The sequence below is a fragment of the Papaver somniferum genome, chromosome 10 (genome assembly GCF_003573695.1).
Source record: "Papaver somniferum cultivar HN1 chromosome 10, ASM357369v1, whole genome shotgun sequence".
NCBI lineage: Eukaryota > Viridiplantae > Streptophyta > Magnoliopsida > Ranunculales > Papaveraceae > Papaver > Papaver somniferum.
The window spans coordinates 115,542,784-115,686,962 of NC_039367.1; the positions used below are offsets into that span (position 1 = coordinate 115,542,784).

General features: G+C 38.2%; 4 protein-coding genes and 1 long non-coding RNA gene across 6 annotated transcripts; 1 reads left to right on the plus strand and 4 right to left on the minus strand.

Moving 5' to 3' along the window:
* Window positions 1-51,119: 51,119 nt before the first annotated feature.
* On the minus strand, window positions 51,120-57,958 carry LOC113316127 (E3 ubiquitin-protein ligase WAV3-like). Its single transcript, XM_026564349.1, has 3 exons — window positions 57,855-57,958; window positions 56,911-57,581; window positions 51,120-52,307 (listed from the first exon to the last, which is right to left on the minus strand). Exons 2-3 carry the CDS (start codon window positions 57,424-57,426, stop codon window positions 51,120-51,122), a joined length of 1,704 nt encoding a protein of 567 aa, XP_026420134.1. The 5' UTR covers window positions 57,427-57,581; window positions 57,855-57,958.
* A 597-nt stretch (window positions 57,959-58,555) lies between these two features.
* On the minus strand, window positions 58,556-61,733 carry LOC113318846 (probable prolyl 4-hydroxylase 4). The gene is made up of 7 exons (XM_026567102.1): window positions 61,290-61,733; window positions 61,115-61,172; window positions 60,904-61,008; window positions 60,157-60,214; window positions 59,787-59,962; window positions 59,179-59,245; window positions 58,556-59,101 (listed from the first exon to the last, which is right to left on the minus strand). Exons 1-7 carry the CDS (start codon window positions 61,421-61,423, stop codon window positions 58,794-58,796), a joined length of 906 nt encoding a protein of 301 aa, XP_026422887.1. The 5' UTR covers window positions 61,424-61,733; the 3' UTR covers window positions 58,556-58,793.
* Window positions 61,734-71,627: 9,894 nt separating this feature from the next.
* LOC113318060 (eukaryotic peptide chain release factor subunit 1-3) lies at window positions 71,628-74,548 on the minus strand. The gene is made up of 2 exons (XM_026566188.1): window positions 74,441-74,548; window positions 71,628-73,358 (listed from the first exon to the last, which is right to left on the minus strand). The coding sequence occupies exon 2, from the start codon at window positions 73,312-73,314 to the stop codon at window positions 72,004-72,006; it is 1,311 nt and encodes a 436-aa protein (XP_026421973.1). The 5' UTR covers window positions 73,315-73,358; window positions 74,441-74,548; the 3' UTR covers window positions 71,628-72,003.
* A 12,884-nt stretch (window positions 74,549-87,432) lies between these two features.
* On the minus strand, window positions 87,433-93,792 carry LOC113319338 (autophagy-related protein 18h-like). Of its 2 annotated transcripts, none has more exons than XM_026567603.1 (9): window positions 93,138-93,792; window positions 91,740-92,204; window positions 91,028-91,477; window positions 90,431-90,676; window positions 89,476-90,294; window positions 89,229-89,404; window positions 88,892-89,025; window positions 88,124-88,696; window positions 87,433-87,927 (listed from the first exon to the last, which is right to left on the minus strand). In XM_026567603.1, exons 1-9 carry the CDS (start codon window positions 93,321-93,323, stop codon window positions 87,923-87,925), a joined length of 3,054 nt encoding a protein of 1,017 aa, XP_026423388.1. In that variant the 5' UTR covers window positions 93,324-93,792; the 3' UTR covers window positions 87,433-87,922. The 2 variants fall into 2 exon arrangements, with proteins under 2 accessions (XP_026423388.1, XP_026423387.1); XM_026567602.1 differs by having other exon boundaries at window positions 88,124-88,705.
* A 1,231-nt stretch (window positions 93,793-95,023) lies between these two features.
* Window positions 95,024-96,010, plus strand: LOC113317574. Its single transcript, XR_003343667.1, has 3 exons — window positions 95,024-95,048; window positions 95,741-95,892; window positions 95,994-96,010. It is a non-coding gene; the product is annotated as an uncharacterized LOC113317574 (long non-coding RNA).
* The last annotated feature ends 48,169 nt before the right edge of the window (window positions 96,011-144,179 follow it).

Genomic DNA, 144,179 nt, shown 5'->3' on the forward strand with positions numbered 1-144,179 from the left:
TCAATGGTTCAATTACGTATAAATATGTTCCTAATGTTCTACAGAGAGTCTGTCGAGAGTTTGGGGAGGTTTGGAGGCGAGCAGAGAGGCGCAGGAGGAGTTGCAGAGAAGTTACCTGCTGCTGCTGCTGCTGCTGCCATTAACACGCCTGAAGAACACGAAGAACGGACTCTCAGAAGCAGTCGTTCTTCAACAGCAACATCGACTGTCCATCGTGGGTCGTAGTTCTTCAACGACAACAGCACCTCATCTCTGTCGTTGATTCTGGACGCCTTCTGTGGGTCGCAGAGTTCTGTTTTACATCAATTTCTTGTATTTCTCTTCATTGTAAAACACTTTTGAGCATCAATGAAATATTTTGAGAGCATTTTTACTATGATGAGTTAAACCCCAACACTGGGGCGACGGAGGAGGCCGAGCTTCATAAATGGGTAATTTTATTAATTCTTTTTAAGACTTTTGCATTAAAAATTAAGTGAAATATGATTTGATTAAATTGGGTGTTATTTGATTAGATGGGTCATGCTTAGCTTAGGTGATTTGATGTTCCATGCTTAACATTTACAACCAATGTTTTGAGAATCGACTTTGGCAAAATAAGAGTCCATATATGTTTTGAGCTATTATTGTTGAGAATAAATCATTAAGCCTTATGTTATGAAGATTGGCCGAATCATTAGTCCCAGTACCTCTCTACCAATTTGTCAATATTTGTATATATATTTATTTTCTAAAAAATTATCCTTCACAAGTCCGAGAGTTTGAACCTCATTACTACAACCACGGAAAATCTTAAATCATTACCACAAATGACTTTTGGATTATCATGAAAGAGATCGCTTTTAGAACCTTTCACATCCAGATCCATCTTTCTAAAGAACTTATTAAGTTCCAACATCATGGATACTGCTTTATCCATAGTCATGGAATTTTCTGGGAGATCATTCATCTTCACACTCAAAACATCATTGACTTTCTTCGGTATCCACTTCTGAGTGCGTTTAAGAACAACTGGAACCTTCTTCCCATTATTCTCTTCTAGAATTCTCGAAAGAGAATTGGATTGACTATTCTTTTGCAAGTTAGTCTTTCTCCAATTGGGAGCATTAGATCTTGTCTTTGTCTTTACGAAGTTATCCTTTTGATAACCATTACGATTGTGAAAAGGATTCGTATGACGTTTATAGGCAAATCTAGGTTTATCACAACACTGATTCCTTTTCCTAAAGGTTGGATAGTTACAACCTGTAACGTTAAGGGGATTAGTCTTAACATGTGATCTTGGTTTAACAACTTCTTGTGATTCCCAAACGAGAACATCATGAAGTTTCTCATTCCTTATACGGAAATGACATCTCCTTTCCAGGTGACCTTTATTTCCGTAATAGTGGCAAACATAAGGAATGTTCTTACCTCGATCCGTGTGTGCTAGCTTTGGAGATTGATATATTTTGCTCTTTTGAACCTTAACTTCCGGTGAAGGTATTTCAATTTTGCCATCATTGGAAACCTTTTGTTGAGAAGAATCACTAGCCTTGACAAATTTTACCTCTTTGCTAATACTTGGATCATTTATTCCCTTATAGCCCAATCCTCGTGTATCATGATGATTTTTACTTGCTCCTAGCATAGTGGTTAACTTGCTTGAACTAGTATTGAACTTTTTCAAGTCATCTTCCAACACCTTGATTTTATCAAGAGCAGCAGCTAAATCAGCCTCAAGACGTTTTTCTCGAGCGAGAAAAGTGTTTTCTCTGTCATCAAAACTAACTTGTTGAGAGTTAATCCTTGCTTCAGATTCTTCAAGTTTTTCTTCCAACGAAAAGTACTTTTGATAAAGATTATCACATTCAAGTGACTTCATGAGTAGGTTTTCCTCAGAATCCTTGAGGATCGATTCGTTAGAACGATTCGAAACATAAACACCTGCGTCACAACTTCTTAACTGCTTGTTTTTTCGACATAGAGGAGTCAGAAGAGGTGTTACTTGAGAAGTTGTCATCTTCTTCTTTTTCAACGAATTCAAAACCTTAACATACTCTGAGACTTCCTCATCAACCTCTCTATCAATATCTGAATCACCTTCATCAGAAAGTTCATCCAACTGTTCTTTTAGGAGTGTTTCCAAGTTATCAACAATTTTTGCATTAAGAGAATGTTTAGATATTGACATAGATGTGACAGTTCTCTCAGATGAATCCAAGCTTTAAAAAACATATGGTAGTTTCTGACCTGGTATGTTATTAGAGATAGACTCGTCCATAATCAGATCACTACAAACACATACTTATAAGGTCTTTAAATGTGTTTGCCTGCTCTGATACCAAAATGAAAAAGCGGGGGTCTAACAACCACACCTAATATTTCGCTTAGCAATCTGTATGGACAAACTCCAATATACTTTTAAGAGAATCAACTAGACAGTCAGGCTCAATCTTAATAAAAATTATATTAAATAGTTATATCTCAATTTCTCGATTCAATACTTACTCAAGCAAATAGAAATCTGCGAGTCAAATTGAATAGAAGAGAAATCACTTGAACGGTACCAAAGACCAATGTTCAAGGATCAATCAATTTCAATCAACAACCAAAGGTTGGATTTCCCAATTGATCGTGTTTTGGGGTAAAAACTGTTTCTGCTGGTTTTGGTAAATTTGGGTGTGTTGATGAGAAACAAATCTAAACCTTAAACAAATGCACTGCACGGGAGTACTTTAGATTCGAGAGATCAATCTGTACAATCCTGGCCTAAACCAAGAAATGGTCTTTCCATTCTTGCTTCGGTTACAAAGTGAAGGAGAAGGGTTGGTCTTAGGGAGGGAAGCGAAGAAATTATTGAGACCAGTGTTTGAGGGCAAAAACTGGTTCTGCTGTTTTTGGTGAGAAACGAATTCAAACCCTAAACAATGCACTGCACGGGAGTACTTTTATATTCGAGGGATCAATCTGTAAGACTCTGGCCTAAACCAAGAAATTGTCGTTTCGGATTCAATCCGGTCACAAGGTGAATAAGAAGGGTTGATCTTAGGGAGGGAAGCGAAGAAGGTGTTTGAGATTATGAAGGTGTTGACTGTTTATGACTTGTATCAGAATGTTGAAGTGGCTTGGATAATGTAAGCTATCAGTTCTGGGTTGTTTTTTTTCTGGATACTGTGTTGACAACACTTGTGTTGACAACACTTGTGTTGTTCGTGTCTTTTTGAAAATAGGTCGAAGAACCTATTTATACAAGTCATTTGAGCGCAATCCTCATGTCATAGGAAGTGGGGAAAGTTAAGTAATGAAGTAATGGGGTCGTGTAGGGATGGTGATTGTCACACGATCATGCCTTGGCCCACTTCCCTCATCACCGTTAACCGTTCATATTTTCCTGAAACATTCTTGTAAAGAGCGCGTTGCACGCCGCATGCTGTAAACCACCAGACCAATACCCCAGTAAGTATCCCCCAGTTTGTGGCATGTTTGATGTCTCGAATGAGTGGGTCAAGTCGTGGGACTTGATGCAAAAAATAACATACGATGCTATTAGGTTAAATAACTAAGTTATTTATGGAATTGATATCCATAAAATATCGTACGTGTTCGATGCATGTAATGCATCGCTTTTAAGCAAGCAGTTCAAAACAATCGATATGTATGAAGCATCGTTGTTTTAAAGCTTGATTGGATAAGTCGCGGATTGAGCGTCTTAAAATGGAAGCATGCCAGACTACCTTTGGGCGATCGTTTCAGGGCTGTTTAAACAAGCCATCACTTGGTCGATCACTCCTTGTGAAAGAGAGGCGGATGGTGATTGTCATGCTGTTTTGCAGGTTTGCTGGAAATAAATCTACATCGTCCAATTATTCATGCAAAGCTGGATGGACAAGATGATTTACGGCAGTTGTGCATTGTTGTTGATGAAATTTAGGGTTTAGGGACCTTGCGGCCGTCCCTATTTTGGTTGATCGAATCCAAGCACTGAGTGCTGATTCACACGGACCGATCGGGCATGCATGGAGACGAGCTTCCGGCGTGCATGCCTACATCTCTTGGTCCATCAAAATCAGATCTAAGCCACTCAATTCGACCGACGAAGATGAGTGGTCATGCTCAATTTACGACAGAAATATATTGCCGCAAAGTGCAAATTAGGGTTTGAAGACCGTGTGACCTATCACCTTTTGGGCACATGTTTCGAGGCATCGAGCTCTGGTTTGCATAGGCCGGCCGGTCACATATAAAGATGGGTCAGTGGTGATCATGTTGACACCCTTGGGACTGCTTAAATCAATATCTGCACCATCCGTTTAGGCTGGTGAATATGGATGGTCGTGATCAATTTACGAAAGAAGCGTGTTGCCGTAAACCCCATTTAGGGTTTTGAACAGCTGCGGCCACTCTAATTCGACCGAGCAATTAGATGCTCTATTGACCTCCCTCAGGCAAGTCGGTCGAACAAGGATGGAGTTGGGCCGGTGGTGAACTCGTGTGCACCTTCCTGATGGTCTAAAACGTGATCTAAGCCATCCAAATAGGCTGGCTAAGTTGGATGGTCGTGATCGATTTAAGACGCTAGTGTACTACCGCGACTCAAAATTAGGGTCTAGAAGCCTCACGCCTGCCATAGCTTGGGCAAGCATTTCATTTCCCTATGGCCTTGCCGTGAGCAAACCGATTGATTGAGGGGAAAGTGGGACCGCCGGTGTGCATGCTAGCACTTCCCTAATCACTTGTGGAGCAATCTAAGTCGTCCAACCAAGATGGCAAAGTTGGGCGGTTGTGATATGTCGAAGACATCCCAACTCGATCGAGCTCCTTCCAATCAGCACGACCACCCTGCTTAGGGTTGGCGTTTGACAGTGCTGGGAGGTGTATAGGTGAGGTCTGATCGGTCAGGGCATTAGTGGGCCCGCCGAAGGTCATCATGATGGTTGCCCATTCTTGCTAGGGTTTGGCTATGCTCGTTAAATTACGCGGCCAAATTGTGTGGTCATGATCGTTTCTGAGACTGACATGGACAGTCTATATTTCCCTTAGGGCAATTAAACATGTTCAATCGATCTATCCTTAATCAAAAGTGCGTCGATACGAGATTCTCTTTGTTAGAGAATGATGTAGCCTGTGTGGGTATTTCATGCAGATCTCGATATTGGCACTTCGGGAGATGCATGCTACTCTGCTGAGAGGGAACACTTAATCGTCATGTCATGTCAATGGTGAGAGTTCGGCTGAGAACATAGCACGGAAGTACTAAGTGAATCATGCATTAATTGATAATGCTAACAAAACATAGAATTTCACCGAATATTTGGGATTGCTGTTGCACGTACCATTCTGAGTGAATTTCATGTATATATTCATATTGAATTGCTTCAAACAAAGCAAAGAGGTTTTCTGCACTCATTACTTCTTAAACGTCTTTACCCTTTGATGGCGCATTAAATACTGGTTTTATAATTTTATCCCTGAACTAAAATCCACCATCAACATTAAGTCCCCTGCTTAGCACGTAATGGTTACACTATTGCGGGGTAAGCATTAGATGGTGACAAATAAAGATAAAACTTATGAGACAAAGTTAGACGTTACCAGGAGAGATGGGTCGTCCTGTCTTTGGAACATGTCACGTTCAAGAGGCATCCAGGTGAGCGTTCCCCTAGCATGATGTCGGTTGGCCTTAGGTAGATTAGCATATGGTTGGTTGGGATCTCAAACTATTCATGACGATGTCGTAATTCTCGACTCTGATGTGGATGAGCCCTATCATGAGGAATATCCCTAAAAGGCTGCTGAAGCAATTTCTGAAAAAGATGTTGAAGCATCTCCCAAGGAGAACTTTGATGCAGCTTCCGAGAAGGGCGTCAAAGCGGCTTCCAGAGAGGAGGTTAAAGCAGCTCCTGGAGAGGACTCTAGTGAAGGTACCATTGGCCCTAGCATTGACGACACTTCTTTGATGTTCAGTAGTCTTTGTTTCATGCGGCTGGAGCCAGGGCTTGATCGAATAATAATCCCTCATTCATGCTGGAACTTCCATTTGTTATATCACGTGTGTTGTGCTTCCGTGAACAGGAGATCCAAGAGTCGTATTTGTTAGGTGCGGAGGCTCTATCTCCAATTAATAGCGTGTGTGATGTGATTGGACACGTCTAAAGAATTAATTGCAATCTGGGAATACCGCGTGCACTAGCTCGCTGCTTCCTGATTCCGTGAAGGGATTTCCCAAAATATGAAAATTACAGATGGTGAAACTTCTTTCTGGGATCTAGGCACAATGAGATGGTGATTGAGAGGTTGTTTCGTCATTGAAGCAACTGCACTTCAGGGTACGAATAGCGCTTTCCCTAAGAAGCATGTACTGGATGCTTGATGATTTCTTTCAGTCATCTTGCTCTTTCTGATTGCGATGACGATATGATGGGGATGCTTGTATGGGCACAATCCTCCGTAGCCGTTAAGTGAAGTAGACGACGTGCCGCTATCAAGTCTTCAAGGACTTCGTTTCAAGCAACATCCTTTGAACCGTCTTCTGAATCTTGGATGGTTGTATGGAATGGTATGCGATGAGCAGTCCCCAGTTACACTTCAGAATCGATGGCGTGGTTGGACACGTGAAAACATCTCCGATTTGTGCTTTGGAATCTTTGATGCACATGTACGTCTTCATGTTGAGAATTTTCTGCGGCTCGTAAAGCTTCAACAGTGATGATTGCTGAAATAAACCTGTTGAGGGACGTGAAGGCATCCTGTGCTGGAAGTCCCCAGGTGTAATTATCACGGGCTTATTTTCTCTTGAAATACGTACTTCCATTGTATTTGATGGTCAGGTGTTGAAGCGGCTTCGGCCTCTGAAGAGAGCGACTTCTGGAAAGAGCGCTGGTGCGTCTTCTTCTGGAGCGTTTAAGCGGCTTCTTCTGGAGAGAGCGTTGAAGCGGCTTCAGGAGAGAGCGTGTGTTGAAGCGGCTTCTCCTTCAGTTTGATTTTACCCTTGTAAATTACATACTTCTTGATTGACCGTCTCTCTTGTGTTGAAGAAGTCCTTGACTGACGGTGAAGGAATTTCATGCTCTATCTATAGTGGTTGTTGCTATGGTGAAGCTTTAGTGAGCAACAACGATTCTTGGCAGCAGCTATGATCAGAAGAGACTGGCAGGAAGAGGCATGGTAGCTACTTGCACGAACTTGGCAGTCTTCATATAATGGTAGAGATCGTCTCGTTATTAGAGGGAGAAGGAACCGATAGCTTCCTTGATGTTTCCTCATGGAATGGAGAAGAGGGAGACAGTCCCATGCCCACGAGTATTTATTGAACTTTCAACTTGATAGATGCTATCACGCTGGGTCTCTGAAGAAATAATTTGGATGAGAGTTGGAGTTGAACCCAATGTTGATGAGGATCGTACGAGTTGCTGATCATGAGGCCGTCTTTGTGTCTACGTTGTGTTTCATAGACATCCAGGCATATCGCTGGTCTTTAAACAATACGTCTGCTCCCTCGAATACATCTACGTCTTTTGGCATCTTGGAATCATAATGACAGCGGGCGTGCGTCTCTCCAAATTCAGCATATTTGAGATGGGTAGTGTTAAGTAGTCTCCAGCAACGCTCCTTTGCCTTTATCATCTTTGGATCGTGTCTCTTAAGTCCCAGGAGCAACCTCCTTTTGTAACACAACTACTCATTCTACGGGAGACAAAATTCTGAAAGCGTCCCTCATAGATGTTGTTGCCGTCGATCCAGATATGGAATATCTTGGACGTTGTTTTATCATTGTGGCAGTTGTGCATGTGGTACTGGAGTTGAAGTGGGCGATTTTGGACGCGCAGGATGTTGTATCTCGGTGGTTTTTCTCTTGCTGCTCCAGTGAAACCGCTTACAGAAGGTTGAAGGTTGTATTGCTTGTTGGTCAGACGTATCGAAGAAGCTTTATCCTCCATTCATGTCATGAGCAGTGTGATTGGGTGCACTGTTTCTGAGGAGGTGGTTTCAAACTGGGAGTTCCACCGAGATGTGTTTATAAAGTTTGAATTAAATGCTTCCTGGTTCTATGAAGGGTTTTCTAAAATCCAGAAGCTGCAAGATGAAACAAACGAAGTTCCCCCGTGGACCTCATTGCTCGGCAAGAGGAGGAGATCGAGAGGCTATCCTTGGAATTGAAGCTGAAGCAGGCTGCTCTCCGCAAAATGAAAGGTGCTCTTTCCAAAAAGAACGAGTTGTTGCTGAAAGACTTCCCTTGAATACTTGCGCATTTTCTTTTATATTTCCCTTTTAGGTGTTTTGAGTGATGCGAGGAATTCCTTTCACAATTTGGTTTTCTGTCTTTTGAACTAGTAGGTGATTGAATTTTTGAATTGGTTTATTTTTGAGATGATTTTATGAATGACTTTCTGAAAGGAATTATGCTTGAATCGGCTGAAAGCCGGCATTCTGATTTTGAATACGATCATTCTAAGTATCTCGTAAAAATTACAAATGTTGCATAAAAAAGGAAACATGTAAAAGGAACATAATGTGGTGTCTAAGAACAACTACATCATTGACTCCCTTCCTCGATGTGGGACGCATGCGTCAAGTCCCCAACATGCTTTTAAAATGTAAAATTATTTAACGAAACTTACTTGTTCACAAGATCTCGGTTGAACGAGACTTGAATTCTCCAAAGGTGATCGCTTCGAATCCAACTTGTTATGGCGCGCCTCGAGAAACCCGTAGTTGGTTCGATCACTTCGACGAAACTGCGCACGTTAGTTTTCGGAGAAAGGGGGTAACTCTCCTGAGTTAATCTTCCTTTGGAGAATATGCTTCAGGCCGTTGCGTTCACCAGTAGAGCGATGAATGAATCTGTGGAAGTGACAGTACCTCGGGTCCGCCATCTCTTGATCATTTGGAGGACGTCATACGAGAGGTAATTGAACTTCCCCGCCTCGCACCCAAACTTCTAGTAATTCCAGAATCTTCCTTGTTGGAAATGGGAAGTGCGTGTATTCCAGATCTTGTTTCTCTTGCGTTAAAGGTTGCCGTCGTGAGAACTTCCGCGGACTTTGGTACGAAGCTCGTTTCAAGGGCGGAGTAGAGACGCGAACGTATGTTGACGCAAACCCAGACCGTTTAGCTCGATGATCTTGTAGACGCATAAATTTTCTCAAGGACTCTGCATCGGTAATAATAGCACTATGAGGTGGTGAAACTAAGCACCATTCATAAGTGCAATCTTTGTTTTCTTGAAGGCCTTGGTTGATTTCTCCTGCTTCAGGTGATTCTGGCAGAGTATGAGCAGTTAAGGCTGCGCATTGTTGAATAGCCCTCCGGAATTCTGCGAGGGTCTCTTGATACATTTTTTTTAACAAATCTTCGTAAGCTGGGTGCTTATCTTTTATCTCGCCGGTACCATGACTCTCTTGGCAAGTCGTTTCCCCGTGAAACTGTTTCAGCTCCTTGTTGTTGGTTGAATCTTGTGGATTGTTTCCTTTCTGCTCACGTCTGATGTATGCATCGTTGATGGCATTCGTCGGGTGGACGCTTGCCGATTCCTCCTACAATCGGTTTACATTCCTTAGAATATTAAGCATCTCGTCTTGCTGCTTGGCGATGTTAGCTTGATTCGCGAGAACATCTTCTAACATCCTGGCCATGTCTTTCATAGTTATTGGATTCTGATCACTTGTGATTTTCGAAGAATTCAACTGGTAGGGATACATCACGGAGCGGAAATTAAGATTGGTGATTGGAATGAAATTAGGTTAATGACTGAGTTTTAGAACTAAGATCTACCCGTTCTCAATTTAGGAAGATTGAAATCAATTTTTTACAACCTAGAGATCAACCTCCCACTGTGGTCACCAGTTTTTTTAGGGTAAAAACTGGTTCTGCTACTTTTTGTGAGAAAAGAATTCAAACCCTAAACAATGCACTGTACATGAGTACTTTTAGATTCGAGAGATAAATCTGTAAGACTCTAGCCTAAACCAAGAAATGACCGTTCCAGATTCAATTCGGTCACAAGGTGAAGGAGAAGGGTTGATCTTAGGGAGGGAAGCGAAGAAGGTGTTTGAGATTATGAAGGTGTTGGTTGTTTATGACTTGTATCAGAATGTAGAACTAGCTTGCATAATGTAATCTATCAGTTCTGTTTTTTTTTCTTTTTCTGGATACTGTGTTGTTCGTGTCTTTTTGAAAATAGGTCGAAGAACCTATTTATACAAGTCATTTGAGCGCAATCCTCATCTCGTAGGAAGTGGGGAAATTAATTAATGGAGTAGTGGGGTCGTGTAGGGATGGTGATTGTCACACAATCACGCCTTTGCCACTTCCCTCATCACCGTTAACCGTACATCTTTTCCTGACACGTTCTTGTAATGAGCGCGTTGCACGCTGCACGCTATAAACCGTCAGACCAATACCCCAGTAAGTATCCCACAGTTTGTGGCATGTTTGATTTCTCGAATGAGTGGGTCAAGTCGTGTGATTTGTCGCAAAAAATAACATATGGTGCTATTAGGTTAAATAACTAAGTTATTTATGGAATTGATATTCATAAAATATCGTACGTGCTCGATGCATGTAATGCATCACTTTTAAGCAAGCACCTCAAAACAATCGATATGTATGAAGCATCGTTGTTTTAAAGCTTGATTGGATAAGTCGCGGATTAAGCGTCTTAAAACTGCAGCATGCCAGACTATCTTTGGGCGATCGGTTAAGGGTTGTGTAAACAAGCCATCACTTGGTCGATCACTCCCTGTGAAGGAGAGGCGGATGGTGATTGTCATGCTGCTTTGGAGGTTTGCTGGAATTAAATCTACATCGTCCAATTATGCATGCAAAGCTGGATGGACAAGATGATTTACGACAGTTGTGCATTGCCGTTGATGAAATTTACGGTTTAGGGACCTTGCGGCCGTCCCTATTTTGGCTGATCGAATCCAAGCACTGAGTGATGATTCACACGGACCGATCGGGCATGCATGGAGACGAGCTTCCGGCGTGCATGCCTACATCTCTTGGTCCATCAAAATCAGATCTAAGCCACTCAATTCGACCGGCAAAGATGAGTGGTCATGATCAATTTGCGACAAAAATATATTTCCGCAAAGTGAAAATTAGGCTTTGAAGACCGTGTGACCTACCACCTTTTGGGCGCACGTTTCGAGGCATCGATCCTGGTTTGCATAGGCCGGTCGGTCACATATAAAGATGGGTCAGTGGTGATCACGTTGACACCCTTGGGACCGCTTAAATCAATATCTACACCATCTGTTTAGGCTGGTGAAGATGGATGGTCGTGATCAATTTACGACAGAAACGTGTTACCGTAAACCACAATTAGGGTTTTAAACAGCTGCGGCCACTCTAATTAGACCGAGCAACTAGATGCTCTATTGACCTCCCTCAGGAAAGTCAGTCGAACATGGATGGAGTTGGGCCGGTGGTGAACTCGTGTGCACCTTCCTGATGGTCCAAAACGCGATCTAAGCCATACAAATAGGCTGGCTAAGTTGGATGGTCGTGATTGATTTAAGACGCTAGTGTACTTCCGCGACTCAAAATTAGGGTCTAGAAGCCTCACGCCTACCATTATTTGGGCAAGCGTTTCATTGCCCTATGGCATTGCCGTGAGCAAACCGATTGATTGAGGGGAAAGTGTGACCACCGGTATGCGTGCTAGCACTTCCCTAATCACTTGTGGAGCAATCTAAGTCGTCCAACCAAGCTGGCAAAGTTGGGCAGTTGTGATATGTTGAAGACATCCCAGCTCGATCGATCTCCTTCTAATTAGCACGATCACCCTGCTTAGGGTTGGCGTTTGACATCGCTCGGAGGTGTATAGGTGAGGTCTGATCGGTCAGGGCATTAGTGGGCCCGCCGACGGTCATCATGATGGTTGCCCATTCCTGCTAGGGTTTGGCTATGCTCGTTAAATTGCGCGGCCAAATTGTGTGGCCATGATCGTTTCTGAGACTGACATGGACAGTCTAGATTTCCCTTAGGGAAATTAAACATGTTCAATCGAGCTATCCTTACTCAAAAGTGTGTCGATACGAGATTCTCTTTGTTAGAGAATGATATAGCCTGTATTGGTATTTCATGCAGATCTCAATATTGGCACTTCGGGAGATGCATTCTACTCTGCTGAGAGTGAACACTTAATCGTCATGTCATGTCAATGATTAGAGTTCGGCTGAGAACATAGCACTGAAGATACTAGGAGAATCATGAATTAACTGATAATGCTAACAAAACATAGAATTTCACGTAATATCTGGGATTGTCGTTGCACGCACCATTCTGAGTGAATTTCATGTATATATTCATATTGAATTTCTTCAAATAAAGCAAAGAGGTTTTCTGCACTCATTACTTCTTAAATGGCTTTACCCTTTGCAGAGCGATGGCGCATTAAATACTGGTTTTACAATTTTAGCCCTGAACTAAAATCCACCATCAACAACCAGAATGGTTAATTTTGAAGGTGTGGCTATTTTATGACTTGTATCAAACTAGCTCCCGGAATGTAAGCTATCAGTTCTTTTGTGTTTTTCTGGATACTTGTGTTGTTGTGAACTAAAACTGTTGTTTTTTGGTCGAAATAGGTAGAAACCTATTTATACAAGTCATAATTGAACGCACTCTGATCTCGTAGGAAGTGGGAGTAGTTGAGTGATGGATAAGTTGGGTAATGTGTAAATGCTAGAAACCACGTCCCCACTATGAAGGAAACGGGTTATATTACGCCCACTACTTCTTGCCGCCACTAACTGCCCGTTTTCCTGACACTTTCCTATAATGGGCGTGTTGCATGCCGCACGCTGTAAACCACCAGACCAATACCCTGATAAGCATCCCTCAGTTTGTGACATGTTTGATGTCTCGAGTATTTTCGTGGAAAATGTGCAGCAGATTGCTGAGTGGGTCTTGTATGCAAGACCTAATTATTCTGATTAGTTGTACGCCAACTAGGTGGCGGATATCCATGTGTGGCAAGTAAGTCAGGAGACTTGACGCAGGAGAATGGCGTGTGATGCTATTAGGTTATTCTTGGTTGTTCACCTAAGACTTATCGTAGGCCGGTCAATTCCATGGCGAACTTGGACGACTGAGATTATAATTCATGAGAGAAGGTGGTCGTTGATTATAGCCACATTCCGTTGGCACCTGGTGATGGCATAGTGGCGCGAATAGCGCCTGGCGTATCCGTGGTCGTTATATCTTGGCATATTGGTGTTGGATCCAAATATGGCTCGTAAATATTGGCTCCAGTTGCCGTATCAAACCTAATGCCCTAGGTAACATTATTTGGCATGGTTGGCGTAACGACCTTACCTAAATTAAGGTTTGGCATGCCAGAACCCTAATTAGCGCGTGTGGCATGTGGTCGTGGCACGATGACGTTTTTTGTGCAGATGGTGTCATGGTCGTGTCAAAGGAATTATGGCAGGGCCATAATGTGGGAACCACCACAGGCGCAAGGATAGCCATGGGTGGCCATAGCATGGCGCCTTTTTAAGGGTTTTTTGGGGCCCGCATTGCTCGTGGCATGTCGTGGGACCAAAGTGGCGTAATTTGGGCCACGACCAAGAATTAGGGTTTAGACTAATGCCACTAAAGCAAAAACGTGTTTTCTGATAAGAATACCCTGGTTGGAGTCTGTTATGGTGTTGACATCGAACAAAAGTGGGTTAGCACGTAGCTGCGCTGTTTGTGACACGTTGACATGTTATTGCGGTGGAGTGGCATGTTGGCATGTCGATTAGCACGTTGGCGCGACATGGCATGTTTGGCATGCCGATTAGCATGTTGGCGCGACATGACACATTTGGCATGCCGATTAGCATGGTGGCCGTTTGGTATAGTTTGGCCTTTTAATGCGTGTGGCGGGTTTAGAGCGACCTGATTGGTCGATAGAAAATGGGGCCCGCGAGCATGAGGTGTGGCCATATCCCGAGTGCATGTGGCGCATTTAGAGCAATCTGATTGGCCGGTGGGAAAGACGGTCGGCAGGCATGGGTTGGCCACACTCTAAGTGCGTGTGGCGTATTTAGAGCGACGTGATTGGTCGATTGGGAAGAGGGGGGCCGGCAAGCAGCATGGGGCGTGACCATCTGCAGGTGGCGCCTGCTAGGGCGAACTGGCTGGCCTATGGCATTACACGCCTCCTTCCGTTGCTGCTCCTACTTTCCGCGGCTCTTCTTTTATTTCTTGTTTTCTGATTTTTGGTAGGACTTTGCACCTACTAATCCATGGCGGATCAATTGCCTAGCTTTCCTAGGTTTAATTTAGACCAGCATGGTCTGATATACTGCGCAAGGTGAAAAAACCTAATTTCTGCAAATTAATTAGGTTGATATTTGAATTTTGTGAATTATCACAAAACTGATTGAATTTCTCGTGTTGACACAGAGTTCTTTAAGTTTATTGCCAGAAAGCAACATGCTTTCCGACTGAGTACTTTTATGCGGACCTTAACCTTGACACTTCCGGGAAATTCATGCTAATAAGATGTGAGTGAACACTAATTGTCATGTCATGCCAATATCAAGGGTTCAGCCGGGGAACATAGCACAGAGAGTATTCAGTGAGCCTTATATTAATGAATAATACACGCAGGGTGTCGAAATTTGCAGAATATCTGGGATTGTTGCTACATGCACCATTCTGGATAAGTTTCATGTAAATACATTGAATTGCTCAATAAATGCGCAAGTGACGAGGTTGGGCACTCATCACTTTTACATGCCTCTGTCTCTTTGCAGAATGACAGCATATTATACGCATGGTTTTACAATTTTAGCCCTGAACTAAAAACCACCATCAACATTAAGTCCCTTGCTTAGCACGTAACAAAGACATCGTTTCGTGGTAAGCACTAGATGGTGACAGACGAGAACAGACTGAAAAGACGAGGTATGTGGGGATTATCAGGAAAACTTGATAGACCTTTGGCGATAGGCATGCGTGGCTGGCATCTCCAAGATTTGATTGGGTTGAGGAACCTTTGTGCTGCAGGCTCAGCTGCCCACCTTTATGTAAGGTCCAGGAAGGAATTCCTCTTTCATTCAAATTCCAAAAGCACTGCAAGCGTAAAAAGGAATCACTTATCCACTTCTTCATTGTCTTATCTGCCCGTCCCTCTTCATGCTTTCTTCTGTGGTGGTGAGCTTCTTGCTGTCAGCATCCCAGGTGATTCAATTATCTCCAGATAGATAAGCATCTAACCAGTTAATATCCTGTATCTAGATCCTTTATGTGCGATAGGTAAAGAGTTTTTCTTTTCCAGGCTTCATCAATTTGTAATATAAAAGAGAACTTGAGCCTTTCTTTTCATATCGATCATCACAGAATTGCCTTCATCTTCTTTTCAGGTATTGCATCATATACTCTTGCAGTTTTCCTTTTGTTTTTTTTTACCACACAGGTCGTTGATATAGACATAATGCTTCTCTGCAGTATAGGATGGGAACTCCTGGTGATAATTATTCTTCTAATTCTCCGGAGAAAAGCTTTGAAGTTGACAAACCCAGAGAATCTGCATTTGAGGAGGTATTAAACAAAATTGATCCTTTGTTTCGTGAAGCTGGTCGGGCCATACAGGGTATGCCTCTCACACATTTACGCATTGTTCGAGGGCGTGCTCAAGATTTCATGGCCTCGGTTGACATGTAGGAGAAGTGGAGGCGTGATGAAGCATCTCAGCGTGATGAAGTGTCTCAACGACCAAGTTCCAGGGCTGAAAGGTTCGCTGCTCGACTGAAGCGACGAAGGGTTGAGCATAAGAAACCTCCAGGCGGGAATAAACTTGATTACCCTGTTCATAACGACATCCTAATCCTTGAATTTGATATGGACGAACCGGTGCATCCTCAAGAGGCTGTTGGAGCAGTTTCTGAGAAGGATGTCGGTGCAGCTCACGAAAAGGAGACTGAAATGGCTTCTGGAGAGGATGCTAACGCTGTTGTTGGAGAGGTTGAAGCGACCGTTGAAGATTTCGTTGAAGCGGCCATCAGAGAGGGTGCTGGAGCATCCGTTGGAGAGGGTACTGGAGCGAACATTGCAGCGGCTACTGAAGAGAACTCCAGTGGAGGCGCCTCTGACCTTGGCGTTGACATTGATAGCTAGTTTTCCCATTTTGTTGTTTGGTTTCCGTTGAAGAACATCTTTTTGCAGCTTATATATGCTTTTAATATTTCAATGGTTTGTTTACATGAATGGGGCTAGGGCTTCCTCAAATAACATTCTTTTATTCATGTTGTTTTTGATAATTACGTTTCCAATCGGATAAATGAATGAAACCCTAAGCTGAGAAATCCGAATCTTCAGAAAAAAGATCTTGTAATAGAATTCCAGGTTCCATGGTAGATGGGAAATTAGCGTACAGATAATTCTTGGCAAGCCATGTTTTTCCCCCTGTGGGAAAGGGTATCGTTTCCGCAATAGTATCTCCACAACGCAGGAAATGACAACTTAAAATTGGAGAAATATTCGACCAACCTTCTGTCCGATTTTCCCTTACAAATTACACGCTCCCTGAAGATACCTAGCATGCCAGCTAGGTATATATGGGCGTGGACGCCGTCCCTGGAGATGTGATTGCGCGCTGCTTCCCAATTTTGCAAAAAGCAAAGGAATACGCCTCGGAGTTTGAACTTGAAGCAGATTGCTCTTCGGGAGCATGAAATACATCTACTCTTAGAAGTACTGCCACTGGAAAACTTCCATTGAATATCTCGTCCTTCCCTTTTCCATTATATACTCTCTTCTTGGGTATAAGAGACGTTTCCTCTGTGATTTCTGGTTTTGAACTAGCAGGTAATTTCCTTTTGAGGGTTTTGAGTTTGTTTTGAGATTTTTTGGTTTTGAAATGATTCAAGAGTGATTTTCTAGAAAGAAAGAATACTTCAATTGACTGATAAACTGAAACCCTAGTTATGAATGCAAGCAGTGCAATCATTTTGGAGGAATTACAAATATTGCATGAAAGGGAAATTGCTAAAGGAAATACTGAAAGTAATTTTGAAAAAAGGGGTATGACATCTTATACATTGAAGGATTTGATCCACCGGGCATGCACTACTACGCCTTCTATCTTGTCAGCATTGATGAGCTTGCAGTAGCTTCCCAGAATAATTTCTGCTACTAGGTACGGTTCGTCTCTCCTTTCTGCGGACAGAGCAGGCTGTGCAATTATTTTCACTACCATATCTCCAACTTGGAATGGGTTTAGGCGTTGCGCCATTACTTTCCTATATTCCTCATTTTTAACTGTGACGACTTCTAGGTTCTTGACAAAATATTTGAAAGGAACAACAACCCATTCACATCTCCTAGTGATGGCTGGTTGGTAACCGGATCGAGTCCCCAAGCCTTGGTGGAAGGAGGAGTGACTGGTTGCAAAAAGGGTTGTTCAATAAGACTTACTTGTGTACGAAATTTGCGAACAAATGTTGATACACTCTCTTCAGGCAATTTCGTCACATTAGCGAGTTGTTGATACGGCAACAAATAGTCTTCAGGATTGGACAACTTGTTGGAGACTCTTTCAGGTATAGACACTGGCAAAGGGCACACTCCTAGCTTCGCCTTGTTGTTGTGTATCCACGAGCACCCCAGAACCATAATCATAATTTGGGTACTCCTTAACTACATGAAATTTGGCATAGGTTAGAGCATCTCCTACCTTGATTTCGAGGTTAATGTACCCGTAAGCGTTTTTTTCTTCTCCTTCTGGGCTTTTGATCACAATTGGGGAATGAGTAGCCCCCTGCTTTGAAATTCCTGCGGCTCTCAGAGACTTGACGGTAACAATGTTGAAGTCATAGGTCGCGTCAATCAGCGTGCTATCGAACCCGGTATTCTTTAGGTACGCAGTGGTCAGCAGTCCCCAGTTGCATTTTCCAACAGTGTTCCCCAAAAGGGATTGGGATTTTGGAGTGGATTCTTCGACTGAAAAAAGCCGTTTTCCTGACACAACGTGATTGAGGGCAGGAAATATGTCTTGACGCTGTGCCTTGGAGAAATAGAGGATTTCTCACACACGCTGCATCATGGACTGCACGGTTTTGTGAACAGAGTCCCCAGAAAGCATACAACTTTTGACTGGAAGAGGATCTCTGGGAACTCCCTCATTGCCCAGTTGAAGTTTTCCTACATCCACCTTTTCCTCGAAAATGCGCTTCAATTTATTGCATTTATTGGTCGGGTGACGGACGAACCTGTGGTAATGAAAATATTTGGTATTTGTCATTTCCTCTTCAGTTGGCGGGGGCCTGATAGGAGGCAGTTTGATAGCATCATCTTGAATCCATGCTTCCAGGAGTTCAATTACTTCCTCGATCGGAAATGGGAAGTCTAGAGCGGCCTCTCCAGCTCCTTGTTGTTAGACAGGGGTTTTAGTCGCGGTCTTCCAAGGTGGAGCCACCTGATGTGTCGGTGTTGCACGTTTGGATTGTTGTTCTGCCACCGGATGTTTCCTTTTTCCTCCTTCACTCACTAAACTTACAGAGGGGCCATTGTTATATTGTTTGTTGATGATGCGCTTGTTTCCTCGAGTTTCGCGTGCATCTTCACTCCTGGCTGGTCTGGTCCTTTCTAATAGTGCTGGTGCCGTTGTAGCCGACCGCTTAGCAGCTTCATGGAGTTCATAGAATATCTGGAAGTGTAGATTCTCCATCAAAGCGCGGTAAATGGGAACCATGTCGTTAATACATGACTCCACCAATTGTTGTTCAGTCACATTTGGATCGTGGCAATCCAGTGCCTAAATTATGAATCTCTTGACGTAGTCATATGGATGCTCATTGTTCCGTTGAAACATTCTCCATAAATCTGAAAAGGTGATTTGCTCAGACACGAAGAAATACTTCTTGTAGAAAGCGGTAACCATGTCATACCAGTTGGATATGCAGTTTCGTACGATGTTGTTGTACCAGGTGTACGCTTTTCCGGTAAGTGACTTTGAAAATTCCTTCAGGCGGAGGACATGATTGTATTCTTGCTCTCCCAAAGATTCCAGAAAACGAGAGATATGTTCACGTGCATTACCAGTACCATCATAAAGGGAAAATTGAGGAGAAGAATATCCCCTCGGAAGAGGGACTCTTTGCACATCAGGAGGATATGGAGGTTGATGCTGGTGCATGTCCACCGGGTTTCCTCTGTCTCGATTTCAGAGAAGTCGTTCCAAATCTTCACGCGTGACGTTCAGGAGAAAAATGAGCCTCTTCATCTACAAAGGCGCGTCCTGCTGAGGTACTAGCGCCAGGAGTATTAAAAGTATTCCTCATTGGCTCCATTTGGGGTTGACGTGGTTCTTGCGGTAGCCGCTCCGTTAGTTTCTTGAGGAAAGTAAGTATTTCCTTCTGGGTTGAAGTCATGTCCGTCTGAGCCTTAGCAAGAACTTCTTGCTTTTCCATCAAATCAGCAATGGTAATAGGGGGTTGGCTTCCTCTGGCTCCTCTAGTCTCTCGTCCTGATGGGGGAGTGGTAGCGGCTCTGGTGACAACCGGGGGCGTCACACTTGAAGAAACATTAGGGGTGGCGGCAGCAACTCTGGTGATTGGAGGTGTAACGCATGAGGGAACGTTTCCTACGCCGCTGGTGTTGGTGGTAGAGTTTGTGGTGTCGCGGTTGTTGATCGTGCTGACAGGTTTTACATTGATATCACCGGAAGGAATGTTGACACCAAGGGCGTTTTCAGCGCCGATAACATCATGATTTATTGCTGATCCATACCTGAGATCAACCTTCTTGAAATTGGGATTGAAAAATGAAATTGAAAATTGATGTTACAACCGAGAGATTAATCTACCATTGTGGTCGCCAGTTGTTTTGGGGTAAAAACTGTTTCTGCTGGTTTTGGTAAATTTGGGTGTGTTGATGAGAAACGAATCTAAACCTTAAACAAATGCACTGCACATGAGTACTTTAGATTCGAGAGATGAATCTGTACAATCTTGGCCTAAACCAAGAAACGGCTGTTCCAGTCTTGCTTCAGTCACAAACTGAAGGAGAAAGGTTGGTCTTAGGAAGGGAAGCGAAGAAGGTGTTGAGACCAAAATGATTAATTCTGAAGGTGTGGCTATTTTATGACTTGTATCAGAATGTGGAACTAGTTTGCGGAATGTAAGTTATCAGTTCTTTTGTGTTTTTATGGATACTTGTGTTGTTGTTAACCAAAACTGTTGTTTTTTGGTCGAAATAGGTAGAAACCTATTTATACAAGTCATAATTGAACGCACCCTGATCTCGTAGAAAGTGGGAGTAGTTGAGTGATGGAGAAGTGGGGTAATGTGTAAATTCTAGAAACCACGTCCCCACTATGAAGGAAACGGGTTGCTTTACACCCACTACTTCTTGCCGCCACTAACTGCCTGCTTTCCTGACACTTTCTTATAATGGGCGTGTTCACGCCGCATGCTTTAAACCTCCAGACCAATAACCTTATTAGCATACCCCAGTTTGTGACATGTTTGATGTCTCAAGTATTTTCGTGGAAAATGTGCAGCAGATTGCTGAGTAGGTCTTGTATGCAAGACCTAATTATTCTGATTAATTGCATGCCAACTATGTGGCGGATAGCCATGTGTGGCAAGTAAGTTAGGAGACTTTCCGTAGGAGAATGGTATGTGACGCTATTAAGTTAGTCTTGGTTGGTCACCTAAGACTTACCATAGGACGGTCAATTCTGTGGCGAACTTGGACGGCTGAGATTGTAATTCATGAGAGAAGGTGGTCGTTGATTATGGCCACATTCCGTTGCAACCTGGTGACGACATAGTGGCGCCAGTGGCATGGTGGCATGATTGGCACATGCCAGAGGCGTAATGGCATGATAACTACATGCCAGTGGCATAGTGGCGCGAATAACGCCTAGCGTAGCCGCGGTCCTTATATCTTGGCATATTGGTGTTGGATCCAAATATGGCTCGGCAATATTGGCTCCAGTTGCCTATCAAACCTAATGCCCTAGGTAGTATTATTTGGCATGGTTGGCATAGCGGTCTTACATAAATTAGGGTTTGGCATGCCAGAACCTTAATTAGCGCGTGTGGCATGTGGCCGTGGCACGTTGACGTTTTTTGTGTCGATGGTGCCATGGCGGTGTCAAAGGAATTATGGAAGGCCATAATGTGGGAACGACCACAGGCGCAAGGATATCCATGGGTGGCCATTGCATGGCGCCTTTTTTAGGATTTTATGGGCCCCGCATGGCTCGTGGCATGTCGTGGGGCCAAAGTGGCGTAATTTGGGCCACGACCAAGAATTAGGGTTTCGACTAATGCCACTAAAGCAAAAATGTGTTTTCTGATAAGAATACCCTTTTTGGAGTCTGTTATGGCGTTGGCATCGAACAAAAGTGGGTTAGAAGTTAGCACGTAGCTGCGCTGTTTGTGGCACGTCGGCATGTTACTGCGGCGGAGTGGCATAATGGGATGCCGATTAGCACGTTGGCGCGGCATGGCATGTTTGGCATGCCGACTAGCATGTTGGCACGACATGGCACATTTGGAATGCCGATTAGCATTGTGACGGACTGGAAAATTACGCCTTTGGCGCGTTGCCCCGCAGGACGTAATCTCCCTGATGCGCCAAGATGAAGCTACAATCCGGGACTTTAAGGTTAGGCAAATGCACGTCCATTTGCCGTTGCAAGCATGCTCGTGGAGCATGATGCAACTAAATTAGTTTCCACACCGTTCCAAAGTCACCCTTGTCCGCAGAAGGGTATAAGGCCATAAGGCCGTTGCCAAGAGTTCAAGCCATAAAGGCTATGGACAATGTGTATTGCACGCATTACTGGTTGTGCCTCAACGTAAAGAATTCATCACTGAATTTTCTATCTAGATGAGAAACCGTCAGCTCCCGAGTCATATCCAGACTTAAGGCATAAGCCGTGGAATTAGGCATATACCGCTCTAAGCCTATTGTCATTCTCTTACTTCGCTTTACCAACTCTTCGTAGCTTGATAGGAAGTATGAGCATCCACTTGCTGACATGCAACTAAGCCTCATCAAGCTTGGACGCAATCATCTCTTGCATCTAGTTACCGAGCTTAGATGATATGAGGGGCCGACGTGCTGGACCGGCAATGCTGCAACTCATTGCGGCTGCCTACGTATCCTTCCCTACTCTAAAGGAATCAAGCACATACCATAGTTCATCCTCGAAGGGACAGAAACTTAACTCAACTCGTTTGCATGGTCGTGGCCAAGCAATAATGGTAATGGCCTAGTCCGTATAGGCCGTTCCGTAAAATACATCCAAGTGATGCATCATCGCGTCCGTGGAATGACATAGTGATGCCTCAACATCATATGCTCCATTCTTAAGGCTATGCAACTTAGAATGAGCCTTAGGCTTCATTCATAGCGTTCTGGATAAGCTGTGAAGCTTACTTGGTACATGGTCCACATATGCACCTTCAAACAACTATCCCTCCCTATATATGTTAATTTGACATTTTTAGAACTCAAATTGGGGGAGAAAAAATCATTCATCAACTCCCCACTTTTACTATTCATGGTCGTTGCCATGTATTTTCCTGAATAACCGGCCAAGATGGATGTACATTCAGTTCTGGCTCACATGCCAGTTCCTATGCCCGGCCAGGATGCTGAACACTTCTTGGGCCAAACCCGATGAAGGGTCGATGGATGTATTTCCGACTTTGGCCCATAGGCCATTCAAATGTCAACTCGATGTTCAGCCAGGATGGCTGTATTATAGCTTTGTCCCGTATGCCACTCCTATGCCCAGCCATGTTGGATGTCCACTGCCAACTAGATGTCCAGCCATGTTGGATGTACATTTTCCACCCGATGTCTAGCCATGTTGACTGTACATATTCAAGGCCATCTACCCAACTGGCCTAATGCATCATTTGATGCAAGATTGGCTCTTAGCAAATGTAGCCTCCAACTAATGCCATATTGGCCTTAGCCAATATGCATATACGATGTTCCTTACTTAGCACCGGATATTGGTCATGGGCCAAATGCATCTCACATGCAACGGAAGCTTTGGATGAATCTTCATCTCGAGCAATGGCGCATCTTTTAGCATGCGCCATGCTAAAAACACGGGGTGTTACACTCTTCACCCCTTCAAAGAATTTCGTCTCCGAAATTCAAAACCAAAACTATTGTGGACAATCTCTTCGGTTTGGATTTCCTGAGCAAAAATCTCATACCATATGCTCAAAAATCACGGGTTTCTTCAAGTTGTCATGAACAACAATTTAGACCTTCTGAGCACATGTCCCATACCACCTGCCCAGGAATCCAAAAGTGCCCACAACAATACCAAGAATCGCAATTGGCCAGTGCCAAGAGGATATCTCGACCAGGTATCCTAGATGGCATCCCAAACTACCACCCAGAAATCCCTAAGGTTCGCAAGGTTGGTGCCAAAGTTTTGGTACGAGTATAACGCAACATGCCACTTCTTTTTGCAGTACTATGTGGAACAGTTTCCAGTTACCCATCGTCCCTGACGGTAATCCAGGTTGCCACTCGTAAGTGGGATGCTAGCCGGGCCTGACAAAGCACACCGTTGGCCAGTTTCCAACGTGTGGGGATGATAAGTCCCATTTTCTACCCACCGTCCCAGACGGTCTTCCGGATATCCACTCGTAAGTGGGGTGCCACTTAGGCCAGGCAAACTCACAGTAATTCCACAAGCTCAACTCAATCCGCAAAGTAACTGGACCAGCAGTTACAAGCTCTTTCCGCGCAGAAGTTGGCCTACTCTCCAACTTTAAGTTTCCATGATGGAAAATACTCGCCAATGAGTCCACCCCACACAAGCCCCTAGAGTTTTCTCGGAACTTGCTCTGATACCAACTGTAACGGACCGGAAAATTACGCCTTTGGCTCGTTGCCCCACAGGCCGTAATATCCCCGATGCGCCAAGATGAAGCTATGATCCGGGCCTTTAAGGTTAGGAAAATGCACGTCCATTCTCCGTTGAAAGCATGCTCGTGGAGCATGATGCAGCTAACTTAGCTTCCACACCGTTCCAAAGTCACCCTTGTCCGCAGAAGGGTATAAGGCCATAAGGCCGTTGCCAAGAGTTCAAGCCATATAGGCTATGGCCAATGCGTATTGCACGCATTACTGGCTGTGCCTCAACGTAGAGAATTCATCACTGAATTTCCTATCTAGATGAGAAACCGTCATCTCCCGAGTCATATCCAGACTTAAGGAATAATCCGTGGACTTAGGCATATACCGCTCTAAGCCTATTGCCATTCTCTTACTCCGCTTTACCAACTCTTCGTAGCTTGATAGGAAGTATGAGCATCCACTTACTGGCATGCAACTAAGCCTCATCAAGCTTGGCCGCAATCATCTCTTGCATCGATTTACCGAGCTTAGATGATATGAGGGACCAACGTGCTGGACCGGCGATGCTGCAACTCATTGCCGCTGCCTATGTATCCTTCCCTACTCTAAAGGAATCAAGCACAGACAGTAGTTCATTCTCGAAGGGACAGAAACTTAACCCAACTCGTTTGCATGGTCGTGGCCAAGCAATAGTGGTAATGGCCTAGTCCGTATAGGCCGTTACGTCAAATACCTCCAAGTGATGCATCATCGCGTCCGTGTAATGACATAGTGATGCCTCAACATCATATGCTCCATTCGTAAGGCTACGCAACTTAGAATGAGCCTTAGGCTTCATTCATAGCGTTCCGGCTAAGCTGTGAAGCTTACTTGGTACATGGTCCGCATATGCACCTTCAACCAACTATCCCTCCCTATATATGTGTTTATGGTGGATTTTCATTTTAAGGTTAAAACTGTGAAAGCCCAAATTATGCGCTAACATCTTGCAAAGGATAAAGCCACTGATAAAATGGTGAATACTTCCTCACTGTAAACTTATAGCATTGTCAATTAATGCATGACCAGCCTTGTATTTCCTGTACTGCTCCACTCTCATTATTGGTGCGGCATGACGACTGAGTGTTTCTCTTAGCAGAGCAACACTGAATCTCCAAGCGTTAATAATGAAGCACAAACGAAATACCCGTACATGCTGCAATTCTCAGAGTGTTATACTAACCCGATCGAGCATCTGGACTGTCTACAACAGTCTTGAAAATAATCACGACCACGCAAGTCGGCCACAAAGGTGCAAAGTCACGCCTGACAAAATAATCACCAAACGCCAGCCCAGAATGGATATCCAGACTGGTGTGGAGCAGCTTGGAAAAGCTTGTGCGCACAAGACCGCCTACGGCAGTCTCAAATTCATCACGACCGTCCAACTTCACCAGCATGGTTGGACGGCGTAGATTATCCCATAACCGGTTAGGCAAAGCTTGTCATGTACACCGGCGGACTTTCTTCCTACCTTCATGACCGACTCTTCCCTAACCTGACCAGATTGCAATATACGATTGTCCGAAGTTAGGTCAGCGTGGAGAATTGAGGGTCGCAGAAAAGTCCACTAAAAACCTAAAATTGATCACGACCATCCAACTTCACCAACATGGTTGGATGGCTTAGATTAACCCTGAGGTGGTCGGACACATACCACCGCACTCAGCACCGGCCTAACAAGTGCCCCACACAATCGGCCTCTCCAGATGAGGTATATAACATGTATTTTCGGTTAGCCAAACTAGCTAAAACGCGGCCGGCCAAAAACCCTAATTAGGCTTTGTGTCACAAATCGATCACGAGCGTCCATTTTCTCCTGCTCTAATGAAGGGTCCACGAATACACTAAGCAAGTCCGGTGAGTATCAACACGATCACTGTGGGCCTATCTATCTCCACACCCGATCAGCCAAGGCATACCATGACTAGTTTCCTCGATTTGCACGCCCAAACTAGGCGTGGTCACACTTCCCAAATGCAAACCAATCTCGACCACTCAACTTCGCCGAAAAAATTGAGTGGCTTAGATCACGTTTCTATGGGACAATAGGGTACATACGTGTACACCACCCGCCGTCTCCATGCCTGACTGATCGGCCAAGACCGACCAGGCTTGGTCGTCTCGAAACACGCGCCCTAAGTAGGCATGACGCGCGGCCTTTGCAGCATGAGATTTCTGTCGCAAATCAATCTCAGCCACTCCTCTTTGCCTGACAAATTCAGTGGTCTAGATTGCACCTTCATGAGACAGTAAGGTATAGGCGCCTACGCCAGCATGCCGTCTACACACATGCCCGATCGGCCCTGCCAAATATGTCTCCCACGCTTGGATTCGACCAAGCTAAAGGTTGGTGTTTGAGAAACTCCAAAACCATAATCCAACGGTCGCAGATGTGGGTCGCAATCCATCTTGTCCGTCCAACTTCACCAGCTTGGACGGACAACCTAAGACAGAAGTTAGGCGACCAGTGAGGCATCACCACAATCACCGTCCACTACTCTTCTGCACAAAGTGATCGGCCAAGTCAAGACTTACCTGTACAACCTCCAAACGATCACTCGAAGATGGCTAGACATGCATCTATTTTAAGACGTTTAATCGTGACTTACTCCGCTAAGCCTTAAAACAGCGATGCTTCACACATGCTGATTATATTCGATGCATTACCTGTGTATAATACACACGATATTTCACAAATATCGACTTCCTAAATAACTTAGTTATTTAATCTAGCATCACATGCTACCTTTTGTGGGTCCCACGATCCACACACTCGAGACATTAATCATGTCACAAACTGGGGGATACATCCTGGGGTATTGGTCTGGCGGTTTACAGCGTGCAGCGCACAACGCGCCATCACAAGAATGTGTTAGGAAGACATGGACGGTTAGTGATGATGGGAGAAGTGGGCAGGACTAATCGTGTGACACTAACACACGCAACTCCACTACTCCATCACTCCACTTCCTCCACTTCCCATGAGAGACGTGGGTAAGGCCTAATGACTTGTATAAATAAGTTCTCCTCCCTATTTCAAAACAACACAAGACATAAACCAAGTGTTGATACAACCGTATCCAAACACCAGAACTGATAGCTTACATTCTGCAAGCCAGTTCAGCTTTCTGATACAAGTCATACACATCCAACACCTTCACAATCTCCACACCTTCTTCGCTTCCCTCCCTAAGATCAACCCCATCTCCTTCACTCTGTGACCGAAGCAAGTCTTGAACGACCATTTCTTGGTTTAGGCTAGAGTTGTACAGATTGATTTCTCGAATCACAAGCACTCCCGTGCAGTGCATTTGTTTAGGGTTTAGATTCATTTCTCATCCACACACCCCAAATTACCAAAACCGTCAGAAATAGTTTTCACCCATAAACAATTGGCGACCACAGTGGGAGGTTAATCTCTCGGTTGTAAAGTCAATTTCTTCAAAATCCGATTCAAATTCATCAATTTCGAGGGAGTAGATATTAGATTCAATTCAATCATCAACCTCTTTCAAGATGGTAGAACTTAGGTCAGGATCAGCAATCAATTCTGATGGAGCTAGTGCGGATTACACTCTTGGTATCTATGTACCTGTCAATGGAGCTACTGTGGTCAATACATCCCGTGGAGTCGTCTCTTCTACTACCAACTCCAGCGGAGCAGGAGATATTCCTGTAAGTGTAACACCTCCTATCACTAGAGCCGGAGCATCCGCAAATCCCGGCATCTCCTCAAGTGTAACGCCTCTGGCAGTCACCAGGGAAACAACTTCCACTCCTTCATCATCAGGACGAGGAGCCGGAGGGACGAGAGGAGGACCATCTCTCATTACTATCACAGACTTGATGGAGAGGCAGGAAGCTCTTGCTAAGACTTAAACGGATATGGATGCAACTCAGAAGGAGGTACTCACTTTCCTCAAAACTTTAACGAACGATTACCACAAGATTCACGACAACCCGGAGCAGGCATCTCCATCCCGACCCACATGAATGAAGAAACTCGCGTTGCTCCTGAAAGCCCAAGAGAAAGGGACCAGCCGTCCAACTTCATCACACGTGAGGACCTGGAACGACTTCTCCAAAACCGAGGCAAAGGAGATCCAACAGATGTACACCAGCATCAATCGCTGTACCCTCAAGATGTGCAACGAATTCCTCTTCCAAGAGGATACACCTCTCCTCAGTTCTCCCTCTACGATGGTACTGGTAATGCTCGTGAACACATCTCTCGATTCTTGGAATCCCTGGGGGAGCATGAATACAATCATGTTCTCCGCCTGAAAGAATTCTCAAAGTCACTTACGGGAAGGGAATACACCTGGTACAACAACATGCATATCCAATTGGGACGAGATGGTCAGTGCTTTCTACAGAAAGTATTTCTTCGTATTTTGAACAGATCACCTTTTCAGACCTGGGAAGAGTCTTTCAGCGGAACAATGAACATCCGAACGACTTCGTTAATAGGTTCAGAACTCCAGCACTGGATTGTCAGGACCCAAACATCACCGAACGCCAATTGGTATAGTTGTGCATTAATGGGATGATACCTATATACTGCGCTTTATTAGAGAACTCGGGCTTTCAAACGTTCTCCGAGCTCCATGAAGCTGCCAAACGCTCAGCCACAACTGCACCAGCATTGCTAGAGAGAACCAGGGTTGTTCGAAGCGAAGATCCACGTGAGAGTCGAGGAAGAAAGCGTCTCACGAACAAGCAATACAACAATGGTCCTTCTGTGAGTGTGGTGGGCGGAGGAGGAAAAATGTAAGCTTCAGCAACAGAACAACAAGCCAAGCATACAACTCCGACACATACGACTTCGTCTCGGAAGGGAGCGGACAAAACTCATGCACAAGACACCGAAGATGCAGGCTTCCCTTTCCCCGTGAATGAAGTAATGGAACTCTTGGAAGCATGGATTCAAGACGATGCCATCAAGCTGCCTCCTATCAGACGTCCACCAACTGAAAAAGACATAGCGGACCCCAAGTACTGCCGTTTCCATAGGTTTGTCCATCATCCAACCAAAGATTGCAACAGGCTGAAACAAATCTTCAGAGAGAAGATATAGGCAGGAGAACTCCAACTAGGGAACGAAGGTGTTCATAGAGATCCTCTTCCTGTCAAGAACTGCATGATTTTCGGGGATTCTGTTCGCAAGACTGTACAATCTATGATGGAGCTCTTGTGCGAAATCTTATATTTCTATAAAGCACGGCGCCAGGACATATTTGCAGCCCACAACCGCGTTGTATCAGGCAGGCGTTTGTATCCAGAAAAGGAAGCAGTCCCGAAACCTCAATCCTTCCTGGAAGATGCAAGCAGGGGGAACTGGGGACTCTTAATCGTCACTCGTTTGAAGGATGTCGAGTTCGATAGCACATTAATTGATACGGCCTCCGAATTCAACATCATCACTCTCAAGACCTTGAAAGCAGCAAGGATTTCAAAGCAGGAAGCTACTCGCAGCCCAACTGTGATTAAGACTCCAGAAGGAGAGCTTGGAGATGCATATGGATACATCGATATTGAAGTTAAATTGGGTGATGCCTCGACACAAGAAAATTTCTACATAGTCAAAGAACATCCCAGTTACGACATGATCCTAGGACTCTCTTGGGTACATGACAATAAGACAACACTGGGAGTTTGTCCTCTACCATCCTCGATACCCGAAAGGATCTCCAACAAGCCTTCTGGACTTGAAGACTGTTTGTTGCCGCACCATCTGCAGCTCTCTAATGTGACACAACTTCCCGGAGAGAGCCCGTTAGCATACATTAAAAGATTCCGAGCCCAAGTAAGTCTTATCACGCAACATTTTTTGCAACCAATCAATCCTCACCCTGACAAGCACTAGGGACTGGTTCCAACTAACAAACCAACCCCGGCTAAGAGATGTGAATGGGAGGCCGGCCCCTTCAAGCGTTTTATCAAAAGCTTAGAGGTTGTCTCGGTCAAAGATGATAAGGCCAAGATTCAGGCATCTGCACGCCCAAACCCATTTGGAATTGGAGATCTGGTAACGAAGACGGCTACATTCAAGGTTGGGAGCATGACGGTGAAAGTAACCAATCCACCTGACTCACCCACTTAAAGAGAGGATGAACCATACCTGGTAGCAGACGTTATCCTAGGAGGCTGCTTGGTAGGCTCAGAAACCTACAATAATAATACTGCAAGTGCACAGTGTCTAACTAGTAGAACAATGGCAAGTACATGTCGTTCTCTCGAGGAGTGTGAAATACTCAACCAACTAATATCAAAAGTAACTAATCGACAAGATGATGTTTTAACGATTTTTCAGGAGTTTGGAACAAAATGATATAATATAAAAATGGGTTATTAAGGTTTTCGTTTTCCACCAGTTAATTATGCAAACTCTACTAATCTTTAAAAATATATTCCATGCTTTTATTTTCAAATACTGTTTCTCTGCTATAGTTTTCTTCGCTTCATGGGTAGTGATTCTAAAGCATTACCTATCAATCCTTGCATACCACGTCTAGGGATTTAACCGAAGCACGAAATATCAATTCAAAAGCATAAATAATCAAGAAAATCACATAAACGATTAAACACCAAGCTTTGTGAAGAAAAACTATTAATCAATCAAATCATTATTAAGCATATATCAATGTAGAGTTTTCACAATTAATTGGTTTCTACCTAAACCCTAACAAACAATCTAGCAAATCATGGAGAAAAGGAAATCAAAACAGCAAAACCCTCTTCTCTATAAACGGCTGTAGCCGCGCCTCCCCGTTTCTCAAATAGTCCCCCTTTCTTATACACCTTCCTTTTTTTTTATTTCATTAATCAAAGTATCAAAATAAATTATGCTATGAAATATCTTGCATGCAAGTTGATGTCGTCATCAGTATCTTTCCCCAAATAGTATTGCCACCTCGTTCTTCCAATGAAATAATAAACTCCCCTTATTTCCAAAATCTCCCAAATGAAGAAAGAGTTATTTTATTTCCAAAATAGTCACGTGTAAATATTCCTCAATTAATTCTTCACATGACAAATAAATTATCTTTCTCGGTGGAATATATTTGAATAAAGTAATAAAGATAAAATAGTTCCCATTTTCAGTTTCCATGTGCCAACCCCACTTTGATTTCAATTCCTTTGTTGCGTTTCTGCCTCGCCTCTGAAACAATTCTATGTTGCTGATATATATGGAGATACCAGGCCAGCTACATTTTGTCATTTTTTGTCATTGTGGTTGTTGATATATGGAAATACCATGCCAACCCATTTCATCATTGTGGTTGCTGATATGTGGAAATACCAGGCCAACCCGACTGCTGATACATGGAAATACCAGGCCAGCATAATAAGTGTTGCTGATATATAGAAATACCAGGCCAGCATAATAAGTGCTGCTGATATATAGAAATACCAGGCCAGCATATTTCATCATTGTGGTTGATGATATATGGAAGTACCAGGCCAACCACATTTTTCCATTTTCGTCGCAAACACCATTAAGTCTCACATTTTGTTGTTCATTCGCTGGATGATCGAATTCACTTGTACTTTCTACAAAAGCACTAAAATAGTATTAGTAACTAAAATATTTTATCCTATCTAATATAAATATGGGTATAAAATGTAGCATTTACATGCTTATCACTGCTGCAAGCTCATCAACGCTGACAAACTGGAAGGCGTAACAATTCACTCGCAATGGCTCAAACCCTACCATACTTAAGACGTTGTGCTACCACTTTCCAGCGTCCTCCACACTTTAAAACGCTGTGATATTTTCTCCAGCGTGTCTTTTTACAATTACCTTTTCATGCCATATTTGTAATTCCTCCAGAAAATGATTGCAATACTTGCATTTATAATTAGGGTTTCAATTTTCAATTTCAAATTAATTGAAGTATTATTTCCATCCAAGAACTTCTTTACCCCTGATGAGTGCTAAAAAGTGCATATTTCTATATATTTTTCTTGGCATTTAACTCATCTTTTGTGCATTAATTCTACATTTTATCCCATATTCTGTATTTTCTTTGTTTTCAAGAATAAATATTTTTATTAACTAATTTTGCATTTTTAGGTAATAAATAAAGTTTGGATGAATTGCGGAGCGAAAAGAGCAGAAAAGTAGTGAAAAGCCGGAAGAAATTACGCAAGGAAGCCGCGAAGAATGGTGCGCATAAACCCAAAAGACTAGAAATGGGCTCAAGAAGGAAGATTTGTTCTTAAAGAAGAACTGGGCTCAAGATTTCCCAAGCCCAAACTCATTTCTTAAACCCATATTCTATACCCAAAAGCCTAAAACCCAAATCCATATCCGCTTGCGTTTTCAGCCGTCAAAACAGTTCTCAGAAGCATCCTACGGTCGCTCCCTTGCTGTGCATCAAAGTTTGATATCTCCGCTTTACACTACAGTACCTAACTCCACCAAGTGCCGTTCGTTTCGTTGTATCCCTTCATCCGACGGTCGCTCATCGCTTGCCTCCGCATCGCCGTCATATCTACCTACCATCTTCTCATCCTACGGCGCAGATCGCATAACATCTTCCCTCGCTGAAACCGCTCAACACCATAACATCCGAGCCATATACCCTTACCAAACATCCCCTTCCCCTTCTTCCATCGACCTCTCCTCCTCCATACCCTGTGCAGAACCACCTCCATCTTCTCCACCTGCTCTGACCTCGCCACCACCACTCCCTACGCCACCAAACCAACCCTAAACCTAAACCCATCACTACCATCATCACCCCCTCTTTCTAGCCCCCTATTTGATTGATATTTCTTCTCACCTTTCTCTGAAATCCTAGAAGAAAAATCAATCGATTAGGCGAGTCTAGAGTAGTAATTGACACATGGGAATGGAGCAGGAGAGTCAGAGGAAGAATGGGTCGACGCATGGGGGAGAGATTGTGCCATCAAATTAGGTAAAGTCGAACCCTAATCTCAACTGCCAATTTGGGGGAAAATTGTAAACCCTAAAAATTTGGGTATAAATAGGATGTATGTTGTGTTGTAGAGGGCATGCCTGGATTAGCCAGTGTGTCCAGAACCAAGTTCTGTTAATGATCATTTTTGTGCTGTTAATGTTGTGTTCATGTTTAGTGTAATATCCTGTTGTGTTCTGTGTGTGATGTTTGTTCCTGTGATGTTTTGTATCCATCTGTCATGTTATGTTTGTGTTAATTAGCATGTTTGTAATTTCTCTTCACATGATCATGTATTTTCCCTGTTTAAACCTCAGAGAAGACCTTTGAACCGTGATGGTTAGCTATTAGGATGGTTTTTGTTGAACTCAAAATAGCTTAGGCTAGTTAGATTCCTAAAAGCCCAACTGATTTGTGATTAGTGGTGCTGTAAGAAGACCACTAATGCTAGGGGTCAGTGGTGGCTCTAAGGAGTTAATCAGCTACATTAGTTAGTAAGCCACTGCCTAGTTAGTCTGTGATTGGTTGTGCCTTAAACAGACAGCCAATACTAGGGGTTAGCTAAGGCTGTAAGGTTAGTTAACTAGACATATGACAAAAACTTAACCTAGATGAACTAGCTAGGTGAAGGGAATTCTCATCCATCTCCTTACACTTCCCATCCACAATTTCTTTTCCATGTTCTGTTTTGGTTAAGTTGTTCTTAGTTTCTTTCATTCTTTACTTCACTGCTTTTGGCTCATTGCCATTGTAACTGTCACTATCTCACTGCCACTTAGTTACTTGTTTAGATAACTTTAGTCTAGGAAACTTCAATACACCCAAAGTCTCTGTGGAATGATCCCTTGCTTACTTTCTATACTAAAACTTGGCCTTGTATACTTGCAAGAGTTTTTGTGTGTTTTCTAACCACACCAAGTTTTTGGCACCGCTGCCGGGGACTTGGCTGCCGTGTTTTTGAAGTTTTTCTTGCTGTTCTTTGCATGCTCATACCTGCTGTGTAGTTCTGATAAGCATCTTAGTGTACTCATCTTGCATATTGCATCTGTAGCTGTAACTTAGTACCACCTCTAGTGCATCTGCATCATTTGCATAATCTCTTCTCCTTTGCTTCAACTGCATCATTCTGGGAACTGAACCTCTTCTCTGAGTTGCCAGGTGCTTGTGGTGCTGCTGTTGCAGCCTGTTGCTGCTGAATTGCTCCTGTTGCTGAAGCTGTTGCCCCTGCTGTTGTTGTTGTGACCTTGTTGTGAGGCTGAGAACAAACCTCTGGTGCTGATGTGCTGCTGTGAAGCCCAAATAGAGCTGAGCTGCTTCTCCTGCTGCTGCTCCTGATCCTGCTGCTGTGCCTCAGCTGTTGCTGCTGTGCAAAGGCAAGCTGCTGCTACCCCCTGCTGGTCCTGCTGTTGCTATGATCCAAAGCCCAACTGGGCTGATTCCAAGCAGCTGAAAAAGAACAAAGCCCAACTGGGCTTTGCAACTGAAATACCCAACTGGGCCTCAGAAAAGCCAAAGCTTAGGATGATCTAAAGCCCAACTGGGCTTTTGCAACCAAACTGAGCAGCTGGGCTGTGCTTAAGCAAGTAAGCCTAAACCCATTAAGAGAACCCAACCTGTGGGCTTCCATTTTTAATTTGTGGGCTTGTAATAATTTTTTCCATTTTTTTTGTTGGGCTTGTAATTTAAGTTAACTTTTGGGTTTGTATTTGAGCTTAACTGTGGGATTGTCCCTATCAAAGTTTTGGGTTTCAAAAACCCAACAAACAACCTAAACAAGGTTAACTGAACCTACCAACTCAGCTGGGCTTCATTAGTTTCTGGGCTTACTAAAGTCGTTAGTGGGCCGTGTACCCAAACTCTAGGCCGAAAGTTGGGCTCTGTTTCACAACAGTTCCCCAAACCTATTGCCTCACCAAAGCACAACCAAAACAGTGGGCTTATCCCCATAAAAACCAAATGTTTCCCATCAAAAACCAAATGTTTTTCATTCCCATAAAAACCAAATTTTTCCCAAAAATCCAAACCCATTAAAAACCAAATTTTGGGCTTTGTAACATAGTTACTTAGCTTTTGAGCCCAATCATGTCTAGATCTTGGTCTACAGTTGGGGAATACAACAAATCCCTTAGAGAACTTGCGTGTGGACATACTTCACGTTATGAACCTCCCATAGACCATGATGTCAATAGTCATAGGAATTATTATGGACATTTTCAAAGTCCCGAGCCTCAATACATGAACCCTAATGACTATGCACACATGTACCAATCACCACAATTTGAACATGAAGAATTTTGTACTCCCATGAATTTAGACTCCACCACAGAAGCTTTCAAACTCAGTGAGCAAAACTTCGATAGATCTACATCACGAATTCAGGCATATTTAGATCAGATTTTGCTTCACCTACAAAAGGAGGAAATTCATGAGGAAATGTATGTTGTCCCTAATGAAGTGTCTAGTCCCATTCATGTAAATGATGTTGAATATGAACCTAATTTAGAGGAACATGAATCGACTAATGACACCACCACTTTTAATGAGGACCAATATGCATGCTACCATGATGATGATTATGATGATATGTTATAAGAACATGAAAATATTGTGGAACCTGTTGGTTCAATAACATATGGCTTCTCGCCCTCGACCTTCATGAATGTTGTTTTTTCTAATACTCATTGTAATTCATATGATTTTGATATTGACATGGGATTCGTACAATTATTCTGTGAAGATGAGCATGACATAGGAATAGTTGAATCTTCTGTAGACACTAATGTTATTATGCATGAAAATATAAGTGATGTGTCTGATTCTCTACCTAGGTCACATTGTGATGTTTCCATTGAATTGCCGATGCATGAGGACAAATATGTTGATGATGTTGATGATTATGAGTGTGAACTTGCTAATTTGATTGATGATTGTGAGCATGATGTGACATGTGTAGATGATTTAGGAGATTTTGATTTGATTGATAATGACGTACCTATTCTCCTACATGAGTCACAATCTGATGGCCTTCCACCCAACCTAGATTTGGTTTGTACCAATATTGTAAAACCAATTTTTCTGAGAATGCCTAATCTAGGTTTGGAACTGTGTGCTTCCCAAGTCCTCTTGGACCATTTTGCATTTAAATATAATATCTTTGAGGAACCACAGTTGGAAATTGCATGTTTGCCCGTCCATAGCACAGTTCACTTTGAGCTAGACCTTGTACATGATGAACCCCCAAAACTGCGAGATTTTGTTTCCAAAATTTTATCCGTTGAAAAATCCAGGTTTGGGGGTAGCTCATTTTGTTTCACAGTTCACTTGCGTTCTTCCTGTTATATTGTGTGAAGTTGTTGAAACCGCTACACTTTGTCTTTTGGGTTGATCCTCAACTCTTTAGATTGTTAGTGTATGGTGAATTTTTTGTATATAATCCAGTAGATAAAATTTTAAAAACCCTTTTGTTCGTTTTGTATATATTTTGCTAATCCAATATGATCTCGGCTGAAATATGTTGGATTTTTGCCTTGAATAACGGAGTTTTAATTCTGCTTTCGCCGAAATCGGGTATTCTCTCTCCTTTTACTCTACTCAGCATGTCCCTTTCCATAAGATGCATTTTAATTCTTTCCATATTTTGAAACATTGAGGACAATGTTTAGTTTAGGTTTGGGGGTATAGAGTAGATGCCACGATAATATGCTATAATTAAAAACGAACTCCTTCTTCTTTTTGAAAAAATTGAAAAATTCCAAAAAAATTGAAAAATCAAAATTCAAAAAACAATTAAAAAAATGAAAAAATCATAAAAATGGAGCTCATTTACCTTGAAATGTTGACTCTTGTGCAAATATGTATTTTTATTAGGAGTCTTAGTCTAGATATTTAGGCACCCTGATTCTAGCACAATTCACATAGTGATAAGAAACTTGCACGCGCACGATCTACCAATACATGTATAGCCTCGATCTTCAAGGTGTTTGATAGGAAGTTAGGTTGCCAATCACTTTAGAATACTGAATGAGACTTGACTAGCTTGTTCTTTGGTTGGCTGGGATAGAAGTTGGAGGATACGTTAAGAAAAGCAACCATAGAATTTGACCGGATGCATTCGATAAGGGCCACCTCTTGCTAAGAGTCATGTAATTATGTTTTTCTTTTTGTTCATGTATCAAAAGTGTCACTATGTTGTAAAGATCAAAGTTATTTCTTACAAAAAAAAAAAAAAAAACGATGTATATATTCAGAATAAAATATCAGAAAAATACAAAAAAATCAAGTGTTTATCAATTCCATCATCTCTTGTTCCAAAAATAAAAAGAGAGTAGTCAATGTAAATAAGAGTCATGTAAATAGTCATTTTGTTGTTTCATTGTAATAAGCAAGGAGGGTGTATGCCATTGATGTACAACGCGAGTAATTGTGAAATACCTCCAACTCATTCACAATTCTCGTAAAGTCCGGACAGCTAGCTAGATTTCGACCTTGGTTCTTAGCCTGAGAAACTATCTCTTGGTGATTAGTAGTCATAACATACGATCTTTCTTTACACATGTGTAGATACACTTTACACTCTTATCACATGTCTTTATTTGTTATCAGTGCTAGGATTGTGCCTTTGATAGCTAGATTGACATCTCCATTTTGCTGTGAGCTTAAACTGTCTTGCACATGTCACATTTGATGGAATATGAGCTTATATTTTGACATAGAACTTTGTAGGTACGTTCTAAGCAAACCTTCACGAGACTTCAACTCGTCCACTAGGGACACTTAGTGGTTTAAAAGGCTTAGTGCATACGCTAAATGCATTCGAGAGACCAGCGACAGTGGTATAGGTAGGATTTCCTTAGTTTTGTTTTACTTGAGGACAAGTAAAATTCAGGTTTGGGGGTATTTGATGAGTGCTAAAAAGTGCATATTTCTATATATTTTTCTTGGCATTTAACTCATCTTTTGTGCATTAATTCTACATTTTATCCCATATTCTGTATTTTCTTTGTTTTCAAGAATAAATATTTTTATTAACTAATTTTGCATTTTTAGGTAATAAATAAAGTTTGGATGAATTGCGGAGCGAAAAGAGCAGAAAAGTAGTGAAAAGCCGGAAGAAATTACGCAAGGAAGCCGCGAAGAATGGTGCGCATAAACCCAAAAGACTAGAAATGGGCTCAAGAAGGAAGATTTGTTCTTAAAGAAGAAGTGGGCTCAAGATTTCCCAAGCCCAAACTCATTTCTTAAACCCATATTCTATACCCAAAAGCCTAAAACCCAAATCCATATCCGCTTGCGTTTTCAGCCGTCAAAACAGTTCTCAGAAGCATCCTACGGTCGCTCCCTTGCTGTGCATCAAAGTTTGATATCTCCGCTTTACACTACAGTACCTAACTCCACCAAGTGTCGTTCGTTTCGTTGTATCCCTTCATCCGACGGTCGCTCATCGCTTGCCTCCGCATCGCCGTCAGATCTACCTACCATCTTCTCATCCTACGGCGCAGATCGCATAACATCTTCCCTCGCTGAAACCGCTCAACACCATAACATCCGAGCCATATACCCCTACCAAACATCCCCTTCCCCTTCTTCCATCGACCTCTCCTCCTCCATACCCTGTGCAGAACCACCTCCATCTTCTCCACCTGCTCTGACCTCGCCACCACCACTCCCTACGCCACCAAACCAACCCTAAACCTAAACCCATCACTACCATCATCACCCCCTCTTTCTAGCCCCCTATTTGATTGATATTTCTTCTCACCTTTCTCTGAAATCCTAGAAGAAAAATCAATCGATTAGGCGAGTCTAGAGTAGTAATTGACACATGGGAATGGAGCAGGAGAGTCAGAGGAAGAATGGGTCGACGCATGGGGGAGAGATTGTGCCATCAAATTAGGTAAAGTCGAACCCTAATCTCAACTGCCAATTTGGGGGAAAATTGTAAACCCTAAAAATTTGGGTATAAATAGGATGTATGTTGTGTTGTAGAGGGCATGCCTGGATTAGCCAGTGTGTCCAGAACCAAGTTCTGTTAATGATCATTTTTGTGCTGTTAATGTTGTGTTCATGTTTAGTGTAATATCCTGTTGTGTTCTGTGTGTGATGTTTGTTCCTGTGATGTTTTGTATCCATCTGTCATGTTATGTTTATGTTAATTAGCATGTTTGTAATGTCTCTTCACATGATCATGTATTTTCCCTGTTTAAACCTCAGAGAAGACCTTTGAACCGTGATGGTTAGCTATTAGGATGGTTTTTGTTGAACTCAAAATAGCTTAGGCTAGTTAGATTCCTAAAAGCCCAACTGATTTGTGATTAGTGGTGCTGTAAGAAGACCACTAATGCTAGGGGTCAGTGGTGGCTCTAAGGAGTTAATCAGCTACATTAGTTAGTAAGCCACTGCCTAGTTAGTCTGTGATTGGTTGTGCCTTAAACAGACAGCCAATACTAGGGGTTAGCTAAGGCTGTAAGGTTAGTTAACTAGACATATGACAAAAACTTAACCTAGATGAACTAGCTAGGTGAAGGTAATTCTCATCCATCTCCTTACACTTCCCATCCACAATTTCTTTTCCATGTTCTGTTTTGGTTAAGTTGTTCTTAGTTTCTTTCATTCTTTACTTCACTGCTTTTGGCTCATTGCCATTGTAACTGTCACTATCTCACTGCCACTTAGTTACTTGTTTAGATAACTTTAGTCTAGGAAACTTCAATACACCCCAAGTCTCTGTGGAATGATCCCTTGCTTACTTTCTATACTAAAACTTGGCCTTGTATACTTGCAAGAGTTTTTGTGTGTTTTCTAACCACACCAACCCCTAAAGGAAGACACAAAGTCCTGAGTCAGCATAAAACCCATTATAGCAAGCTAGAAAAGGAAACCCTAAGTAAACATTTCGTAAGAAGTCAAGGAAATAGAATATGTGCGGAAAAGGAAGATGCTTTGAGCCATTCACCCAGCAAGACCAGGGAGATCTCACGTCAGGAGCACATACAGGTATGTGGTATTCCATTATGACATTATTTCTTTTATCATAAAGAATCATATACATATGAAGGCACACCATTGCGCCTGAAAAGGTTCAGATGTAGTCTTAACAAAGGATTATAACATAAAAACCTTTATTCAAGCAAGCAAACAAAAGATCCCGGACTCAACCGCCACTGAGTACAAGGAAGATGTTTATGAATTACGGGAATGTATTTAAAGAGAAAGAGAAGCAAAAAGACTAGCCGTCAACAAGGTCGACCACGTCAGCACCACTACTAGGTCCTGCTTCAACGCCATCACCATCGTGGGCCGTTACTGCTTTTTCCTTCGAATCTTCCGCTTCAGATGATTCTGCAGCAACGCTCCCCGTCCCAATATCATCGACAGGAGCATCTTCCATGTCTTCCTCAAAGGCCACATCAACATCAGAGATTGTGTTGGATGCTTTCAGACGCTCAGGTTCATCTGTGTCAGAATCAAGGATTATCACACCGTCATGGATTGGATAATCACACTTATCTTCACCAGGATGGCGTCTGTGTTCAACCCTCCGCCTCTTTAACCGTGCTGCAAACCTCTCTGCCCTTGCGCTCACTGGTGCACGCAACGCTTCATCGCGCCTTCATCCCTCCTCCATGTCAATTGCAGCTGAAAGGGCACAGATACGTCCCCACGCAATACGCAGATGCAGAACAGACATCCCATGTATAGCACGACCGACTTCGCGAAGTGGGAGATCGATTTTAGCCATTACTTTTTCGTGCGCATTAGCTTCGGGCTTGCCAACTTCGAAACTTTTTTCTGGAGAAGTTACAGAATGATCATCGCTCACCGCTTCCATGACAAGCTACAAAGAAGAAGAAGTTGTGAGCACACAAAAAAAACGTGTATACCATCATCATATCAGATAAGTGTGGAGCAGTACCTGGGATATACGACTACGACACGAGAGGAACCCTTAGAATTTATATCTCGCAAGTCAGCAGAATCCCAGGAGAAAAGGGGTCTTTACTTGCCACCTATAAATGCTACTGATTCGGGATAGTGATCAACGATGCTTATCGAATATATCTGGGAAAAGTTACCGTGCAACGGAGGGGAGTGCACCCAGCTCAATAAGCGGGCCAAGCTCCGTCAGGACTTCCCGGGGAGCACGATGTCCATATACGCGGTAAATATGTACTCACTCGGTCATTTCCGTATACAAATTTATCACAATCTCATGCCTACCCCACAATAGTGTAACCATTATGTGCTAGGCAGTGGACTTAATGTTGATGGTGGATTTTCACTTTAAGGCTAAAACTGTGAAAGCCCAAATTATGCGCTAACATCCTGCAAAGGATAAAACCACTGATAAAATGGTGAATACTTCATCACTGTAAACTTATAGCATTATCAATTAATGCATGACCAGCCTTGTATTTCCTGTACTGCTCCACTCTCATTATTGGTGCGGCATGACGACTAAGTGTTGCTCTCAGCAGAGCAACACGAATCTCCAGGCGTTAATAATGAAGCACATACGAAATACCCATACAGGCTGCAATTCTCGGAGTGTTATACTAACCCCGATCGAGCATCTGGACTGTCTACGACAGTCTTGGAAATAATCACGACCACGCAAGTCGGCCACAAAGGTGCAAAGTCACGCCTGACAAAATAATCACCAAACGCCAGCCCAGAATGGATATCCAGACTGGTGTGGAGCAGCTTGGAAAAGCTTGTGCGCACAAGACCGCCTACGGAAGTCTCAAATTCATCACGACCGTCTTATTTCACCAGCATGGTTGGACGGCGAAGGTTATCCCATAACTGGTTAGGCAAAGCTTGTCATGTACACCGGCGGACCTTCTTCCTACCTGCATGACCAACTCTTCCCTAACCTGACCAGATTGCAATATACGATTGTCCGAAGTTGGGTCAGCGTGGAGAATTGAGGGTCGCAGAAAAGTCCACTAAAAACCTAAAATTGATCACGACCATCCAACTTCACCAGCATGGTTGGATGGCTTAGATTAACTCTGAGGTGGTCGGACACATGCCACCGCACTCAGCACCGGCCTAATAAGTGCCCCACATAATCGGCATATCCAGATGAGGTATATAACACGTATTTTCGGTTAGCCAAACTAGCTAACACGCGGCCGGCCAAAAACCCTAATTAGGGTTTGTGTCGCAAATCGATCACGAGCGTCCATTTTCTCCTGCTCGAATGAAGGGTCCAGGAATAGACTAAGCAGGTCCGGCGAGTATCAACACGATTACTGTGGGCCCTATCTCCACACCTGATATGCCAAGGCATACCATGACTGGTTTCCTCGATTCGCACGCCCAAACTAGGCGTGGTCGCACTTCCCAATTGCAAACCAATCTCGACCACTCAACTTCGCCGGTCAAATTGAGTGGCTTAGATCACGTTTCTATGGGACAATAAGGTACAGACGTGTACACCAGCCCGCCATCTGCACGCCTAACTGATCAACAAAGACCGACCAGGCTTGGTCGTCTCGAAACAGGCGCCCGAAGTAGGCATGACGCGCGGCCTTTGCAGCATGAGATTTCTGTCGCAAATCAATCTCAGCCATTCCTTTTTGCCTGACAAATTCAGTGGTCTAGATTGCACCTTCATGAGACAGTGAGGTATAGGCGCCTACGCCAGCATGCCGTCTACACATATGCCCGATCGGCCCTGCCAAATATGTCTCCCACACTTGGATTCGACCAAGCTAAAGGTTGGTGTTTGAGCACCTCCTAAACCCTAATCCAACGGTCGCAGATGTGGGTCGCAATCCATCTTGTCCGTCCAACTTCACCAGCTTGGACGGACAACCTAAGACAGGAGTTAGGCGACCAGTGAGGCATCACCACGATCACCGTCCACCACTCTTCCGCACAAAGTGATCGGCCAAGTCAAGACTTACCAGTACAGCCTCCAAAAGATCACTCGAAGATGGCTGGACATGCATCTATTTTAAGACGCTTAATCGTGACTTACTCCGTTAAGCCTTAAAACAGCGATGCTTCACACATGCTGATTATATTTGATGCATTACCTGCATAGAATACACACGATATTTCATAAATATCGACTTCCTAAATAACTTAGTTATTTAATCTAGCATCACATGCTACCTTTTGTGGGTCCCACGATCCACACACTCGAGAAATTAGTCATGTCACAAACTGGGGGATACATACTGGGGTATTGGTCTGGCAGTTTACAGCGTGCAGTGCACAACACGCCATCACAAGAATGTGTCAGAAAGACATGGACGGTTAGTGATGATGGGAGAAGTGGGCAAGACTAATCGTGTGACACTAACACACGCAACTCCACTACTCCATCACTCCACTTTCTCCACTTCCCATGAGAGACGTGGGTAAGGCTCAATGACTTGTATTAATAGGTTCTCCTCCCTATTTCAAAACAACACAAGACAAAAACCAAGTGTTGATACAACCGTATCAAAACACCAGAACTGATAGCTTACATTCTGCAATCCAGTTCATCTTTCTGATACAAGTCATACACAGCCAACACCTTCACAATCTCAACACCTTCTTCGCTTCCCTCCCTAAGATCAACCCCATCTCCTTCACTTTGTGACTGAAGCAAGTCTGAAACGACCATTTCTTAGTTTAGGCCAGAGTTTTACAGATTGATTTCTCGAATCACAAGCACTCCCGTGCAGTGCATTTGTTTAGGGTTTAGATTCATTTCTCATCCACACACCCCAAATTACCAAAACCGGTAGAAATAGTTTTCACCCATAAACAATATGTTAATTTGACATTTTTAGAACTCAAATTGGGGGAGGAAAAATCATCCATCAACTCCCCACTTTTACTATTCATGGCCGTTGCCATGTATTTTCCTGAATAACCGGCCAAGATGGTTGTACATTCAGTTCTGGCTCACATGCCAGTTCCTATGCCCGGTCAGGATGGCTGAACACTTCTTGGGCCAAACCCGATGAAGGGTCGTGATGGTTGTATTTCCGACTTTTTCCCATAAGCCATTCAAATGTCAACTCGATGTTCATCCAGGATGGTTGTATTATAGCTTTGGACCGTAGGCCACTCCTATGCCCAGCCACGTTGGCTTTCCACTGCCAACTCGATGTCCAACCATGTTGGCTGTACATTTTCCACCCAATGTCCAGCCATGTTGGCTGTACATATTCAAGGTCATCTACCCAACTGGACTAATGCATCATTTGATGCAAGATTGGCTCTTGGCCAATGTAGCCTCCAACTAATGCCATATTGGCCTTAGCCAATATGCATACGCAATGTGCCTTACTTGGCACCGGATATTGGCTCTGGGCCAAATGCATCTCACATGCAACGGAAGCTTTGGATGAAGCTTCATCTCGAGCAATGGCGCATCTTTTAGCATGCGTCATGCTAAAAACACGGGGTGTTACAAGCATGGTGGCCATTTGGTATAGTTTGGTCTTTTAATGCGTGCAGCGGGTTTAGAGCGACCTGATTGGTCGTTAGAAAATGGGGCCCGCGAGCATGAGGTGTGACCATATCCCGAGTGCATGTGGTGCATTTAGAGCAATCTGATTGGTCGATGGGAAAGAGGGCCGGCAGGCATGGACTGGACACACTCTAAGTGCGTGTGGCATATTTAGAGCGACGTGATTGGTAGATTGGGAAGAGGGGGGACGACAAGCAGCATGGGGCGTGACCATCTGCAGGTGGCGCCTGCTAGGGCGGACTGGCTGGCCTATGGCATGGCCATGCCTCTTTCCGTTGCTGCTCCTACTTTCTGCGGCTCTTCTTTTATTTCTCGTTTTCTAATTTTGGGTAGGACTTTGCACCTACTAATCCATGGCAGATCAATTTCCTAGCTTGCCTAGGTTTAATTTCGACCAGCAGGGTCTGATATACTGCACAAGGCGCAAAAAACCTAATTTCTGCAAATTAATTAGGTTGATAATTGAATCTTGTGAATTATCAAAAAACTGATTGAATTTCGCGTGTTGACACAGAGTTCTTTAAGTTTATCGCCAGAAAGCAGCATGCTTTCCTACTGAGTACTTTTATGCAGACTTTAACCTTGACATTTGCGGGAAATTCATGCTACTCAGCTGTGAGTGAACATTAATTGTCACGTGATACCAATATTAAGGGTTCAGCCGGGGAACATAGCACAGAGAGTATTCAGTGAGCCTTATATTAATGAATAATACACGCAGGGTGTCGAACTTTACAGAATATCTGGGATTGTTGCTACATGTACCATTCTGGATAAATTTCATGTAAATATATTGAATTGCTCAATAAATGCGCAAGTGACGAGGTTGGGCACTCATCACTTTTACATGCCTCTGTCTCTTTGCAGAATGACAGCATATTATACGCAGGGTTTTACAATTTTAGCCCTGAACTAAAAACCACCATCAACAGATCGATTCAACGCACAACCTGTGATATTTCAATTATATAACAAAATATAATGTGGAAAAGAAATAACACAAACACCAGAAGTTTTGTTAACGAGGAAACCGCAAATGCAGAAAAACCCCGGGACCTAGCCCAGATTGAACACACACTGTATTAAGCCGCTACAGACACTAGCCTACTACAAACTAATTTCGGTTTGGACTGTAGTTGAACCCCAATCAATATCACGCTGATCCAAGGTACAGTTGCGATCCCTACATCTCTGATCCCAGCAGGATACTATGCACTTGATTCCCTTAGCTGATCTTACCACAACTAAGTGTTTCTACGACCCAAAGTCGAAAATTTTAATAAACAAATCTATATCACACATAAAAGTCTACAGGAATACATAAATCTGTCTCCCACATAAATACCTACGAGTTTTGTTCTGTCTTTTGATAAATCAAGGTGAACATGAACCAATTGATATACCGGACTTATATTCCCGAAGAACAACCTAGAAATATCAATCACCTCACAATAATCTTAATCGAATAGCGAAACAAGATGTTGTGGAATCACAAACGATGAGAAGAAGATGTTTGTGACTACTTTTCTATCTTTCCTATCGGAGAAATTAATCTCAAGCCAATCCTTACGATTGTACTCAAATACGATAGAAATAGCAAGATCAAATCACGCAACTATATAGAAGATAGTTGGGCCTGGCTTCACAATCCCAATGAATTCTTTAAGTCGTTAACCTACAGGGTCTCGATAGAAACCTAAGGTTAAAGAAGAATCGACTCTAGCTTACAACTAGTATCACACAGGAGGTGTGGGGATTAGGTTTCCCAATTGTTAGAGTTCTCCTTTATATAGTCCTCAAATCAGGGTTTGGAATCGAAGTTATCTTGGTAACAAAGCATTCAATATTCACCGTTAGATGAAAACCTGATTAGATTCAAGCTAATAACTTTCAACCGTTAAATCTAATTTAGATTTTTATACACACATGAAATGTAACTTCATTTAGGTTTGAGTAACCGACCTAAACGTGTACAAGTCATTGGTTCAACGGTAGTTAACCATAGGTTAGCCATATGAGCACTTTCATATCAACCTTATTCTTCTTTACCACAACTAGTTCAAATGACTCAAATGAACTAGTTGGTGAGTTTTTCAAATTGCTTAGATCTCATAGAAGTATACAAGAAACAATCGAAACATAAACAGTTTTGATTCACTTGAATCGATTCATGAACATTATAGCCACGGTTTGCAAAGATTGCATTCCTTAATATATAAATGTCTTAGTTCATGAATTAAGTTGTTTTTAGAAAATAACCTACTTAAGTACGCATACTGGTACGTGGACTTAAGTACCCGAATTAAGTTTGTTTTCAGTTCACAAACTCCAGCAGAAATTCACGAGATGTGAACTTCCGGCATTGTGCGTACTGGCACGTGGACTTTAGTTCCGGTTATCTTGAGCAGCAAAGTACGCATACTTTGGTTCAAGGATATTGGACTTACACACATATGAGTTGTCTCACAATGTTTATATCCAACCACGGTTATGTATTTTAAACTCTCATTTCAATCATTGGAACATTCTTAGAGAACGTTATATAGTTGTTGTTCACAAACTATTTTTCGTCAAAGCAATTTTCAAGTAATTGAAACTAATATGACTTTCGAGAAATGGATAAGCGATATTAACTCGGCTCAAAATAGCAAATGTGTATAATCGAAGTCTATATAGCAATACGACTTTTGTCTCAAGATAGGAGATAAAGTAGACTTTTGAGTGATAGATAAGTTCAAGTCTCCACATACCTTTTTGTTGATGAAGTTCCACCAGTTCCTTGAGTAGTTCTTCGTCTTTTGCATGATGAACACCGTGGATTCTAGAGATCAACTACACTTTCTATCCTAGTCCAAGACTTAGCTATTAGTAGACTAGAAATCAAGACTTATAGTTTGGGCAACTAAACTTGACAAACAAGCTTGAGATAGCAACGCTTGCGAGTTCGACCGAGCAGTGTTCTAACAGGTATGATTTCCACTTTGGCATTCCTTAATGGGCGCAAAAGTGGCAAAATATGCAATAAGCCTGATACATGGGAACTGACCTCACTATTCTATTTCTAGTAGAGATACAATGTTGAACACATTTTCAAATAAAATGGAAAATTCTAGGAGGAAGTTTATTTCTCCGGGACTGCTTGCGATTTAAATTATTATGGTACGTAGAGCTATTAACATTCTAATCTAAGATACAAAACAAAGCTTGGATAAGTTAGGCTAGATAAAAAGCGGCCAAGATTTGTCTAGGAGGGATAAATCTACGGCCGTGATTTTTTCAACTAACCATTATAAATACTTTATTAATTAGTGTCATATTAATTGTTCATGATGAATGATTAATTAATTTTTCATGATAAATGTTCATTTAATGACTCCAATAAATACATATTTTTATTAATAAATAAGTTTATTAAATATATATATATATATTGATAAAGAATTTGGTGCTGGCGAGTTTCGAACTCAGATAACTGGTATCATCACCCAGTGACTTTACCACTGTACTACAGTGACCCCGGTTAAAAATTATACTAATAATTTTTAATAGTGGTAGTAAAAGAAGCAGTGGATGGTGGAAACAGTGGCGGGTATTTGTGAGTGGTGGAGGTGGTAACATTACTGGTGGTGGAAAAAATTGTGGGTGTGGCTGGTTTTTACGTACGGTGGTGGATGTTAGTGAATAGTAGTGGACAATAATAGTTTTGTGTCTTTACAAAATGGGCAACATTTTATTGTGATAGATGTAGTTGGCGGTTTTTAGCACAACTGGTATGGACAAAACACAAATATTTTGAGGAGGATACTAAATCATATAAGACAATATGATCATGACCGTTGGATCACCCAAATGGGATCCCAACTATTTATAGTACCCGATCGAATAAATCACGATTTTTAGTATTAAAATAAATAATTTCTAGAATACAAAACAAAGTTTGGACAAGTTAGGCTAGATAAAGAACGATCAAAATTTATACTTGCGGAACATAAATCTACCGTCATTTAATAATAAATGTTCAATTAAAATTTCATAATAAATGTTTCTTTAATTAATCAAATGTAACCATATAAGTAATCATTAATGGTGGGCAGTGGTGGGGATAATGGTGATGGGTATTAGTGAGACTGTTGGAGTGGTGACGATAATGTGGTGATGGAAGAAGAAGTGGTAGTAGGGTGAGAAAGGGGGTCCTAAGATAGGTAAATTAAGCACTAATGGTGGTTGTGATGGTGGGTGATGGTGGTGGATCAGCGTTGGGGATAATGGTGGTGGGTATTGCTGAGACTGGTGGAGTGGTGATGATAATATGGTGGTGGAAGAAATAGTGGTAGTAGGGTGAGAAAATGTGTCCTAAGATAGGTAAATTATTTAGTCACCCTTGGTTAATTTTTCTTTGTTTTGTTTTGTTTTAATTTGATTTTAGTTTTCAAATTACTTTTTTTATTATTTTTTAAAACTAAAACAATTTTTAAAGGCCAAATTTTTCCAAAAAAGAAGATGTTGTGATTTTAAGGTCTGACGGGTAGGGGGCAGGAAGAAAAATGAAACCTATAAAAAAATTGACCAAACACAAGGTTACGCGCGAATTAATTGTAGTCGGTTCAGTTTCTCACATCTCTCTTAATTCCCCTTTTTTGTCATGGTTTCTGTTTCTGTCATTATTTCTCCCTACTTCATGGGATTAGACAAGGCTACGCGTGAATTAATTGGAATCGATTCAGTTTCTCACATCTCTCTTTGTTCCCCTTTTTTGTCATGATTTTTGTTTTTGTCATTTCTCCCCAACTTCGTGTAATTATGCATGCTTGAGAAATAGTTCATGATAATAGGTAATGAGACAAGAAAAGAAATGGATCAAGAATTAAATATTATTATAAATTTTAGGAATATGAATAAACACAAATCTATGTAAATTGGGAACGCAACAATTTATATCAAAGAGAAAAATTAAATTCTAATGTTAACAGTTTTTCGAAGTAGTGAACGAAATAATGTTCTACTTCCTATAAGATTTTCTCTAACGATTAACTATGTTTGTCCCAAAGGGTTGTAGGACTTACATACACAATATTAAAAGATTCGAGGATAAGGACATGTTTATTAACCAACTTCTCAAAACATTTAGACCTGGATCGATTGGTTCGATTCTTCTCAGAAAATTACGACATGTATAAATCGACGGATACATTTGAAGCACATATCCTTTCCCGTGCCGTTACGTAGATCTAGTAGAATAATATAATAAGCAGATTTTATAGAAATTTTTTCGTTTTTAGTGGGACAACACATAGTTGTGTTAATGTAGTTTGAGTTCAAGAAAAGTAACAATCAAGCAAGTTCAACCGGATGCTGGAAGTGTTGCAGATGTGTAAACTTATTAAATACTCGCATATATAGTTTATGGGACAATATATAGTTTTGCTAAGGCAGTTTGAGTTTAAGGAAGGATGTTGAGTTTTATCTAAATTCAAACTACTAAGTTGGAGTCTTTAAGGTTCAACCAGATGTTGGAAGTGTTGCAAATGTGTAAACTGAATGCTGGCATATTTAGTTTATGGGACAATACGTAATTGTGTTAATATAGTTTTAGCTTAAGGGAGGACGGTGAGCTTTATCTTAATTCAAACTACTAAGTTGGAGTCTTAATTTAGGGTTGCTAATCTTGTTTACGATATGATTTCTTTTTATTGGTCCATTTTTTTAATCTCTACCTTGATGCTAGCAAATTTCGAACTCAGGTCGTTCAACCAGTTACTTTACCATTGTATAATAATGACACCTGCACTTGTTTATATCATGGGTTGTAATATCTTGCAAGTTGGAAATTTGTTAAAAATGTTAGTGTTATATCATCTCGATGGAGTATGGGTTTCTAAACAAATTGACGTCACATATAATTTAAATACTCGAATAAAAAAAAATCCTCAAACCAAAAATGGATAATATTTAGCAATTTGAGTATGAATAAGAGTATCTATTTTTGGAGACTCTCGTATATATACCCACGTGATTAATCTCTTTCAATTTTAAAACTATTTTAATTTTTTATATAAATTTTTCAAGTGTAGTATTTTACGACTAAGTGACAATTGTATTAAAATAAATATTGATACAACTACCGCTAATAATCATAGGAATGAATACAATATAATTCTCCTAAGTGTTTCAATTTTAATCGTCTCTATTCTATATCTATAGATTCCATACCTTGTTTTTGAAGTTGAACAGATCTATACTACTCCTTCCGTCCTAGATAGATAACCTAGTTCAAGTTTGCATAATTCTTAAGATAAAGATGAGAAGGGAGTATTTTTAAATATTCTTTTAATAATTATATCCCTTATGAAAAATAACTAGTAGTAAAACTTAGAATTGATATATCTCTCGAACTATATATAAAACGGATATTCATAAACTTCAATTTATGGACAAAATTTAAAATTAAATAGATCATCTATTTTAGGGCGGGAGGGAGTATGACTGTTATTCTAGCATTCATTTTCTAAATGTTTTGATTGATGAATTAAAAACTTAGATCTTGAAAGGAAGAGTACGCCTGTTCCACACATTTTTTTTCCTTTACTAGTCGAACAGAGACGAAAGTCGGCCATAATGATCCGGGAGTCCCGTGTGGTAAATGCCTTTTAATTATTTTGTAAGTTACTGGACCACATAACACGGTATCATGATAGTACGAGCATGCAGACTCAAGGAAGTACTACTCATCGATCCATGAATACAACAGCTTGAAGCCTTGAACTACATAAACTCAAAGCTCGCACCCCCCACAAGCATGTCTGTTGAATCCCACACTATCGACCCAATCCCAGGAAGGAAGAGAAAAGCAAGCACTAAAGATATTTTGGCGGCGTTTTTTTGGGCCGAAGGAAATTTGGGAGAGACATCCCAGATAGTTTTAGCATTTCAAACATGGGAGGCGTCGGATAAGCATGAACAGGGCTTGAAGTCTCAGTAGAATCTCCTCGAGCAGTAGCCTTTTGCATTGAATGTGAACTCATTCCCGAAAGTATATATCCCCTTCCTGTTGACTCGTAAATTTTCTTGCTCCCCATCCTTGACCATACCTCTTGAAGCTCAGCGTCCAATGCAATAGACAACTTGTCACCGGCACGCATAGAAGCACTCTCTGATATCCACATCCTACAACGATCAATTATTGCTCGTGCATTAGGCAGATCGCCTTTATCTGCAGCAGCCCGTGCAAAACGCATTGCCTCAGCAGCTCGGAACCGATTTTTCTGCCCATCAACCTCTACAGAAACAACCAAATCTTCAATAAGACTTCTGGGTCTATATAATTTCACTTCTATAGCATCGGTAGCCATGGATTCTTTCGTGAAAGGGTCTCTGTATGTACACCAAACACTAACCAGCTTCATCTGATTGCCGGAATCCTTGTCTTCTACTACAGCTGGAATGTTAACCAGCACAAGTACATCCCTCTCTTCATCTGCATACAACTCCCCAATGTCTACAAATCCTATTTGATTATCGCATGATATGTTGGAGGAATAACTCCCTGCTTTCAGTTGGCTAAGACAAAGATCGAGTTGAAGAGATTGTATGTGTACTTGCAAGTCTTGTGCAACTACACCAAGGAGACCACCGATGCATTGCGCAAATGCATCTTGTATCAGTCCCTCATCTTCAATAAAGGAAAATGTGCCCTTGGAACCCTCGGCAATTGAGTGCAATGTGGTGGGATCATGGTCCTCACCAAATCCAAATGTATGAACTGCAATTTTCAACCTTAACTTTTCTTGAAGGTGGATTCTATTCTTAACTGTGTCCTGCCCGTCAGATAACAGCATGATGCTACAAACAGGATTTTTGTGTCTTCGGTCTTCAATTACTTGTGCCCCCTTTTTGAGACCTTCTAAAATGTTTGTCCCACCACCAGCAAACAAACAATTCACAGCTTGTAGTGCATGTTGTTTTCCAGAATCATCCATTAGGAGAAGCGGGAAGAGGCGGCGGGCACTAGATGAGAAGGTAATAACGGTAACGGGAAAATTAGGCTAAGGCCTAACCCATGGATAACCCATAATATGAGGCCCTTAATTAAAAGAAATTTAATTCTAGGCCCCAAATTATTAAAAGTCGTTGATATCCTTATGCATATTGTCAAGCCGATAATTAAATAAAATTTAAATTTAGGCCCAAAATTATTAAAATATTATGTGATGATGTTCCAACCACCTCCGACCACCACAGTCACACCACCTCTGACCACCACCGTCACACCACCTCCGACCACCACCGTCACCAACCACCTCCGACCACCACCACCGCCGCCAGCCACCGCCAACCACCTCTGACCACCACTGTTAACCACCTTTGACCACCGTCGCCACCAACCACCACTGCCACCAACCACCACCGTCAAACCACCTCCGACAACCACCACCCGCCACCTCCACTGACAACCACCTCCCGCCACCACCGCCAACCACCATCAACATATGGCATGTGTATCCAGAAGTTACACATGCATATGACATGTGTGACGCAAAGTTACACTTGTATATAGATGTGCGCTCAGTAGTTACACATGTATACGCAGAAGTTACACAGGCGTATATGTGTACTTATTAGTGATACAACAAAACTACACATAGAAAATACATGTATTACTTTAATTTTCATTTACAATAATTCGTTTGTTTATCAATAATAGTAATTGCTTGTTATTCACAACAAACGAGTCAAAAAACTAGATATGTAAAACGAAATCATCGAAATAAGCAGCTATATCTTAGAAATAAGCCACGATATCCTACAATAAAAATGTTCTCTTCCCTTCTTGTCTTCCTCGATTCCAAAATGCTTGGATATCTGAAAGAAATTAAACACCCATGGGATTAGGTTGGGATGAAGAAAAAAAAAACTGAATTTGTAGAGCATATGCCATGTAACCAACTTAAAGTAATCAGAAAAAAAAACTATGAAGAGAGATGTGTAATCAGAAATTACACATGCATATAACTTTGTAACAGTAAGTTTCACATGCATCCGACTAGTGTAACAGTAATTCAATCACTAAAACCAGAAGTTACATATTCAATCAGTATGTGTAAGTAAAAGTTACACATCTAATTAGCATGTGTAACTAGAAGTTACACATCTATTTAGCTTGTGTAACTAGAAGTTACACATCTAATTAGCATGCGTAACTAGAAATTACACATCTATTTAGCTTGTGTAACTAGAAATTACGCATCAATTGAGAAATTCCTATCATTAAAATCTAAGGTTCCAAACATGATTCCATGAGTGACAATGTGAAAACTCATCTTAAGACGACAAATATCAGCATATGCTATCTTGTTTCTTGTCCCAACAGTAACATACGAAGGAAAAAAAAATCCTACTTACATGTTTAGTCGGTACTCATCATCAATTTTTTCTCTTTCAAATTATTTGCAGCTTCGGCATCAAGCTTCATACATCATGAAACTTTGTAAGTAACTTCTCCCCTCATTTGAAACTGGAATACAAGTGAGGGATTTCAGTTTCAAAACAGAATACAATATCAAACGATTGGTGACGAACATCAACCTTCTAAGAAAAAGCATTTAAGAAAGGATAAAATATAAAAATAAAAATGATACAGGAAGTGGAGGCTCACTGTGTAAATAAGAACCTCTCCTAAATTCTCAGCAGTGTTCATAATTTTTGTGCGCTCACATTATTTGAGAAAATAATACTCATAGTTAAGTTGGGCTCATGTGGAAGAAAGCTTGTCGACTTTCACTTGAATACCATCATCCTGTACAAAACACCAAGGCCATTAGATGAACGCATGATAACTGACAAAACTTAACCAGAATAGGAAACTAGATAAAATGCCTACAATTTTACTAGTTATAATAAAAATTCTTCATTATAACAATAGAAACTTCAAAACATTAGACAAGCTAGCTCTCACTTACAGAATATTATTCCTAAATTTTAATTTGTTTACACAAGTAACCATGCCCTAATCAAGTAAGGACTCTCTACAAGGAAACACCATCGGTTCAAACAAAACAAATAATATCTTGTACGAAGTCAAACACTACAACGGAATCGATTGAAACTCTATTACACTTACATTTTGCCACTTTCATACGTCGTCACAGTAAACTTACCTGAAACCAACAACATGAAACTAGTTATAATAAAATGTAGAACTATCTAGGTCTTAACACTACTTCAATAAAATGAAGTATGAAGAATTATACCCTAAAATTAAAATCAGAAAATCTTACCAGTCGAATTTGCAGATTCAGAAAACATAATCAGTAAAATGCATTAACCAAATCGGAGATCCAACACTTTATACCACCACTGCACAAATACAAGTATGGTTCTAAAACACATGTAAGCAATGCTCATGTTATAACATTATAATTATAAGCTTCTCATCCTCACTTATGCTGAGTAGCTAGTACTTCGTTGCCTGCAGATTATTAGACGGAAACCAAAAAATTGGGAATATCCCAGATTCAATTACGCTGCTTCCAAATCTTGTGGTTTTGTGAGTACCTTTCTTGCAACTCCTTATTTGTTACCTCATGTTGTTTAATTCATTTATCTTTCCTATTTCCCCCAACCGTATCGAATAACATATAAAGATCTTTCCTATTTGGTATGTGTAAACTGTTATTACACATACAAAATGCATGTGTAATAAATAGTTACATATGCATATGGCATGTGTAACCATTAGTTACACATGCATATTAGCATGTGTAGCTAGAAGTTACACATCCAATAATTATTTGGAGGAGCAATCACTAGAAAGTTAAGATATTCACATTCCATCCGGGCGATGCAACATCCTTATTGGTCTGATTAATGTCACCCTTAGTACTCCAACACATGCTTATAGCTTGTATGCGCAGTAGCAAGTAAACATTAACTAACCTGCAAAAATCAGTAAGCTAGAAAAAAACTACTAGTAAATAACAAACTGAGGCAATTCAATGTGTCAAGTTGAAAAGAAGAAAGAAACTCAACGAATTCAGTTGCAAAATGATATAACCCAGAATAAAAAAATCAGGGACTACTGAAGGGGAAATATACAAGTCGCAAATTCAGGTTAGACGCAGTACATGGAAGCTAAGTAATCAAGCTTCCGGCAATTATAATAGCTACTAGTAACCAATGATTCAAAAAACAGGACCTTATGCACTTGTAACAATTACAGGGAAATCAAATTATAAAACTAGATAAAGACAACACATGAAAAAGAAACCAGAATTTATATAATTCATGCACCTATATCAAACAAAGTAGATACATGCTCAATAGAGTACTTAACAGGCCAGCCCTAGAAATCAACAGATATAGGTACATACTAGAAATATCCATCACCCTTATTATGATATACCAGATTTCTCAGAAATAAAAACACAAAAATCTTCAAAATACTCAAAACTATACACAAAGGCATCAACAGGATTGAAAGACAAAATTAAGAGGATTTATTATGATACCAGATTTATTTTAGTAATTATAAACCATCCTCATTTTACTACTTCTTCAACTTCCTTGCCTTTTAATTGCATCTAGCATTTCTATCTTTTCCTTTGCCTCCGCTTCTTCAACCTTTGAACATGAACTGAAATCTTGCCTTTTTCTATCTCAGGAGAGGAATTATACGGAGCTCTTCGACTATTCTCCTCTGGGAAACACCATCAAAGAGCTTAGACAGAGATATAGAGACGATAAAAATTAGTAAATCAATTGATCATGGACATATATAAGTTCAGATCAGATCGAAAATCAAAAGTAAGTAAATATTCAAATTTATTCAGAGGGTAATAAGGATTAAGATGCTCTAATCAAGAATCAAAAGTTCAATTGTCGATCGAGATTACAAATTAAGAGACAGATCGATTTCTAACAGTAAGCTCTAGAAAATTTGTCGACAAATATTTTTCAAAATTTTTAACTCAAACACGAAGATTGGGATAAGATGATAATCGATCTATACTATGATCATGAATTAATCAATAAATTTCAGTTGAAATCAAAGTTAATTAGATTTTCAAGAGACGTAAGAATTAGTTTCTTCTGAGTTTTATTTCCGAATCAATTTCTGAATCACATAATAAAAAATTTCAATTGATCTAAATAGGATTAGAAGGGAGAAACTTATATTTCTCAACTTTTTGTTGTTGAATCTTCGGATCTAATTGTTGATGACAATCTTCATCGTCTCTGCATCTCGATTTCGACTTACTCAGAAACCAATGAAGATCCAGAAACATCGTCAGTAGATACATAAGTAGAGATCAAAGAATCTTATCATTTCTTCCTCTTCGCAGTACATCGAATCAAGAAAACCCTAGAAAATGAATCTAATCTTTGGTTTTCGCTCTGGTTTTAGATGGAGAGAGAAAATGAAATAAAAAATGAAACTGAACATAAGCCGACGATACAGTTCATCAAATGTAGATGGGGTATTTTAGGTATTTTAAAAGTGTAGTTTTATTGGTAAGCCTTAATATTAAAAGTTTTGGGCCTAGCAATATGAAAATGTGAAAGTATGGAGTTGGGAGAGAATGATCCATTTTGTCGGGCTTGTACATATTGCACCCATATAGTAGGGTGGTTCTAGTATTTTTCACTAACGGATAATCTGTCAAAAGGGCCAAGGTTCTCTATAACAAACCCCATGGCTCGCTTCAACAACAGAATCTTCGTACCTGTCATGCTACCACTTACATCAAGAACGGTGACAAGATCAACTGGAGCACGACGAGTTGGAGATGGTATATCACTATTAACTTGATTCATATCTGTGACATGAGCTTTGAGATTAATAAGTACATGGAAGTTTTTTTGCGATATTGATCTCCGAACAGCTGACAATTCAGTGGATGTTTTGATATCTATGGACCTAATGATTGATTTATCATTAGAGGGAAACTTAAATTGGAAATCCAAGGGATCGTCATCATTGAAGTGAAATGGCTCAGAAGATTGGGAATTTGATGTAATGCTCGGTTTAGAATTTGTTTGAGAAGGAATACAGGGTAATGTGCCTGGTGTCGCTTTAATATGTGATGGCCAGGTAAGAATGGGACGACTCTTGTCGATCCATTGGTTGGTTTGGCAATAGGTGCATGTGAAGGGATATCCTTCCATTCAGCATCACAAATGGGGCAAATATGGTTTCCACGCTTCACATATGAAGTGATGCAAGCGAAATGAAATGAATGTGAGCATTCTGCAGAGAATATGGCTCTAGTCACAATACCAGATCCTGCTTTCAGGGCACCATCACATAAAGTACAAATCCTCTGCCAAAATGAAAAAGCAAAACATGTGTAAAATTATTTCAAGTCATTCACCAGATGCTTATCATGAAGAAATAATCACAAAACAAAGAAATATGTATTCTGCAAGAACGGAAACGTTTGTTCGCTATGGTGATGCAAATATTAATACTATAAGATGCGACAAATATGCACAACAAGATATGGTAATCAATCATCAAACAATTTAAATCACAATTGTAAACCTTCATTTTACAAAGTAACTAAGATCAGAACAGATTTCTGATGAACACTCACCATGATTATGAAGTCTGGAAAGCCAAGGAAAAGAAGTCAAACACTAAATATCTATGTTAATGTCCTGCAGTGGGATATTGATCAATCAGCACTTCCAAAAACAAGGGGTTGGGGATGATGTTTAGGAGTTTAAGTAAATGATATATATATACAATACTAGTGACTTAGTGAGAGCAACCCATTCTTATCCGGTTGGTTTTAGATTGAGTGTATTGAACTAGTCTTCTACTGCTATCCTGTGAATTAAACTTAGCTACTTTTGTTGAATTTTCTCATTATAAAACAAACCAAGTAAGGTTACTTTGTTACTTAACAATCCCAAAAGTCAAAACTTAATTAGCATTTAGCAGGAGAATGTGGTTTTTGAGATTGGCGTTTACCCACAATTCTATTCCTTGAACCACAAATTGTATGACTCGTTTCAATCACTATATTGTTCTTGTAAAAGGAATTCAAACGTACCCAAGTAAGTTATTCCTATTGGGTTTCACCAACCACCAGTTGGTTGCACCTCAATTGAACGGACTCGATGAGGAAAAAAATGTACAAAAAGTATTCAAATGTGTGAAACTTTTTATGCTTAACAGTCTGAATCCTGATACCTAAACCTGGTTCTACCTTTGTTATGTATAGTTTAATGGAATTTGGTAAATCAAGCTGAAAAAAGGAAAGCGAAAGCGAAAAGATAAGTTTAACCATGAATATATTTGTCAATTAACTTGACAGAAACATAATGATAAAGTATTAAAATACTACTAGTACAAACGATAAACCAAAAATTAGAGGTTAGACAACCCAAAAAGTACTGAATAATCAAGGTAGAACAGACAAAGCTGTTCCAATACAACATCTTAATTTGGTACACCATTTGTAGAAACTGCAGAGTAACCCGTGGAAGATACAAGAGACGCTCCAAAACCAAAATCAATAACACACATGTTAACAAACCTTACAACTCCTCCTACAAGAGCCCGGAATGTCTGTAGATCCCACCATGTACTCTGGGTTCTTTGTGCATTCTCCAAGAGCTGCCCATTGCTCGCACCTATCGTTGTCATCTGAGCAGCTACCACCACCACTACCACCACTTCCTACTATCTTGTCGAAGGAGTCCACATGTATCCACTTGGTTGCAGACCATTTTTCACCTTCAAGCACGGGGCATCCACCATGGAGACTCATGGTGTCTGGGACAGCAGTTGGGTAGAGATTGAAGAAGAGAAGTGCATCTCCTTTTCGTGGTTTTACTGCAAAGAATAGATCATTTAAGTTCAGTAAATATAATAGCAACACATAGTCTGAAACCTTCATCTCACATACTAACCTGCAATTCCCTTCTTTGCACAATCAGATAAGTCATCCTTATAATGGGATCCACGGTGTGGAAGCTCCTAGCATGAGTAAGAAAACAAAATCAAAAATTTCCATTTCTATCCAGTGACTAACAAGATTACAATCATCCATGGTTTCATCCAAAAAAATAGACAAATTAGTTCCATGAATATACAGAGAAAATGTGTGCACAAAGAAGATGAAACACAAGAAGATCAAACGGCAACCAATCTCGAAACTACTAAGTGCCTTTCCAGGAAGATCTCATCCTTGTATTCACTCCTAATTCGCACTACATGATCAGGCAGTGTAACAATCTAATGGTCCATTCATGATGTACGATACTAGAAACAAAGGCACGGAAATTTTGCTGTTACAATTTTGAGAGCAGAACTCATTCCTGGAACGATCCAACAGTTCTAAATGATGGAAGGAATTTCCAGATTGTAACATGGTCAAGAAGCAAAAAAGAAACAGATTTCCAAATAAGAGTTCAAATATCGTTTAGTCTTGCTACATGGAAGTGAACTTTACAGTTAACACATATTGACAAGATATAGATACAAGTCGAATTGAAGTAACGGGAAACCATGGACTAACCTCTGCATTTGGAAATACGGTTTCACCACCTTTTTGGACATCACTTAGATACATTAGCACAGTAGCAAGACGATGCCCTCCTCTAACAATATTAACTGGATCGGAGAAGTAGTCATAATGTGCATCATATTTTTGCCCCTCTTCATATTTCAGTACTTGAATATCCTCACCATTCTCTGAAAAGGAGTTAACATAGTTTACTTAGCCCCAATCTCATACACATTTTTTAGTGGTTTCTGATCCTGAGGATATGCAGTAAGATTCTTCCTTGATTATATGCATACATCCAAGAATATAGAGAATGGAATAATAAAAAATTGTGTAACGAGTAAAAGAAAAGACTAGGACTATAGGTTAAATAAATCCAAACCTTTTGGCAGAAAGGTCCATGCTGCGATCTTGTCCTCGATATGTGATACAATAGAATCCTAGAAGGCAAAAGAGAGAACAAGCAAGTTAGCTAGAATTTAACCTTAATGTGGGTGTTTCTAGCAAAACATCAACATAACATAATACCAATAGCAAGAAGAAAAAAACGAGTAGAAAATGAGAATGGTTAGATATAACTTCAATAACCAGATGATAGATTTTATGACATTACAATAACGGGGTGATACAAGTGTCATTCGGTAACCTCTAAATACCAATGTCATTACATATTTACATCTACAAATGCTCAAATGGAGTGGTCTACTTCTCATCCACCAACACCAAATGTCAATAGTCTTTTAATCGAAACAACAACAACACCAACACCAACACCAACAACCAAGTCTTTTAATCGATACAACCCCACAGATTAAATGAAATTTCTTTTCTTCTTTTGCTATGTTTCAACCTCAACGTTGAGGCAAAGATAAACGAGTTTTATTTTTTGGTATGTTCCGGATTCAAATCCAAGAAATGGTATCTTTTAATTTCAATGTTTCAACTATACCGTTGAAGTAATATGAAACAATCAAATATAGCGAACTAACTTGTGTTCAGCATTAAATGGCGTTCATTAGCAAGCCAAAACAAATTCCTATTTGTTACCATGTGCACTCTTCTACATATAACATCAATGCAGTGAAGATCAATCAATATTACATTCTTTTGAAGTGAAATATGCAACAACCTTTGCTTTACCAATAAAGGTTCCGGAGCTAGTTCGAACTTCGCTAAGCATACTGTCCCCAGACTCACTATTAGCTACAACTGATCTCTTTAGCTCAGTTTTTGCCTGCCAAAAACAAAAATCCATCACAAATTACTATATCAAGATTCAAAACTACGAATCCTTCATTTAAAATTGAGGAACTTTCATAAAAGAAGGACAAAAGACTTACCAAAGCTATCAGATGATCACATTCTTCCTCCGTTAGAAACCCTTCATACACAAATGCTCTGTTGACAAAAAAAATTTAAGTCAACAAATTTTTTTTAACAGAATTAAATCATGGGTTTGTCTCAATTCATGATAAAAATTAACTGATTGAATTAAAAATTGTTAGAAATAGGTACCTGGGTTTCCATGAAATTTGTCTACTCTTAGAAGGTTGAATAATGGTGCCCGTTGAAACTGAATAACAAGTTTGAAAGACTGATAGAATGATACATAGAAGAGAAATGATTAGTGTTGATGATTGAATCATCATTTTCTCTACAGAAAGAGAAAGAAAGCAAGAAAGTTGAATTTATTTTGAGTTATTTTTGTATCAGATCTCTGAAACTAAATCTCACAGTTTGATGTTTTTGTCGTTGAACTGGTTGGTGTGTTAAAAGATGAAGCTCACGACTCTGCTTCTTTGAAGTTTGTGCCACCTCCAAAATTAAATTTATTAAAACAGAAGAGAATGAAAGAAATCAATCCGACACGTTTAGACACGGTCTTTGTTTTCTTTTATAAAACATGAAATTTATTGAACTACTACCGACTATAACAGTAGGATACATGATATTCTAAGATTTATCAATTACAACGTCACATTGGAGCAGAATGTGAATAGCAGTCTTCAAATCGAATTTGTATCAGGAAGATATTGGAGTCGAAGTCGAAGGCCGAAAGGCTTCCCGCAACAAAAAATATACTTTAGATGGACAAACTAGTGTGTATATGAATTTAGTTGATGGGAGAGGGGTTTGATGCAATTGAAAGAAGTTGTTAGGCAGGCATTTGCATCCATATGCCGAGGAGTACTGCCTGAACGATATCTGTCTATCTCTTGTTTTTTCAGCTTGATCTGTATCTTCTAAATGTGCCTTTAGCTATGATTTTTGCTTGAAGAATCTCCAATCAATGTCCTTGAATGATTTGATGCAAGCAAAATACAACCCGAGAATAGAATTAATAATGTTACTACTAAAAATTACTAGTACTGCTGTTGTTGTTACTAAAATGATACGGGAGATTGAAAATAAAGAAACAAGAATAATTACAGACTCGAACTTGATTAAGCTAATGTAATACAGACTGAAAATAAAGAAACAACAATAATTGTAGACTCAAACTTGATTAAGTTAATGTAATACAGACCCAAGCAAGACTAACCCAAAAGGATATATTGAACCTAATACAGTACCACCAAAAACAGAATGTAAAAGGCTATTACAATTTTGTTACGATTCAATTACAAAAGTCTGGATTAGTATCCACCGGCACATAGAGATGCATGTTAATGCATACATATAGTTTGTTACTCTTTGGTATTCGAAACTTAAAATTTGCAATAAGTTTATGAAATTTCATCGTGATCATTACCAGTAGGAGTTTACTCCGATGATGTTGTTGTTGTAGAAGTTCGGGATTTTCATATACATTCAGGTTTAAAGTTGGCTCTTGAAGTGATATAAAATGGATGGCTCTTGAAGATATATAGATGGGTGTAGAATTATTAGAAGATTCAAACTTAAGCAAAAACAAATAAAAGTGCAAACTAATTATCTTCATTGACAAAATTTCAGGAAAACACCAACGATGAACAAGGCAAAAAATTTTGAATCGGGAAAAACAGGGGATAAAAACGAACTACGGAAGTTGACCAACTAACAATCAATACTTCATACTCCAAGGATTATGAGCGTACTACTATTTTAACCAACAGGTGTGGTATTTAGAAAAAAACCACTACATACAGGGAATGACAAATTGGTTAAAAAAAAAACTAGCTAGGGTACTTCGCATGTCCATAACTTGGAGTCTTGGACAAAGTGAGGAAAAACAAGACAAACAAACAACCAGAAGAAACGAATCAAATTCAAGCAGAGCTTACATGGAAACGACAAACCAAATCGAAAACCGGCGCATAAAAGGATAAATATGAACATATAAACATAACTTCCATGCAACTATGGGTAAGGGGTTTTGAACACTTTTGTGATAATATGGAAACATTATCAATGAATAGATAAAATTCTGACCAGGGAATGGAGGATAACGTTATGCTGTTGTGAATAAGGGATCTAAAAATATTGATTTAGTTTAGTTGAGTGGATATTAGATTTACCTAATTGGGACAGATACAACTTGTTGAGAAGAGAAAACCAGCTTGATTAAGCATCAACCATATTGTCACCATTAAATCCATTAATAAGAGTAGCATATGAAACCCAAATTAGCAACGAAGAAGCTACTCCATCAAATCGAAATAAATTTTAAAAAAAATCATGATCATACCATGTTAGAGCATAGCTCGGTTGAACTCACCAAGAGTTGGTATGTCAAGTTTGGTTGTCATATTTTAGTATCGAAACTCATCTAGTGTCGCTTAATTAAATATTAGAGTCAACTTCGTTTAGGTTAGACTAGAAAGTCTAGGAATGTTAAGACATATAAGTATTACTCTGAAGACCTGAAGAATGAGAAGAAGTAACGACTACAACGACGACATCATCCTTCCACTTGACGTTAGTAAATTGACTTGAACTTGTTTCAATTCCTACCGTATCTTTCAAGTCGTGCTATATTGAAAACATAACATTCGAAGCTTGTATATAAATAGTACTCTAGTAGATAGACATGATCATAATAATATGGTCATAGTATTAAGGAATTATATTACAAAGTATAATGCTTATCTTTTGAACTTCGTAGATATGACATCGACATAATCTTGTATATAGTTTTATGATAATGTGTATGGGTTAATGGTGAAGATTCCATCCTAGGAAGCAATGTTTTACATTTATTTAAAGGAAGTAAGTTCGTGAACTTGTTTCATGAATTGAAAGGGAAATCAATAGGTATATTGGTCCGGATATTCATTGCATATTCTTTGGATGACCAATATGTGTAAGTTGGTAGAACCGATCTTAACTCAGGTTATGTATATTGGTAGAACCGATCACAATACCTAGAATTATGATTTAGTAAGAACGGTTCTGGTAATTGGTGTAACCGATCCTAAGTAATCATCATGAGATGGTATGATCGATCTTTGTAATTGGTGTGACCAATTCTGGTAATTGGTGTGAGCGATCATAAGAGGTTGTGTAACCGATCCTAGTGACTGGTATGACCGATCATAAGTAGGTACTGTTAGAGCACTGCTCGGTCGAACTCGCAAGTGTTGCTATCTCAAGCTTGTTTGTCAAGTTTAATTGCCAAAACTATAAGTCTTGATTTCTAGCCTACTTATAGCTAAGTCTCGGATTATGATAGTAAGTGTAGTTGAGCTTTAGACTCAACGGCGTTCATCGAATGAAGACGAAAAACTACTAAAGAGAACTTGTGGAACTTCATCAACAAAAGTTATGTGGAGACTTGAACTTATCTATCACTCAAAAGTCTATCTATTCTATCTCCTATTTGAGACAAAAATCGTATTGCTATATAGACTTCAATTATACACATTTTCTATTTCGAGCCGAGTTTAACTCACATATCTATTTCTCGAAATATGTGTTGGTAAGCTTTCGTTTTAACCAAGTTCATCTTTACTCTTGACGAAAGTCATATTGATTATTTCAATAACTTGAAAATCGTTTTGATGCTAATAGTTTGTGGATAACAACTATTGTTATCCTCTAAGAAAGTTTCAATGATTGAAATGAGAGTTTAGAACAAGTAACCATGTTTGGATATAAACATAGTGTATTTCACATTTGTGTAAAATCCAAAACCGGGTACGCATACTGGTTGGTTGTTGGAAGTCCGGAACCTAGGTGTGCGTACCCGTACGCGTACTGGCGGAAGTTTGGGTTCCGTGAATTTCTGTTGGAGTTTGGAAGTGAGAATTGGTATGCATACCCGTACGCGTACTGGCGTAACCAAACTCGGTCCGGCTACTTAGGTATGCGTACCCGTTTGCATACTTAAGTAGGTTACTTTCTAAAATCGGTTTGTTCATGAACTAAAACATTTATATAATAAGGAATGCAATCTTTTGAAAACCGTGGCTATGATGTTCATGAATTGATCGAGTGAATCAAAATCGATTTTGCTTCAATTGTTTCTTGTATACATCTATGATATCTAAGCAATTGAAAAACTCTCTAACCAGTTTCATTTGAGTCATTTAAACTGGTTATGGTAAAGATGGATAACGTTGATATGAAAGTGCTCATATGGCTAACCATTGGTTAACTATTGTTGAACTGACTAAGTGTACACGTTTAGGTACGGTTACTCAAACCTAAATGAAGGTAAATTTCATTTGTGTATAACAAGCTAAGTTCGACCTAACAGTTGAAATATATTAGCTTGAATCTAATCATGTTTTCATCTAACGGTGAACATTGAATGCTTTGTTACCAAGGTAACTTAGATTGCAAACCCTGATTTGAAATCTATATAAAGGAGAACTCTAACAACTGAGAAACCTAATCACCATACCTCATGTGTGATACTAGTTGCGACTAGAGTCGATTCTCCTTTAACCTTAGGTTTTTCACGAAACCCTGTAGGTTAACAACTTAAAGATTTTCATTGGGATTGTGAAGCTAGACTCAACTATTTTCTCTGTAGTTGCGTGTTCTGATCTTGTATTTTTCTATTGTGAATGAGTATTATCTTCTTTAAGATTTGCTCGAGATTTTATCTCTGATATGTAAGATTGAAAAGTAGTCACAAACACCTTCGTCTCATTGTTTATGATTCCACAATATCTTGTTTCGTTAATCGATTAAGATTATTGTGAGGTGATTGATAATACGAGGATGTTCTTCGGGAATATAAGTCTGGCTTATCAATTGGTTCTTGTTCACCTTGATTTATCAAAAGACGGAACAAAAACTCGTAGGTATTTCTGTGGGAGACAGATTTATCTATTCAATAGACTTTTCTGTGTGATGCAGATTTGTTTATCAAGTCTTCGACTTTGGGTCCTAGCAAATCTTAGTTGTGGGTGATTTCAACTATGAGAATCAAGTGCGCAGAATCCGGCGTGGCTCTTGAGGCGTAGGGAACGCAACTGTACCTTGATCAGTGTGAGATTGATTAGGGCTCAACTACATTCCAGTCTGAAGTTCATTGGTAGTAGGCTAGTGTCTGTAGCGGCTTAATATAGTGTGGTGTACAAATCTGGACTAGGTCCCGGGGTTTTTCTTCATTTTCGTTTTTCCTCGTTAACAAAATTCCGGTATCTGTGTTATTTCTTTTCCGCATTATATTTTGTAATATAATAAAAATATCACAGTTTGTGCGTTAAGATCAATCAATTAGATAATCCAACCTTTGGTTGTTGATATAAATTGATTGACACTTGAACATTGGTCTTTGGTACCGTTCAATTTATTTCTCTTATTCAATTGGGCTCGCAAATTCCTATTTGTTGATTGCAGATTGAATTGAGAAATTGAGATATAAACTCTTTGATATACTTTTCTCTTGATTAAGTCTGACTGTTTAGTTGATTCTCTTGAAAGTATATTGGAGTTTGTATATTCAGATTGCCGAACGAAATATTGGGTGTGGTTGTTAGACCTCCGCTTTTTCAATTGGTATCAGAGCAGGCAAACATGTTTAAGACCTCATAAGTCTGTGTTTGTAGCGATCTGTCTATGGACGAGTCTATCTCTAATAACGTACCAGGTCAGAAATTACCAAATGATTTCAAAGCTTGAATTCACCTGAGAGAACTGTCATATCTAATTCAATATTTAAATATCCTTGTGATGAAGAAACTGTTGATAACTGGGAAACACGCCTAGAAGAACAGTTGGATGAACTTTCTGATGAAGGTGATTCAGATATTGATAGAGATGTTGATGAGGAAGTCTCAATATAGGTTAAGTTTTTGGATTCGTTGAAAATTAAGAAGTTTACTACTTCTCATGTCACATCTCTTCTGACTCCTCTATGTCGAGAAAACAAGAAATTGAAAAGGATTTACGGAGGTCTTTATAGTTGGAATCGCTCTTGCGAGTCGGTCCTCAAAGATGCCAAGGAAAACCTGAGTAGAAAGTCACTTGAATGTGATCGTGTTTATCAAAAATACTTCTTGTTAGAAGAGAAACTTGCAGAAATTGAAGGAAGGATTAACTCCCAACAAGCAAGTTTTGATGACAGAGAAAGTGCTTTTCTCTCTCGAGAAAAACGTCTTGAGGCTGATTTAGTCGTTGCTCTTGATAAAATCAAGTTGTTGGAAGATGACTTGAAAAAGTTCAATACTAGTTCAAGCAAATTAACCACTATGCTAGGAGCAAGTAAACTCATCGTGATACACGAGGATCGGGCTATAAGGGAATAGATGCTCCAAGTATTAGCAAAGAGGTAAAATTTGTCAAGGCTAGTGATTCTTCTCAACAAAAGGTTTCCACTAATGGCAAAAATGAAATACCTTTACCGACAGTTAAGGTTCAAAAGAGAAAAGTATATCAACCTCCAAAGTCAGCACACACGCATCGAGGTAAGAACACTCTTTATGTTTGCCACTATTGCGGAAATAAAGGTCACCTGAAAATGAGATATCGTTTCCGTATAAGGAATGAGAAACTTCATGATGTTCTTGTTTGGGCATCACAAGAAGTTGTGAAACCAAGATCATATGTTAAGACTAATCCCCTTAACGTTACAGGTTGCAACTGTCCAACCTTTAGGTAAAGGAATCATTGATGTGATAAACCTAGATTTTCCTATAAATGTCATACGAATCCTTTTTACAATCGTAATGGTCAAAAGGATAAATTCATAAAGACGAAGACAAGATCCGATGCTCCCAATTGGAGAAAGACTAACTTGCAAAAGAATAGTCAATCCAATTCTATTCCGATAATTCTAGAAGAGAGTAATGGGAAGAAGGCTCTGGTTTTTCCTAAATGCACTCAGAAGTGGATACCAAAGAAAGTCAATAATGTTTTGAGTGTGAAAAGGAATGATGTCCCAGAATATTCCATGACTATGATCTCCCCCCGACCACACCTTATGTGGTTCTACATTTTTTAATTAAAAATTAAAATTCGATCGGGAAAAAAATAAATCCTTAATACTAAATTAAATATATCTTAATATATGTATATATATATATACATTCAAATCAATCAGCTAGTACCCAATTAATCACTATAAATAATAAGGACATTCATATTTAGGGAGATTATAGTTTTACTACTTAATCACCTTATTTTGTATTCTTAAGTAGAACACAAAAATTTTATAGGAGACCCAGAATACGTTTCTTACTTATCGATTGTGTGTAGGTTATCTAAATATTTAACGACTACATTTTGACTCGCATACAAGGGAATCGACATAACCTTTCAACGATCATAAAATAACCTAAAAATCATTTCAAAGATTAAAAAGAAAAAAAAAACTAGGATGTAGATGATTCATGAGATCTTCGTCTGGGACACAAATCTTTATGTGTGGTTGTAGATATTAAAAAAAGTGGGTAAATGGGTATAACTGATAGATTTAGGTTTTTGAGTTTGAGTTGTAGGAGGATCATCACGAACAATCTTCGCCTAAGCCAAGATATTGATCGTTCAATAACTACTTCAGTCACAAGAGAGAGATTAGGGATGGTCATAGGGATGAATGCAGATAGAAGAGAGCTATCTGGGTAATTTTGTCTTGCAAAAGAATGCTCCGAGATATGTTTGTAGCTAAGTTGTTTTATTTAGAATGACCCATTTTTGGTATATTTATAACTGCAAAACCCTGATTTCAAGTCGGTGATATAAGGATGGAGTGCATGTAACCTCCTCGAGCGACTGTTGTCTTTAGCAGTGAGAAATACAACTGGGTATTACCCAAGGTTGTAGACCACTAGACCAAAATCCTAAGGATATTCCATTTGTGTGACTGGATCAACCATCGTAATGATATGTTGGTCCTGTAACAATACCCTCTGTATTTAATGTTGACTGAGGTAGAGGAATATTCCCTGATTTGTGCTTTATAACTAGGATGAGTAATGTAAGAAGCAAAAGATAGTATAAGGATCGTCTAAGAGACATCTCATGGCCTGGGGGACCAAACTCTACTTGTTAGTCTTTTATGGTGGGTGTGACAAACTTGAGGATGAGGCTTATGTCTGAGACTTAATACGCCCAAATCTCGTACTCGTGTCTGTACGAAATAGATATAAGCTTTTGGGCACAAGGCTCATGGAGTTAGTTAAGAGATGCTCACGAGGCTCGGGTCTCATGGTGATATCGGTACACGAGATTGAGAGTGAAGCCTATATGTGTCAGAGAGTGTCGAATATTGTTTATATATAAAACGGGCTGTTGACGTCGTTAATCCTCTGATTTAGCTTTGAAAACCTAAATTCAGATTTCAATTCTTTATTTCAATTTCATTCGTTTTCGAGTATCTTAAATGATGTATTAGTTGTTGGAGAAGGGAGACTCCACCTTCTGAGTGAATAGAAAAATGAATTTAAGGAAGAAAGGAATTAGAAACGGAAATCAACGGCCCTCTTACTGTTTCCTCGATAATAAAAGCTCAATCGGGGGCCATGTAAATAATCCAATAGCAAACCCATATCAAAAATAAAGTGACGTGATTTTGCTATCAGATTGTTGGAATGTCCCCTATCAAATGTTGCATATTCTGGCGTAGTGATATGAGACTTAAGACACTAGATTTGACAGGTAATATAACGGTGATGTTACTACGAGTCATGGACGTGTTCATTTATAGAGTATACATGACAAGTATATGTCGCAGGAATGTACTAGGTGTCATGAGGTTCAGGAGCATAGATGATTAGTATATCTCGAGGGGATGTACTAACAAGAGTCAATCACGAGGCACATAAGACTTTAAGTCGTGTTTGAGTCAGTCATGAGGTTCAGGAGCATAGATGACTAGTATATCTCGAAAGGATTACTAAGAAGAGTCAGTCACGAGGCTCATAAGACTTTGAGTCGTGCTTGTGACCGAGGTACGAGTCGTGCTGGAGACTTAAGTTTTGCCCATGTTCATGAAATTCAGGCTCATAAGACTTTGAGTCGTGCTTGTGACCGAGGTACAACTCGTGCATACTGGAGACTTAAATTTCGCCCATATTCATGAACTCAAGACTTAAGTTTCACCCATGTTCATGAAATCAATCGTTAACTCATCGTGGGAATAATTAGTAGACATGACCAATACATTTCGAGGGGATGTACCAAGTGTTGTGTCTATGAGGCCTTAGAGGCCAAGAGACGGCCCTTTGAGTTGGGCCGATGAGCCTAAATTTTGCAACAAAGTTCGAACTGAGTTTTTTGTCCTTATTACTACACAAATCACCATCCACAGTGGTACTCTTGATCCGAAACTAGAAGTGGAGTTGCTCCTTTCTCTTGTGAGCTAAGTTCAGTTTTCATTTGATCAGAAACTTAGGACAAAGCTTGACTGAAAAGCAAGCAAACAACACTAAAACTTCTGTCGAAAGGAAGCAACCGTGCAGATCTCATATTAGCACACTTCCAAGTGTTATGATAACAAGAAGAGCACAAAGTGACAGAAAATTACTAAAACTACCAAATCACCTCCTAAAACTGCATAATCTAACATGATGGGAGGAACCAGACAACATATCCAATGTGATGGACAACAACAGTGAATAGAATTCACCGTCAACATGGGTATAGTCACGTAACTGGCAAGACAGGGTATAAATCTCGTTGTAGAAAGACCCACTAAAGAGACTAAATTCTGGAGGGACGAAACTGACATTGACAACTTGCACCTAATACGCAGCTGAATCTCCAAAATAGATCAACCAAGATGAGTTATCAGTAGCACGAAGACTAGATGCAACACAAAAAGTGTATACCATGACATGCGCACCAAAGCAAGCAAAAGATCCAGAGGCGAGCACGAGACCTCCTGCAAAACTGGCCAAGACAAACGATGCCAGGAATAAGACGAAGCAAGTTCCTGCCACCGTACCGGCGGAGCAGATACTGCAGCAGGAGAAAGCAATACCAACCACGCCAAACCCAATACTAGCTCGGTTAGAGCAGTTAACTCAGCAAAACGGAGGACACTCAACAAAAACTTTCCTATGAAGATTCGAAGAGCAAAAAACCTTTAAAAAACAGAAACATATTAAAACTTTTAGAAAGAGCCAAACGCGTTTTTCTTCTTTTTGACAACACATCAGGAACAGGTAGATGCCAAATCTACAACGGTTTTGGGATCATTTTCCACACTGAATTAAAGCCAAAAGATTGCGCTCTTGGAAGAAAAGCTTCGTTGTAAACTGTAATGAACCGACATAAAGAATTCAAAGCCTGAAATACAAAAATTTATTTCCAATTGCAAGGTTGAAAATTATATCAAGCAAACAACATTTTCATTATCCGAGTAGAATGGATACTTTATTGCTTATCCGCCTGCAGGAATGATACTAGTGACAGTCAATAGGCTCACAAGTCAAAAGTTTGTGCTGGTGGCACATTCGAAGAAAAATTCGTAAAAGAAGATCAGGAAAAGAAAAAAAGTATATGATTTAACCACATCAAAATGGAAGGTGCAACAATCACAACAGCAATAACTTAAAATGTCTTTTTCCCACTAGAGGGTCCATAACCAAAATCCACCTCTAGCTAAACAAAACCCCTAGTTGTACACACAGTAGGAAACTCTAATTGTGTGAGTAATGTGACATGAAACATGCAATCAACCATAGAAGAAGAAGAAATCAGAGTAGGCAAAACCTTCAGTTCAATTCCTTCCTGAAACCATTGTCAAGTACGCCGCAGCAGCATAATAACAGCAACGAGTTCAAGCCTTCATAAATTCCAGGTAACGACTTCTATTTATTTCCTACACCAACTCTGAGATATGGTTGATACGTTTCTAATCCGAATCTTCATATACTTCCCCGTCCGACAACTCATCAAACTGCCTGATGTCAAGCTGGTAACGTAAGATACCTCCAATGCCTCCAAAACCTCTACAAAATTGGGACCCTTCTTGGGATTTGTTGGTAACAAACTCAAGTGTACATCCAAATTTTCGGTACTCGTTAGCAAACCACTCCAACAATGAAGTCTTTTCTTGAACCTCCAATTCTGCAGAGGTTTCCGAATCCCTAAAGTTACTTTGATCAGCTTCTTGATCCTTGTTCAAATGCTTGATAACTATCTCCGCAGTGGCACTGTTCTTCAGTACGTATCTGTTGATGTCCAGATTTTCCCACACAATAAGTGTCTCTACAGCACCCATTTCTAGAGTTTTCAGAGTATCTTCCACACCAAATACGTACTTCCCTGTGTCTTGACTAATCTCCTCGAAATACTTACCAATCAATTTTTTTTCCTGAATGAACTTCACATTAGATAGAATCTCGGCAGAAAGCTCAATGGCTTGATTGAAACCATTCTCACCTCCATAAGAAACATCAACCACATTCAGTATCTTGGCCTGAAGACGGGGATCAAACATATCGGACTGACTCAGCTCTGTCTTGAAATCAGCAGATCCAGCAAGAATTAACCCTGAGACATTAGGCTGACTAGTGGCTGGATTGATGTACATTTGTGTTGCAAGCTCAGCAGTTTTTCTCACATAGTTGTGACGCTTCTCCATTCGAAGACGAGCAAAACGCAGAGCAGATTGTCCTCCTCTACCGTGTTTCTTTGGGAGATCGACTGTGAACTTATGAAGCACTTCACGTGTGTTCCCACTTAGTGTCCCAAAAAGTGTACCATTTCCATCCATGACTATGAAACCAAACTTGTCATCAGATTCCAAAAGTTCATTTAGAGCCTCTGTATGAAACTTATTATCACAAAGGTACAATGATGCATTAATTGCCTTGAAAGGCTCAAAATCAATTGTAACCTTCTTCTCCTTCCCATCATCTGTCATGATAGTTCCTGTGTACAAAACTAAACCATTTGGAGGGACCTTATTGTAAAGTTTCAATCTCTGTTGAGCAGAGGTAATCGCACCCAATACTGACTGACGGTTAACTCTACTCTTGATGTTTGAGGCAGTACCAAATTCATCACCCAACATCTTAGTGACCCGAGCAACCTGATCTCGTGGTGGCATGATGAGAGAAATCATGCTTGTACCATTACCTCTAGCAGCTTCTAGCGCTTTAATCAATTTCTTGATCTTCCATATCTCGATATTCTTATCAGTATCCTGACCGTCTGACATTGCAAGAGATTTGAAATATAACCAAGCACGAAGAAACCACTAACCTGGAGACCAAACCATGCAATCAGTTCACATGACTCAATTCTAGTCATAAAGTTCAAAGCAAAATTCGCGGATACTTAACATGAAGATACCCAAGAAAACAACTCAGGAAGACCACAACTTGAAATGAATACCTATATCATACAACATTATGTACATTTGCAATTACCAAAATACCACAACGTGATGATAGCAAAAACTACTATAATACACCACTTTGATTGCTTGCAGCTACCATATGAACAACATCAAATTACACAACAGATTGATTAAAAGAATATAAGACTACACATCTTGCCTATAAAGTGTAGCAATGACCAACAAATAAATATCCACCTCGGCACATACGCCAAGAAAACCCACATAAATTGGGGGTTCCTTGAACAAATTGTTATGCAACATTCTTAATTGCTCTATATTGAATTAATTTTCTAATGTTTCACTGTCTGCAATTCCAGGCTTATATTTATAATACCATACAAAACACAGATGCTATATTTGTTTGTCATGCATCAATTGAAAAGTTTAAGATAAACCTTAAATACTGAGCCTCTTCAATCTGCAACCAAACAATATAAGAGTCCAATTTGCTAACAACCATAACTACTCTAGGCCAATACGAATATGTGTCAAGATGATTAAGTCGAACGACAATGCAATGCAAAATATCTAGTCAATGACATACCTACTTACTAATTCGCGTGAATTCATTCGCGTGAATTCCTCAAAACAGATATTCATAAAAAAAACTTCACAACAACAACGACAAACTAAAACCCGATGTAACACAAACTGTATCAAATTGATAACTAGGATTTCTGATAGTACTTAAACTTAACAGCAGCAGCCACAAACACAGTATTGTCCAAAATCTAACGACACAAACGAGCATAATTCAATCTAGATCTATCAAAAATACTAGATTAAAACATAAAACATATGAGATGCAATTGAATACAAACCAGTTTTCTAGATCTGTTGAATAAGATTAGTAGCTGAAAATGGATCTAAGAAAAAAAAAACTATAAACAAACTAGAGATACTAAAATTTATACAGTAAAACAGAACAGAATCTCAATTTTACCTGTCTAAGGTTTCTTCTTCTCCTTCTTGGATGAAGAAGAACTGAAAGTAAAGAGAGAAAGAGGAGAAAAAAATACTCTCTCTATGCTAGACAGAAGATAACGGTGGGTTTGATTCTGTTTCTGTGTAGGCTTTTATTAGGGTTTTACACTTTTACTTCCGAAACATGCAAATGATACAAAAACCGTTTTATTAGTATTTAATTTTCCTTTCCCAAAAAACCGGTACTTTCGGATGCAGTTCCCAATTAAGTCAATATCTTTTGACCATCATCACGCTCCGGCGTACGGGACACAACTCAACATTTTTTTTTTATAACGGAAAACGATTAATTAATTAATTAATTAATCAGAATAATAATAATATAATATAATAATATGATTACAGGTGAATTTCCTCCATTGTGGTTAAAAGATGAACAAAGCTTTCTTCTTAGAGCTTCTGGCCCTACCAGGATATATTTCTACTAATAGGATCTTCCTGTTATTTCACGGGTGAATTTCTTCTGTTATGGTTAAAAACTGAACAAAGCTCTCTTCATAAAGCTTCTGGTTCCACTGGTGTATATTTCACCCAATAATATCGTCCTGTTATTCTCCACTACCGAAACTATGCCCGAAAACACCACCTACGGAAACACCACCGACTCTATTTTATAGTTTACCAAATTAATTTACAATTTACGAATGCATAAAAAACAAAATCCTGCAAAACAGAGACTTGCCTCTCAATCAACAGCGATAAAAAAAAAACTAAAAAAAAAGAGACTTCCCTCTGCAACTAAACAACAATCACTAATGGTGTGTCATAGTGATCGTGGGAGACGTGTTGCGGATATCAGCTCAACGCCATCTATATTGAGAGATCAAGCACGTTACAATCGATATTTATGTATAACTATACGCAGACGGAAGAAAAATCCAGTTAGACAGCAGAATATGTCGGTTGAACAAGGTAATGTTTGAGTTTTCTTTTATATTTTTCCTCTATGTTTTTGATTGAACTGCAGTCTGTAGATCAGAGTTGAAATCATGTTGTCGTCGTCAGTGGAGAAGCATTCTAGGCAATATCGGTATTTCCGTAAGTTTTTTTGAATTTTTTATTTTATTTGATTCACATAAACAAAAATTAGGGTTCGTTCATTTTCTCTCTTTTATATCGATTTTTGACTTTTTGCGGCTGTGTATTGGTTTCGTAAGGATTTATCATTTCGCAAGTCGCAACAGGCATGAACGAATGGTAAATTATGTGCATTCTATAAGAGTATTTTTGTTCTGTTTGGTTATGCACATGAGCTTCCTACTGTAACGTGTTTATACTATGTATAGTTCACCAGGAAAAAAACAAACTGTATATAGTTCACGATGAAAAAACAAACCACTGGTGACTTCTAAACTATTAAGTATCAGGTTACAACAATGATTTTCTAAACTACTAATTGTTTTGTGGAAAAAAAATTTAGTTGTTTTGTTTTATGGAAGGATTATCAAGTTCTTATCACTACATGTGTTGATTTCCAGATCGTACTTGAGTTTAAAAGTCTATTAATTGCATATCTGAGGAAGATATCTTTAGTAATCACGGAAATGGTTTGTGAGTTGTGTGAATTGGAAGTTAAAGTTTGATATTTTGATATCGTAGTTACTACTGTTTGTTGATGCTAGAGATGGCATTAGAAGAAGGTAAAGAACCTGTGACTGTTAGAACAAGTAGGATTTTACCTCAGAAAATTGTATTGTTATGGTGGAATAACAATGGGTATGATATTGGACACCCAAGAATTCGGCGGAGACAGGCAACCACTTACTCTCTTTGACATTATTGGGTCAGAAGACGCTTTTGGAGATCAGGATTTTATGGTCTGTTTTAGACATAAAAGTATTGACTGCGTCTCCATAGATTCAAATGTCTTCATCAGTGCCTTATATAGGTTCTTAGTGCACTTGGATGGACATAATGGGATTACAAATTAATGGAGTTGAGATTCTATTTTGGACGCCCTATCTTGTTCATTTTTTTCTTGGTTGTTTTTGCAGACGAAAGATGTCGATTGCAGGCAAGAAAACAAGTTGATTTTGTGGTATATGCAACTATGGCAAATACAAGATGTGTCACCTTATATCCTCTTGCCTACTCTTTTAACAGTATACTAAAATCGGACCACCATTTAGTTACCCTGGAAAGTATCTTTTGCACCAAAAGTGAAGAAATATCTATTTAATCGAGTTCCTAAGATTGCATTCATGTTCTTAGTTTTGAGAGTCCATATAGGGTTCTGAATATATCTTAGTTTCTTCCTAGCTTGATCGAGTGCAAGCATTTAATTATTAGTTTTGGTGCAACTGCAACATGGTGCTACTGTAAATTCTATAAAACTACATACTGTGCAAAAAGGTAGCAAATGACAGACTTATGTTGAATTTCTACACATTATTAACATGGCCAGCCCAGGCTCATTAAACAACAAAGCATGTGCACTTTATTAGCACAGGCAATCCAAATAGGTGTGCCTATCTAAAATCCAGGCATCTCTATCTAAAATGTGGAAACCAGATTCACCATCTTCGATTACAGTTTAATTCTATAATAACTTTCCATGATGGGGCGAATCTAAATACGTATCTAACTTAAATTCTAGCTTCTCTATCTAAAATAGGGAAAAACACTAGCCTAAATTTTAACGGTATAATACTTTATTTCATGCTTCTTCTTTACAAGATATCTACGCCCGTGCAGAGCACGGGCATAACACCTAGTTTTATTTAAATAGAATTGGCCAACAAAGAAGTTTTGGTCTCTTGCTATAAGGTTGCATGAAAGTTATTGTAACTTACCAGGTCATCTGAATCTTCTCTAACAAGTTTAGAGGTATCGTCACCAACCTGGTTATCGTTCCTACTACAACAACCTGGTTATCGTTCTACTAACATAAGAAAATTGCAAAATTCAAAACTAAAGCTAATATGTTTGATTTCCATGATGATATTCCGGTGTTTTTAATCTGCAGAGCTTTAGCCCATATAAGTGCTTCTCGAACCGCTTTGCATTCTGCTTCTTCAGGGTCTAAGCAATCTGTCGAGAAAGTTCATTTGATCCCTGCACAATGTCCTGCATGATCTCGAAAAACCAAACAGGTTCCAACTCGGTTAGTTTTAAGAAAAAAAGAGGCATTTATATTAAATTTAACTAAACCATAGTCAGATGGTTTCCATTGTGAAACAGGCAATGTAGGGAAAGCAATATTGATGTCAGTATCATCATGCAAAACATTATGGGGGAAACAAAGATTCAAATAGGGGAAACAAAGATGCAAATAGTAATTGATCATGTGCATAGAATTAAAAGGGTTTAGTGATACCCCCTGAAAGACAGAGTCATCTGTCTTTCCAAATTATCCATCAACCAATCATAAGTCTATACAACCAGCTTGTGTAGCTTGATTAGTTGTGAACCAGCTTGTGCACCATTGTGCAGTTGTAACTAAACTATTATTAACAACATCAATATCCACATTAATGCATCTTTATACAACTCTCGTGTGCCTGCATTCTAGTAGGAGATGTTCAATTGTTTCCTCTGCTCAGCCACAACTTCCACAAAGAGTTTCAATATCTGGATTGTATCTCGCAATTTTGCTTCTAGTTGGGATGATGTCCCTAATACACTTCCACACAAATAATTTAATTTTGTGTGATACATTGCACTTCCACAAGGATTTTTCAAGGACGAGTTGGGACAACAACACCATTTACTTGACTATCACTTTGAATGTTTGACAGCATATTGTAAGTGCTTTTAACTGAAAAAATACCACCATTGGTTGTAGAGATCATTGCATCTTCTTGAGTGGTCTCTAAGAACATAAGAGTAATTTTTGCACCAACTGGTCCATCAAAAAATTGATTGATCATAGCGATATTCCAAGTATTAGAGTTCGACAATACTAACTCACTTACAAAGGTGTAAGAACCATGATTCTCTGAATTAGGAGTGGGGCGGTTGATGTATGCCTGAAACTCACCTATCCTGCCACATTCTAATTCTTCGACTATTATTAACCTCCATGAAGTAATTTTCCTGAATAACTTTGAGACCTTTCCCAATCCCCTGCCATACCCACATGAAGAATCGGGTTTAGAACTATTGTGATGAAGAGCATACTATATCTCTGAAGTATTTAGGCTGAAGAATTTTAACCCATAGTTGGGAAGACTCGGTGCAAACTCTCCATGCTAGCTTAGTCAGTAAAGCTAGATTAAGCATTTCAAGGTACCTAAATGTTAATCCACTGATATCCTTAGATTTACATAGCTTATGCCATGAAAGAGGATTGAAACCTCTATTAGATTTATGCCCCCATAAGAATCTCCTTTGTATTTTATTTAACTGATTTATCAACTGCTTAGGTAACTGGAAAGTGCCCATCTGATAGAGTGGTACTAAGTTGATATGCCAACTTGAGTAAGTTTACTAGAAGATCATCCTAACAGTCTATGAAGAAAATAATCCTTAATATCCTTAAATGATTCTTGCTTAGAGTGTCCCAAGATAAGTGGAGAACTTAAATACCTATCTTTTACATTCATTGTTTTGACACGAAGAATATCAGTAAGAGTAGATGCAACCTCTGGATTAGTTAACTTATCGAAATAAACAGAAGATTTATCAAAGCTGATAACCTGACCCGATTGTGAGCTGAAGTCCTGAAATAATTACAAGAGATTTTTAACCGAAGAAAGTGTTGCTTAAGTGAAAATCAAGCAATCATCCTCAAAAAGTAGATGATTAATAGCTGGTGAGTTACCACCTGCTACTTTCATGCCAACAACAATTTTGTCTTCATTGTATTTAGTTAGGTGCGTGGATAAGAACTCCATATCCATGATGAATAAATATGGTGAAAGTGGATCACCTTTCCTGACACCCCTTGTGGGATGAAATTCAGAGTAATGTGAACCATTTAGCATACATATTTGGTAGTGGTGTTGATACACTGGTAAACCAAGTGACAAAAATCATTATTAAATCCAAAATAGATAAGTACCTTGATTAAGAAATTAAATTAATATTAAAGGATACATATCCAGCTTGAGTGTTATCCAACCTGGGACATAAGTTGTCTGGAAAGGAGAGATGATTTTCTCCATTATTGGCTTCAATTTGCTAACCAAGATTTCTGAATTTATTTGTAAGATGTATTACATAATCCAACGGGTCTGTAATCAGCTGCCGTGATTGTTTTCTTCTTCTTTGGTATCAAAGAAATGTATGTTTTGCTTATCTGCTTTAGAATGTGCTTAGTTTGAAAAAACTTTTGAACCATCTTGCAAAAATAATCCCCTACAATGCCCCATTTTCTTTTATAGAACCTTGCTTGAAAACCCTCCGGCCCCGGAGCCCTACTTGAAAACCCTCCGGCCCCGGAGCACTCCGTTTCATAGATTTTAAAGAATCATGAATTTCTTGTGGATCTGGAATGCTACAAAAATTAGTGGTGTCTTTCTCTGAAACAGGTGTTGGCAGCACCATGAAGAGACCCTCATCAAAAGTAGGAGCTCTAGAAGTACTAATATTCATGAAATGGGTAGATAAATGAGAAGTTATCTCCTCTTTATTTTGAATCAAGTTTCCACTTTGGTCATGAATGACATCAATGTTGTTTCTTTCTTTTTTACGGTTGATTTTAGGATGGAAAAACTTGGTGTTGTTGTCATGTTCCTTGAAGATAGTAACCCTTGACTTTTGCTGATAACAATCAGTTCTTTTTTTGTGCCATTTGTTGAGATTAGAATTAATTGTTGTTGTTATTTGATTATGAACTTATGTGCTAGAAGGTAGATTCTGCATACCTTCAAGCTGGGCTGTAAACTATCAACCTGTTGATTGATATTGCCAAAATTCTTTTTATTCCATTTAAAGGGTGCTTGCCCAGTAGACTTTAGTCATTTTACAAATTGGAAACCAGGCGAACCACCAACAAATATATCTCAAGATTTAGTTATTTCATCAGAACAAGTGTTATCATTGATCCAATTAAAGAAAAACTTGAAAGGAATCCAAAATTTATTATGAGAGTAATCAGTTACAAGCAGAATAGGTGAATGGTCACTTCCTAAATGGTTTAGGTGTAACAGTTTAGAATCAAGGTAATGTATACTCCAATCCTAATTTCCTGGTGTCATGTCAATCCTCGTCTTCTACTGCCAGTTCCTAAATTATTACTGCTCCAAGTATAATGTTTTCCTGTAAAACCTATATCTTCTAGCCCACAATCATTTGTTACACTGTTAACCCAGCCATCACAAGACGAGCTAGTGCTAGTTGAGTAGTCTGTGAGATGAAAATTCAAGTTTCCTAAGACTAATCAAGGCTGAGAAATGTTTTCTCTTATAGTCTTGATATCTGACCACTGTTTTTTTTTTCCTAGAATAACCATTTCGGCCATACATACATGAAATTTGGCCTACTAGGATCAAATCGAATAACAGCATGAAAGATATTGTTATATGCATTCATAATATCACAAATAAAATTATTTTTCCATAATAAAACTAATCCACTCGGTCGGACAACCGGGTCAATAACAACATTATTTTGGAATTGATAACGAGATAAAAAGGAAGAACCTTTTCTTTTACCAGTTTAGTTTCGCGAAGGAAAACAATATCTGAATTTTGGGTTCTTATTAGGTTTGCTGGTAGTCGCTAGTGACATCGAAATTTAAATCCCTAAACGTTCCAAGGCATAATTTTCATACTAAGAGTTGAACCATAAAATAAAAAAAAATAGTCAAGGAAAACAGAGATTCCAAAAACCTTGATGGAAACCAAAGAATAAAATGAATAACTTACTTGATTGTGATGGTTATAATTCAATATGAAAATGAGAGAATGAGAAATTACCAAGCTTGCATGATTCCTTTGCTGATTTTGGGAGTTAGGATAGGTGAAATCTGATGAGGTACCATCTCCATTCATTTGAACTCTCTTTGTACATATTGTGTGGTTGTGGTTCACAAGTATATCATCATTGGTATGAGAAACAAAAGTGATCATAAGAGTGTTGTGTTCATTCTACTTGAAATTATGCCTATGGTCTTCACTTTTAGATCTCTGGCTAATTCTAATGTCTGATATTCCATCATCTCGTGAGTTATTCATATCCGTGTTGTTAGCAAGATTGGCCTCATCTTCCTTCTGATAGTGAAGTGAATATTCTTTGTCTGTCATTACTTCCTGATTTAATTCATCCGCAATTCTAGCACAGTTTACTACATCATAACCCACAGTGTAACAATTTGGGAAGAGGCTGTGTGAATGTCTTTCCCAGTGATACCTGACCCGTACTGATTTTCCGGCATTATTGTTCCACCATTCTCCCATTTTCAAAGGTTTATTTAAGTTCATTTCCACTTCATTCATTCATCCTGGTTTACAGTTTTCCGGATCGACTTTTATTTTCTTACCCAAATCCTCAATTGCTTCATCAATGATTGAAATATTGTGACGCTCTATCAATAGCTTCATGAACTTCACATTCCACTGATGTGTAGTGAACTTCCAATATGGTATCACAATTTTTTTTTGGATACTTTTGCAAACTTAACAGACATTTGTTTATATTTTAGGGATATTTCTTAATGATATCTTCACATTCTTCATCAGTTCTTAGTTTAAAAACATAAAGATTTTTATCCATGTACCTGACTTTTTTTCTTCTGTATTGTCTTCATAGCTAGTTGATTTCTCTTGTAACTACTGATGTATGAACTGGATCAGCAGACATAATCTTGCCAATGAGACATGCAAACCACTCATCTGCGGCAGAATTAAGAGATTTTGTTGAATCAAGAGCCTTCCTGGGTTATCATTGTGGTTGTTCATTGATATTTGTAGTTTTCAAGCTCTTAGTGATTCTAGAGATTTTGTTTGAGAGAGAAAGTATGAAGAATCTCTTTGGTACGAGACCTCCAAAAACCTTGAAACATATACAGAGAGAAATTAGGGTTTTGGAGTAGCTGTGAAAATATTAAGGTATTCTGTTTCCTTAAATATTGATATGATGTCTGTTAAATATTATATAAATATTTTCTAAGTGCATGATTGTCTTCAGTCAACGTGATGACATGAGGAGTAAGCAACTGATTCCGTAAAAAAGTGGTGTTGACGGGGAAGATTAAAGGGAAAAAGGGAATTCAAATTTTGAATTATTTCCATATTGGATCAAGTCGAGTCTGATGATCATGAACTGCAAACCGATTTAAAGAGAAATATTTGATCTGACAATGATAATATACTTGTGTCATAATGATAGGAACCACCGGGGAGTGAATGGGTAGCAAAACTGCTTGTTCATGGGGCAATATTGCAATACTCGAGAATATCAGAAAGAATACTCGAGCAGGGGGATCTGCAAAGAAAATTAAGCTTTCGTTAAAGACAAAATCGGATGATAGAAAAATAAATATTGAGAAAAGAGTTTGAACAAAATATGAGAATGGTGAAAACAAATAAAAGAAAATCGATTTTTGCAAAAGAGAGGAAGGTCTATAATCAAAACATATAAGGATTAAACAAAACCTTCATAAATGATTATGAACATAGAGAGGATGGTAAATAAACATGCTAAACAAGATTAACTAATATAACAAAGATCAAACAAATCAAGAAGATTGAGAAAAAAGAAAAATATTAAGACGCGATTTTAAAACTGGGTTAGCTCAGAACATCGCCCGATCCTCTGTAGCACATGATTTTCGGACCCTTTAAGACGTATATTATCAAACACAACTCAGTTTTAACATAAACCAATGTTATGCTTTCCTCCTGTGTACTTTTAAATAAGTAAAGCATTGGCAGTGGATAGAGGGACTCTTTGGTGATTTCCTATGAGTAGGGGCTTCGTTAGGGGATGACCTTAAGACGTACTATCAAATTTCCAAATTACTCTTCCATCTATTAAATTTTAAAACCTATCGTATTCATTTCAAAAAATATTACCTCTTCCCCTTCTTCAATTGTAACTTTTTTTTTTTTTGTTTTCTTCTCTTTTGTGTGTTTGAAATGGGTCAGATTGATTGAAATCAGAGAAAATATCAGTGTTGAAGATTGAGAATTCTTAACTTTCTAACTTTAATTTTTACTCCCTGAAGTTGTTATTATTGGGTTTTTCGATTTCCAAGTGATTTTACGGTTAGATTCGAGTTTATGGAACCAACTATATATTTTGTAGTTGGTTTTGGTTCAAAAACCTAACCGTAAATGAGTTACAGGTAGGTGTTTGGTTTAAAAAACCTAATCGTAAATGAGTTACGGCTAGGAGTTCATCATTTCCTAGCCATAAAATTGTCTTATGGTTGGTTACGTATGCAAAAACCCAAACCCAATTATAAACACGTCTAAAAATCTTATAAATTCAAGCATCCTCGCATCTTCATCATGAGATATGTAAAATTTGGCTTGTTTATCATATAAGGATTCACCCACATTACTGGGAATCACTCGTTATGGTTGAGTGCCAGGGTTTTCAAAAAAAAAAACATCAATTTTTTCTTCTCTCTTACGTCAAAAAACCTAAAAAGTTAATCTATTTTTTCTATCTAATAATTACAAACAAAACCCTAAGTCTAATCTCATAAACCATACTAGATTACCTGATCTACTTAGGGAATTATTACTTTTTTTTTGATTGGAAAATGAATTATATAACTAGCAAATATAGTACATAAAATTTACAATTTCGTTTCTATCAAATACATTAGAGATAATGCTAGATTGCTTAATTTTTTGTTGTAATTTCGTAGACATATATTGAAGGTTCTTTATTCTTGCTTCCTTGGCAATTTGATCCGCTGTTGAATTGTATTTTCTATTTGTAAACTTTATCTGAGCTTGAGGAAGATCTTTTAAAATTGTCTTGACTTCTTGAACGGGAATTACTACTAGATGAATGAAGATAAACTAGCCGTTATGAAACTATTCTGGATCTAGTGTTCCGTAAGCCCCCGTATGAGCCCTCGTAAAGAAAGTGCAGAACATAATGTAAGACATGACAGAAATCTTATAAAAACTACAACTGAGAAGCAGAAGCAGAGGAGTTGATCAATTCGGTCGATTGAAGAATCTCAAATCTTTAAACAGTGACTGAAATCCATTTCTGAATTTTTAAGAGATCTCCCATCTTCTCGGCAACACATCAACTAATGAACATCTTCTAAGACCAAAGCCAACTGCTCAAGTGACTCAAAATGGATCATTGATATACCTCTTTGAAGAGGCGGATGTAATTATAAAGTGCAAACTTCCAGTACCAAGAACAAAAACTTTCCACACAAAGAATGTACAGTAAATGTTAGTGAAGAAGCGTAATCAGCTCTTTTTTTTTTCTAATCAATTTTTTTTTGATCTTTTTGTTATGTTCTTTGAAGAATTACAATTTGTTACACAGATAAAAGAGCAAAGATGATGATCACAATGAAATCATCTGTACAAGCAGAGACTTGATAGGAAATTCCTGTTTTTTTAAGTCAAATTCTGCTTCTACCAAGAGTGTTTGAATTCAAACCATCCTACTAATTTACTGAGTTTCATCTACAACATGTACAGGAGAAGAAATATGAGAGAGAAGGAAATGGCCTTTTCTTTTTTTCAGCGTTGTCTAAATACAAGAATCTGTTTCCACAAACAATGACGGCTCTGGCAGGTTTTCTACAGCAGTTGCCCTTCAATTGAAGCTGAAAACTGAAAATCACATCAAGCAACTGATTCCGTAAAAAAGTGGTGTTGACGGGGAAGATTAAAGGGAAAAAGGGAATTCAAATTTTGAATTATTTCCATATTGGATCAAGTCGAGTCTGATGATCATGAACTGCAAACCGATTTAAAGAGAAATATTTGATCTGACAATGATAATATACTTGTGTCATAATGATAGGAACCACCGGGGAGTGAATGGGTAGCAAAACTGCTTGTTCATGGGGCAATATTGCAATACTCGAGAATATCAGAAAGAATACTCGAGCAGGGGGATCTGCAAAGAAAATTAAGCTTTCGTTAAAGACAAAATCGGATGATAGAAAAATAAATATTGAGAAAAGAGTTTGAACAAAATATGAGAATGGTGAAAACAAATAAAAGAAAATCGATTTTTGCAAAAGAGAGGAAGGTCTATAATCAAAACATATAAGGATTAAACAAAACCTTCATAAATGATTATGAACATAGAGAGGATGGTAAATAAACATGCTAAACAAGATTAACTAATATAACAAAGATCAAACAAATCAAGAAGATTGAGAAAAAAGAAAAATATTAAGACGCGATTTTAAAACTGGGTTAGCTCAGAACATCGCCCGATCCTCTGTAGCACATGATTTTCGGACCCTTTAAGACGTATATTATCAAACACAACTCAGTTTTAACATAAACCAATGTTATGCTTTCCTCCTGTGTACTTTTAAATAAGTAAAGCATTGGCAGTGGATAGAGGGACTCTTTGGTGATTTCCTATGAGTAGGGGCTTCGTTAGGGGATGACCTTAAGACGTACTATCAAATTTCCAAATTACTCTTCCATCTATTAAATTTTAAAACCTATCGTATTCATTTCAAAAAATATTACCTCTTCCCCTTCTTCAATTGTAACTTTTTTTTTTTTGTTTTCTTCTCTTTTGTGTGTTTGAAATGGGTCAGATTGATTGAAATCAGAGAAAATATCAGTGTTGAAGATTGAGAATTCTTAACTTTCTAACTTTAATTTTTACTCCCTGAAGTTGTTATTATTGGGTTTTTCGATTTCCAAGTGATTTTACGGTTAGATTCGAGTTTATGGAACCAACTATATATTTTGTAGTTGGTTTTGGTTCAAAAACCTAACCGTAAATGAGTTACAGGTAGGTGTTTGGTTTAAAAAACCTAATCGTAAATGAGTTACGGCTAGGAGTTCATCATTTCCTAGCCATTAAATTGTCTTATGGTTGGTTACGTATGCAAAAACCCAAACCCAATTATAAACACGTCTAAAAATCTTATAAATTCAAGCATCCTCGCATCTTCATCATGAGATATGTAAAATTTGGCTTGTTTATCATATAAGGATTCACCCACATTACTGGGAATCACTCGTTATGGTTGAGTGCCAGGGTTTTCAAAAAAAAAAAACATCAATTTTTTCTTCTCTCTTACGTCAAAAAACCTAAAAAGTTAATCTATTTTTTCTATCTAATAATTACAAACAAAACCCTAAGTCTAATCTCATAAACCATACTAGATTACCTGATCTACTTAGGGAATTATTACTTTTTTTTTGATTGGAAAATGAATTATATAACTAGCAAATATAGTACATAAAATTTACAATTTCGTTTCTATCAAATACATTAGAGATAATGCTAGATTGCTTAATTTTTTGTTGTAATTTCGTAGACATATATTGAAGGTTCTTTATTCTTGCTTCCTTGGCAATTTGATCCGCTGTTGAATTGTATTTTCTATTTGTAAACTTTATCTGAGCTTGAGGAAGATCTTTTAAAATTGTCTTGACTTCTTGAACGGGAATTACTACTAGATGAATGAAGATAAACTAGCCGTTATGAAACTATTCTGGATCTAGTGTTCCGTAAGCCCCCATATGAGCCCTCGTAAAGAAAGTGCAGAACATAATGTAAGACATGACAGAAATCTTATAAAAACTACAACTGAGAAGCAGAAGCAGAGGAGTTGATCAATTCGGTCGATTGAAGAATCTCAAATCTTTAAACAGTGACTGAAATCCATTTCTGAATTTTTAAGAGATCTCCCATCTTCTCGGCAACACATCAACTAATGAACATCTTCTAAGACCAAAGCCAACTGCTCAAGTGACTCAAAATGGATCATTGATATACCTCTTTGAAGAGGCGGATGTAATTATAAAGTGCAAACTTCCAGTACCAAGAACAAAAACTTTCCACACAAAGAATGTACAGTAAATGTTAGTGAAGAAGCGTAATCAGCTCTTTTTTTTTTCTAATCAATTTTTTTTTGATCTTTTTGTTATGTTCTTTGAAGAATTACAATTTGTTACACAGATAAAAGAGCAAAGATGATGATCACAATGAAATCATCTGTACAAGCAGAGACTTGATAGGAAATTCCTGTTTTTTTAAGTCAAATTCTGCTTCTACCAAGAGTGTTTGAATTCAAACCATCCTACTAATTTACTGAGTTTCATCTACAACATGTACAGGAGAAGAAATATGAGAGAGAAGGAAATGGCCTTTTCTTTTTTTCAGCGTTGTCTAAATACAAGAATCTGTTTCCACAAACAATGACGGCTCTGGCAGGTTTTCTACAGCAGTTGCCCTTCAATTGAAGCTGAAAACTGAAAATCACATCAAGGAAGTCTTTTAATATAAACTTTTCTGGTGGCAAGCTTCTCAAGGGACTCCCCAGAGAGATGGAGGCATCATTTCAGCTTTTCCAATGCCCTTGGGTGACTGGTACTGATCAACCTGCAAAAAGGACATGAGATATAACTAAAAACAATTCGTTTGTGAAACAGAATGATACATTTATAGGAAACTGAAAAGTGAAAAGCTTAGGTTTCTAGGTTAAGGGTCTGCAGATTCAGAGATACAATATAGAAGAATGGGCACCTTTTTTTCTTTCTATTGATTGTTGTCAAGTACATAATTCTCTAACTCTTACCTTCTTCGCTGAAGGCAAAGATACCCCCAAGCAGGTCGTCATCGTCTCCTTCTTCAGGTTTCTCCCTCTCACAGTGACTACTATTACTGTCTGCATCAGTAACAGATCCAGTTAACTCGTGAGATTCGTCAAGCTCAGAGGGTTTACAGTATCCTTCCTGAAAGAATAGCCCGAAATCTGGTTCATCATGCAAGTTTGTAGGCACAGCTTCCTCTGAAAGATTAGTTGGACTTGAGGAGAACTGTTTAGACGCACTAGAAATTTCAGAGATCCCATTGGTGCTTAAAAAGGCATCTTCTTCAGCTATAGGTTCTCTGACACCAAACATGTTATTTTTTAAGGAGGACATATCATTTGCAACACAACTTTCTTCTACATGAGAATCAAACTTGTCAATGCTTCCCGATTGAGATGATGCATATTCTCTACTAGAGAAGCTTGGGTTCGTTAGGAGTGGATCGAGCTTCTTACTGCCACTTCTTGCATTTCCTATCGCATTCATAGTTAGGTCAACATGTTCAGGAGACTTGACTGTGTTCGATTGATCCACATCAAGTAAACTTCCATATGTTACTGATGACCCTAATGGATGAAAGAAGTTAGTAACATGTTATATAAGGATGAAACCATAAAATTAATCAAAGCATAGCTTTATAACTGGGTTTAAGACTAATAATAGCTAGAAGATAGAAAAGGACTTTGCAATGTTAGCAAAATCAAAAAATAACTTAGGATTTTTGTGTCAATAACTCAAATACAACAACTTACCTCTATTTGAGCCTTCTGCTGACACAACCGATGATGGCTTAGAATGGTATCCTCCAGATTCTTCTGTGAGCTTGCCTTTCACTTTGTGAGACTCAGAAAATGAAGAACTTTGAATGCGCCCACCTACATAGCTCCTACATTACTCAGAAAATGTAAAAAACAATTATTTACAATGAGTGGGCTGAAAATTTTAGCTTCATTCAACAGCACAATTTACATGCTGCCAGTTGGGTGCGGGTAACGAGGAGGACTTCAGCAAATCTTGATGTGTGCGGACTAAGCAAGTGCACAATAAATTGTCTGATACAGTAAATAACAGAAAGATGCGAGAAATTACCTGTCATTCCAATTTGATTTGATGCTATGGATATGGTCAAAGACAGGCAGTAAGTCTTTTCGCCTTATCTCAACCTCTTGAGAAGGAACCTTCTCGATGTCAATCTCTCCACCAACATCATATTCTGTAAAATTCCTCTCACTAGCCCTCAAAGGAAACATCGTGTAGAACGAAATCTACAAGAAAAGTGAATGAAATTATTACCAATAACAAACAAAATAGCAAGAGGAATCACCAGAATGGGTACCTTAGATTTCTGCCATATCGGTATCCTCCCAGAGCTTATCTGCACCTCCGCATTAGAGAGATACCAATGAAGTCTTTCATGGGGTTTTGCTAAATCTTTGCTACCTGTGGAACTGTTTGATATCACCGAACTTACATCATTATCCTCAGAATCAGCAGCATCCATGGCAATCTCTGCAGCACTTTGTCCAAACCGGTCAAATTTAGAGAAAGATTCCTCTCTTTCTGGCCAATCTGATTTTCGGCAAACATCCCACCACTGAATAGGTTCACCTTTCACCTTTAGTTCTTCATCTTGTTGCACCGGAGAATTTGCCTCACTTCTAAAACCACCGTCACTTGGCTCTGTACCCAAAGATGGCACAAGCTCATGTTGAACTAGATGTCCAGAAGGAGTATAGACCAATAGATGCTCCAGCGCATTTGCCCAGGAAGGAACAGAGTGAAGATTGCGAGGTATGGAGTTGTGGAAAACCGAAGCAATAGCACCGGATGGAACAGATGTCTTTCCTGTTGCAGAAGCTGCAACGTTGGTAACCGATTTTATCCATTTAGAATAACTGTCTTTTATCCTGCTCACCGCAGATAATGTAACGGGAGGTGGGGGAGGAAACGACTGTTGATTTGGAATGAAAGATGAGGTGGACCACCATGGTGAAGATACACCTGGTAACAGGATGGGCCCATCACTATGAGAACTTTGTGTTTGAAAATCAGTATCACCTCCAAAAGGAGATATAACAAAGATATGGCAAGTTCCCCTGGACGATATGATAGCTGCCCACTGACTATACTGACTAAAGCAGATGTCTTGTATAACCTGAATATTCATAATATGAACATTAAAAGAATGGGAAATCAAAATAAGAAACTAAAAAGATATCAACCATGCATCCAAGGAAGAAAGTGTTTAAAAAAAACAACTCTAAAAAAGACAAATTTATTTCAGTGCTTACAGCTGTTGTCATTCCACGATGCATCTTGTAAAGATGAACATGAGAATTGCTCCAATCGTAGCTTGTCGTACCTGCCCCATTCTTTATGACGGATGGCATAATTCGGAAGATATTTATGTTGTTGCCATGTATAGATGCAGTGACCAGAAGAGTCCCACTTGGATCAAAACACAATGCAGATATTGGGATTGTATGAGCTCTGAACTGTGAAATAACTGCCCTGGAGACGAAATCCTTCACAACAACCTGAAACAGGCCATTTCGAACATGAACATTTGCAAATATGAAGTTAAGTATTACCGTTTCTCAACAAAGCCAACACATTTTCTGCATACAAGTTCTTCACTAAATCAAAGAAATTGTACTCCTATGAAGTTCCAGAGATTGCGGGATCTTAGGATAATAAAAGATCTAGTTCACTGAGAAAATTGCACTTGAACTACCATGAGATTCTATTACGCCCATCGCATAAGAAGTATGATCATTTTCTAATTTATGTTTGGTATTTTTCTTGTAAGTTTTGATAGCAAAGTCAGACACTCTTCGGCAAAGAACCTCCTAATAATAAAAGAAAGTAGAGAGTGAAAGAGAACAAACCATCCCCGCATTATCAGGTTCAGCAGAATGTGATGGTGACCCAACCCTACCAACTTTCCAGCTAGAATTAGATGATACAGGAGAGTTTGAACCATCAGGAAGGAGCTCTTGACAGTACCTAGACAAAGTCTTGTATCCCATATCGCCTAGATTGATTAATCCAGCAGCTAAATGTTTGCTAGATTCCATTGCATAACGAGCCATCAAGCTCCCATTGCCGGGTGAAGTTGAAGGACTAACACCTGGAGAAGGGGTGAGGATTTGTGGACTTAGCCGGCCCATGTTTGACAACAGAGGACTGACAGAAGCATAAGCTAACCACCTAGGACCCACACCCATTGGACCATACCCGATGTTGACCCCAAGCTCTCCTTGTATTCCTACCTGGGGCACAGGGTAGGTCAGCACACTAAATTTGTTCTCGAGAGTGAGGGCATCGAAGCAGTAAATCTGACACAAGAAACGATAAGAACAGTTAAAATTCTTGGCTCCATTAGTAGTTTTGAAAACTATGAAATACACAATATATTTGCAGTACATGGTAAAAATGGGTTTCAGTCCATGTGTTCCTGAAATGCCGAGAGTGGTGAACCAAAACATTGAAAAATGCTAAATTCTCAGAGACTGAATATAAAATAACTTGCAATCAGAGCATCCTAATTTATAGTGCAATCATAGTCTGATCATCAGCTTGAATACTACAAATACTTACTTGTGCTGCAAGACCAACAGCTACTATGTGAGGGCTGCATCTAACCATGTAAATTGCCGACCGAAAGCGCAAGAGATGCACATAACTGTGAGACCTTAGTGAATAAAACCGAACAGCTGTAGGAGACGAAACACAGTTTCCTGCTTGAGGCTCAATATTACCATCTTTAAACGGACCACCTGAATGTCCCCCTCCTTGAACCCCTCCTGAACTGTTGGTTTCCTCTCCTCCAACAACTAAAAGCAAAGGATGTGATGCTCCAAAACCTTCAGGTCCTCCTAAATTTACTGGAATCGGCTGAATCTGTAGGAATGTAACTCGACCGTCCCGTTTTGAAACCAATTCAGTGACATTAGAGGCATCCTCAACATTAAGAACTTGAAATCCATTGCAGTAACCAACTAAAAGAACATGTTTGAAGGTTGATGGACCAAGCTCTAGTTTGTCGAAACCAGCCCATAATACCTGTTTGACCACAGATAGTTCGCATGATAAGTAATCTGACCTGATACGGAAAACATGATAGCTGAAGCAGATTAATTGAGATCAGATGGTGAAGGTTGCTATTCTCCAATACTCATTACATAATAACTTTATCGTATAATTCAAAACGTACACAGTTACTAGGTGGCTGAGTTCAAATGACATAACTGCAACTGCCTGAGGTCCTATTTTCCGCAGTTATACTGGATATCTTACTTAGTCAGTCTGGTGACCTAATCTCTAGGCTCTAAGTTTCTTGAGCTTGCATGTTATGGAGCAACATAAAAGTCCACAATAGATATGCAAAAATCCCATGTTCCCAACCATTCACTAATACGAGCACGACGCCCGATGCTTCAGTACATTTAGAGTTGCAATGGAAATACTGGACTATGAATAAACCTTGGATATTCATTTTGTTAAGTCGTAAACAATTATGACGCTCTGATAGATACGTAGGCTTAAACATCATGCGATACCTCAAACTCGACATCCCATAAAATTATCCCCAATTCCTAAAAGGCTTCAAGAACCCATGATTTGAGAACTTAATATCTACAACCTGGGTTCATCTAGGTCTAAATTTCTCAACCCTTATACACCTAACCACTACTTATAACCAAATGAACTTAAATTTCCCTCATTTGAACTGCCCATGACTTCAAAGTAAACATAAATTCATCCCCAAACCAATCCCAAAGTCAACAGATTCATAATACATACAAGAAATCAAACACACAAAAAAGGGGGGAATAAAAAAAAACATTAAGAATCTACAATATTGGTATACCAATCATACTATTTTAAGTCATACAACTAAAGATGAATGAAACCTAATGCAAACAATGAGATTACAAGTAATTAAATAGGAACCCAGATTAGGTGATTAAATAAAAAGAAGAAAAAGGATTGAACCTGGTCTTTACGATCTTCATTAGAGACGGAGATAGAAGCAGCAACGGAAGCACTAGCAGAACGAACAGTAGTAGCAACAGTAGTTGCATTAGTAGTAACAGTTTTTAAACAAGATGATACAATCCTTATTGAATTTGTCAATAACCCATTATTGTTTCTAGTACCATTCCCTTTTCCTTTCCTCATCCTCCGAAAAAAACCCCAAATGTTTCAAAAAAATTCTTCAATAACTTTTCTTCTTCACCCACCACCACCACCAACCATAATCGAGTTTTTATCATTCGATTTCAAAATCAAAAACTAACCCATAATCAAGGACCAGTCAAGAATGATTTTGGTAGTTGATGATTATCCAAAATAAGTTGTAATTCTTGATGTTTTTCTTTGGTTTGACGTGAAAGGAATAATAAGAGAGAGAGAAACAAATTCTATTTAGACTTGTTCTTTTCTTTTGATCTATTTAGACTTGTGTTGCCAGTTGTTTCTGCTGCAAGTAAAAATTAAACTAAAGAAATCAATTATTTGGGTTTTTTTTTTTAATTAAAAATAAGCAAAAGATTTAGGTTTAACTTGTTTGAGATATGAGATGATGCAGAAGATGATGGTGTCGTAACGGGAACGAAGAAGTAGTGTAGAGGCGTAATGAGAAGAAGAAGACAGACACGGGTTTGCGATTTAGTGGGATTTATTATTATTATTATTATTATTATTAGGGATTTTAATTGAAAATTAGGTTGGTAAATAGTGAAATTAATTTGACGTGGGAGGGAAAATTTTAATGCTATATGGTAACATAACTAAAAATAAGAAGAGGTAACAATATTTAAGGTTTAGATTTTGTATTGTGAAAAATACTAGGACCCCCTTATTATATGGGTTCAACATATAGAAGCCCCACAAAATGGATCTTTCACTATCAACTCCATACTTTCACTTTTTGATATTTCTAGGCCCATAACTTTTAATTATCGGGCTTACCAATAAAAATTTTAGATCTGGAATTTTTATATTACCTAAAGTACCCATTTATAAGCAAAAGTCACTGGAGATATTTTCATTTTCAATTTTTATTTCTCTTTCCCTCTCTCCGGAGAAAAACTTCTCTCTCTCTCTCTTTCATTCTCCCTAACCCTCTCGATCGAGCTCTCCAATGAAGAAACAACTCCTCCAAAATAGCAGAAATGAAGAAGCAAATAAGTCATCTTCATTTATCGGTCTCCAAGATCTGATAACACACTAAGATTTGGGGTTTACAAATGATTTCAGTTCATAAACCACATAAATTGAAGAAAGAGATTTGATAAAGACCGTAAAAGAAAGTAAAAAGGGCGATAAACTTGAAATTGAGGTAGTTATATGGTTTTTATTACATTTTTGTTTCATTCGATTTAGGCTTTCATTTTAATTCCGGTTGTTCTTCCATCAGATCTTGAATTCGCAATAATATATTGAAGATTTTTCAGATCTATATTATATCGATTATTCAAATCATAGTCGGAGCTTAGATCTATTTGTGTATCATCTTAATCTCTCTTTTGAGATGGAAATTTCGAGAAAATTTCAATTAATTTCTTTCTAGGGTTCTTGAGTGAGATTTAACTTATCTCTGAATCTGTAATTATTATTGAAAAGATAAGTTCATATTTGAACTCAGGATACTTTATTTTTTATTACCCCTTCAATCGATTTAATTTTGGTCAACTTTTGATTTTCTATCTAATTTAACCCTCTATATGTTCAAATGAAATTTGTTTAAGTTATGCGCAAGTTAAGAATACTAATTTGTTTTTATTTTAGCTTGACGTTATGCAGCCTTCTCACCATTCACTGTGATCAAGAAGAAGCTCGTTAAAAAGATGGGACAAAACAAACTCATCATTGACTGGACTGTATGAAAGATGATAACAATAGGTTTGTTTTTTCATTTCTCTTCCACTCACATTTTTAGTGGATGATGGTCAATTTTTAGTGGATGGTGTAGTACGTGAACTTTACTTTTTGGCTAGTGTGTCTGATGTGAATTAGCTTCTGTAGTATTTCTTGAACTTTGCTGTTGTGAGAATGAATTAGTTTATATTTTTGTAGTTATGGAGTTGATTAAGCATGCATAAGTAGTTGCACTGTTAGTGGTATGATTGACAGAAATAATATTTTGGATTTTAAGTTGATTAAGAAGTGATATGTAGTTAAGTTGTTAGCGATTTCACTGAATTAAATCAACTCAGTTGGGTTTCAGGAATCTGTTGTTATAAGATTTTGTTGGTGGTGTTATGTGTTGGATTGTTAGAGCTAATGAGAGTGGTATGTGGATTGCTAGATCATCATTTCCTTAGCATTTTAGTTGTTTACGTTTACGTTTCTATTTTTTACATATGAATTGTAGGATAATTGGATGTGTAGCTGCTAGTTACACATTATAATTGGATGTATAGTTGTTATATTTTGGTGTGTATCCCATAATTAGTACACCAGTCATATACATGTATAATCCATCGTTACACTAGTCAGATGCAATATAATCTGCGGTGTTTGTTTGGTTTGAAACTTGAATGATGAGTTTCATTCATTATAATTTACTAATTATATGCATGTGTAACTCGTAGTTACACAACTCAGATGCATGTATAGCCCCAAGTTACACTATTCAGTTGCCTCGGTAACTCATAGTTACACATTAAGTTGGATGACACTGTAAAAGAACCCAATCAACTGTTGATATCAGAGAAAGATATCCCTCAGGAAACCTTGGAGAAAGGTAAATAGTAAACAATGTTCATTTCCAAATTTTTTTTGGCATTGGTTCATGTGTGTCTGTTGTATTGATTTATTGTATTTGTTATCAAATGTCAATTGCAGGGAATACAAAATCCTGATATATTGGAGTTTGATAACAAAAGAAAGCTAATTGTGCAAGATGAGGATATGAAAATTCTTCTTTTGTGAAAAGGTGAAGGCAGGTATGATACAATTATATGTCCATCTCTCTGCTTAAACATCATATGCAGGCATCTTAAAAATTAATTGGTTAGAGGAATACCTAACTAATCATGATTGGATATTTTGATGTGTATAAATTTAAGGTACACTAGCCAAAGTGAAACTAGATTTAAGGTATGATGCATGTGTAATTGCCGAGTACTTTAGCCATATTTTTGGTGTGTATCCCTTAATTAGTACACCAGTCACATACATGTGTAATTCCTAGTTACACTAGTCAGATGCACGTGTAACTCATAATTACACAAATCAGATGCATGTGTAACTTCTAATTACACTTTTCATATGCATGTGTAACTCGTAATTACACATGCTAAAACGAAAAAACCTTGCAAGGAAAGATTACATGGGTACACAAGCTTTTTTTATGGATGTGTAACTGCTGATTAAATTTATGCATCTTCCTAGAAAGAGATTCATTGATTTTGGTAAATTCACTAGATCTCCAAACACAAATGTTGGTTAGGTAGTTATGATATTTGTTTCACTGTTCGATTTTTTATTAATTTGTTTTGTATCATATGTGTGTCAGCTGTTGTGAGGAAGGAGATTGGAGATGAGATTGATCGAGAGACAGGACGTGGCAATGGAATTTCTAGTTTTTCTATTCATCTTAGTATTTACTCTCCGAATGGTAAGATTATCTCGTGTAAAGTGGTGCCTTAAGTTTGAATACCTAAAATGATTACGAGTTTGTAGATGTTGCTTCTTTGGTCATCTGGCTCATCTCTTCTGTTGTTTTTTGAACCTTCGCAGTTGTGAATTTGACCCTGATGGATCTTCCTGGATTGACGAAAGTTGCCATTGGTAAGTTTCAGTTAAATTTTCTTTAAGTTTCAGTTAGTGGTGGTGTTTTTGTATGAAGCTGAGAGGTTTGGTATGGATGTTAGAGCTGTGTTAGACATTGTAAGTTGGATCTACTTTACATTCTGCTTGTCTTAGTGGTGGTGTTTTAGTATGGATGTGTAATTTTTAGTTACACAAGCTAAATAGATGTGTAAATTTCAGTTACACATGCTAATTCGATGTGTAACTTCTAGTTACACAAACTAAATAGATGTGTAATTTCTAGTTACACATGCTAATTAGATGTGTAACCTTTACTTACACATACTTTGCTTTAGGTAACTTAGGCTTGCAAGTTCATGATAAATGGCATATTCCATATGCAGGTGTAACTCCTAGTTACACAAGCCATATGCATGTGTATCTCCTAGTTACACATGTTATATGCATGTGTAACTCTCAGTTACACAATTCAGATGCATGTGTAACTACTAGTTACTCTAGTCAGATGCTTGTGAAACTGAATATACATTGTTGTATGTACTGTTCATTTTGATCTTATAAATACTGATTGCTTGTTGTTATATTTCAGGTTTCAGATAACTTCATAAAAGCTAATTGCTTAAACGTGGTAATGATCTCGCTGGAACTGGAGTTGACGCTGAATACACAAGTCAGATGCATGTGTAACTCTCAATTACACTAGATAGACACATATGTAACTCTCAATTACACTAGACAGATGTGTGTAAATTCTAGTTACACATGCTAAAAAATTGTTGTAAATGAATATTAAAGTAATACATGTATTTTTTTTTTGTGTTTTCTTTTTGATGTCTATTTTCTGCGTATATATACAAGTGTAACTTTGCATTACACATATGATAAGGATGTGTAACTTCTGGTTACACATGCCATATGCATGTGTAACTTCTGTTTACACCTTCGCACTGTATTTTAATAATTTCGGGCCTAGATTTAATAATTTTGGGCCTAGATTTAAATTTTATTTAATTATGGGCTTGACAATATGCATAAGGGTATCAAGGTCTTTTAAAAACTCGGGGCCTAGATTTAAATTTTTTTTAATTAAGGGCCTCATATTATGGGTTATCCATGGGTTGGGCCTGAGCCTAATTTCCCCTTTTGTATTACTATGACTGTGGGTTGGTGGGGGTGTTGTTTAAATGACAACACAATTTTGGAAAAAACCAACAAATAAATATTTGAAAATCTATTTGTTAGGCTAACTAACAGTTATCCTGATTTATGAACATATATAGCAGGCCATAAGAAACAGGCCATAATCGAGCGACGCTACGCCCGGTTCTCGATTTGGTAACATGAAACTTGTTTTTTCTACTTTGGTTGCGGGAAGTTGGTAAGCGAAAACGGGGTACGTTAGACATGTCAAAAACGTAACTCTAAATCGATTGTGTATTCCATGCTGCTTTTCTTGGTTAATACATCTCAATCCCATACACTCTTTCGTAATAGGGACCGCATTGTAGGCTTAAACGTTGGTGTGCACCGCAAGGAGGCTCAGACACAAGTCATTTGCCGAAGTGCCATACCTCAAGGAGGAGTAGACCTATGCTCGTTTTAGAATGAATTTTTTCGTTTTTAATCTAATCGACAGTTTCATAGGGAAAAAATTGTTCATCACAATAATAGGACAATACTAAGACTTATTTGTCCAACTACTCATGGTAAAGGTTGAAAATACCGGATTCATTGTTGAAATGATTTCATTAAGGTTTTTAGGATTCAGTTTATTTTCTTACGCTATAATAGCCATCATGGAAGAAAAGAAATTTGAGGTCGTTTTGAAAGAAGACCGGTAGAGTCAGAATCCATCAAAAGATTGATACTAATTCTTTGGACTTTGGAATTCTAATGAAGATATTGTATTTTCGAATTGGATATCTATTTAGCATCTTTAAACTTGATCTTTTGAATGTATTTTCTTAACATAACTTTTTTCCATAAAAAATAAATGGATGGAATTTCAGTTTACATCTCTTACTCAGGGCCGGCCTTGAGATTTCGCTGCCCTGAAGCCAAGAAAAGATTGTTGCCCCATACCGAAATCCCTCATGGCGTTACCAGTAATCCATGTATACTTCTCAAATGTTACGTATATCAAGCAACAATTTTAAATTTGCATCAAGTTGCCAAAAATTTTCGCAAAAACCTGAAGAGGTGGTGGTTGTTATAGCGGTGTAGGGCAGCAAACTGGACGAAAGAAAATTTTTGTTTCTGAGTTATTAGATATTAACCAATGAAGTGATGAACCACTAGAGTTTTTACTTAAATTCGCCCTTTCTGAAGCACATACCACGATTAGTTTTAGTCTTTTAGAGCAATCTCGTCTCTCTTTACAGTAGGTGTCAGCTTTTCAGGATGCTACATCTTCATCTCAATCTTTTGCTCCTCACCTGTCAACTGTACTTCCTGTCTCGTGTTCTTCAAAAGTGCTTATGCTCCACATCGAGCCACATAATACGCATCCTCATAGAATGTGGATAAAAAATTATCACAGTATTCACTATATTTGAACTTAATATTGTATTGCAGTAGTGAACATATGCAACGTCATTTTAGTTCTCAAACACTTCAAACAAAAATTAGCATCAGCAGCATCACCGATGGAATGAAAAACGCTGCGCAGCATCCAGGGATATCTGAAACTTGAATTGATCATTCAGTTAGCTCGATGAAGTCCCCGTTTAGAAGCAATCTGTAAGCCTCTCTTCATTCCCACATGAGTGTTGTAGGGCAGCAAACTGGACAGAAGGAGAGAACGTACGATGAAGGAAAATTTTTGTTTATGACTTATTAGACGTTGACTAATAAATCATCAAAATAACTTCTTATTTACAGTATGCTCCTTCTTTTTTTAGGAATAAGTCCTCCACTTTATTTTTAATCACGCTACATATCTTCCTTTTTCTTCGTAAAATAAGACCCCCCCGGAAGAGAATAACGTTTTTGCTGCCCCTGTTTCGTGCTGCCCCGGAGTCAACCTTCATTGACCTTCCCTCAGGCCGACACTGCTCTTACTTAAAAATAAAAATAAAATGTATTTCACATAATTTCTCTAAATAATCCCATACAAAGGATTTGATTTCTATTGTATTTTTATATTGGCCATTTTGTCAATGATTGGTGAGGAAGTGGAATTTGAGATTTTATTTTTTATTAGCTATTTTTCTCAATGATTGGGGGGAGAAGTGAAGATTGCTCGTACAGAATTGCTGCCCAAAAGCTCGACAAAATGTTAAGTGCGATTGGTTAAGAATTTTCAATGATGCATATGAATTTGCACTTGTAAACTTTTTTTTTTTTTTTTTTTTTGGCTAATATAAGGTGTACCAAATTTTGTTTCCCCCTAACAAGGGGGATTGGGGATGACTAAAATATATGAAACTTGAAATAATCCGTGTGATAACGGCCCGATATGAGACAAATATTTTTTTTGTCATAATGATTTAAATAAATACGACCGTACGAACTATGATAAGATTTATTTTGACCAATGAGAGTTTTAGCTATGAAAATTTTAGATATTTGTCATCCAAATAATTATAAATTGGGCTACACTTATAATTGCTTAAAATATAATTTCTGATAAAAATGCCAGATAAATTGTTTTATTTTGTCATAAAATAATATTTTTTTAGTTGATCCCTAAACATTGGTGGTCTTTGATACTGTTTTGTGTTGTATTCAGACTATTATGTTGAATCTTCATCGATATTTGCAACCATTTCCGGATAAAAATATAACACCATTCTGCATGTTTTCCATATTCGGTATTTGCAACACCAAATCAAGAGTTGAGAAGCTGAAGGTGAATCATGATAATAAATAAGGATTTGAGAAGGATTTGGTGACAATGATGGGTCAGTAATTGAAGGTTTAGATAACGATGTTCAATCATGTTGTTGTTATGGAGGAAAAGACAATCATGATCAAGAAGATAAAAAAATAAACTTAGTAGATGCAAAGGAAAAAGAAAATCACCCAAAAAGTCAGGGAGTCTTATGAAAAGATTGAGGTTTCAGTGTCAGTGTAACTTTGAAAAGGAATGCAATCCCAAACTAGATTGTTATCCCATTTGCAAGGCTGCAAAGAATGCAAGCTTGCAAGTCTACATGTCCTAGCTAGGTTAATTATAAGCTTTAAAATAGCATTTGTCTTTTGTTGAATTGAAATTACGCCTATGATTGAAGCGAAATTTTTTGGTGATTCATTATCTGGTAAATCTCAATTGTGTGTATTATTTTTATTTTTCGATTCTTTTCTAAAAAAAAATGAAGTCAAAATAATTTTTTTGTATTTAATGTTCTTTGTTCTTTGGAGGTTGATGAAGGACAATTAATTTATTTCAAGGTAGAAATAAGGGTATATTGTAACCGCAAATATTTTAATGTGATTTGTTCTTTGTAGGTTGACTAGAATATAACCTATATCGTAACAACACGGCTCGATAACAAGTAATTTCATATGTTTAGATTTTGATTCTTGTCGTTCGTCTGCAGCTAGTACATAACATGACAACTGATTCCAATACTTTTTTAAATTGCCATGTGTTCTAACCGAGTCTATTTTGACATTATAATGTTATACGTTTTATGGCGTCACAGAAGTAACATAGTCTATTATTACTCACCAATATCCGCCGCCACCACAAAAGCGCATGATACCATTTATTTCTCCACCACCACCCAGTGACTAAGTCGAGGGTTGAATAATTTGTCTCTAGCCTCCCGTAGAATCCTAATAATTACATAAAATTCTTTAATTTTATCATATACATAATATTCAGTCCATCTATATTTAGGATTTAGTCCACCAAAGTTTACATCTTTCTTAGAAAAAAAATGTAGCCCCCCTAAATGTCAATTTACTCCGTCACTGCCACCCATCCCTTGCAAGTTCTTCGTCGTGATTTTAATTTTTAATCACAAACGCCATACATGAGGTTTCGATTGAAAAAAATTAGGTCGTCAATTAATTTACTACATTATATTTTTTTTCCTTGTTATATTATTTTTTGTATAATTTTATTTTACCATTATAAATCATTGTTCATACGATCTAGTATCAAAGATAGAAGGGTATCATTTGGAAATCTAGCGTTCATGAATAATTTTTTCTTATCCCTAAAATATATAGTACATGCCTTTATCAACCATGCTAAAAACAACTGACCACATCTTTCACAATACACTATTATTTGATTTATAATGACATAGAACCAATATTGTTCCCCACTACTCTCCAGCACCCAACGCCATTACTTCTTCCCTCACCACCACCTCGAACGGAGCCAGGATTTTGAGGAAGGGAAAGCAAAAAAATTTGGTAAGTTGGATACGGGTGTAGAATGGACTTAGTAGCCCAGTTTATCATAAAAATACCAAAAATAATTTCAATTGGGCTTGGCTCCGCCTCTGACCACCACTAATTTTTCTGCCTCCACCACTTTCTAAGAATCGTCACCGCTTCCACCACCCAGTACCCCCATTAATGTCTATTGATATAATCTTTATTTTTTTCAAAATAAACAACCAGTCGCATCGTTCACAATACAATGTTATCCGTGTTGAAACGACACAAAACTAATATTTTCCACCACTACTCACCAGCATCCATTGCCGCCATTTCTTCCCCCACCCCCACTAGGAACGAAGCCAGGATTTTGAGGAAGGGGAGCAAAAACTCTTGGATACTGGTGCAAAAGTGACTTAGTAGCTAATTTTAGGATAAAAATGGCCAAAAATAATTTTAATTGGGCTTGGCTCCGCCTCTGACTACCACTAATATTTCCGCCTCCACGACCTTTTAAGAACGACAACCGCTTCCACAACCCACTACCCCCACTAATTGTCTATTGATATTATTTTTATTTTTATCAAAATTATTTATGAATGGAAGTACATATTTATTAAATTATTCAATGGAACATTTATAATGAATAAAACAATAGATCATTTATTATGGTCAATTAGTGAAATACTAATTAATAAAACACTTTATATAAAAAATAATTAATGGATCATTTATTATGAGTAATTAATGAAATACTAATTAATAAAACACTTATAATATTTAAGTTGAACACACCAAGACCGTAGATTTATCTCCCCTCTTAGACAGATCTGGACCGTTCTTTATGTAGCCAAACTTAGCCAAGTTTGGTTCTGTATTCTAGAGATGCAGGTGGGCTCATTCAACTTTAAAAAGATACGAGTCATTTTTTAAAAAAAATAAAAAATATGAGTATAAAATATGGGTTTTACATAGTGGTACTATTCAATTGGCAAGGATTTTTTGTTGTTGGCACATTAAATTTTTTAATTGGTGAGGAACTAATTATGAGGGTTATCAATGCATACATCCATAATTGAAGGAGGTTAGAAATTTTACATCCGTCGAATGTCTTTATCTGGGATGAGACTTGAAAACGGGGGATATGACAACCACACCCAATAATTCGTTCGGCAATATGTATGGATTAAACTCCAATATAATTCCGAGAACACCAACTTAAAAACGAGACTCAATCAAGAAATATATCAAAGAGTTTTATCTCTTTCACAATACAATCAGTAAATCAACTAGACAAAAATCCGTGAGACTGATTGATATGAGAATAACTTGGACGGTACCAAAGACCAATGCCCAAGTGTCAATCAAGTTCTATCCAACAAACAAGGTCGGATTTATCAATTGTCATTAAATTACGTACAACTTGCGATATTTCAATTATATAAACAAATATAATGTGGAAAATAAATAACACAGACACCATAAATTTTGTTAACGAGGAAACCGCAAATGCAGAAAAACCCCGGGACCTAGTCCAGATTTGAACACCACACTGTATTAAGTCGCTACAGACTCTAGCCTACTACAAGTTAACTTCGGACTGGAATGTAGTTGAGCCCTAACCAAGTCTCACACCGATTAAGGTACAATCGTGTTCCTTGCGCCTTTTGAATCCAGGCAGGACTCTGCGCACTTGATTCCCTTAACTGATCTCACCCACAACTAAGAGTTGTTACGACCCAAAGTCGAAGACTTATAAACAAATCTGTCTCCCACATATAAGTCTATTATGGTTTTGTTTCTGTCTTTAGATAAATCAAGGTGAACAGGAAATTCAACTAATACCCCGGACTTATACTCTCGAATAGCAGTCTAGAAATATCAGTCACCTCACAATAACCCAACTGATTAACAGAAAAAATTATTGCAGAATCATAAGAGTCTGAGACGAAGAACTGTTGTTATTACTTTTTATATCTTACCTATCGGAGATAAATCTCGAGTAAATATTAGAGAAGATAAAACTCAATATGATAGAACAAGTAATATCAGAATACGAAACTACTGAGAAAATAGTTGGATCTGGCTTCACGAATACCAAATGAAGTCTTCAAGTCGTTAACCTAATAATGATTTTGGAAAAACCTAGGTTAAAGGAGAATCGACTCTGGTTTGCAACTAGGACACACAAAATTTTCGGGATTAGGTTTCCCACCCTTATATAGTCTTTCAAATCAGGGTTGCTTACAATCAAAGTTAAGATAGCTTAGTAACGAAGCAATTGATATTCACCGTTAAATGAACTCCTGGTTTAAGATTCAAGCTAAGTCTGCTTAGAAATTAACCAATCAATCTCCACCGTTAGATGGAATTATCTTGATACACACAAATAAAATATACTTATATTTATATATGGATGAACCGTACCCAAACGTGTATACCTTATTGGCTCAATAATAGTTAACTGAAGTTAGGCATATTAACACTTATAACTTAGCCATATTTATCTAACACTTGTAGATCAAATATGATGATCAATCAATCATGATAGATAAACAAATGAATCTAAATGTGTTCAACATAGTTGTTCAAATGTTCATCATATCATAGAAATATATATATGAACCATTTGAAACAAAATTGGTTTGGTTTGTAATTGTACAAAGTACTTATACAAGAACCAATTCATGAACATAATGTCACGGTTTGTAAAACTAGTTCACATACCTTATTCCATTAAATTTCCAGGGATTAGTTCGCAAACGAACCCGAGTTCTTGAGCATGAAAATCCATACTTGTCGATTTTAGAACCTGACCACTCTGTTCGCAAACTGAGTACACGAACAAGAGTTTCGGACTTTGGCTTTGTCCATCCGTTCGCAAACATGGTACGCGAACAATAGCGCCAGACCTTGGCCTTGTCTAGCCCGTTCGCAAACAGGGTAAAGAACAACATCTCCAGACCTCTTCACAGGTAAACCAGTTCGCAAACAATAGTTCCGGACCTAAACTAGACTTACACAGTTAGCATACAAAGTATACAACATGTATTATATCCGGACATGGTAGTCGTTCTAAAACTCTCATTTAATCATTGAAACATCCTTGGAAGACAACAATGGTAATCTTACACATACCACTAGCTTCAAGTAATTTTCAAGTGATTAATCGATCAATACGAAAATTCCCAATTTGACATCAAATTATTGTTTCACACAAATCATGTAAGATGTTCAAGGAAATTTTCACATGATCATCTTTGACTTAATATTTAGTTTCCAACAAATAAATTGTCTCCAACTAAACTCGTCAAGAATACGATGAACTTAGCTAAAGCTAAAAGTTTCCAACACATATTTCGAGAAATAGATAAGCAAGATAAACTCGACTCGAAATATCAAATGTGCATAATGTAAAAGTCTATATAGCTATACGACTTAGTCCTATCAGAAGATAGAATAGAATAGACTTATGAGTGATAGATGAGTTTCAGTCTCCACATACCTTTTGTTGATGAAGTTCCTCCAAGATTTTCAATAGATCTTTTTCCTCAATTGGTGGACGCCGTGAAGTCTAAAGCTCAACGATACACTTCTATCCTAATCCGAGACATAACTATAAGAAGACTAGAAATCAAGTATATAGTTTCGATCAACTAAACTTTGACAAACAAACTTGAGATAGCAACGCTTGCAAGTTCGACTGAGCAGTGCTCTAACAATCTCCCCCTTTGTCAATTTTAGTGATAAAACTATCAATACATATGGATTACAAAATAAATAAACTTTGTATCTTCTGATCCATCATGCTTGATTTCCTTGGCTCTTCAACTTCCTTGAATTCTCCGTTACTTCAAGTTCTCTGTCGATTCTGAATGTGTTCAACTCAGCATCATTGTTGTTGAAGATCCTTAGCCATAACAATATGAGAACAAAGGTTCTCAAACATTGTTATTTAGTGTCATAGTATTATTATATAAAATCAAAGTCCAATCAACTTTGAAATAATACATTGGTGATATGTATCACTCCCCCTTAGTCAATACTTCCATCTTATAATGAAAAACACTCCCATTTACATAATGATTTGTAAACCATATGTATGTAGTGTGAACTACCAAATAATTCTCCCCCTTTTTGTCAATATAAATTGGCAAAGGTACGACAAACTATGGTATCATAATGAAATTATCAAAAGATAATCCATGACTAAAAGAGAACATATCAACTTTGTTTCGATGATTTCACATAGTCAAAACTTAGTGTATTCATCAAGGAGTTTATAAAGATACAAGTTAACTCCTACAAAATTCCACAACCGCTCTCCCCACAAAGATACGTCAATTAAGCACAAGTTCATTTAATAACTCTCCCCCATTTGATGTGATTCCCAAGAGAACAACATGATAAACCTTACTTTTACGAGAAAAGAATGATTTCTTTGGACATTAACAAATCACATGAATTTTTGTATCCAGTAAACTCGAATAAGTTAACCACAATAAGACCTTAATGATTAATTTAGCTGGAAACACTCAACATAAGAAAATTTACGGATCCATATAGTACTTTCACATAAAAGTGGATCAGGGAAAGATCAATACTGCGAAATTTTCTCAACAAGTTCATTCTATCTTTTATTAATATTTGCATAAAGACGTAATAGGCTTAACCTTTGAGCATATATGAGATAAGAACAATTCACAAATGTAAACACATATATATCTCACAAGACATTTGTAATATATAAAACCAATAAGATTAAATACTGCAAGATCATCTTCCAAATAACTTAGAATTTAAATGAATAAATCTAAAAACATTGCAAGATGAAAATCGTTGGAAATAGCTATGTGTAATCACAATATTTGCTATACCAAACCTTAGTTATCCTTCTTAAACATAAGAATAAATTCTCATAAGAAGTTTCCTAGACATTGTACAGCTTTCGCAAGGCACCTACAGAAAATTCCCTTTCATTATTGAAAAATTCATTTATGATACGATCATTCAGTTCTTCTAAGTCTTCAGAGATGTCAGTCAACTCACTAAGCTCTCTTTTAAATTCACACAAGGTGTTCTTACTCAGAGACAACATTTGTTCATAGTGATTTATCCTTTCTAAGGATAAAATGATTCGAGATTTCAAATCATTTCTTTGGCTGATAAAATTCTTCACAGAATCCCTAAAGTTATTATCAAGATGACAAACAGACAAGAAGGGAATTAGAGGAAGAACTTTTTTCATCATTTGAAGACTTCTCCTTCTTCTTCTTTTTTCTCTTCAAAGTTGTAGAAGAATGAGATTTTTCTTTTTCCTTCATGATTGAAGATTTACAATCATATTAATATCTTTTCCATCAGAAGAGATGATGCTTGGAGTCTCCATAAATTTGAAATGTGGGTTTGTGAAAGGAACCACAAATAAAACAGCTATACAAGCAACCTTTTGATGAAAAGAGTTTCAGAGAGGAAAAAGACCGCAGAGTTATGGAACCTATATACAGAGAAGCAGGGTTCACGCACACTCAACACAGATAACCGTAAGAGGATACAAATGTCGATCTTAACCTCTTTATAAATAGAAGAAGAAAAACGAATAAAAAAGATAAAAATTCAAGTAATAGTATTCAAGACACAAACTAAAATAGTTTCTGACTCTAGAGCCCGATTGTGCACAATTCTTGTCTCTTTTCGAAATACGGGCACATGAGATAAGATGCACTTTCAACGCAGCTAGACTGTGTTGGGGTGAAAAGTAATATGTTCACCACAAGTTTCCTACACGACATTATCAACATCCTTCTTCATAGGTCGTTTAGACCTAGTTCTTTTCTGTAGTGATCTAACATTTTTCTTAGAAATCAACTTCTTAGGAGAGGAATTAAATTTACATAGATCGGATGAATTTGTCTTCAGAACAAGTTTGAGATTGTTTGCTAATCGAATGGATCTCTGTTGCAGTTTGTTGACATACCTAACTTATGTTAGTAATTGAAACAATTAGAGAGTTCGTGACCTTTAATAGTACAGTAAGGACATGTCAACGTGAAGGATGATTCAGGAACCATGGACGAACATGCCGCTAGACAAAGCGATGTACCTGAAATATAAGAGGTAGAGTTTTCATTAGATATAGAAATATCCATTTCATACTTCAACACAGTCGATGATGTATCTCTTGGGAAAATGTCAAGATTGATGTGCGTATTGCTGCAATTATCAAGATTGATATTTTCACCAAATAGTGCTTCACTTGATTTTTCATCCTCAGTAGAATCATAGTGATCAGATGTTCCATCAATAGTTGCAGCAAGACCTTTGTTACCAGTGTATTTTTTACGATTGGACACTCATTAGAAAAATGACCAAAACTTTTACACTTGAAGCACTGTGGCATATCCTCATCATCAGTGTCGACAATATCCCTGTTTTTAGGAGGAACACAATCATGAGGCTTAAATGATGATCTGGGTTTGTCTCTAGTAAAGCGTATTTCTCTTCAAAAGAAGATCTCTGAACTGTCTTGTGATTAGAGAAACTGAATTGCCAAGATCTTCATCTATACACGCTTGGTAGATCGTGCATGTGCAAATTTTCTATGTCACATGTGAATTGTGCTAGAATCAGGGGTGCTTCATCATCTAGACTAAGAACCCTAAGATATGATACATGCACAGGTATCACAAATCAAGGTAAATGAGCTCCATTTTTCATTTTTTATTTTTCATTTTTTTTATAGCAAAAAGAAAGAGTTCTGTTTTCAATTATAGCATGCCATCAGTCATATGGTATCTACTTTTTACCTCCAAACCTAAACTAAACATTGTCCTCAATGTTTCTAAAGATTGACAAAATTATAACTGCAACATACCATGAGAATCATGCTAAGTGCAGAAAAGGAAAGAGATTACCAGATTTCGATGACCGTCCCAAGTAAGAACTTTTTTATTAGTTGTTGTAATCCAATCAGAGATCAGCTGAGTGTAGCATTGGATTAGCACAAAATATATGTACCAAAGTAGTAACCAAAAAGGATACAAAGTACAAAGACTCAAACCGACTGAGAACAAAATGCAAGAAAAATTCACCATAGATCAACAATCTAAAGAGTTTAGGATCAACCCAGAAGATGACATGCAGAAATATCGACAGCCTTACACATATATAACATGAGAGTGCAAGTAAGACTTCGAATATAAACGAGTTACCCCCAAAACAGAAATTTTCAATAGATATGCTTTTAGACAAAAAATCTAAAAACTTTAGGGGTTCATCATGCACAAGGTCTATTTCAAAGTGGATTTTGCTATGGACAGGCAGAGATACACGAATGCATTCCAGCTGTGGCTTCTCAATAACATGATATTTAGTGGACAAAAGGTCCAACAAAATTTGAGATGCACATAACTCTAGCTCTAGGTTGGGAACTATCAACAACATGGATTTAGCACACTCTAGAGGAACAATATCCATATCAGAAGCGACACTATCAGTTTGTGACTTAGGCAAGGAATCAAATGCGTCTAAGTTACATTCATTTTTAGGCTCAAAAGTATCTCGACACGGTCTAGTTTTTTCCCAGTCAGAAACAACTATTGCAGTATCATGCTCACAGTCATTGAAAAAATTATCAAACTCCATTCCAGAATCATGATTATCAAGAAATTTGGTCTCATGCATCGGGATATCAGAAGCAACATCATATTGTGACCTAGGCAGGGAATTAGACATATCGAAATTATTTTCATGCATAAAATTATTGATGTCTACAAAAAATTCATCCTTTCCTAAGTCAAATACAAGTTGTTCATCATACTCTTCTTCACAGAACAATTATACAAGCCCAAACTCAGAGTCAACATCGCATGCATATGCAGATTTAGAAGAAGCATCATTCATGAAAGTCGGAGCAAAGCCTAATGTCTCTGAACCCAAAGGTTCCACCATATTTTCAGAATACACATGCTCTTCTAACATAAAATTATTATCATCATCATCATACCACGGATGCAACGCCCTATTCAAAGTTGCAGTGTCTCTAGTCGACTCGATTACCTCTAGATTAGGTTCATATTCAATATTAGTTGCATGAGTAAGACTACACACGCTATTTTCAAAATTTAATTCATTATCAGTATCACTGAAACATGGATTTCCCCATGCTGAACTGGAAGTCTGTGAATAGAGTCGGTTTTCTTGATAGAAGGCATCAATATGTTGTGTTCTAGACAGTCTAAAGCCATGCAAAATAGAGCAGTCCTCAACAGGATGGCTTAATCTATCACGCAAGGTACAAGCATGGATTTTAGTTTGGTGCATGAGTTATAGACAACGACATTTTCATTTGTTCCCATTTCTAGATCTTTAAATGTCCTATTCATGCATTTCATGTTTGTATCAGAGTCAAAATCGGACTTTAACTCATGGAGACTACTCACATCATGTGACATTGCCCTAGTTCCTCTGAAGGATTCCCATTGATGGGTTTTCTCTGCAAGTTCGGCTAAAAATGACCATGCATCATCCACAGTTTTATCAATGAATTCACTATTACACATAGACTCAACCATGACTCGGGACTTAAAGTCTAGTCCCTCATAAAGAATAGCCACCAATCTCCACTTCTCAAAGCCATGATGAGGACACTCAAACAACAAATCGTTAAATCGTTCAAAATAATGAAAAAAATGTCTCTCCATCTAACTGCACAAAATTTTTTATACTTTGATGAATGCTTATGGTTCTATGATATGTATTAGAGCATAGCTCGGTTGAACCCACCAAGCGTTGGTATCTCAAGTTTGGTTGTCATATTTTGTGAATCAAAACTCATTTAAAGAGTCGCTTGAATATGTACTAGAGTCAACTTCGTATAGGTTAGCTTGAAAGTATTAGGATATGAGACATTACAAGTATTGCGAAGACTTGAAGAAGTGAAAAAGTAAGAAGCTACAACGACAACATCATCCTTCCATTTGAAGTTACTGATATTTGACTTGAACTGTTTCATTCCCTAACGTATCTTTCAAGTCGTGCATATTGAAAACAAAACTGCGAAGCATGAACACTCTAGATAGACATAGTATTAAGGAATACAATACGAGGTTTATTGCTTAACCATTAAACTTTGTAGATAAGACATCGACATAATCGTTTAAATGCTATTGTGATTATGTATGGGTATGAGGTGAGGATTTCATCCTAGGAAACAATGTTTTACATGTGTTTTAAGGAAGTAAATTCATGAACTTGTTTTGTGAATCGAAAAGGAAATCTCCAGGCGTTATTGGTATTGTTATTCATTGCATATCTTGTGAACAACCAATATGTGTGATTAGTATAACCGCTCATGAATTGTTTGTGTTCTTGGTAAAACTATTCGCAAAGGCCTGACTTTTGTATTGGTATGAATTTTATTAGTGAAACCGATCTTAAGTAATCACCTGAGATGGTATGATCGAGTTTGTGATTTTGTGTAAGACCAACTCTGGGTAAAGGTGAACCGATCCTAGTAAGAGGTGCAACACATCACAAAGGGGAACCGATCCTTGTATGAAGTGCAACATGTTTTAGCAGAAAGGGGAACCGATCCTATGGACATGTGCAACACATTCAAGTTAGATACCATATATATGTGGGGAACCGATCCTAGTACTTAGTCAACCGAATTTTGGAAAGCTAGTGTGACTATGCACAATACTCATATGGAGGTATAACCGAAACTTGTTTTGGTAGAACCGTTAAACCCATGATTTGTGATTGAGTGTTCTTGATCAATCACATAGTTCTTGAAAGTCAGATGAACCAATTATAAACTTGTTTGGAAGTGTTGCAAATCTGTTTCAAGATTTTAAGTATGAAAGAGGACTTACAGAATAAGGATGTCGACATACTTTGAACATGTGCAGTAACGCTATCTTTAATTGTTCAAAGTTATTCCTTAATAGCTAAAGGAAGAAAATCCCAGGATCGAAACACAAATAAGTTAAGAATCTTTTATTTAAGGTTTTTAATTTTATTTTAGGGAAATGAGAATTAGTAATGTGCATTTACTAGTTGAAGATTTTCCAAAGAGATTTTCGGTCATTATTTTGGACAGAGCATTTCCAGGAATTATGGAAACCTAATTTGGAATATATTGCATATCTTGAGAATATTTTCGGTTTTGGAAATTCCTTAGTGTCCAAACTTCATTGTCTATAAATACTTGAAGTTTGCTTTTCTAGCAAACTAATCCTTCGTGACAGCAAACTTCCTCGGTTGTGTTGTTACTGGTGAAGCCGCCTATTAGGAGAGGAGAGTAACCTAATTAGGCGAAATCTCTTACGACCGCTCAGTTTAAAGTCTTTTTTGGGATTGAGAAGCTCTATTAGTACCGTTGGTGGAAACTATCTTTTGTTTTCGATTGATTTGATTGACTAACGGTGGTTGAACTTTGATTGCACCTAGTTTGTTTATGCTTGAGAATCTTCTCTTCTGATATAAGATTCACTCAAACTAGATCGAAGTTTCGATAGGAATCTTTAGACTGTTTGTAGACCTAAAGACGTCTTGTGATAATCCATTGTTAACAGACTCCGTTTTGTGTGTGATTGATCACAAGAGATTCAAGTTGTTGTGTGCATGCGTTTATTGAAGATATACGAAGATTTGAAGACAAAAAAGATATTGAAGATTTCTGATTTGGGGTTCATAATCTTTGGTGTGCACAATACTTGTTTCGGTATAGGGGATCCATCTATAATCGGTTTATTCTTGTGGTAGATTAGATTGATTAGTTGTGTAGATCGGCATCAATAATTCTTTGTGATTAAAAGTATTGATTGCAAAATATTAACAATTACCTTTGGTAGTTGAAGATATATCTAAGAACCTGACGAAGGAGTTTATTGAGATAAACAGAAGAGCCTTTGTCGAACTCACATCACTTGGTTGAAAAGAGTTGCTACCGAACAGATTTGTTGTTCCTTTACTGTTTGGAATACGAACCAAAGGAATTGTTCCAAGTACGTGACTTATTCATAAGTTGGAGGCGTGGGAATACAGACGAAACTAGGTGAACTATAGGTTTAGTTGTTTGGTCTCAACTATACGAAGTTGGTTTGATTTCGTATAACAGCTTAATCCTGAGAGTATTCAATTCTGGACAAGGTCCCGGGGTTTTTCTGCATTTGCGGTTTCCTCGTCAACAAAATCTTGCTGTGTCATTTACTTTTATTTTCCGAAACTATAATTGTTGTTATTATAATTTAAATTAAATTACACAAACGTTAATTCCTATTTTACTTGATAGTAATCCTATTGTGTTTGGTTAAGTCTGAACCTCTTATCAAGTAAACATACTTCGTTGTTGTATTGTCTCGATCTCGTATCCATAGACGATCACACGAAGTGTGAACCGATTAGTTGTACTTTCTTAACTCAGTCCATAGACAATCACTTTCGGAGAAAGGACTTATAGGTAGAAAAAGTTTTAGCTTGAGGTATATTTGGGTACCCTCGCCTTTTCAATTGGTATCAGAGCAGGCAAACACGAAAATATCTAACAATCTGTGTTTGGTGTGATCCAACCTATAAGAATTTGAATCTATGTCTGATTCAGTTAACGTTATGCAAGAGTATGACTACTCAAAGGTTGAAGATGTTACTACTTCGTTGACTCATGATCTAGGAGTTGCGAAAACATTTGTGTCCATCTCTGATGGAAAAGAAGATGCAAATAAAGAGTTGGTAAAACTCCTAAAGCCTATAAAATCTTTGTCTTCTAAAGTGGTGTTATTAAAGACAAAGACAAATCTTCTTAAACAGGAGATCAGAGATAAAGACATCCAACTGAATATTCTAGCTATAGAGAATATGGATCTTACTGTCAAATTAGAATCTCTTGGTAAAACTCTTTCTCAAGAAAAAGAGACACGTCCTATGACTCTGACTAATGATGTTGTTGTAATTTCTTCTGATGTTGAGGAAACTAAAAGTCCTTGCTCGACTTTTACAGATTGTGATAAAGCCGGTTTAGTCACATCTGAAACAGATCAAGGTGATGGTAGTTTTCCTAACTACATCAAGTCAGAAGAGGATAAGAAACCATCTTATATATCTACTGATGATCAAACGAAATCTTGTCCAAAGAAAACTTTGAACCGATCCCGTGAAAGTGATCTTAAGGAATACAATTTTCAGTCACTTGAAAGGAAACTTATACTTCTTCAACATACAGTGGTAAAAATATTGAAGGAAGTTTCTTGTCTTAAAAAACTGAAAGACCATTCCTCAGTAGAAAGACAGATCATATCACTACCCGATAAGATCAACTCAAAAGAATCAGAGGAAAGAGTTGATAATCGCTTCTGGAAAAAGGTTCATCCTCACCCATATCGAAACAATTCCTGTTTTGATGAAGAACGATTCCATAAGAAAGGGAAAGAGAGAATCTCTGCCAAAAGAAACAATCAGGAATTTTTGATAATTGTTTCAGATAATCACACTGATGTGGATCATAAGGAAGTCCTTAGAATGAGAAAATCTTATGAAAATCTCATTGAAAGAATTAAGAGAGACTTATCTATCTCTGAAAATTTTCACGTTAGTACAATTTCTCCATATGATCATATCTCTAGAGTTAGAAAAGATCATCGTTTTGGGAGAAAATATTTTGGGCAGAAATTCCCAAGGAGAAACATGAACTATGTTTCTGACATTAAATGTAAGCCAGAAAAGGCTTACTCCAGTACAGCCTAGTTGTAGGGAGACTGTGCTAACTCATCCATTTTGTGCTCGTAACCCTGGATGAGAGAAGCACATAAAAACAAGAGCACAAGTAGGTACTGATTCGTTTGATCGGTAATAAGGGATAGTGTCCTTTAATAAAAAGAGAAGTTCGGTAAATAGCCTATTCTCGGAAACCCTGTTTTCATGAATCAAATATATTCTTATCTTTATAAGAAAAATCTTCTCTTAAGAATCAGTTCTTCCCTGAAAAAGTATTGAACTAAAATCATTCCTCCTATAACTCGAAGTGTTACAAGGAGTAATAAAAGGGAAGCTCGAATTGTTAGAAACTGTCCAGGTTTTCTCTCAAGTAAACATACTTCGTTGTTGTATTGTCTCGATCTCGTATTCATAGACGATCACACGAAGTGTGAACTGATTAGTTGTATTGTCTCGACTCAGTCCATAGACAATCACTTTCGGAGAAATGGCTTATAGGTAGGAAAAGTTTTAGCTTGAGGTATATTTGGGTACCCTCGCCTTTTTCAATATGGAAAGAATTTTTTGAAAATTCTGTTGTGAGTTGGTCCCAAGTGGTGATTGACTGCGGTCTCAAACTGTAAAACCAATATTTAGCTCTTTCCTTTAAAGAAAATGAAAACCGACGCAATTTTAGAGAGTCTTCATGCAAAGCATCAAATTGCATAGCCCGACAAATCTTGTCAAACTCTTTGACATGATAATAGGGGTTTTCAGATTCAACCCCTCGAAATATTGGAAGCATTTGTATCATGCTTGCATTCAATTCAAATGGACCATCAGTCTGGGGAAAGACAGTACATGAGAACCGACAAGTTCTCGTGGGATGCATATGCTCATGGAGAGTATGGGGTCGATTCATAACATCACCCATTGTCTCAACTTGGGGGTGTTGACACATGTCAGTAAGCACCAGTTCAGTGAGCAGACATGGTATATCATTCACACATTAATTAAAACAGAGTTCGAGAATGACACCGTCGGTATAAACCGAGTTTAGGCACGATAAAAACAGGTTTGCTCCCTTCTATTTCTCATCTTCCTTGTAGTTCGCAACAGAATTGCGGGTACCTGATCACGCAGAGAGAGAATTTCAGTACTCAGTTTTGTGTAGTCAAAGCAAAGAAATACTAAAGATTAAGTTGTTGCTGAACAAGACAGAATAGAGTTGCTCATATGACGTAAATACAGACAAGCTGGAAATGTAATGCAGGAATGCTTAAATGCTATATTACAGGCTAACGATGCAAATTTAACAAACAAAATATATGATGGTAATAGTTACAGGGAGATGAGGAATTTTGCACTAGTAGTTAACTAACGGAATCTACACTACAATTACTTCTACAGATGCGCATTATGTTACAGAAATAGTTCGAGTGACTTATAATATAAGACAATGATGCAGGTATTTACACAGACTAAACCTAACCGAAAAGAAACTATGTGACTGAGAATGAAGTAACTAAAAATCAAAAGTTACAGCTAATATTAACACTAAGGTGCAGACTATCCTAAATCAAACTTTATGCTAACACAGAACAAAGAACAACAGTTACATGGTGTGTAAATGGGGTTGCACACAAAACTTGCAAGTATACAAGGCCAAGCTTTATAGTATAGGGATGAGTAGGGGTTAGTCCACAGGGAGTGGGAGCATACAAGAAGTTTTCCTAAGATAGCAATGGAGACAAGGCACTATGGCAGTGAGTAGTGATGGATGAAGGCAGTGAAACAAAGAACTAAAACAGTTAACAAAGCAAAGCAGTTAACACACGATGGCAGCACAGCAAAGATTAAATGGCAGAGGATATAAAATAACAATAGCAGGGAACCAAGGCTGTAAGCCAAGGGCAGGGGGAGTTTGTGCACTGATTTCAGTGCACAACAGCTACAAATTGCAAGAATTTAAACAAGCAAAACAGGTAAGGAGATAAACTGAACAGGAAGCAAAACAGAACTGAATTTAAGTGACTGTAAAAGGGATTGTGGCTAAGCTAAGGCTTAGTATCCACCTTGTGTCCTAATCAAACAACATATTTCTAGGTTGAGTTGAAAATCCTATGCATACATCTAGAATGGGAGGAAAACTAATTTGCTCACTAGTTTGCCCCTAGCATTGACTGTCTTTTGACAGAACAATCAATCACATGCACTATGAGCATTAACCTCTTCCCATTGCTCAAGCAAAACAGGGCAAGGAGTTAACTATCCTAGCAACTTGTCATTTGACAGTGCATAAGGCTTCAACTGAGCCTTAGCTCAATGAATTAGAACATAATGCAACTACTACTGAATTTAAACATAAACTTGAAATAAACTGAACTGAAATTGAAATTTGAATATAAACAGGACATGGAAAATAACATTGAACTTGGAACAAAACAGGACAATTGAGGTTCTGGCTAGTCCAGACCTCTAGAGAGTGAAGCTGGCTAATCCAGCATACCCTACACAACACAACAGTCCCTTCTATTTATACCCACAAACCCAATTTGGGTTTTCCCCCAAATTACAAAATTAGGGTTCTTTAATAAATTCCCCCAAATCAGAAAATTTAGGGTTTGGTAATTCTTACCCATATTGATGTGATTTGACGAGTTTTTCTTCGACCCATTCTTCTCCTTGGTCCTCTGTTCCATTCCCATGCTTCTATTTCTTCTCTAGCCCTAGCTATTGTACCAATTTCTTTCCTAGGGTTTTCTGAGAAAGAAAAGAAAAGAAATTGGTAGGATAGATGGCTAGAAGATGGGGGGGAATGATTATAGTGGAGTTGGTGGTGGTGTACGGTGTGAAGGAGTGGCGTTTGGTGGTACGGCAGTGGTGGTGGCGGACATGGTGGAGTTGGCAGGAGCAGAGCTCGACTGCTCGAAGGAGGAAGATGAGAATTTGGGTAAGGTGCGTTTGGCTGAAGGGTATAGGTGTTCGATACTTGGGTGTTAGGCGGGTTTAGCAATTGTTGATGAACAGCGAGGATGAGACGTTGGATGCGAAGATGATGGATCGATCTAACGGCGAGACAGGAAGCGAGGAGAGACCGTTGGATGCGGAAGTACAACGAAACTGACGGCTCAAGATGGAGTTAGGTGTTGTAGTGTTAGACAGGAGCTTCAGACTTTGATGACTGGCGATGCTGCGACCGTAAGATGCTGAGATGATCAAATCTGACGGCTATAAAGGGAAACGGGCATGGATATATGAAATGGATTTGGGTGAGGGTTTTGGGCCTTGGGTATGCCAAGCCCATATCTTCTTTAAGAACAATTCTTCCTCTTCAAGCCCACTTCTAGCCTTTTCTTGTGCACAACATTCTTCGCGGCTTCCTTGTGTAATTCCTCCCGGATTTTCACGCTTTTCTGCTCTTTTCCGCTCCGCTATTCATCCAAACTTTATTATTACCTAAAAATGCAAAATTAATTAATAAAAATATTTATTCTTGAAAACAAAGAAAATACAGAATATGGGATAAAATGTAGAATTAATGCACAAAAGATGAGTTAAATGCCAAGAAAAATATATAGAAATATGCACTTTTTAGCACTCATCAAATACCCCCAAACCTGAATTTTACTTGTCCTCAAGTAAAAAAAACTAAGGAAATCCTACCTATACCACTGTCGCTGGTCTCTCGAATGCATTTAGCGTATGCACTAAGCCTTTTAAACCACTAAGTGTCCCTAGTGGACGAGTGAAGTCTCGTGAAGGTTTGCTTAGAACGTACCTACAAAGTTCTAGGTCAAAATATAAGCTCAGATTCCATCAAATGTGACATGTGCAAGTCAGTTTAAGCTCACAGCAAAATGGAGATGTCAATCTAGCTATCAAAGGCACAATCCTAGCACTGATAACAAAAAAACATGTGATAAGAGTGTAAAGTGTATCTACACATGTGTAAAGAAAGATCTGAAGTTATGACTACTAATCACCAAGAGATAGTTTCTCAGGCTAAGAACCAAGGTCGAAATCTAGCTAGCTGTCCGGACTTTACGAGAATTGTGAATGAGTTGGAGGTATTTCACAATTACTCGCGTTGTACATCAATGGCATACACCCTCCTTGCTTATTACAATAAACACAAAATGACTCTTTACATGACTCTTATTTACATTGACTACTCTCTTTTATTTTTGGAACAAGAGAGGATGGAATTGAAAATACTTGATTTTTTTTTTTTTTTTTTTTTTTTTTTTTTTGATTAAGGAAACACTTTTGATACATACAAAAGGAAACAAATTACATGACACTTTGCAAGAGGTAGCCCTTTTTGATGCACCCAGTTAAATTCGATGGTTGTCTTTCTTAATGTAACCTCCACCTTCTATCCCAACCAACCAAAGAACAAGCTAGTCAAGTTTCGTTCAGTATTCTAAAGTGATTGGCAATCGTGACTTCCTATCAAACACCTTGAAGATCGAGGCTATACATGTATTGGTAGATCGTGCGCGTGCAAATTTCTTATCACTATGTGAATTGTGCTAGAATCAGGGTGCCTAAATATCTAGACTAAGACTCCTAAAAATACATATTTGCACAAGAGTCAACATTTCAAGGTAAATGAGCTCCATTTTTATGTTTTTTTAATTTTAATTTTTTTTTATTTTTTATTATTTTATTATTTTTTTTTTTCAAAAAGAAGGAGTTCTTGTTTTCAATTATGGCATATTATCAAAGTATCTACTTTTCACCCCCAAACCTAAACTAAACATTGTCCTCAATGTTTCAAAATATGAACAAAATTATAATATAACATATGAAGAGGATCATGTTGAGTAGAGAAAAAGGAAAGAGAATACCCGATTTCGGCGAAAGCAATATTAGAACTCCGTTATTCAAGGCAAGAATCCAACATATGTCAGCCGAGATCATATTGGATTAGCAAAATATATACAAAAGGAACAAAAGGGTTTTTAAGAAATTTTTCTACTGGATTATATACAAAAATTCACCATACACTAACAATCTAAAGAGTTGAGGATCAACCCAAAAGACAAAGTGTAGAGGTTTCAACAGCTTCACACAATAATAATATGATAGGCATGCAAGTGAAGCTGTGAAACAAAATGAGCTACCCCCAAACCTGGATTTTTCAACAGATAAAATTTTGGATACAAAATCTCGCAGTTTTTGGGGTTCATCATGCACAAGGTCTAATTCGAAATGAACTTTGCTAGGGACGGGTACCATGCTAATTCCAACTGTGGTTCCTCAAAGATATTATACTTAGATGCAAAATAGTCCAAGAGGACTTGAGAGGCACACAGTTCCAGGCCTAGATTAGGTATTCATGAAAATTGGTTTGACAATATTGTGACAAACTAAATCTAGGTAGGATACAAGGCTATCAGATTGTGACTTAGGCAAGAAAGTGACATCTAAGCGTCTCACATGCATGAGATCAAGAGTATCAATATTATCAGTCACATCAGCATTATCTAAGTCACACTCAAGATGTGTAGCATGCTCATCATCACAAAAAATTTGCACAAGTCCTAATTCAGAATCATGGTTATCCATATATTCAAATTATCATCAACAGAAGCAATATATTGTGGCTTAAGTATGGAATCAGACACATCAACTATGTTTTCATGCATAGGATCATTAGTGTCAACAGAAGATTTACCTAAGTCATGCTCTTCACAGGATAATTGCACAATATCTAAATCAGTATCAACATCACATGCATATGAAATACTAGAAGAAATATCATTCATGAAGGTCGGGGCAGAAAAGCCTAATGTATTTGAAACCAAAGGTTCCACAACATTTTCAGCATAGACATGTTCTTCTAACATAACATCATCATCATCATCATCATAGTAATATGCATACTTGTCCCTATTAGCAGTTGTGGTGTCATTAGTCAACTCATGTTCCTCTAGATTAGGTTCATATTCAATATCATACACATGAGAAGGACTAGACATGCTATTTCCAAAGTTCAATTCATTACCACCTATATCATGTGACAGTGTCTCAGTTTCCCTAATGGATTCCCAGTGACGGGTTTTCTCTGCAATCTCAGCTAAAAATTTCCATGCATCATCCACAGTTTTATCAAGAAATTCACCATTACACATACACTCAACCATGGCTCGAGATTTAAAGTCTAGTCCCTCATAGAGGATAGCGACAAGTCTCCACTTCTCAAATCCATGGTGTGGACATTCGCTCAACAAATCATTAAAACGTTCAAAATAGTCAAAAACAGTTTCCTCATCCAATTGGACAAAACAATTGATACTTTGACGAATAGCGATGGTCCTATGATGTGGAAAGAATTTTTTGAAAAATAGATCTGTGAGTTGGTCCCAAGTGTTGATTGATTGTGGTCTCAAACCGTAAAACCATGTTTTGGCCCTTTCCTTTAGAGAAAATGTAAACAAACGCAATTTCAAGAGTCTTCGGACATATGATCAGGTTGCATAGTCCGACAAATTTGTTCAAACTCTCTTACATGAGTATAGGGGTTCTCAGAATCGAACCCTCGAAATAAAGGAAGTATTTGTATCATGCTTGCATTTATTTTAAAAGGGTTATTGGTTTGAGGTAAGACAATACATGATAATGGAATTTTTATTGTGGGATACATGTATTCATGGAGAGCACTAGGTTGGCCCATATTGAAAAGACACAAAGCCCACTATTTGGTTTTAAAGGGTTTTCAAAATTTGGTTTTTTATGGGAAAATTTTGGTTTTTATGGGTTTTGAAAACTTTGGTTTTTATGGGATTAAAATTTGGTTTTCGAAATTAGGAGCAATTTTTTTTTTTTTTTTTTTTTTTTAAACTTAGCCTAGCATAATTAGCACAACCCATAAAAGAAAATAAAAACAACAATAATAATTACAAACCCATAAAAGAAAGAAAAAGAAGAAAAAGAAAAATTATTACAAGCCCAAATAAAAAATAAAGAAAAACAAAAATTATTACAAGCCCACAAATTAAAAATGGAAGCCCACAGGTTGGGTTCTCTTAATGGGTTTAGGCTTACCTATAAAGCACAGCCCAGCTGTTCGGTTTGGTTGCAAAAGCCCAGTTGGGATTTGGATCGTCCTAAGCTTTGGCTTTTCTATGGCCCAGTTGGGCTTTGGTTCAACTTCTTCACCTTCTGCAGCTTACAGCCCAGTTGGGCTTTGGATCTTCCTAAACTTTTGTTGGAGAGGCCCAGTTGGGCTTTGGCTCTCAGCAACAAGCTCAGACCAGCAACTCAACAATAGCAGAAGGAGAACAACAGCAGCACCAGAGGCTGGCTGTAGCAATGGCCCAAGCTCCAGCAGCAGCAGGAAGAAGTAGCAGCAGCACCAGGGAGAATAAGAAAGTAGCAGCGCAGCTCAGTTCAGCAGGCAGCAGCAACAGATCAGCAGAGGCAGTTTACAGCTCCAGCACCAACATCTCCAAATATCCAGCAGGTTGCACAGCTGCAAGTCCTCAGCACCAGTAGCTTCTTAGCACCACAGTACTAAAGTATCAACAGCAGCAGCAAAGAGCAACAAGCAGCAACATGGGCCACAGCACCAGTTCAGGAACTTCAGCTTCACTGCAGTTCCAACAGCAACAACAGCTTCAAAACAACACAGCCAAGATGCAATTTTCAGCAGAGTACGCAGTTACAGAACAAGGCCACAGAACATCAATGAAAACTTCAAAAATATGGCAGCCAACTCCCCGGCAGCGGCGCCAAAACTTGGTGTGTAAATGGGGTTGCACACAAAACTTGCAAGTATACAAGGCCAAGCTTTATATAGGGATGAGTAGGGGTTAGTCCACAGGGAGTGGGAGCATACAAGAAGTTTTCCTAAGCTAGCAATGGAGACAAGGCACTATGGCAGTGAGCAGTGATGGATGAAGGCAGTGAAACAAAGAACTAAAACAGTTAACAAAGCAAAGCAGTTAACACACGATGGCAGCACAGCAAAGATTAAATGGCAGAGGATATAAAATAACAATAGCAGGGAACCAAGGCTGTAAGCCAAGGGCAGGGGGAGTTTGTGCACTGATTTCAGTGCACAACAGCTACAAATTGCAAGAATTTAAACAAGCAAAACAGGTAAGGAGATAAACTGAACAGGAAGCAAAACAGAACTGAATTTAAGTGACTGTAAAAGGGATTGTGGCTAAGCTAAGGCTTAGTATCCACCTTGTGTCCTAATCAAACAACATATTTCTAGGTTGAGTTGAAAATCCTATGCATACATCTAGAATGGGAGGAAACTAATTTGCTCACTAGTTTGCCCCTAGCATTGACTGTCTTTTGACAGAACAATCAATCACAGGCACTATGAGCATTAACCTCTTCCCATTGCTCAAGCAAAACAGGGCAAGGAGTTAACTATCCTAGCAACTTGTCATTTGACAGTGCATAAGGCTTCAACTGAGCCTTAGCTCAATGAATTAGAACATAATGCAACTACTACTGAATTTAAACATAAACTTGAAATAAACTGAACTGAAATTGAAATTTGAATATAAACAGGACATGGAAAATAACATTGAACTTGGAACAAAACAGGACAATTGAGGTTCTGGCTAGTCCAGACCTCTAGAGAGTGAAGCTGGCTAATCCAGCATACCCTACACAACAAACAGTCCCTTCTATTTATACCCACAAACCCAATTTGGGTTTTCCCCCAAATTACAAAATTAGGGTTCTTTAATAAATTCCCCCAAATCAGAAAATTTAGGGTTTGGTAATTCTTACCCATATTGATGTGATTTGACGAGTTTTTCTTCGACCCATTCTTCTCCTTGGTCCTCTGTTCCATTCCCATGCTTCTATTTCTTCTCTAGCCCTAGCTATTGTACCAATTTCTTTCCTAGGGTTTTCTGAGAAAGAAAAGAAAAGAAATTGGTAGGATAGATGGCTAGAATATGGGGGGAATGATTATAGTGGAGTTGGTGGTGGTGTACGGTGTGAAGGAGTGGCGTTTGGTGGTACGGCAGTGGTGGTGGCGGACATGGTGGAGTTGGCAGGAGCAGAGCTCGACTGCTCGAAGGAGGAAGATGAGAATTTGGGTAAGGTGCGTTTGGCTGAAGGGTATAGGTGTTCGATACTTGGGTGTTAGGCGGGTTTAGCAATTGTTGATGAACAGCGAGGATGAGACGTTGGATGCGAAGATGATGGATCGATCTAACGGCGAGACAGAAGGAAGCGAGGAGAGACCGTTGGATGCGGAAGTACAACGAAACTGACGGCTCAAGATGGAGTTAGGTGTTGTAGTGTTAGACAGGAGCTTCAGACTTTGATGACTGGCGATGCTGCGACCGTAAGATGCTGAGATGATCAAATCTGACGGCTATAAAGGGAAACGGGCATGGATATATGAAATGGATTTGGGTGAGGGTTTTGGGCCTTGGGTATGCCAAGCCCATATCTTCTTTAAGAACAATTCTTCCTCTTCAAGCCCACTTCTAGCCTTTTGATCTTGTGCACAACATTCTTCGCGGCTTCCTTGTGTAATTCCTCCCGGATTTTCACCGCTTTTCTGCTCTTTTCCGCTCCGCTATTCATCCAAACTTTATTTATTACCTAAAAATGCAAAATTAATTAATAAAAATATTTATTCTTGAAAACAAAGAAAATACAGAATATGGGATAAAATGTAGAATTAATGCACAAAAGATGAGTTAAATGCCAAGAAAAATATATAGAAATATGCACTTTTTAGCACTCATCAAATACCCCCAAACCTGAATTTTACTTGTCCTCAAGTAAAAAAAAACTAAGGAAATCCTACCTATACCACTGTCGCTGGTCTCTCGAATGCATTTAGCGTATGCACTAAGCCTTTTAAACCACTAAGTGTCCCTAGTGGACGAGTGAAGTCTCGTGAAGGTTTGCTTAGAACGTACCTACAAAGTTCTAGGTCAAAATATAAGCTCAGATTCCATCAAATGTGACATGTGCAAGTCAGTTTAAGCTCACAGCAAAATGGAGATGTCAATCTAGCTATCAAAGGCACAATCCTAGCACTGATAACAAAAAAAGACATGTGATAAGAGTGTAAAGTGTATCTACACATGTGTAAAGAAAGATCTGAAGTTATGACTACTAATCACCAAGAGATAGTTTCTCAGGCTAAGAACCAAGGTCGAAATCGCTAGCTGTCCGGACTTTACGAGAATTGTGAATGAGTTGGAGGTATTTCACAATTACTCGCGTTGTACGTCAATGGCATACACCCTCCTTGCTTATTACAATAAAACACAAAAGATGACTCTTTACATGACTCTTATTTACATTGACTACTCTCTTTTATTTTTGGAACAAGAGAGGATGGAATTGAAAAATACTTGATTTTTTTTTTTTTTTTTTTTTTTTTTTTTTTTTTTGATTAAGGAAACACTTTTGATACATATACAAAAGGAAACAAAAGATTACATGACACTTTGCAAGAGGTAGCCCTTTTTGATGCACCCAGTTAAATTCGATGGTTGTCTTTCTTAATGTAACCTCCACCTTCTATCCCAACCAACCAAAGAACAAGCTAGTCAAGTTTCGTTCAGTATTCTAAAGTGATTGGCAATCGTGACTTCCTATCAAACACCTTGAAGATCGAGGCTATACATTTGGTAGATCGTGCGCGTGCAAATTTCTTATCACTATGTGAATTGTGCTAGAATCAGGGTGCCTAAATATCTAGACTAAGACTCCTAATACATATTTGCACAAGAGTCAACATTTCAAGGTAAATGAGCTCCATTTTTATGTTTTTTTCAATTTTTTTTTTTATTTTTTTTTTTATATTTTTTTTTTTTTCAAAAAGAAGGAGTTCTTGTTTTCAATTATGGCGTATTATCAAAGTATCTACTTTTCACCCCCAAACCTAAACTAAACATTGTCCTCAATGTTTCAAAATATGAACAAAATTATAATAAACATATGAAGAGGATCATGTTGAGTAGAGAAAAAGGAAAGAGAATACCCGATTTCGGCGAAAGCAATATTAGAACTCCGTTATTCAAGGCAAGAATCCAACATATGTCAGCCGAGATCATATTGGATTAGCAAAATATATACAAAAGGAACAAAAGGGTTTTTAAGAAATTTTATCTACTGGATTATATACAAAAATTCACCATACACTAACAATCTAAAGAGTTGAGGATCAACCCAAAAGACAAAGTGTAGAGGTTTCAACAGCTTCACACAATAATAATATGATAGGCATGCAAGTGAAGCTGTGAAACAAAATGAGCTACCCCCAAACCTGGATTTTTCAACAGATAAAATTTTGGATACAAAATCTCGCAGTTTTTGGGGTTCATCATGCACAAGGTCTAATTCGAAATGAACTTTGCTAGGGACGGGTACACATGCTAATTCCAACTGTGGTTCCTCAAAGATATTATACTTAGATGCAAAATAGTCCAAGAGGACTTGAGAGGCACACAGTTCCAGGCCTAGATTAGGTATTCTCATGAAAATTGGTTTGACAATATTGTGACAAACTAAATCTAGGTAGGATACAAGGCTATCAGATTGTGACTTAGGCAAGAAAGTGACATCTAAGCGTCTCACATGCATGAGATCAAGAGTATCAATATTATCAGTCACATCAGCATTATCTAAGTCACACTCAAGATGTGTAGCATGCTCATCATCACAAAAAATTTGCACAAGTCCTAATTCAGAATCATGGTTATCCAATATATTCAAATTATCATCAACAGAAGCAATATATTGTGGCTTAAGTATGGAATCAGACACATCAACTATGTTTTCATGCATAGGATCATTAGTGTCAACAGAAGATTTACCTAAGTCATGCTCTTCACAGGATAATTGCACAATATCTAAATCAGTATCAACATCACATGCATATGAAATACTAGAAGAAATATCATTCATGAAGGTCGGGGCAGAAAAGCCTAATGTATTGAAACCAAAGGTTCCACAACATTTTCAGCATAGACATGTTCTTCTAACATAACATCATCATCATCATCATCATAGTAATATGCATACTTGTCCCTATTAGCAGTTGTGGTGTCATTAGTCAACTCATGTTCCTCTAGATTAGGTTCATATTCAATATCATACACATGAGAAGGACTAGACATGCTATTTCCAAAGTTCAATTCATTACCACCTATATCATGTGACAGTGTCTCAGTTTCCCTAATGGATTCCCAGTGACGGGTTTTCTCTCAATCTCAGCTAAAAATTTCCATGCATCATCCACAGTTTTATCAAGAAATTCACCATTACACATACACTCAACCATGGCTCGAGATTTAAAGTCTAGTCCCTCATAGAGGATAGCGACAAGTCTCCACTTCTCAAATCCATGGTGTGGACATTCGCTCAACAAATCATTAAAACGTTCAAAATAGTCAAAAACAGTTTCCTCATCCAATTGGACAAAACAATTGATACTTTGACGAATAGCGATGGTCCTATGATGTGGAAAGAATTTTTTGAAAAAGCGAAATGTGGAAAGAATTTTTTAAAAAAAAAAGTGTTGATTGATTGTGGTCTCAAACCGTAAAACCATGTTTTGGCCCTTTCCTTTAGAGAAAATGTAAACAAACGCAATTTCAAAGAGTCTTCGGACATATGATCAGGTTGCATAGTCCGACAAATTTGTTCAAACTCTCTTACATGAGTATAGGGGTTCTCAGAATCGAACCCTCGAAATAAAGGAAGTATTTGTATCATGCTTGCATTTATTTTAAAAGGGTTATTGGTTTGAGGTAAGACAATACATGATAATGGAATTTTTATTGTGGGATACATGTATTCATGGAGAGCACTAGGTTGGCCCATATTGAAAAGACACAAAGCCCACTATTTGGTTTTAAAGGGTTTTCAAAAATTTGGTTTTTTATGGGAAAATTTTGGTTTTATGGGTTTTGAAAACTTTGGTTTTTATGGGATTAAAAATATGGTTTTCGAAATTAGGAGCAATTTTTTTTTTTTTTTTTTTTTTAAACTTAGCCTAGCATAAATTAGCACAACCCATAAAAGAAAATAAAACAACAATAATAATTTACAAACCCAAAAGAAAGAAAAAGAAGAAAAAGAAAAATTATTACAAGCCCAAATAAAAAATAAAGAAAAACAAAAATTATTACAAGCCCACAAATTAAAAATGGAAGCCCACAGGTTGGGTTCTCTTAATGGGTTTAGGCTTACCTATAAAGCACAGCCCAGCTGTTCGGTTTGTTTGGTGCAAAAGCCCAGTTGGGATTTGGATCGTCCTAAGCGTTGGCTTTTCTATGGCCCAGTTGGGCTTTGGTTCAACTTCTTCACCTTCTGCAGCTTACAGCCCAGTTGGGCTTTGGATCTTCCTAAACTTTTGTTGGAGAGGCCCAGTTGGGCTTTGGCTCTCAGCAACAAGCTCAGACCAGCAACTCAACAATAGCAGAAGGAGAACAACAGCAGCACCAGAGGCTGGCTGTAGCAATGGCCCAAGCTCCAGCAGCAGCAGGAAGAAGTAGCAGCAGCACCAGGGAGAATAAGAAAGTAGCAGCGCAGCTCAGTTCAGCAGGCAGCAGCAACAGATCAGCAGAGGCAGTTTACAGCTCCAGCACCAACATCTCCAAATATCCAGCAGGTTGCACAGCTGCAAGTCCTCAGCACCAGTAGCTTCTTAGCACCACAGTACTAAAGTATCAACAGCAGCAGCAAAGAGCAACAAGCAGCAACATGGGCCACAGCACCAGTTCAGGAACTTCAGCTTCACTGCAGTTCCAACAGCAACAACAGCTTCAAAACAACACAGCCAAGATGCAATTTTCAGCAGAGTACGCAGTTACAGAACAAGGCCACAGAACATCAATGAAAACTTCAAAAATATGGCAGCCAACTCCCCGGCAGCGGCGCCAAAAACTTGGTGTGTAAATGGGGTTGCACACAAAACTTGCAAGTATACAAGGCCAAGCTTTATAGTATAGGGATGAGTAGGGGTTAGTCCACAGGGAGTGGGAGCATACAAGAAGTTTTCCTAAGCTAGCAATGGAGACAAGGCACTATGGCAGTGAGCAGTGATGGATGAAGGCAGTGAAACAAAGAACTAAAACAGTTAACAAAGCAAAGCAGTTAACACACGATGGCAGCACAGCAAAGATTAAATGGCAGAGGATATAAAATAACAATAGCAGGGAACCAAGGCTGTAAGCCAAGGGCAGGGGGAGTTTGTGCACTGATTTCAGTGCACAACAGCTACAAATTGCAAGAATTTAAACAAGCAAAACAGGTAAGGAGATAAACTGAACAGGAAGCAAAACAGAACTGAATTTAAGTGACTGTAAAAGGGATTGTGGCTAAGCTAAGGCTTAGTATCCACCTTGTGTCCTAATCAAACAACATATTTCTAGGTTGAGTTGAAAATCCTATGCATACATCTAGAATGGGAGGAAAACTAATTTGCTCACTAGTTTGCCCCTAGCATTGACTGTCTTTTGACAGAACAATCAATCACAGGCACTATGAGCATTAACCTCTTCCCATTGCTCAAGCAAAACAGGGCAAGGAGTTAACTATCCTAGCAACTTGTCATTTGACAGTGCATAAGGCTTCAACTGAGCCTTAGCTCAATGAATTAGAACATAATGCAACTACTACTGAATTTAAACATAAACTTGAAATAAACTGAACTGAAATTGAAATTTGAATATAAACAGGACATGGAAAATAACATTGAACTTGGAACAAAACAGGACAATTGAGGTTCTGGCTAGTCCAGACCTCTAGAGAGTGAAGCTGGCTAATCCAGCATACCCTACACAACACAACAGTCCCTTCTATTTATACCCACAAACCCAATTTGGGTTTTCCCCCAAATTACAAAATTAGGGTTCTTTAATAAATTCCCCCAAATCAGAAAATTTAGGGTTTGGTAATTCTTACCCATATTGATGTGATTTGACGAGTTTTTCTTCGACCCATTCTTCTCCTTGGTCCTCTGTTCCATTCCCATGCTTCTATTTCTTCTCTAGCCCTAGCTATTGTACCAATTTCTTTCCTAGGTTTTTCTGAGAAAGAAAAGAAAAGAAATTGGTAGGATAGATGGCTAGAATATGGGGGGAATGATTATAGTGGAGTTGGTGGTGGTGTACGGTGTGAAGGAGTGGCGTTTGGTGGTACGGCAGTGGTGGTGGCGGACATGGTGGAGTTGGCAGGAGCAGAGCTCGACTGCTCGAAGGAGGAAGATGAGAATTTGGGTAAGGTGCGTTTGGCTGAAGGGTATAGGTGTTCGATACTTGGGTGTTAGGCGGGTTTAGCAATTGTTGATGAACAGCGAGGATGAGACGTTGGATGCGAAGATGATGGATCGATCTAACGGCGAGACAGAAGGAAGCGAGGAGAGACCGTTGGATGCGGAAGTACAACGAAACTGACGGCTCAAGATGGAGTTAGGTGTTGTAGTGTTAGACAGGAGCTTCAGACTTTGATGACTGGCGATGCTGCGACCGTAAGATGCTGAGATGATCAAATCTGACGGCTATAAAGGGAAACGGGCATGGATATATGAAATGGATTTGGGTGAGGGTTTTGGGCCTTGGGTATGCCAAGCCCATATCTTCTTTAAGAACAATTCTTCCTCTTCAAGCCCACTTCTAGCCTTTTGATCTTGTGCACAACATTCTTCGCGGCTTCCTTGTGTAATTCCTCCCGGCTTTTCACCGCTTTTCTGCTCTTTTCCGCTCCGCTATTCATCCAAACTTTATTTATTACCTAAAAATGCAAAATTAATTAATAAAAATATTTATTCTTGAAAACAAAGAAAATACAGAATATGGGATAAAATGTAGAATTAATGCACAAAAGATGAGTTAAATGCCAAGAAAAATATATAGAAATATGCACTTTTTAGCACTCATCATTACACAACGCCTAATGTTACTCAGAAACCAAAACAGTGTGTTGCAGGGTATGAAAGGATTACTACAACAAGATTATATTAGCTATGTCACATAATCTACAGAGTTACAACACTAAAAACTACAACATACAATGACAGACAGTTAAACGAAACCAAGATGCAAGATACATGAAGATGTAGGTACGAACAGAATGCAAAAATGTTGAAGTTTAAAAACTAAAGCTACTGCTACAACTAAGTTATACTATACCAGAAAAAGCAAAATCTGAACAAGTATATATACAACATATAGATGCGTAGAACTCTAGCTAGATTTGATTTACAGTTACAAATGATGATGATAACAAAAATCTTTCAATGGAACAAGTTACACTACGAGACACTGAGGCATATGATGGTGATAGATAAAATAAATCTTAACTAAATGCGACTATCTAGATGAAATTTCAAAACACTAGATGCACACAGAAGAGCAATGAAAAGACGAGGGTACCCAAATATACCTCAATCTAAAACTTTTCCACCTATAAGTCCTTTCTCCGAAAGTGATTGTCTATAGACTGAGTCGAGATAATACAACTAATCGGTTCACACGTCGTGTGATCGTCTATGGATACGAGATCGAGACAATACGACAACAAGATAACTTGTGTGATTGACTATGGATACAAGATCGAGATAATACAACAACGGAGTATGTTTACTTGATAATAGGTTCAGACTTAACCAAACTCTAGGGATTGTCTATCAAGTAAAATAGGAATTAAAGTTTGTGCGATTTACTTTAAATTATAATAAACACAATTATAACCACGGAAAATAAAAGTAAATGACACAGCAAGATTTTGTTAACGAGGAATCTGCAAATGCAGAAAAAACCCGGGACCTAGTCCAGAATTGAATACTCTTAGAATTAAGTCGCTATACAAAATCAAACCAACTTCGTATAGTTGAGACCAATCAACTAAACCTATATTCCACCCAGTTCCCTCAGTATCCCTACGCCTCCAACTTGTTAATAAGTCACACACTTGGAACAATTCCTTTGGTTCGTATTCCAAACAGTAAAGGAACAACAAATCTGTTCGGTAACAACTCTTTTAAAACAACGTGATATGAGTCTGACAAAGGCTCTTCCATTTAACCAATAAACTCCTTTGTCGGGTCCTTAGATCAATCTCTCAACAATTACCGAAGTAATTGTTAGACTATGCAATCAATACTATTAATCACAAAGAAGTGTATTGATGCCGATCTACTCAACTAATCAATCCAATCTATCACAAAGATAAACCGATTATAGTTGGATCCCTTTCCAGCCGAAACAAGTATTATGCACACCAAAGATTATGAACCCAAAAGTCTTCTTGTCTTCAAATCTTCTTTAATCTTCAATCATCACCTGCACACAATCAACTTGAATCTCTTGTGATCAATCACACACAGAACGGAGTCTGTTAACGTTGGATTATCACGAGACGTATTTAGATCTACAAACAGTATAAAGATCCCCGTCGAAACTTCGATCTAGTTTGAGTGAATCTTATATCAGAAGAGAAGATTCTCAAGCATAAACAAACTAGGTGTAATCAAAGTTCAACAACCGTTAGTCAATCAAATCAATCGAAAACTAATAATAAACTGCAATTATCTAGTTTCCCACCAACAGTACTAATAGAGCTTCTCAATCCCAAAGAAGTCTTTAAACTGAGCGGTCGTAAGAGATTTCGCCTAATTAGGTTACTTTCCTCTCCGAATAGGCGGCTCCACCAGTAACAACACAACTAGGTAGTTTTGCTGGCTCTGAGGATTAGTTTGCTATAAATGCGAACTTCAATATTTATAGACAAGAAAGTTTGGACACCGAAGAATTTCCTAAACCAAATATTCTCAAAGATATGCAATAAACACAAAATCGGTTTTCATAACTCCTGGAAATGCACTGTCCAAATATTGACCGAAATCCCAATAGAAAAATCTATAATCAGTAAATGCACATTACTAATTATTATTTTCGAAAGATATGCATTTAATTGCTGGAAATTAAATAGCATATAAAAACTAAGAAACCTTATTTAAAAGATTCTCAATTTATTTCAATCTTGGGATTCTCCTTTAGCTATTAAGGAATATCTTTGAACAATTAATGATAAGAGTTAATGCACGTGTTCAAAGTATGTCGACATCTTTACTTTGCAAGTCCTTTTTCATACTTACAATCTTGGAAACAATTTGCCACACTTCCAAACAAGTTTAGAATTGGTTCGTCTGAATTCCAAGAACTATGTGATTGATTATCCTATCAAATCACCAATTATGGGTTTCACGGTTCTACCAAAACAAGTTCGGTTCTACCTCCATATGAGTATTGTGCATAGTCACGCTAGTTACCAAAATTCGGTTGACTGGGTACTAGGATCGGTTCCCCACAACTTAAGGTAACTACTTGTATTCGGTTGCACATGTCCATAGGATCGGTTCCCCTAAAACTACAAACTTGTTTCACATGTTCATAGGATCGGTTCCCCCATCTACTAAAAACGTGTTGTACCTCTTACAAGGATCGATTCCCTCTTGTAATTTTGTTGCACCTCTTACTAGGATCGGTTCCCCAATGACTAGATAAAAGTTGTTATTTACAAGGCATCGATCATACCATCTTGAGTGATTACTTAAGATCGGTTTCACTAATAAAAGTCATACCAATACATAAGTCAGGCCTTGTGAATAGTTTTACCAAGATACATAAACAAGTTTATGAGCGGTTACACTAAACACACATATTGGTAATTCAAAATAGATTTGCAATGAATAACAATACCAATAAGCCTAGCGATTTCCATTTCGATTCACAAAACGAGTTTATGAACTTACTTCCTTTAAACGAATGTAAATCATTGTTTCCTAGGATGAAATCTTCACTCATACCCATACATAATCACAATAGCATTCATATGATCATGTCGATGTCTTATATACAAAGTTTAATGGTTAAGCAATAAACCTCGTATTGTATTCCTTAATACTATGTCTAACTAGATTATCATACACAGCTTCGCAGTTATGTTTTCAATATGCACGACTTGAAATATACGTTAGGGAATGAAACAGTTCAAGTCAAATATTGCTAACCTCAAGAGGAAGGATGATGTTGTCGTTGTAGCTCCATACTTCTTCACATTCTTCAAGTCTTCATGTAATACTTGTAAGTCACATATCCTAACACTTTCAAGCTAACCTATACGAAGTTGACTCTAGTATATAATCAAGCGACTCTTTAAATGAGTTTTGATTCACTAAAATATGACAACCAAACTTGACATACCAACAACGCTTGGTGGGTTTTAACCGAGCTATGCTCTAACAAGCAATTATAGATTACGATGTAATGACAGACAAACTACAGATTTATAATCTAAGCTACAGAATTATAGTAAACTACTTGGTGATGGATATTTACAGACTATAATACTATATACTGAGAAAACTAAAAACAACAAAGAGCTAACAAATTTACAACCTAAGCTATAAACATAACTAGCTACAAAAGCAGATAACTCAAACTAGATATGATATGAGACAATGATGCAGTTGCGAAAACTAAAGTTACAACATGCTAAAAAGACACAGCAGGAGATGACTGAAAGCTTGAAATGGAACAAGACACTAAGTTACACTACAAAACAATTATGCATTTGATTGTGACAGATGGACTGAAAGAAACCTTAACTAGATTCAGCTAAACGCTTCAAGGTATGTACAAAATCCTATATGATTAACTGATGAATGCAGATTGCAGATGAAACACGGTAAAGGATATCTAACAAATAGTCCACTATGTCTATACTACACTACAACAACAGGATACGAGTTCAGAATATGACTAGATGCAAACTACTATGAGATACATATTATAAAAATAAAAATTGTACTATTAAGATAAGACTATCAAAAGTAAAACAGAAAGAAAAGACTAAGTAACAGAAACACTAAAAGAGTAATACAAGACTGCTGGGAGCTAAGAAAGTTTAAAACAACTGAGATTCGACAAACAACTACAGGATGTGGATAGTGACAGATGAAACTGACTCGTACACTAATTTTTTGAGTTACAGAAATATAAAACAAAGGATTTATACAGCTAAGAATGGAATGACCAAAAACTTACAAGCTACAACAACTTATATCAATTAAACTTAGCTACAGCTAACACTTAACAGCAGAAACACCAAAAAAAAATAAAATCTAAACACATATATACAGTGTTAAGCTAAAAAACAACGAGGTAAGGACAGAACTTCAGCTACACCGCTACCGAGTCCCCGGCAACGGCGCCAAAAACTTGGTAGTCTAAGAAAAGATACCTACAATTTTATTAAACTGCAAGTGCACAGTGTCGATATGCAACACAGAGCAAGTACAGGTCGATCCTAAGGGACAAGGTGGGTGTAAGGTGGAAGCTACGTTCTTACTATAACTGATTCCAAACAAGAGTAACACAAATAGGGGGGTTTGCGTCGATACGACAAAGGTTATGAATGATTATACTACGCAAACAAGATTAAAACAAACACAAAGAGAAACAAGGGCTTCGAATTCACCTCATAAATGCATAGAAATCCTAGATTCGATAAACCAGTTCTCCTTTCAATCAAGGAGCTATAGAATTTCTTGCCTCAAACTACCTTGAAGGTGTGATAAATCACTTGTTCAAATGGATAATTTAACCTCAGCAAAATATGTCAATTCCTAGCATTATCTATCTGTTTAAGGCATATATAATCACAAATTGAGCTAAATCAGTTCAAATAGTGCTTGAAAACATATAAAGAATTATTCTAACAACCATGGATGCATGACATACAAGGTGAAAGTAATTTGATGTTTTTCAGAGATTCAATCATGCTTTCAATAAAAGTTCCATGAAGAACAAAGTAAAATCAAACCAAAAGATTCTAATTATTTAGGGGTTTCATCTCAACCCTAAGAAGAGATTAAAACATAACTAAGAAAATAGAAAACCTAAATTACATCTACTACAGATTGTTGCACCGGCTAATCCGGGCTTCCTCTCTGCCTTACAATCCTCTCCTAATTTATACAATACTTCTTACAATTTTCAATCCCATTTTCAATAAAGTACAATGATAAAATTAGGGATTTGATGTTTCTTGAACTCACCACTGCACAGCCGCCTAATTATCTTCAACGAGTGTATGATGTTGTCGGTGATTAAAAGGAGATCATACTCAGACCTAATTTGGCAAACCCTGCTGCATGTGTTCGCCACAGCCACCTTACAATGCCGCCTGACTTTGTCGGTGTTGCAGAGAGATGAAATTCAGACCATTCCTTTGCCATTCTTGATGCTCCCCAAAACAAATTCTCCAGCATGTTGTTCCTCACATAATAACTACTGCTATCTAGGGCAAGCTTAAAAAGGGGGCAAAGATACAAATAAATATTCAATTATCAAATCTGGTCGGAAAAGATGATGGTAGAGTATGGGTTTGACAGTAGGATAAAGATGGAGAAAGATTGGACGTGCTGGTGATTTTGGCAGTAGGGAGGTGGGTTTCTAGAGAAAGGTTGAAGATAGAGCCTTTTGTCTAGGTGCTAGAACAAATGGATGGTGATGTGAGAGAGGGAGGTGGTGTCAGGTGGAAATGGGAGAAGGGGAGAGTTCTAATAGTGTTGAGCAAGAGCATCCAATTTGATCTTGGAGATGGATAAGTATCAGTGTTGGGCAGTGTCATCAATGTTGATGATTTGAACTAGAGATGACGTTTGGTTTAAGGCCTTGGATCTCTACTCTTCCAGGCTCATTGATAAGTCTACCTGCGCCAACGCCTTGCGGAAATCTGAACTTTTATACCACCACGCACCAATTCGTTGCCCCTTTCAGTCTCTCCAGGCTCCAAGCTTTATAAACTACGTGAAATCCAAAAAATAGCTTAGTACAAGCCAATTTATTAGAACACAGTAAAGCACGATAGATACGAAAAATGCCAATAAAAATACATGGAATTATACAATATTTAACACCTATTCGTAACCGAACAGTGTATAAGGACTATGTTCAACATGGTTAGCTGAAACTAGCCGGTTTGAACTTAAAAGCTTAACACTCATTTTCATGTTCACAAGACATTAATTTTGAGTCACAATTGTTAGAGCACTGCTCGGTCGAACTTGCATGCGTTGCTATCTCAAGCATGTTTGCCAATGTTAATGATCAAAACTATAAGTCTTGATTTCTAGACTATTTATATATGTCTCATACTAGGACATAGATTGTGTAGTTGAGCTTAGTTTTCACGGCGTTCATCATTTGAAGACGAAGAACTACTAAGGGGAGCTTGTGGAACTTCATCGACAAAAGGTATGTGGAGACTTAAACTCATCTATCACTTGGAAAGTCTATTTCTACTCCATCTCCTATATTGAGACATAAGTCGTATTACAATATAGTTTTCTATATACACATTTGAGATTCGACCTGAGTTTATCTCGCTTACATGTTTCTCGAAATATGTGTTGGCAAGCTTTCCCTTCGACCAAGTTCATCTTATATCATGTGAAAATTTCCAAGTAACATCTTACATGGTTTGTATGATACAATCATTTGGTGTTGTCTTGGAATGTTTCGTAATGATTATTTCAATAACTTGAAAATTGCTTTGATGCTAATAGTGTGTGAAAACGGCTATTGTCATCCTCTAAGAAAGTTTCAATGATTGAAATAAGAGTTTAGAACACTTAATCATTATTGGATATGTCATGTTGTGCACTCTTGCACATATGTAATCCATGTCCGGGAAACATAGTATGCGCACCCGTTTGTGTACCTGTTGGTTTGAGAAATCCGGGAACCTAAGTATGCGTACCCGTTTGCGTACTGGCGTACAGGTTCATATCCGAGAATTTCTGCTGGGATTTGAAGTTCGCGTACCCGTTTGCGTATTGGCATAACTCAATCTTGGTCCGAGTATTTCAAGTATGCATACCCGTTTGCATACTTGAAGGTTAAAGTTCTAAAATCGGTTTTAAACATGAACATAAACATTTATATAATAAGGAATGTAATCTTTGCAAACCGTGGCTATAATGTTCATGATTGATTCGAGTGAATCAAACCGATTTTGCTTCAATTGTGTTCTTGTATAATTCTATGAGAATATAGCAATTGAACAACTCTTTAACTAGTTTCGTTTGAGTCATCTGAACTAGTTATGGTTAAGATGAATAAGGTTGATATGAGAGTAATCATATGGATAACCTCGGTTAACTATTTGTGAACCAACATGGTGTACACGTTTAGGTACGGTTACATAAACCTAAATGAGGGTACATTTCATTTGTGTGTAACAAGCTAAGTTCGATCTAACGGTTGAAAGATATTATCTTGGTTGAATCAGGTTTTTCATCTAACGGTGAATATTGAATGCTTTTTTACCAAGGTAACTTGGATTGCAAACCCTGATTTGAAAACTATATAAAGGAGAACTCTAACAACTGGGAAACATAATCCCCACACCTCCCGTGTGTTAATAGTTGCATACCTAGAGTCGATTATCCTTTAACCTTAGGGTTTTTTGAGAACCTGTAGGTTAACGACTTCAAAGACTTCATTGGGATTGTGAAGCCAGACCCAACTATTTTCTTTGTAGTTGCGTGTTCTGATCTTGCCCGATTCTATCGTATTGAGTACAATTGAAATAATTGACTCGAGATTAATTTCTCCGATAAGCAAGATAAAAGTAATCACAAACATTTTCGTCTCATCGTTTGTGATTCCACAATATCTTGTTTCGCTAGTCGATTAAGATTATGATGAGGTGATTGATAATACTAGGTTGTTCTTCGGGAATATAAGTCTGGTTTATCAATTGGTTCATGTTCACCTTGATTTATCAAAAGTGATAGGTGCAATATTTGCACTAGTTAGGTACTTAAATGCTTTGCTTTCTTAGTAGTTTTTGTATCATTATGCTTTGATTTTGTTTTCTTTTGAGTTCCTTAGGTGTTTGAGGCTATATTAACCAAAAGGAAGTGGAACTAGCTCAAATCCGAAGTTTATTCGCATCTTTTAATGTGTTTGTTGATGATAAGAGGAAATTAGCGAGATATTCTTGCGATCAAGGTATCCTAAGGCTTTTGATAAAAGTTGAGATTAAAATATCAATTCTAGTTATTGTGTAGAAAACATGTTTGTGAATGAAGATGAAATCCATAACCAATATTTTCTCATCCTCGATTTGATTCGTCTACCTTTATTGTTTGCTTTTATTTATTTTTAGTTTCATAAAATAAAACATCCCCCCATTGTTTGCTTAAGATACCAAAACATATTGACAACCTAGTCCTCTCTGTGGGAAGTGATCCTTTCTTATCCTTGCTATATTATATATTTTAAGTTGTGAGAAAGTAATATTATTTTTGACGCATATGACAGCGATCAAATTTTGGCGCCGTTGCCGGGGTGGCAGCGGTTGTCACTTGTTTTTGGTTTTTTTTTTTTTTAGTTTTTCTTATTTTTCTGGTTTTTAACCTTGGTTTGAGAACTCTTGTTTCAGGTACCTATTATGGATGGAGCATATTGGAACAATGGATACGGTTTCCAACAATCTCAACAACATGACAACTTCCAACAATTCCAGGGGTATAATCAAAACCAATTCGTTGGCTATGACCAGTATTCCATGGATCCTTATGGTTTTCCTCAACAACCTTATGGAGGGTATGTGTGTGAACAACCACAAGGATGGGAGGATTCTTATGCTTGTGAACAAAAAGTCTCTGACTTTCTAGACAAAATTTCCAACTTTTTACAAGAAGAGTTTCAAAAAGATAAAGAGGCTACAAAAGAGCAACTCCAAGAACTTCGTGAAGGTATTGCTAACTTACAAAGAGGTATTGATCAAATCAAAGAAGAAAGGTATGAAGAAAAACTTTGTATTCAAAACAATAACTATTGTAATGTGCCTGTGGTTTGTGATGAATATTTGATTGATGCTAATGTTGAAAAGGGCCAACCTTTGGGGTCTTTCGTTGATAATTGTGTAGCTACGTAAACTCTTGATCTTAATAATGATCATTCGCCTATTCAAAAGGATGAGTTTGAGGTTAGCAACACTAAATTCAGCGACAACCAATCTTATGTTAGCTATGAAATTGACAATGATTGTGAAGATACGTCGTTTGAAGCAACTCATGGTGACATTACCCAAAGGTGTAAAATGGAATTCTGGGATCAATATGAAGATGAAAAGGACTATGATGACACTTGTGTAGATTACTCAAGCATTGATCTTAATAAATCAAGAGCCTATTCAAAGGGTGGAGCTTGAGGATGCTGCATTTTTGAGTGTTCTAAAAAAGTTTCTTATAATAAAATTTGGATCCGCAAAAGAGTATGTGCCTTACAACGAAGAGGAGTGTGTTGAGAATGAAACCGATATGACCAATATTGTGGAAGACCCAATTGAGCTTGCAAAGAATTGTAATGAAGATGTTGATGCCGAGACTTTAGTTAAGGTATAAACGGATGAAGAATGGTTGCAAGGTTTGATAGAGGACCATGATATAAAAGAGGTGGGTAATTCACTTGAGTTTTTCAAGGATGAAGAGGATTATGTGATACAAGAGATTGTGCAAGGTTTGTCTAACCCTTTGCATATTGTTTCTTCTCCTTTACCTCTTATTGGTTTGAATGTATGTGCTTCGAGAATATTTTTGAATGACTTTGTTTCTCGATTTCCGCCATTAGAGATACTTGATTCTCATACTATGCAGGTTTTGGAACAAGAAACCGTGGAAGTACCCGACTTCTACATTCTTTATACACTTCCAAGTGTGGACAAGAATAAGTGTGGGGGAAACTTTTATCGGTTAATAGCTTCATTTATAATTTATTGTGCTAATATGTGTGCGACACTAGTGTTTTCAAAACAGGTGTTATGGGTGGATCCCCAACTTTTCAGATTATTAGTGTATGGGGAATTCGTCGTGCAAGTCGGGCTAAAGACGTTAAACCAAGCGCTAAATGGGAGGCAACCCACTGAGTTTGTATTTCTATATTTTGTTTTTCATATCATATTTGTATCCCCATGTTTAATTTCCTTGAGTCCATAATCTATTATAGAAGAAAATGATGACGAATAGCTTTTCGTCAGAAAATTTCAGACTGCGCATAGTTCAGTCCAGAGACCATAACTGTCAGACTGTTTATCGAAACACTGTTCCCTTTTGGCACTATGTAGAAAAGACGTAGGCGAACAACTTTCTTGAATAGTGTTTTGCCAAATTCCTTACCAATTTGTACAGTTTTTGTGTTTTATCTGCTGGTACGTCAGAATTCAAAATTTTCAGTTTTACACATTGAGGACAATGTGAAGTTTAAGTGTGGGGGAGTCTTTTGCATATAGTGTTTTTAGCCTTGTTAAGAAAAACTAAGAAGAAGAGAAAGTCTAGCAACTTGTGCCTTACACTAATGGAAACATCGTGGTTGTAGGAGTTGAGGAACCCATTAGTTGAGTATATTCATATGAAAACGAACAAAATATAAAAATAAATAATATGTTAGTTGTCACCATATCTCGGAGTCGTCACCATATCACGTTCTATTTTTATTTTTCCATATTTATCTATTGTTTCTCTAAGTGAATTGGTGGGGCATGAACATCGAATTTTTATCACTGCTAGGATGAAATAGAGTGGTTGAGTTACTAAAAAAAAAAGACCGGCCAATTGACCAAAAGGAATAAATATGACACTTGGACAAAGAAATATGTGTGTGTTCTCCCTGTCTCCGTCGCCTAAGCAAGCGTGGAGTACAGGATCCAAGGGAACTATCATGTAATCTGCTGACAAGAAACATGTGCTTGGATCCACAAGATCCAATCATGATGTCAATGAAAATAAAAAAAAAAGAAAAAAAATCGGAAAAAGAAAATAAGAAAGAAGAAAAATACTATTATTGTGTTGAATAAAATCGATCACTGGTTCCCTTGTATATGCCAGTGAATTGATCTAGAATTAAGTTTGTCGACCGCTGGTTCCCTTGTATATGCCAGTCGTGTTGATATTAGTATTCGGACCATTAGCTCAATCCAATAGGGTTTTTAGGTTTGTTTTGGCAGTGACCTTCAGACAGATATGGGAAACACCGTTCGCCTTAGTCAACAGTTTGCCACCATCTACTTTATATATCCATCTTCTTAATCTTTTCATTTGATTGTGGTTGATTAGATTCCGAGTATTGTGGTTGTGTTCAACTTTCCGAATGAAGCTTTATTACTAATTTATGAATGAATTGGATTTGAAAGTGGGTACTTCCTCCTGTAATCATTGATTGTATGCCATCGAATAAAAAGTGTTTAGTGCCATAAACTTGTCACAAGTAGTTGGATTTTGGAAGAAAAGGTTTTGTAGGTAGACCTCTTGTAAACCTTCACGAGACTATAACTCGTCCACTAGGGACACCTAGGGGTTCAAAGGCCTGTTATTCATGCTAAGAGTAACCGTATCCTCAGCGAGACGGAGTTGTATGTATGTTTTAGAATTGTTTTGTTTGATTTGCTCGAGGACTAGCAAAAGGCAAGTGTGGGGGAATTTGATAGGTGCAATATTTGCACTAGTTAGGTACTTAAATGCTTTGATTTCTGGGTAGTTTTTGTATCATTATGCTTTGATTTTGTTTGCTTTTGAGTTCCTTAGGTGTTTGAGGCTATCTTAACCAAAAGGAAGTGGAACTAGCTCAAATCCGAAGTTTATTCGCATCTTTTAATGTGTTTGTTGATGATAAGAGGAAATTAGCGGGATATTCTTGCGATCAAGGTATCCTAGGGCTTTTGATAAAAGTTGAGATAAAATATCAATTCTAGTTATTATTGAAAAACATGTTTGTGGATGAAAACAATATCCTTGACCAATCCTTTCACATATTTGAATTGTGTTCTTCGCTTTATTTGTTTTGCTTGCTTTTATTTTACTTTTAGATTATAAAAATCAGAAAATCTCCCCATTGTTTTATATAGGAAACCGGAACATATTGACAACCCAAGACCTATCTGTGGGAACGAACTCTTTCTTATCACATACTATATTTATATCTAGTTGAGTGAGAAAGTGAAATTATATTTGCACGGTTGACAACCGGTCAAATTAAAGAGGACGAAAAGACGAAGGCAATGACGAAAGAATGGAGTCAAACCGACGTCGTATGAAGAATCTGGAAGCGGTTGAAGCAAATGAAAGTTGCCGCAAAAGTGAGACAGCACAGAATTATTAAAGGCGGACGCCACTTCTACTCAAGGCAGCCACAGAGCATAACGGGAACTGTCAGTCTCTTGAGACTGACAGTTGAAATGAACGGATAAAAGGCACCTGCAATTTCTATCAGGTACGCCAGTGCTATTAAACTGGTGATGAAGTTAACGGCTGTCGGAGATCGACGGAGTTTGGCTGCTACTGTTGTTTTCACCTGAGAAGAACGAATTTGGCAGTGGTGGTGATGGCATGCTGTTGCCGTGAAGGAAGACACTGCAGGTTGTTTCGATAACTCGAGCTAATGGAGATGTGGTTGAGATTGAGATCCAGAGTTGAACAAGGAACTGAGTTTTGGATTGATGCCATTGTTGGCAGTAACTGAATAATGGCGAGTATGATGGTAAAGATTCAATGATTGTTTGATCGGTGTTTGTCAGGGATCAAAAGGGGTTCTTCTGAAGCCAACAAGGGAATAAGATGAGATGACGCCGTTGATTGAGTCCTGAACTGCCTGAGGCTTTTGTCACGAGTTTTGGAACCGAGAATACAGGGAAGAATGAATAAAATTAATGTGGGTTGTGTGTGAATCGGAATACTGTGCAGGGAAGGAGATTAAAGGGCCATAGAAATCGATGGGAACTTCATGTCTGTATCAGCAGAAAAAACGCGCATTGAGTGCTTGACGAAAGTCCTTAACGGACAGAGGTGGCGATGCTGGAAGTTAGGGCAGAGATGCAGTTCAAAAATGGGATGGAGTTAGCTCGGGAGAAGACATGGGTATCGATGGAGCTGTCTGTGGTCATTGTTGTGATGCACTGATGGTTTATGAAGATGTTTTCTGCCACTTGCAATGAATGGCGATGAAGATTAAAGGTTTGCGGAGATGGAGAAAGGTCAAGAGCATATGAGCTTAGCTCGACTGCTCGAGTTTAATGGATGGATTGAATTGGTAATGGTGATACAGACTGAAATGGAGCTGAGCTGCTGTGACTGATGGCAGTGGTGAAGTTGAGCTCGCGTTAATGGAAGGTGGAACAGCTGTGTATATTCGTGGCAGCGACAAAAGAATA

Bases quoted from the DNA above. Each gene is read 5' to 3' on its own strand.
- LOC113318846 (XM_026567102.1), bottom strand. From the start codon at position 61,423: ATGATGATTCAATCATCAACACTAATCATTTCTCTTCTATGTATCATT. The intron at 61,009-61,114 runs GTAAGTCTTTTG...TGTTTTTGGCAG, and splicing joins GTGATCATCTGATAGCTTTG to GCAAAAACTGAGCTAAAGAG. The intron at 59,963-60,156 runs GTTTGGATTTAT...ACTCCTTTTCAG, and splicing joins ATGGACCTTTCTGCCAAAAG to AGAATGGTGAGGATATTCAA.
- LOC113316127 (XM_026564349.1), bottom strand. From the start codon at position 57,426: ATGGAAGGATATCCCTTCACATGCACCTATTGCCAAACCAACCAATGG. The intron at 52,308-56,910 runs GTTAGTGAAAAA...GTTAGGCCTTAG, and splicing joins GCCCTTTTGACAGATTATCC to CCTAATTTTCCCGTTACCGT.
- LOC113319338 (XM_026567602.1), bottom strand. From the start codon at position 93,323: ATGAGGAAAGGAAAAGGGAATGGTACTAGAAACAATAATGGGTTATTG. The intron at 92,205-93,137 runs GTTCAATCCTTT...GTGGTCAAACAG, and splicing joins ATGAAGATCGTAAAGACCAG to GTATTATGGGCTGGTTTCGA. The intron at 89,026-89,228 runs GTAATTTCTCGC...TGAGTAATGTAG, and splicing joins AAATCAAATTGGAATGACAG to GAGCTATGTAGGTGGGCGCA.
- LOC113318060 (XM_026566188.1), bottom strand. From the start codon at position 73,314: ATGTCAGACGGTCAGGATACTGATAAGAATATCGAGATATGGAAGATC.